General features: G+C 37.4%; 2 protein-coding genes and 1 gene segment (V, D, J or C); 2 read left to right on the top strand and 1 right to left on the bottom strand.

The window, feature by feature from the left end:
• Positions 1–25,337: 25,337 nt before the first annotated feature.
• LOC127633056 (immunoglobulin heavy constant alpha-like) lies at positions 25,338–29,486 on the bottom strand. The segment is given in 3 exon segments: positions 25,338–26,308; positions 29,159–29,226; positions 29,306–29,486. Coding segments are annotated over 3 exon segments (483 nt in total).
• Positions 29,487–34,300: 4,814 nt separating this feature from the next.
• On the top strand, positions 34,301–38,902 carry LOC127632909 (protein Spindly-like). The gene is made up of 5 exons (XM_052111742.1): positions 34,301–34,911; positions 36,566–36,662; positions 37,745–37,898; positions 38,099–38,244; positions 38,383–38,902. Coding segments are annotated over exons 1-5 (711 nt in total). The 5' UTR covers positions 34,301–34,599; the 3' UTR covers positions 38,385–38,902.
• Positions 38,903–41,884: 2,982 nt separating this feature from the next.
• On the top strand, positions 41,885–122,078 carry LOC127632911 (WD repeat-containing protein 18). Its single transcript, XM_052111744.1, has 10 exons — positions 41,885–42,094; positions 42,569–42,679; positions 42,839–42,972; positions 58,421–58,562; positions 69,208–69,351; positions 79,398–79,462; positions 82,575–82,699; positions 105,108–105,274; positions 113,611–113,679; positions 121,617–122,078. The coding sequence occupies exons 1-10, from the start codon at positions 41,885–41,887 to the stop codon at positions 121,743–121,745; spliced, it is 1,296 nt and encodes a 431-aa protein (XP_051967704.1). The 3' UTR covers positions 121,746–122,078.
• The last annotated feature ends 1,052 nt before the right edge of the window (positions 122,079–123,130 follow it).

The raw sequence follows: 123,130 nt of genomic DNA, 5'->3' as shown, positions 1-123,130 counted from the left end.
AGAACCGGATTTTGCAACACCTGCTTTTCAGGACTCTCTCATGTTAGAGACGTGAGAACATACATTGTGCAAGAAAGCTCCCGGTTTTGTTAATAGGTTGATAATTCTCTGGGTAAATATAAAACATTACACAAATGTTCATCAATTGCCTTAAATATGTGTTCACAAGAGTCATATGTAAAATATTTATGGATAATTTTTGAAGGATGCATATGGATTTCATGTCTGGAGTTTGACCACTTTTTGGTGCACCTAAAAGGACTTGGTATGTAAATTTAGAATTAATCTTATTTAATGATTAATAGCCCAGAGAGTGATCATGTGTAATAAGAATTGTATTGTTTAAACTGTTATATATGTCCTTAAAGCCTGGTTAAAAATGCATAAAATACTTTGAATGATATAAGCATGTACATTATTCAGTTGATGTATGCTGAAGCATATGTGTAGGCTAATGCCCTGTTTGTATTTTCATTTAACATTAGCCTCTACCGTATTTCACTACTGTATTTCATTTCTTTACTTCACTGCCATATTTCATTGTACCGTATTTTTGTACTTCTTTTGTACTACTACATTTCTGTATTTCATTTTTTCATATATATATATATATATATATATATATATATATATATATATATATATATATATATATATATATATATATATATAGATAGATAGATAGATAGATAGATAGATAGATAGATATACACATTATATATATATATGGCCCCATCTACCGCAGTTTTTTTCTTTCTATCTTTGTTTAAACAGTAGTCAGAATAAACCCCCAAAAGTCATTTTTGTATATATATATATACTGTGCTGTCAAAAGGACCTAACTCATTTCAACGACTTCCATATAAAGATGAAAACTATTCAGTAATATCAACATTTATTCTAACAATCTGACATCTTATATTAAAGTTGCACTTAATGATTCTTTCTGTCTGTTGACTTATACTTACACTGACACCTAGTGGCGTGAATCCAGCATCATTCAAATGCAGTAGTTTTCAGTTATTGATGGCATTATAGATATTCACTATTCATAGTCAGCCATGATTTTTTTTATTTATGAGTTAAAGTGTCCAATAACAGGGCAGTTACCGAGACTTCCCTTCCAAAAATGTTGAGCTCTGGCAAACTAGCCGCAAACTTGCCATCAATTTATTTAAGGGTAAGAAAGTAGTATTCGACTGTTGATGTCTAACATTGCCACCCCCATGGTGGGACCCTCTTCATGTAGAATAAAACAGCTTTTATAAGGTTACTGATAGAGTCTTCATCTCTTATGGGTGGTCATGGTTTTATACTTATGTTTCATAATAACATATTTCTTGTAAAATAAATTTATAAAGAAAAAACTATTGAGTGCACCTTAAAATTCAAATTTGTTTATCTAGTCTTTCTCAATGTTAATATTTAATGGTAATATTACTGTTGCCACAAAAATGATAAAAATATGTAGTCTGTGAGTTAATGTGAGTTATGAATAAAAATGTAAAAAGTGTCATATTGGCCCCCAGTCTCCATACCATGGCATTTACAGAAAACGCCCACACTAAATTAGAACAGAGGCCAGATTTGTTTGAGAAAGTGGGGAGCAATGAAAGAGCAACAAGATAATCCTCTTTAATTTTCCAAAGAGAAATCAGTATGGTATCTTTGGTACAGTAAAACTCCAGTTGAACTGGTGTAGCTGACACTCTTGCCTGTGATGAATGTCTGAAATGCAATTTAGAAGCTAACTTGTCTACATAGGAAACAAAATCTCAGGAGTCACTATATTACATTGCAAAGGGAAATCAGTGATAAAACAGTGATATTTTTATGTACTGTATCTTTTCTCAGGGAGCTGATCTTCGATGAATGGAGACATGACATTTAAGGCTGTACATCTGGGTGTGAGACCCTTGTTGGCTTGGCAAGAGCAGATCAGTTGGCTTTGTAGCCCAGGTCTGCAGTGACTTCACAGAAAGCAAGGAAACTTTAGGGGCAGATCTTGAGGCTACTATTACATTATCTTGACATATTCACAGACCAAAAAACAGAAATCTGGAATTTCATGACCTTGTTTGTGCCAATATAAGACTTGAAATGCACTTGTTTTGGGTTGCTCTATATCTCAAACAAATTTGGAGGTTCTGGGAGAGACTGAAGGCCAAACTGTTTATTGCAATTTCGAGCTGCTTTGGTTTGTTCTTTTTTTCTTCTACCTTGAAACACAAAAGGAGTTATTAATAGCAGAAAGTCTATACAATGAAAGCAAATGGTGACATCGGCAAGATTTTCAAGGCAAGATTTTCAGTGAATAATGACTTACATTTCAGCCTGTTCCTGTCATATGGCTTCGTAAGACTTGGAATATAGTATGTTGTTTTATATACTTATTTATTGCTTTCATGATGGTTTTATTTTTGTTCTTTTTGAAGCTTAACAGCCTCTCGTCCCCTTCCTCATTCATTGTATGTGAGAGAGCAGTTGGTCATTTTGATAAACTTCACCATTTATGTTCCATGGAAAAAAGTGAGACCAGTTTGGAAGGACATGAGTGTAAATGGTGACAGAAATTTTTGGGCAAACAGTACCTTTCTAGATAGTTATAGTAAAGTAGAAATACAATTTAAAAAAATGTGTCAGTGCATTGTTCTTATAAGATTTTATAAGTCAAGTAATTCCCCTCTGGTTAAACAGCATGAATATAATACCAATATGTGTAGTACAAGTCTTGTTTTATGTAAGAAATCTGTGTAGATATTGTTGGCCATTACTTAAACAAAAGGGTTTTTGTTTGAACAGTACGATTAATGACTAAATATCTTTGAAGTCCATCCAGAATTAACTGTGGAACTGCACACTGATGCACTGTCCTTTGTTATTTGGCTGATTATGGCTTCATTTATTGTCTAAGTCTTACATTTTAAGAGAGTGTAGTCCATCCTATGATCAAGATAATTCTGGTGGAGGTTGTGGAAGCTTGTGGCAGTTTATTTCAGTGAAGTACATCCTACTGCAGTGGTTCAGGCATGTAGGCTTGTACTCCACAAGACTTGTAGTCTGAGGTTCAAGCTTGTGGCAATTCATTTTGGTGAAGTATTCCATCCTAAATCCAAGGTTGAGGCAGTGGCCATTGGAGTATCCCATGTCTTACAGTTAGAGTTGGAAATAGTTCATCCTCTGTGAAGTCCATTGTTGAAGACTGAGGTGATGCAGACAACCTGCCCCTTGCTGTCTGGTTGGTACAGACTGCTGTCAGTGGTTATCATTCAGTGGCCCATAGCAGTGGGCAGGGGCGTACTGGGAAGAAAATTTGGCCTGGGATTTCATTTCTCTGTGGGCCACATTTCACGGCCGGCCCATAGGGAAAAGTCCTGGTTCTCCCAATGGCCAATCCATGCCTGGCAGTCCTAAAATATGGAATAGCCTTGTATCTACTTTGGATCTTTCTCCTTTTGTGGATTTTTATATTCTAGGAACTATTAACAGGCCAGAATTTTGCAATCATAGTGAACGTGATGGATTATAGCTTGATAGAAGTTTGCTTATGAACTGAAGAGTTAAGCCATTTCGGAACTTTATAAGTAATTAACAGAATTTTAAAGTTTATATGAAATCTAACAGGTAGCCAATGTATTGACAATAAAATTGGGCTAATATGATCATATTTCTTTGTTCTAGCAAACACTCTATCTACTGCATTTTAAACCAATGTAAGTTTATTTATTGAGCCTGCAGGACATCCACCCAGTAATGTATTACAATAATCTAGTGTTTAGGTCATGAACGCATGAATTTGTTTTTCAGAAACAGAGAGCATGTGTCATAATTTAGCAATATTCCTGAGGTGGAAGAATGCTGTTCTAGAAATGCTGGCAATGCGATTTTCAAAGGACAGATTTCTATCAATAAAACACCCTTTACTGTAGAAGACGACATAACAGAACAACCATCGAGAGTCAAATGATTCTTATTTTTAGAGTTTTTTTGGTCCAGGTAACAGAGGTCATGACAGGAATTCAGTATTTTCCTGCATGCACATGGACAACCTGTGCTAATGTGTAGCACCATTGTTAAATGCGTCAAAAGCGCGTGCATGATACTTTTCTCTCAGGCTGCACTGCACGTGGCAGCATGTTTTTGTCTCTGCTCTTGGCTCGTGTCCAGGTCCAGAGCTGTGAAGTTATGGTAAATATTGTGAGGAATGTATTGAGGGGCTGAGAAGAAATGCATTTACCTCTGATGAAAAGAATGTTTTGTGCATTTCTTTTCTAGGCGAAAAGATAAAACATAAACAAAAGGTCTAGATTTGCTGTATGTGTTTGTATTGCAAAAGTGCACAATTGCACTTTAGAGGAACAGGACTGTGACGTGGAGGAGGGCATGGCCGGGCCGTGCATCCCGCCGGCGCTGAATCAGCTGATCAGTTGCAGAGCGAGATAAAGGGGAGCCAGAGGCGCCAGTTCGAGAGAGACTCACACAGCTGCGTTGCATGTGTGTCTGTTTATGTTTGTTTTATGTTGAGTTTCTCATTAAACTTTATGTTTACTGTTCAGCCGGTTCTTGCCTCCTCCTTGCTCATCCTTTATCTGTTACAAAGACATTCTCCAAGCATGTTTCTCCCTCGCTCTCTCTAACTTAAAGGTTGTGGTCTAACTCTTGCAAACCACTGTCCAGTAATAAACAACCACCTTTTCCCGGTAGTAATTCTATAGGCAGTGTTCCAGTGTCCTCAATATACCCTCATAATCTGTAGGAAATTAAATGTTCATTGAACTTCTGTAAGAAATGTTTGTTGTGCTTCTGCACAAATGTCAGAAGAAAAAAAAAGAGACAAAATTGGCTAAGAAACAATATTTGCCTCCTGGTATTGATAATCAGGTGATTTGTTTTTTACCTTTATATGAGTATATTTATTAAACCATATGAAATCACTGTATGATGTAAAAAAAATGTTGGTCAAAATAATTTATTTTAAACAAATCATCTCCAGTTATTGAAACTATAACCAAAAAGCAAATCAATATGAAATACAAAATTATGTCCAAATAATGCATGAGATAGTATTACATAATAAATGTTCTGCTAAAATACTTTTTACTTAATTAGGTGGTCCTTATATTATACAGCTCTCTGAGTCTACCATCACAGTAGATATTGATGTAATCACTGTTTTAAGCTTGTAAGAGTTTTTTGTGCAGTTAAAGGAATAGTTCACCCAAAAATGAAAATTATCTTATCATTTACTCACCCTCATGCCATCCCATATGTGTATGTCTTTCTTACTTGTGCTGAACACAAATGAAGATTCTCAGTTCTGTAGGTCACCACAATGCAAGATAATGGGTACCAACATTTTGAAGCTTCAAAAGCACATAAAGGCAACATAAAAGTAATCCAGTGGTGAAATCTACATCTTAAGAAGCAATATGATAGGTGTGGGTGAGAAACAAATCAATATTTAAGTCATTTTTACTTATCTGCAATTTCACTTTCACATTGTTCTTCTTTTGTTTTTGGTGATTCCCATTCTTAGTGCATATTGCCACCTACTGGGCAAGGAGGAGAATTTATAGTAGAAAAGGACTTCACTATTGATCTATATCTAACCCACACCTTTCATTGTGCTTCTTAAGGTATAGATCTAACAGATCTAACCGATCTAATAGATTTAATAAGAGTCTTATGTATTACTTTTATTCTGCCTTTTTGTGCTTTTTGGAGCTTAAAATGTTTTTTACATTTAACTCATGCAAATGCATTAGTGAGATATAATAGTAAAGGTCTAAAATAGAACATTATTAAATATATCATGTGTTTGATAACATGGGGAAATGTTCAACCCTCACATTTGATAAATATCTGTGGTGTTTTTATTCCGTTTGGTGACATTTATTACCCAATCCCTTGTTAATTTTTTCACCACATATTTAACAACAATAAATGTGTCTTTATGGGTGCAAGTGTGACATAATACAAACTATAATACATTTCCTTATGCCATGTAGAAATGCTGTTCCAATTTTGGCCATTAGGAGGAGTTGCCTTTGACACGGATGTTAATTCAACGGTGTGGAGAACCTATTTTATGTCTAGTTTTTCAGTGAACTCTAGTCACCTGAACTCTAGTCAAGCTGATTATTAGGCAGGTCATTTGTGTTTCCAATATGCTGAATTGTGAAGTTTTGACTGAGTCACATGTATGTGAACATCCCTAAGACTTGTTTATGACTTGTTTCTTCAATATTAAAAAGTCTGACCTCCCACTCAGTAAGATGAGCCAATAACAGTGCAGTCAGATAAACAGGGAGGTTTGGGAATAATGAGGCTTGCTTTTCATAGTTCTCTCAGGAGAGGTGTAGAACTCCCTGACTCTCTGACGTCACACTTTATGTACAAGTAAACAACCGGCACCAAGGGGGAACAACCAGATGTAAACATTCAGACATGACTGTCAATAAGATTTAGGCCATTGACAAGACTGAAGATCTGATAAGGAATGAAGAGAGCCCTGCTGGAAAAACAATAGCTTAAAGCCACAAGCTGGTTTAAGATGGCTCCCCACCTTGGCCAACTATTAAGTGATCAAAACTCCTCTAAAACCAGCAAATCAGACCAGACTGGGAGACCGTTTAGGCTCGTTTAAACATTTTTCTGCAAAAAAATACAAAATAAAGGGGAAGACAAAGATGTTTGTAGCCGGCACTGAAGTTATGACTGTCCAAACAAAAAGGAAACAAAAGATGAAAAAATAAAAAATAAAATAAAATAGGGAGAGTGTATGTAGGTCAGTGTATATTCTAGATGTGACAGTAAACTCAGGGACCTTTCAGATATTTATTGGCACTCTCCCATGGCACTGGCAACTTTTCCTGACAGTTTATTTGCATCACACTGATTCAGGTTTCACATTTTAAAATGTTTGTCATGTATTCGGTGTAAAGAAGGCATAATAACTGTTCTGTAGTGGCTGCAGTGAATGACCAATGCATTAATGAAGATCAAATAACAGACCATTAAACTACATTGGCCAACTGTGTCTCTGCAGAGAAGTGATGAGGGTATCAAGATGACATGTACAGTATGTCTGTTTTTCAAATTGAATGACATACTTGGTCCTTGACATTTCTTTTTGTGCTTCAGGGCTCTAAAATTATTTCAGCCAAATACACTGACTGAAAAAACAGCTTAAACCAGCCTAATATGGTTTGATAGGAATTCAAGCTAGACCAGCAGATATGCATTGTCTCTTTCTTGGCGATTGCCAAAAGTTAGGATTTTTTTTACACAAAACTGTAGAAAAAGAAAATAACCATATTTATTTGTGAAGATATCACAATTGAATTAAAAATGCAACATGTGCAGTCATTCACATAGCCAATCATTCCCTTAACACTCAAGCACTCTTTTCAAATCACTTCACCCATCACCTGGCTGTATAAAGAGTATTTACAGGCATCTCTATGTAGTGTTACACAAATTGTGGGCAGGGCAGCCAAACAGGACGGTCACAAAATCTCTTCTTATAGGTGAGGATGTGATTTCTCTCAGTTCTGCTTTGAGTGAGGTGTCACATGACCTTCTATAGGCTGAGGTCTTTTTTTTCTTCTTTTTTTTTTTAATATGAGTCCTGAGTCCTTCTCAGAAAACAGGGCTTGTTTACAGGAATTGTCTTTTTTTTTTTTCATTCTTTCTTTCTTTCTTTTCTTTCTTTCTTTCTTTCTTTCTAATTAATTTAGTTTGATGAATTCTTGTTTTGTCTTGTAGCACAGGTTTTCCTGCAAAAAGTATCATTTACATTCAGATGAATGTAATTTATGACAAACTTCTCTAAATTCTTTCTAAATGATATTTCTATGAAAGGCCTGTTGATCCTGTGGGAGTAACAGTGGTTTGAAAAAACAGGCTTGGCGTTGATTCCCTGCTGCCATGACATTCAGGACAGGACCAGCACGCTTGTCCCATTGCGTTTGCTTCTATTTTTCCTGTGCAATATTTTTCTATGCCACCAGTGAAGGAGATTGTGATTTCTTTTTATGTTTTTGAGCTGAAAGAATGTTTTGATGGTCTCCTTACCTTGTAAAGGGGTGTCATCTTACATAAAAAGCAAGAGCTACTTGCCGTTAAGTACAGATGATAAACAGCAGAGGCCAACTTAAAGGTAAATGTACTGAGAAGTGCATAACATATAGGCAGAAGTTTAAGCAAAAATAATTTTCCCTCTTGTTTTGTACAAATACTAAAAAGCTCAACACAGCAAGGCTAGAAACAAGGATCATGTGATTCCCTCTGCTCTCACACCAACCTGGCCACATGGATTTTTGTTAGATTTATGAAATGGTCTTTCCCCATTTAGTTAATCTAATTTAATCTGAATTACACCACAGCTGCAACATATGGTGACATAACTCGTAATCTCTGGAGTTTCCCTTTAATCCCTATACTCAGTTCATGCTCCACATCTTGTGGCCTCCAGTTAAACTGCAGATATTCAAGTTTGTACAGATTTGAATGTAATAAGTGCCCTCTCTTTTAGAACAGTAACTGTGCTGCTGTATTTGTCAGAGAGCGAGGGCGAGACAGAGATCCAAGAGTAGAGGAACAACTAGTCACTGAGTTGTGGATGTCGAGGATCCTGGCACCGGCTGTAGCAGCGGGAAGAGATCTCTGAGAAGTGTGCGTGCCCACGCAAGGGGCAATCGGTGATGAGTATGTTCATCGAGTGAGTATGTGCGTTGTGGAAGCCAGGAATAGGTTTGTTGAATCCTCCGCTGAAGCTTAGTGATGTGCAGAACAACACCCAGCAAGGTAGGGTGATCTAGCTCCCGACACACGAGCAAAGACAAGGTATCCTCCATGGAAACCCAACTGACAAGCAGAAAACTGGAAGACAACCACAGTCCCGATACACGGACAACATATACACGAGACAGGACCAACTAGACAGAGAGATTAATTCTCATCAAGCTAATGATAACATCCAACGATCATTACAGACTACATTTAACAATACTAAACTACATTCAGTCAACACTGAACTACATTTAACAATGTGGCCAAGGATATGAAACACAAGGGCATAAAAACAGGAAGGAACAATCAATGGACAGGTGCCTCTCGCCAGCTGAAAGTTGGCATGGTCAGTGTTCCCATGGAAACAATTAGGGTTCCCATGGAAACGCTGATTCAGCATGGCAGCGGAACCTGAAACAAATGAGGAAGAATACGTCAACATGCTTGGAACAAAACAAACAGAACATGGAGCATGGATTCCGACACAGACCAAAACCGATCCAGACAGGAAGTCAGGATCCAGACACCATGCCCCGGACACGAACAAGATTGACTGGAGAGCTCATGGAGGTAACTTACAACCGGACATATGCGCTCACACAAAGAATGGACATGAAACACAAGACAGACAGGGAACGATTATACCATGGTTCCGTCAGACAAAAACCCAACCTGATAAGGTGACAGGACCGTGACTTCACCCAGACCCACATTTGAAACAGAAAAACAAAAAGAAAAGGTTAGAGTAGGCAAAGAAACACAGACATTGGACAACAGATAATTGGAAGAGCGTGTTATGGATCTGAACCCCATTGAACTTTTGTGGGATCAGCTAGACTGTAAGGTGCATGAGAAGTGCCCAACAAGACAGCCACATCTATGGCAAGTGCTACAGGAAGCGTGGGGTGAAATGTCACCTGAGTATCTGGACAAACTGACTGCTAGAACGTCACGGATCTGCAAATCTATCATTGCTGAATGTGGAGTATTTTTCATGTTATTAATGTCCTGACTATACATTGTGATCAGTTGAATGCCAATTTGGTGAATAAAGTACCCATTTCTTTCCATAAGAGCAAAACCTGTACATTATTCCAAACATTTGGCCACCAGTGTATATTCATATATTTGAAAACTTAAGGTTAGTTGAGGCTTTACATGAAGGTTATTGCATTAACATAACAAAATGACAAAAATCAAACAAATTGTAATTGATTTTAAAGAAAGACAGAACAGAACTATTTTTAAGCAAAAGTTTTCACGAGAAAAAGTTAATTCGTTTTTAAATGACAAGGAATAGATATACTGTTCAAAATGTTGTCAAAAGTATTCGGACATTTTCTGTTAAAGAATAAACTCAGTTGCACAACATTTCATAAATGTAATGCACTAGTTCTGTTATCAAATTAGTAACCGACTGAATACAGTGACCTGCACAGGAGAGAGGAGTAAACAACAATGAATGAGTCCAACAGAGACCATATCTTTGTACTTATCTCAGAGTTTGGCATAAATGCTGGTGATTTAATAACCAGACTGACCTGATAGGCCAGTGTAGTTACTGAGTGAGAAACAAGTGGAGAAAAGTCACTGACCGGAGCAGAGTTAAGCAGGGCTCTGGTGCCAAACGACAGAAAGCCAAGAATTCTAGTGGCACAAAAGCTCTATTGTGTCATACCTCACAAACATCAGAACCATGTGGGAAAGTGGAAAAGGGGGAACAGGGGTCAAATCTTACAGTCTCTCTACTGAAAATACAGCCTAAGCTGGTTTGCTGGTCTTAGATGGTCTCCCAGCCTGGTCAGTTGGCTGGTTATAGAAGAGTTTTTAACACCTTTTTAGCTGGTCAGGCTCTGATACACTTATGGTGATGTTCTTATTCGTTGTTTGCTTAGAGCTAGAAAGAGGTCAAAATAGTCGAGCAATGATATACTGTTTGTGAACATTCAGACACCGCCCATGCTGCTAGGGCCGGCGATTAGAGGAGTATTTTAATATGAGATGCATGCTGTCAACAGATTGCATGCAAAACATTAACCAATGTGACATTAAAATGTGTTATCAATGACTATGCCTCATTCTATGAATAGAATCCACATGAGATCAGTAAAAGAAGCTGTTTGAATCACTTTGTAATGATTTAAGTAATATACTGGCCAGCAACTGTATATACATTTGTAGACCATAAAAAAATCACAACATGGTCTTGGAAAATGTCTCTATGAAAATGAGCATACAGATGTGGTTACATTTGTATTAACTCTGCACTTCCGTGTGTTCATAATGACTTATCTTGAGTGAGTAAATCAACCGGAAAAAAATATTTTCCTTAAAGTAGGTGAGTTACACTCACCGATGACCTACACTAATGGCATTACATGTGCACTCAGTAATTATTGTAATACTGTAGATAATCTTGAACTTACACTGACACCTAGGGGTGTGAATCCATCATCATTCAAACACAATAGCTTTTAGTTACCTATGCCACTATAGAAAACAGAAATTCACAATTCACAGTCAGTCAGGATTCATTTAATCCTTGAGTGAATGTGTCCAATAAAAGGGTGGTTACTGAGATAAAGCAAGTAATATTCAGCTGGTAATGTGATCTTAACATGACAGCCCTCATGAGGGGACCCTCTCCATGTAGAGTTAAACAGCTTTTATAAAGATACTGAAATGACTGGTCTTCATCTCATGTTAGTGGTCACAATTTTAAACATATGTTTCAAAATTGCTAATATTTTTTTTAGAAGAAAAAATTTTTAAATGATGGAAAAAATTGTGCACCTTTAAAAAGGTGTTTAACAGCCAGTATGAAGTTTTCCTGAAAGTTCACATCCGTTCTTGTTCAATTACAGTATATTGGTGCAAAGACCTGCAAATCAGCTTAGTCTATTCCTTTTAAGCAGTCAAAATACAGCCTTGAATCGACTTTAAAGTGAATTCTAGCTGCACTAGTTGCATCTGCATTTATGCATTAGGCTACCAAAAGCATTAAACTCATGCTGGTATTTGTTTGTGTATGGGTGTTCAGTGACATAACTTTTGTCTGAGCAACAGCAGTGGAGGCTTGTGAGGTCACTGCGCTGTGGGTAAATGTGTTCACACAGAGGACAGTTATGGAGGAGGCCAGCAAAATAATCCAAGCAGAGCTGAACACATGGGAATTATGGGTCACCTTTAACAGAAAAAGGGGAGAAGCCAAAAGGGCACAGCTGGCCTTGTGCACAGAGAACTGTGTTTGACATGAGACATCCGTACTAGTTCTGTTGTGTGGTTGTTCAGGAAACCAGACTGGTTAAACATATGAAGCAGTAGATCCTGATTCTGATTGGTCCTCTTGTCTCCAGGCATACATCTGCAGATAACTAAACAGAAACTGACCAATCAGGCGAAAGCATGAATTTCCCTTTCTTGCAAACACTTTTGAAACTCTCATATTAAACAGTGGTGACATAATTGGGTATTTAAACCAAACATAAACAATCTCTCTCTCTCTATATATATAAAAATTAAAAAGCATGTATGTTGTTAAAAAGCTGTTTGTAGAACACATCATCACTGTGGAACATAGTGTTTTTTTCTGTTTGTTTTTTACTTCTGCATCATAATTTTTATAATTTTCTTTGACTGACTATCATTATAATTTCTGCACAAATAAAATACATTTGTATGACAGATGCATAAGAAATTAAACGCATTGGTTCACACGGTTGTTTTCTAACTAAGCAAATGACGGAGAAACTGCAGTTGAGAAATTTGGTGTATGTATAATGTACTTTAAAATAAAAATACTTTCTTTATTTTCATTAAAAACAAAACAAAAAAACATTTATTTAAGGTGCAACATTAATTTATGATGCACTGATTCACAAAGTTAGTAACACTGACTAACACCTTAGCAATTTTTTATTTTAATTTTTTTTATCTTTCCCCGCTGTGAGAACTATTCAGTCTTAATTTTGGATGGATAGATTAATTGTATGTTTAATCAATAAACAAATCCCTGCCTGCTCATAGTGGAGACTTGCAAAAGTTATAAATGCACAATGTGATGTTGCTGTTTTTTGCATGATGTGGGAACAATATTTTTCTGTGTTTATTCTTTTGGCATTTTTGTTTGCTTCACTCTTTTAAAGGACTGAGGAGATAAGAAAAAAAATAAGTGCGGGGGGAAGTGCTCTCTATTAGTCAGCCTTTCCTGTTTGAAAATGATTGGTCAAGCCCTCTTAAACTGTTATCAAGGAGGAAATAGAGAAAGAGACTCTGGCTGGTTGCATAATGCTGAGAACAGTGCACTCCGGAAGGCTGTTTGTGCTAAATACAATGTATAAATCATTTTTGGGTAGGGGGAGAGAGGATGACAGAAGTTTTTATTGTATGAGAGAGGTGAAAACAATTACAGTAGAAACATACACAAACATTACTCAGTAGTGAAAAGGCACTGCTGATCTCAAACAGAGGTGTGCACAATGATTGCCTGTGAATTTGTCAGCCTTTACAAGGATAGTTTGATTCTTACTGATTTATTGACTGAAGTCCAAACCTTATACGACAAAATAAAAATTGGATCACAGTAGGGTATCAATGCTGGGTTTGAGGGTCACTCCTCCATAAACTGGTGCCTTTAAGATCCCTTGTGTCATATTGATTTGATGTCCATATCCGTTCCATAGCGGAATGCATAAAGAGGCCATTGTTTATGTGCCTCTATTAGAAAAATAGACTTGTTTTCGTGAGAGTTTTCAAGGACACTGCAAGAAAATATCACATGATCAACAAAAGTTGCCAGAGGCAGAGTCTTCCTCTGTATCACAATGCCTGTATCACAAAACCAGATATTATAATCCTAACCGTGACCTAAATTTACACTGGCTGTTTGTAAAGAGTGTGCCTTCTATAGAAAAAATAAAAATAAATCTAAAATAAGTCTTGCCATCTCAATCCAGCTGTCCTGCAGGTAAAACTAAATGGTGTCAAAAAAATCAAAAGAAGAGGTGATCTTTTCTCATATCCCAGCTTTTCATGCAGAGACAACTAAGTAAAGCTGCGTTCACACTGCCAGCGACATCGCGCGAGACAGCGACACCATCCCATTAATTTTCAATGAGAGCACAGTGACTTCCGGTGACACGAGCTGTCGCGACCGTTGGCGACCAGATGTGGGCGAGTCCAGCGACGCGACAAAGTTGAGACAAGTTTAACTTTATTCATGATGAATGAAGAGCGACTTACGGGAGCGACAGCCAATACAAGAGAATACGGTAGAGCTCACGCGATCCTTCTCTCTCTCTCGGAAGTATTGGAAAGATCAGGGGACCCATCCTCTGCAGCAGCTCATCAAACTGGGTCCTGTCAAGCCTGAAGTACTGCTGGAACCGGACGTCATTCAGCCACAGCTCCTGCACCAGCCGGTGGTACTCACCGTGCTGACTTGTGATTGAATGGTTTTGTGGACCCAGACAGACCGGGGTTTGCGTTTTTGCCGCAGATAAACAGCCGCTATGGCAAAGAGTATGCCTTGTTTCTCGTTCACCTTTGATATAAAGCATTTTATGTACTGATGCCAGTTATATTTAGTCTTTTCCCTCCAAAATGTTGTTTTTTAGCGGCAAGAAAACTGATTCGCTGTCAACAGCAATGGAATGGCATCAGTGAATGTAAATTATAAACGTTACTAGGCAACCAGTAGTGGGAACGCCCACTGGCGACCTGCAGCGACAAAGTCGCTGGCAGTGTGAACGCAGCTTAAGCCATTCGTTGGTTTGTTCCCAGAAAGGTTCAAGCAGTGTGGCTCTGTGAGCCTATCAGGGTAGTTGACACAAAATACTTTGAGAAGGTGGAAAGTCCGGTGTGCATCATGCTAATTCTTTTATAATTAATGTGCATCCAGTTTTATGATGTCATTAATACATGGAATATTTGTATATTTAAAAATTCATTTGTCACATGTAAGACCATTTAAAATGAGCAAGTGAAAGCCAGAAGTTGATTAAAAATTTTAAACATTTTAAAAGAAATGGTGAGCTATAACAGGTCTTTTTATACCAAACATTTTATACCAAACATCGAGAAAACTAATCAGCAAACTTTGTTTAGTGGCTGAGTTATTGAACTTGTGTGAGTAATGACAAACAGTCATATGTTAAACAGCTTATATGTCATGTTCTTTGTGACTGCAGACCAAACCCACATTCCAAATGTTGTTTTGTTCATTCGTTCATCCTTGCTAAAGTCTTTAATGACAGGAGAGATAAATGCAAGATGGCGGCAGAGCCATTATTGCTTGTCTTGTGGCATGTAGCCTGACTGTTCTTCTGCCTATCAGCAAAAAGTATGAGCCACATCGCAATTTATTCTTGGAAAGATCTACCCAGTTTGACTGGAAAATACCATATCACCGACAACTAAATTAACCAACCACAGGCTAGCACTAGAAAAAACTCAAATAATGGCACTGTGTCCAAAAGTGATATGTAAAAATGATTTCTCACATAAAACTCAAAGATATAATATAACAAGAGTTGCCATCTGTCCTATAATATACGTGATTGTCCCATGTTTAACCTGTGTGCGACCCTGTGTCCACATGCGTGTACATTGTATTTTGCCGTTGCTAAACACAATGCATAATTTAAATTAATTTAAATTGACTGATCTCAGTGCTGAACTCTCTGGGCTGCCAGAAAATGTTTAAACTTTTCACGTGACAAATCAATATGGCGCTGATCACAGCAGAGTTTGTCTTTTGGAGAAACAACAACAAAACTTAATCTGGTAAGAAACCTAATTAAGCTTTTACATTGAAACCTATTTGAGGATAAAGATTAGAGTCTCTAATTTCATCCGATATGCCATTTCTTTTAATTTGAGTGGTTTATTGTGAAATATCACAGAGTACCCCATAGTGGACAAAAGCGCTTCATTAGGAATACTATATTTACTGTGCATTTTTTACATTGAGAAAAAACATTTGCTTTTACAAGCACACTCCAGGTTAAGTAATTCACTAAATAGGGAGCAAGGAAGCATGGGAGCATCCGATATCTTTCCTATGTAGCCAAGTGCATTCACTCCTAACATCTGACCAAAAGTTACGTTTCAGGCCACAGATGATGTTTGGACCACTCAACATGTTTGGCAGACACGGGACAATGGATATCAGTACACAGATTCAGTATTTATAATGTATAATTTCATTTTAACATGGTTGCAATGATTGGATGATGCTGGCCATTACTTTGCATCAGAATTAATTATGCAAATGTCTGATTAGTTAAATGCTTCAGCACTGGCTATCACTTGTTTGTTAGACAGTGCAAAGACAGAAAATTTAGATTTTTTTGCATGTTTGTGAGGTGAAACTTGTTACAAATCAAAAAGGGAAATGGAAAATGCATACAGCAGTCACACTGTGGTCTCAGGATGTTAAGGATGAATTAATGAGTTCCGTATCGAACCAGTACAGGACGTGATATGTCCTGTATGTTTGCTGTTCATGTGGTTTCATGGTGAAATCGTTCAAGGCTGTTAATTTAACCATGATATTCATTTAATTGTTTTTCCTATGGTGGGTAGGGGACCATCTGAAAAGTCCACAAATTGTGCTAATGTGTTAATACTGTGGAGGGTGTGGTAAATCTAGTGATCAGGCCTTTCTCAGAAATACTCATACAAGCTGCTCCTGTAAACAACGTTGTTTAGAGGTAAATTATTGCATCCTAACTGAGTTACATGACAGCAAGCCAATCAGATTGTCACTTGTAATTTCAGCTAGTGCTTGAGAGCAAACTATCTGGAGGTCCGAATGTTCCGGTACACTGACTTCGACCCCTTTCTGCTGAGTTACTGAGTCCTGACAAGCACCATCTCCCATCAGATGTCTTGAAATCAATTAAATGTATTTACCTTTCCCTATAGTGCTACTGATAACCTGTTGTGTGAGCAGTCTCACAGGTTCTAGTCTTGTGGGAACCAGGAATTGCTTACATGCTTACGGCAACCGCCTGTGTATGTGAGAACAGTAAATAAAGTAGCCTATACTTTGACAGGCTCGCGTTCGACCGTACGCAGACTCTTAAGAGTTTGCGTAAAAACTGAAGTATACTTTGGGCTTATATTTTGCTGTTGAACAATGTGGCTATGCTGTTCCACCACCAGCTAAACCAAAACCAGTAAAACCCAGCCTAGACCTGCATGGGAATTGCATGTTGATCATACTGATATTTTCAGAAGGGCTACATGCAACCAACAGCACATCAACCCCCAGTAATTAAATCACTGATAATTGGGCTTTAGGCTGAGACTACTTTAACATAGTCTTACAGTGGAGTTGCATTAATACAGGAAGCAGTGAGACTAAAGCAAGTCAATACTGAAATGTGAGGAATAACATTGGAGCAGTAGTATTTAGCAGATCTATAGACTTTTCTAAAGTGATAAACTACTGACTGGGCTAAAGGTGACAAATGAACAAAGCAATGCAGTGGGCACCACATCTGATCATCACTGATTTCTGTGGATGGCACTATTTTAAGAGCTATTTGCCCTGGCATGGGCTGTCCGTAGTGTAGGAAGGGGTAGGGGAAAAGTCACTTACCAGAATAGAAGCTTGAAAAACACATTTATAAAATGTTTGTTCTTAATTTGTTTCAGTAAACAAGATGACCAAAGTCACAAATCATTTACTTGGATGCCTTTGTATTCCCTACTGAAATCTAAATCATCCTATCTCCTAGCATGTGTCAACCTTATATGTCTATGACAGCCATTACTTTAAACCATTTGTGTTGTTCTCAAAAATGTGTTTATATTTATCATGGCTAGTTTATAACAAAAAGGCATGCCTTTCCCTGAAATGTTATTAAATTGCTATTGTTTTCTAGGAAATGTCCCAGTTACTCCAGCGCAGAAGCTTATTGAAAGCAGGTGTAACTTCAAGACCAAACTGAGCTCCAACCTACCTTGAGAAAAACACTGACACAAATCAACAAAGTGCTGCAAAAGCATGACTATGTACTGTATGTACACTAAGCTTTGTGAACAAATAAGGCAGCAATACTTATTCAAATAAACCTTTTCAAGAGTTATTAAAGCACTTATACGTGATACTTATGCTTCCATCTCTGTCCTGACAGTGGATAGCAAAAATGTATATTGTCATCCAGTATCAGATATGAGATATAATAAATAGAAGAGAAAAAGAGAAAGAATGACACCCAAATGAGAGGCAGGAAGTATTAGCATATGCCCATGAGCATGTTAGGGTGTCTGAGAATGGTCAAGGGGTTTGAGTAATGCCGGGGTATTGGGTTGACGTTAGTCCGCTTTCTCTCATACTGGCTCACTCTAGTTTGCTCTGCTTTGTCTTTGGCTATACTCCAGGATGAGGGGGTTAAAGCAGAGATGGAGAATGCAGCTCAGCTCACACCTTGTTTGTCCTGTGTGTCACAGTGTGTGGAATGGTCTTTGAGGAGGACAACTTGGTCTGGTGACAGGCCTGGTGTTTTTGTACTCAATTTGATTTTATAAGTTCGTCTTACCATCATGATTGTCATGACTTAAATTGTACTGTCTCAATATGTTATAATCTGTCCTTAAGGAATCTTTAAACTGCAAATACCATCAGGGTACAATAATTATACAACTGCAATTTACTCTGTCAAAGCTTAACATGGAACAGCCAAAAATAGCCTTGTGTAACACAATAATAATGCAGAGGTATGTGTTGCATTGAGAATCCACAGATAAATATGCAAATCCTGAATTTTGGGCTTTGTATAAGGCCTTTACCGAACATGTTATGTAAAACAGAAAGAAAAAAAATAATATGGTAACCATGGTAAACATTTGTAAGTTCTATTTTAACTGCTGCAATGTTTCACTTTTATAGCACCAAAGAACAACAAACCACAACAAGAACATTATGAATTCCAGAATCATGCTGGAACAGTAAGCAGGGCATGGGCATCTGCTGTAAGCTAGGACAATATTCCAGACCTCTCTGTCCTGTGAGCCAGCATGCTGCCAGTATCTGCAGCAGCTCTTTGCATGTGCATTGTGTCAGCTGGGGGAAACAGGAGCTTGTGGAAGAGAATCCCAGCAGGAAGCAATGCACAGCTGTTGTTCAGTGTTAGGGGTGCCCAGGGATTGAGGTGTTCATCCTGAAAAGAAAACACTGAACTGAACTACATTTTGATAAACTTTGATTTGTTCTACATTCTAAACACTGTGTATGGGGAGGTATAACTGGGATATAAAAAGTCAGCAAGTTGTTTGGTTTAAATTCCTGCCAAATTGCACTAAACGTGCAATTTTGTTTTTGTTTTTTTGGAAGGAAGCAGAACAAGATGTCTAGTTTGATTTCAACATGTTTTAGTTAATATACTGTATTTTGCAGCCAAAAGCATGTAATGGAAAAATAAGTGGTCACTTTTTGACTTGCCTTTGTGAAGTCATTTATTGTATAAACGAAAAACATTCTTAACCCTCACTTCTTGGACATCTCTGCTTCTTTCAAACTTGGAAAAGGCAGCTTATCCAAGTGTCCAGAGGCTATAAATTAGTTTGAAGTGCAGAAAAAGGGTGGATGAATGGAGCCTTTGGAACCTGGATATGCTCATTATGACTTTTTAAAGGAGGTCAAAGGCCATGGCCACCTCCCCAACCAATTCTAACTAAGGACCTAAAAGACACTAGCATCTAGTGTGACAATGATGTTTAAGTCTTCTTCTAAATGAGAAGAGTGAAATGTATTACATTGAAAAAATGTATAGAGTGCAATTTTTTACCTCAAGGATCTCTTTCTTTTTGATTTAACCCAATAAATGATTTTCACTGGTGTAACCTAATATGTCAGGAACATTTATTCAGATAAAATAGGATTTAGTTAATTTAGATGTTAACACATGAAGCATATTTTTTCAGGTTACCTCACAAAAAATGTTTTACATTGTAAGACCTTGCAAATTTGCCTTCTGTAAATTCTGTCCAGAGAAATGTAGACATTATCTAGACTTCTAGACTTTAGTTAACAGATAATCCTTGATAAAGCATAAACACCACGTTACTATCTGTAAATGATGTCAATTTCATTATCATTAAACACATATTTGCTTGTTAAGCCATTATTTGACTGAGGTAGATTTATATGGTGACGCTGATAGGTTATTTGAAAACCAGCATTTAAATTGGGGAAGATTGAGGGGTGTGGTGCATTTGTCCTAGCAGAGTCTGAATATTTTAATTAACCGATTCATTTGAATTGTTTGTTTTAAATAAACAGGTTCAAAAAGCTCAAAAGGGGTTCTCCAGGAGTCCCTGTGTGGCATTTTTTATGTTATTTATTTTCCTACTGAAGTAAATATTTAATTCAGTACTACTGTTTACTGCTGTTCATAGTTTCAACATATCACCCACCTCGGTTTTAGTCCCAAAGAATGTTCTTGCAGTGGATTTATAAAAGCTTTGCAAATCGATTCAACTTAAACATTAAAAAGAACGGATTCAAAAGTACAATTAGTTTGCAGATCAAACATCACCTGTGTTTCACTAAAGGTGTTGAGAATGCAAACATTGTCTGTTGTTAGCAGCACATATTAGTTGGTGACACCAAAATATCAAAAGGGACGGTCTGAACTATTTCTCACCTTCATGCAATAGATTGGATTGCATTTACTGAGTCTTGCCACCTTAGAAAATGTTTTGAGATGTGTGCATGCTAGTCAATACCAGTGACATAAGCAACGTGACAAGACACCTGGACTACACACACTTCAGGCTCTTGTCAGCTCTTGTCAACGGGGGTCCTCTTACACTTCCCAGGAATCTGTACAAGGAACCTGTACCAAAGCCCCTTCCAAATGGGACATGATGTCACAAGAGAGCTCGAGGGAAGTTCATGCTGTTCTACGTCTGAATCAATGACAGAGGCAGTGAGAGAGAGTGTGAGTGAGCAAACTTGTGGAAAGGCTCTGCGAGTCGGTATGCACTGGTTCAGACCGGTTTCTCTTCTAAGTGCAGACATGTAAATAGCGGCCTGGAAAGGTGCCAGCATTACTCACCATTCTGTCTTAAGAGCTAAAGAGAGAATCAAGGGTAGCTGAGGCTACCAAGTGTCAAATCTTCATATATCTGCAGGAATGAGCTAATGAAGACTGATTGCAGTTCTAAGATTTAGACGGTCTTCCTTTTCTGTTCTTGAGGAAAACTACATGAAATTGTAATAAATTAAGATCATCAAGTTTTTAATAGGTAAAATAAATCAAATGAACACTTTCAAAAACAAACTGAGAATCTAGGTTTTTGTATACTGAGTTTTGAGTCACACAATTAATGTGGACAGCATAGCCCAGTTAATTTGGTCTCGGAAGAATTTGATGAGAAATGTTTAAGTTCATATTGAAGTCTCTGACTTTAGATGGCAGACTTTTTTAATTAGGCAAATCTGAGAACAGTCTGGTACATTGTTGAGATCTCTTCTGAAACTCCCACATGAGAGGAGACACACATGAAATTATAGAACTGGGTTCTTTTTCTCAGGGAATAAATCTGACAGTCCAACAACAAAAATCTCAATTTGCTCTGCATTGTTTCGGAATGCTGTCTAGGAGAACAAGGAGTAAAAACCTAGTTGCGTGTGTTTTCCCAGTTGAACCGTGCCTCACCTGTGGGGCATGTCAAGGCCTGCTCCTCTTCTAGTATAGAAAGATGAACCTGTTTAGCAGGAAGACGTATGTTGATTCCCCTCTTCTCTGGCAACATTTCTGAATCGTTATGCATTGATGTTCAAAGATTTGTCAATTTGAGTGTAAACATGTACCTGAGGCTATTGTTCCTGAGACCATTAACACTCTTTTAAATACCCATCTTTGCAGAAGTAAGTTTCATCATATAATACAATAACAGAGGGTAACTGGTGCATAGTATGGCCGCATATAGCGTGATATGGCATATTCAAGGTAAAAACAAATTGAAAGATCATCACAAATTCGCCATTTATCATTTTCACATGCATATGAGCTTTGCTGCAAAATTGCGGCAAATTGTCCATTGTTGCCAATGGTTTGCTGCAAGTTCACCACTTCCGATAAAGAACTGTAAACTTCTGGCAAACATTTGCAAGGAATCACAAGCTCATTTGCATGTGAAAATAATGAGTTTGAAAATAAACAAACACATATAGCATGACTAGTACTTTAACCATCACAAAACTGAAAAAAATAATAAAAAGGGAATATAATTTCAGTCTTGCAAACAGGCGCTCATACAAAAATTGAGAGCTCTGGCAAAGTTGCTGCAATCATTATATTCGCAACTCATTATTTTCAAATGCAAATGAGCTTAGTGGCAAACTCTTTGTTGTCGCCAAAGGTTTGTTGCAGGCTCACCACTACCGGTGAGGAGCTGCTAACTTCCGGCAAACATTAGAAGTATTTCGACAAATTTAATTTCATTGGATAACAAAATGTCAAATAAAGTGGCATCTGGAAACAAACAATGCTATACTATACTATACCATTTTTGCAAGTAGTTTTACAGAAATGGTGACATTGTCTAACCACAGGTGTAGTTCATCACATTAACTATAGACATGTTCCACTAATGTTTGACAGCCAGAAAGTGTCCATATATTTTTGTCTGAATTTTGATCAATAGTTGTTTTGTTTTATAACTTGAAACCTTACAAACTTATATTTGTCAACTGTTTTGTTTGAAAGATTATTTGTGCTGTATTTCTTGAAAATGAATGCCATTTGGTTTGATATTGTCATCTAATGCAATGCTATTCATACATTATTAAGTGTGACTTAAGTGTCAAAACTTTTTAGGGTCATTGTTTATCATGCAAGCAGACATTTTTCTCTGTGTCAAATGTACTGATAGGAATGGTATGCATTTTCTGGGTTCAGAGCAAAGTTCACACATCTGTCGACTGTATGACATACCCTGCTGCACCACATTAATATACACGAAGAAACTGTATTGTACATTCAAAACAACATAGAAGTAATTTCTGCTCTTTAATGAAGCAAAGCAGATTTACTTTGAGCAATAGGTCTCCAATCTATTGAACCCTTGTAAGCTGAACATTGTTCTCATGATGTCCAAATTCCTGAAGTAATATTTAACCTGCAATTTAATGATCCCTGTATCGCCTTTATGCTTTACTCAAGGTGCCAGCACAGCCATGCGACCATCTGTATGTGTGTGTTTGAGTGTTCAGGAATGACGAGCCAATGAAAAGTGTGCAGTGTCACACTTCAGTATAGTCAGCAGAACTGTCTATAGCGCCTGCATGCTTAGACCAGTCGGCACACTCCCCCATCGAACCTCCTCGTAGGATTTGCGTCCTGAGAAATTTGAGTGAGGACCAGTACCATTGATTCCAATGGAGTTTCTAAACCCCATAAATGTTAGATATATTGTAAATGTTCCCAGGAAAATTTAGCCATTCATGATGAAAAAATAATTTTGGTACTGAGAAAGGTGATGCTTTTTAACATTTAGCACTGAATGTAATTAGTTTAATCAGAGACTATTTAGCCGAGATGGGCCTCTTCTTTTCAAATTAATGGAAAAAACTGGAACGCCCAATCAAGAAGCTCTAGCGTCAAATGGTCAGGGATGTAGAATGGAAATCCCACCTTGCAGGTGAAACAGCCAATCACATTTTAGATACAGACATCGCCTATCAATCAACTCGCTAAAGCTAATTAGTGTAATATGAGGTAAAGAAGCACAATTTATGATTCCAATATTAACAATTTTATTGCTGATTTGAAATACAGTATGTTCTTTGATTGTAATCTTGACCAACCGTTTTTGAGATGTCTGTCTTTCCCCATTCAAGTAGAAAGGAGTTGCACTTTCATGATTGGAAATAGCTTCCCGAGAGCGTTCCAAAGATGGCTTTCTAGCAAGTCAGTCCACTGGCAGCCATCTTTGGAATGCTCTCAGGAAGCTATTTCCAGTCATGCCAATGCAGCTCCTATCTACATGAATGGGAGACCACCGAAATCTCAAAAACTGTTTGCCAAGCTAAAAGACATATTTCAAATCGGCAGTAAAATCAAACAATATTGGTTTAATAAATTATGCTTCTTTACCTCAGATTATGCTGAAAAACATGAACTTGTTTTGCTAACGCGCATGCACATTCTCGAGATCATTGACAGGCAATATTCTTATCTTAAAGGTAATCGGCTCTTTTACCTGTAAGACGGGACTTCCTTTCTATATCGTTTACTGTTGGGTGCTAGAGCTCCTTGGTTGGGCATTCAAATTTCCCCCATTCATTTTAATAGAAGTGGGAAGTGGCCCGTCTCTGCTGGATCTCTGGCTGGGCCAACTGACGTCACTATGACTCATATTCTTCACACTGATATAATTTTTTATGTTGTTTTCCATTTTAAATGAATCGGACAATGATTGCAAGCCCATTCAAAATAATATTGAACCTTAAGTCTGTTTTTGTGCCACACGGCCTATATTGAAATAATATTCTCGGTTCAATACAAGTTAAGCTCAATGGACAGCATTTGTGGCATAATGCTGATTTAAAAAAAAAAAAATGATAAGTTTGACTCGTTCATCCTTTTCTTAAAAAAAAAGAGCAAAAATCGAGGTTACATGTAACTCGGAACTACAAAGTAATTTACAAGTCATTACATGTAACATGGCACTACAATGGAAGTGAATGGGCCACATTTTGCAGGGTTTAAAGGCAGAAATGGGAAGCTTATTGTTTTTAAAAAAACAAGTTACATTAATTATTTTGTTATAACCTGTGAATTATTTGAGCTGTAAAGTCGTTAAATCGTAATTTTTGCGTAATTACAGAGGTTTACACCGTTATGTCGTCATGGCAGCGGAATTGTAAAATTGGATAAACTTTACATAGAAAATGTCGGTATGGCTATATTTTAAATCAGTGATATTTTAATGTTTCGATTAAAATATTCACTCCCATTGTAAGTGCCTCACTGTACCCCAGATTGTTTTACAACAAGTGGAAATATTGGTTTGTGGTAATCAACATTTTGCCACAAATGCCATCAATTGAGCTTAACATATTGAACCCGGTATATTTCTTTAAGAATGTTTTTGTAATTGGAGTCAACAGAGGAAGTGATTGTTGAGTATGTATTTGCATGAAGAGTTAAAAAAAAGAAATAATGAAAAACAGAGGAGCAAGTACAGAGTGTTTCTTGAAAGAAAGTGTCTCTCACATACTGCCCTCCTCATGACTTTTTACTAATGCGATCAGTAAACAGGTCTCACATTAAACCTTGAGTGCCCTCTTGTGGTAATTTAGTTTCATAATAGTTTTAGTTTCAACTTTACATTGATGCCTAAATAAAATAAATTAATGAACAACATTTTTAATGAGTAATCTTACATATAATCTATGTCCTTTGTGATACTGTTACTATGACATATTTTTATAGTTGGGAAGATTTAACCCATGTTGTAAAGTACATTTTTATTTTGTGTAAAGTTACTGCCACATGTTTTACAAGTGGGAAGATTTAGTTTGTTTATTCGATAATAAGCAGTCATCTCCTATTTTTATCATACATATAAAAGCAGAAGGTCAACAAATAAAAGAGAAGGTGCAGCCAAAAATAAAAATAACATACTTTAAAAAAAGGATGGCACAGCACTATTTAACATAGATGTAAAACACAATGATTCATCTACTGACAGGGAGGTGTTGCATACATAACAGGTCGAATCAAATCTTACAAACACTGTCATGAATATATCTAGTGACATTTCACCTCAAAATCAAAAGAATACAGGCCTGGCTCCACAGGGGGACCTGGGTGGGCCTGGCCAACCCAATCATGAACTTGGCCCACCTTGAGAACTACACCTACACCCACCCCTCCAACTGTTCGGCCCACCCGGCGAGCCCTATGACCCACCTTACTTCTTAGAGCTGGAGCCAGGCCTGGAAGAAAGAATACATTTTTGCTTCGATTACATTATTTTCAAGACCTGTACATGTTTTTGTTGTTGTTGTTTTTCTTTGAGAGATAAGTCGATCTGTGTCAACACATATTCAGATGCTCTGTTTTCAGCTCAACACTCAGTACAAGGATCTCATGGCAATACAGAAAGTCTCTAGCTCAGGAAATACAAATTAAAACTTAAAATCCTTCAGGAGGATTGCAGAGAGAAGACTGTACCTTACCATAGTGAAAGGCTCCTCTGTATTCTACTTCACACCTATACATATTCTCACGTTTCCATTTATGAGCAAGAACTGAGTACAGTCCCACAGCAGAAAATGTACCTCCAGGCTCTCTTTGCACTTGTGGGGCACTGCAGTGTTTTTTGGGGCCTGTTGTTCCATTTACCATCCATGTGATCCTCACTGCTTTGGACTGTAATCCAGTAATGACACATGCAAGCGTGACTGTCTCAGAGTGCTTCCACTGAACTCTGACAGGAAGAAGAAGGTGCACCTTTGGAGTCACCGGCTGATCAAAAATATCATGTGGAACTGAAAAACAGTTGTTAAGATCTCATGAAGAGTAATAATGAACAACCAGGAGCAAAATTACACTTATATGCTCATTACAAATAAGTGCTCATAGTGGGCTGGTACTCACTGGTATGCACAATGCTTTTCACAGTATCACAAAGTATTCTTGTATAGCGACAGCTCTTATAAACTGCCGGTACTTTCTTCTATCCCCTCTTCTCTCCACAAGACAGTGAGGCCTGTTGCTCTGACAAATACTGAAATCTGCATTTTTTATCTAATTCTAGTCAAGCAACATTCATTCAAATATAAAGGGACGCTTCGTATAAAGCCCTCATTCCACTATATTTTAAGTAATTTTTTTAGAAATCTTGTTTAATAGCAGAATGCTTTGGTGAAGAGCTACTTTATCCATGATCCTGAAGGGAAACGCTCCACCAATCAGACAATCGCAGCCAATAAAGTGAGCCAAACAAGCATTGCAGCGACCGCCCACTCACATGATGCATTGTGAATGATGAAATCAAATCAAAACTACTTTTATACTTGTATATACCACAGTAATTAAGTATTTTGCAGTAAAATTAAAACACAATGATTATCAACAACATTAAATTAATAGTTTTATATTTCTCCATTGTTTTTAATTTGATTATGTCATGGGATTGTAGTTCATGCCTTCATGAAAAACAGTATGTTAACAGTCTTGTACCTTTTAATCCATCTAGTCTCTTTATTAAAGGTAAAGTTCTCCCAAAAATGAGTTCACCCTCTGGCCCAGATGTGTATGACTTTCTTTTTCTTTTTCAACAAATTATGATTTTTAGAGGAATATTTCAGCTCTGTAGGTCCATACAATGCAAATGAATGGCTGCCAAAATGTTTATGCTCCAAAAAGCACATAAAGGCATCATAAAAGTAATTAATAAGACTCCATTGTTTTTATCCATATCTTCAGAAGCAATATGATAGGTGTGGGTGAGAAAAATATCAATATTTAACCCTTGTACAACCTTCGGGACATTTTTGTCTTTTTATTTTTTGTTTTAATGCCAGCGGCATACATTTTGCCAAAGGTGTGTATTTTGGGGGGAATTTTTATATTTTAACTAAAGTTCCTGTAATACATCTATAATAAACTGAGTACACAAAATAGTTACACTCAGGACCTTAAGCACAAAAAATTTCCCCATTAAAACTGTAATATTTGATCCCAGTGCCATTATAGCATAACATCAGGAATTCTATGATATTATGCTTTCATTCCAGAGTCCTGGCTTCAAAATGTAAGTGTTTAATATTTCCACCAGATGGCGCCATTTTTCTCACGTTTAGCTTATGGAGCAAATCCACGCTATGTTCCTATTTTCTGTTTGCTGTATTATGGAGCACTGCAGGCCAATTGAATAAATGATGCATCTAAAATTGTGTGTGTGTTGGTATGGATGTCTCTCTCTCTCTCTCTCTCTCTCTCTGTGTGTGTGTGTAAAATAACAGTGGCATTTGGTAAGCAAATTGGCATTTAAAGGGTTATAATCCTGAAAATGAATGAATATTTGGTAGTTATAATCAGGACTGATGTTAGTTAAGTCAGTAAAAGTGGAAAATAATATTAATATGTAATATTTTTATTGTAGTGTTTTGACGTGGACATTTTTGTCCTATAAGGTATTGAGTGTGAGTTGTTTTTTTTAATCTGACATTGCACAAAAATTAATAATGCATCAAAATCAATGTTGTTGCTAATCATAGACATATCTCAGACTGTGACAATCCATAAAAGTACAAATTTAAGAAAAATTTGATTTCTTAAAAAACAACATTCGCATTATATAAACAAAGTGGCATTTAAAGGGTTGAAAATTAATGCATATTTGGTAGATATGATAAGTACTAATGTTGGTTATAAACATTAACTCATTGAAAGTGGAAAATAATAGTAATACATAATGTTATTATGGCAGTTTTTTATGTGAATATTTTTGTCCTCTAAGGACCTCTGAGTAACAAGGGTTAAGTCCTTTTTTGCTAGAAATTATTCTCCCAGCCCAGTAGGGGGCGATATGAATGAAGAATGTGAATCACCAAAAACACAAGAAGAAGAATGTGAAAGAGAAAGTTAAAGTGGTAATTGACTGAGCAGTGAGGAGAATTTATAGTAAAAAAAAGAACTTAAATATTGATCTGTTTATCACCCATACATATTACATCTCTTCTGAAGACATTGTTTAAACAACTGGAGTCTTATGGATTACTTTTATGTTTTCTTTACGTGATTTTTGGAGCTCCCATTCACTTGCACCAATTGTATGGACTAAAACAGCTGTGAAATCCTTCTATAAATCTTCATTTGAGTTCACCTGGTGAAAGAAAGTCATACACATCTGGAATGGCACAAGGGTGTGTAAATGATGAGAGAATTTAAATTTTGGGGTGAACTATTCCTTTAAGAAAGTGAACTTCATGCACTGCTTCAAATTTAGAAACTACAAAATAATTCCATTGAGATTCTTGTGTAAAGAGATGTCCAACCGCCAGGGCTAGATTATAGTTAAGGTCAATAAGGCCAGTGCTCCGAGGCCCAAGGCTGTGCAGCACAAGACTGCCAAAGGCAGCAGAAATCCAGAGCCCTCTGCTCTTATTGCAAGCTGACCCCTAGACACGTTCAAACTGATCACTGGGACCCCCCAGACCCAAGAATCCCTAACTGACTCATTCTATTAGAATTTTCTAAATATTATATTAAAACCCCATGTTTGAATATTTAAGATTTAGTCCCAACAACAGTTGGATATTTCTAACTTGTAAGTTTAAATCAACTTTTAATTTTAAATTGAAGGAAATGTTAATGCTAAAAACACCTCTTACCTTCCACAATAAGTCGAAGACCTCTACTAAACATCTGGTTCATTTGGTACTCTTCACCAATTGCAATGCTGTAAGAGACCTGCAATGAGCTACATGATAAAATGAGACATTAATTAACTCTATTGGCTTTTGTCTTTGAAATCTTACCCCAGCAGAAGCAGAGAGGTGATAAGCAAATCCATTCCCCTTCTGTTAATCTTATTCATTTCTGCTCTCTTTCATTTACTGCAGCTTCCTCGTGTATCTTTTCTGTTTTATTTTGACAAATGCTGGCTGCAATATGATTTCCCTCTAGAGCCACTGAAGCTTGGTTTGATCTAGTGCTGACACAGAAATTGACGGTTAATGCGAGAATGTCCCATGTGCTCCTGTGCCATGTGCAGGTGTTCCTTCTATACAAACATTTAAAGGCAACCAACCATTGGCTGAATCCTTCAGATGGCAAAATAAATGAGGTTTTAGGCAATACAAGTATTTTGTTTTCTTGTACAATGGCCTTAATGTGACACCAGGTTTGACAACATCAAGGCATCGTGTTCCTACACTTGATGATGCGGGCAGGCTATATGGTGTTTTCTGCTGTTTTTAAAACTGAACATGAAAAAAGCACCTTTGGAGCCTTTTGCATTTGAAAATCAGCCAGAATCGCTGATATTTCATAGATCATGCCACGTATGTGACTGACAGGCTTTCTTCTACTTTTTTTTTTTTCTTGTGATCTTAACAGAAGATCCAAGTACATTGTTGTTTCGACTTCTGATAAATTATATAAATATATGTCCAAAGACAACTTCCCATCACTGAAATTATACAAGCACACCATAAATGCTTCACTTCTTTTATTGTACCTCAATCTTGAAATCACCGGCAATCATGTTTTCTAAAGTTCAAAAACAGATATAGTCTGAAAGTTCTGTTTATTCAACGTTTTATATATATATATATATATATATATATATATATTTATATATTTTTTTTTTTTGCATGATGAGCTGATAAGAAAAAATGTTTTTGTCTTTGATGTGATTGCAATATTTTGGTCTGTTAAAAACATGTGGTATTTCGGTTAAACGGGACATCATAACAGGAAAGAGCCGTTGGTTTAGTGGCAGAGACAGATGCACATTCTATCACACTTCTGCACAGACCTCTTGGGAACCAACTAATCCAGTTAGACCAAAGTTTTTAGGTTGTGCAATGCAAGACAGAAATATTTAAATATTACAAAGACAGCTTGAAATGTTACTGATGGTAAATAGTGTAGTATATTAATGCAGACAGAATGTTTATTCATTCACAACAAACACTACCATCCATGCATTTCTCTATGTAGAAACAGTGCATTACAGGAAACTATACAATAATGTGTCGTCTTTTTATGACTTACAATAACCCCAAATCTTATATGTAACAAAGTCCTCTTAAAAGATTTGCTTGCTTAATAAAAAGCTTGTGTCTGATTCTTGTGTGCAAAACCACAATAATAAATGCCAGTGTCATTTTCCAAGGTCATGGTGATTTGCAATTGGTGATGAGGTTTTAAACCATTTCTTTTTAAGACGGCATATCTGCTCTGGTTCAGTCCAGTGCCATAGCGCATGTGTGAAGTGTTGGTCAAACTGTAGGACAAGATCAAGTGTGGGCCCTGCCCAGGGGCCTGTTTGTACCAGCTCAAAATCCCAACGCTGCTGTTCGGCCTCAGTGGACAGCTCAGAATGACATTTTGTCCCTGTTGTACAGAGAGGTTCATTGAGGTCTCCAATAAAAAGCCTGAAATGATATGCACAGTATGTAGTCAAAGTGGAAACGTTGAGGAAAATGAAAGTTAAATAATCACAACTTCACATGATTTCCTTTAACAATTTTATATAATGTCTTATAATGCAGATATAAACAGATGAATTCATATAAATGTCACTATAATAAATAATAGGCCTACATTTAATGACAGCAAAGTTAAAGTTTTATTAAACCAGCAATGTTGAATTAAACCTAAAAAAACGAGTTTAATATAGAAAAAAAGAAAGTGCAAGTTCAAAACACTTACAGTGCAGTGCAAGATACAGAAATGAAAACTTCATGTTGCAGCTTGCTTGAAGAGCCATTGTTATGATCTATGCAATTTCAAATTGGCAAGAGCTGTTGAAGTTTAGCTGTCTGTATGCTGCCTCTTCCTATAGGACTGTGGATTGTCAGTCCTAACAGTCACAGAACAATACATCTAACAAGAGCCTCTTATGAGAAATTAAACCACTGGAGGGAGGTGCAGCCCACATGTCATTATCCACCCCTACCTACCTTGAACCCCCGACTTTTCGGTCAGTAACCCAGAGCCTTAACCGCTGAGCCACCAATGGCCCTTGTGAACAAGACAGTAAGAACTTAGCACCATTCTTCTTTACAATGCTTAAAATTGTACAAGACTCAAATTTATGCAGACATCCAGGTCAATCGCATTCCTTTCCTCCAACTTCACATTTTAGAATAAAGAGCCTGCTTTCTGCATTCTCTGTATCTCTTTCCGAGAACTTAAATAAAGCACTCTAGCTGTCATTTTTCTCATCTTCTACACCAGAAGTCTTCAATTGGTGAGGCGCAGCGCGGGTTCGTACGGTCATGAAAATCCTGGAAATGTCATGGAATTTAGAAATTGTGTTTTCCATGCCTGGAAAAGTAATGGAAAACACTGGATGTTTTGGAAAAGTCATGTAATTTTCTAAAAAATATTTTCAGCAGTACAAGTCTGCTAATAATTCTTCAAGTTTGACGCGATCGCGGAGATACGTGAATAAGCGCTACTCAGAGCCCGCGGAGCAGCAGTATGCAATTTGCATTGCTGCGTAAACTGAGTAGTTTGTGAATATGCGTAGCGCCATGCGGTGTCGCATTTGGCACCTCATTAATGGCAGAAAAGTTCGCTCACGCTTGCTCAATTTCATACGGATAGTGTAAAAGGAATTAGTAAATTTCATATTTACATTATTGTTTAAATATATTAAGTCTTTAAATGTTTGTATGCATTAACTTGCATGTTAAGCTTATGGTGATGTTTGCCTGTGAGTCTGAACAGTGTTATTATTCACTTCTAGAGGAGCAATCATTCAAAGTCTCAGATCACATACGTTCTCCAGTTTTTAATGGAAATCATGAGAGAAGACCTGCGCTGGTTGTCACTGATGTCCCTTGATCTTTCTGTCAAGAGTCGCATCAGTGTACCGGAGCAAAAGCAGGGGGTTTCTCAAAGGCAGTTTAATCCGAAACAGAGCACGGTTCACATGAAAATTTGTTAATGTGAAAACTGTTTTGCAGACCGCAGTGCAGAACACGGTTCTCTAGGGGGAATATCACTTTAACCCAATTTGAAAACCCCTGTTCTACACTTTATAATTATTTACAGAGAGCATTATGAAGAATTGTGAACAGGAAAGATATGTCTGGGTGTGTAAACTCACTCTGGGTTGAGTCTATTGTTATGAACCTGCCTAGAAATGTCACAAATATGATGTGACTTTGTCTCATCTTGATTCTAGAATGTAATTTGTGAGGCAAAGCACAGCAAATATTTATAATGACCTTTTACTTAAAAAGTTTACAAGTTTTTTCCTTATTGAGATTTTGAGGAGATATGTGCTGTTACTTTTGTTTGTTTGTTTGTTTTTCATACTTTTTGAAGTTTTTGCCTGGTGGATGATAAAGTGCTCAAAAAATACCAGAATCTTACATTGATGGAGGAATCTGAGCCAAATGTAGGGTGTAGGGACCAGAAGATTATATAGAGAAGTGTCAGAAATGTACTTTTGGAGGAAGGGCCAATATTTGCCCCTTGATTTGATTTTCAGGGGCATTTTGAGGGCATTTTTTCTAACCATTTAAAACTAAACCGTCTCTCATCCGTTTTATTATAGACTATTAAGAACAAAATCAGATGTTACATATACATTTTTTTTTTTTTTTAAAGAATTCATTACAAGGTTCTTTTTTCTTCTTTGCCCCCATTTTGAATTGTGGAGGACATGTTTTGTGATTTTTAATTTTTTTACCTCAAGCTCCACTTAATTTCTGATCCTTATATAGAGACTTGGACTCTTTTGATGTGGGCTAGTAAACAATCACCTAGCAACCACCCAGAACATCATAGCAACCAACTTGCAGTGTCCAAGGAATCAGCCACAACACCCTTGCAACCACACAGTAATGCCCTGGATATCACAAAGAACACCATATAAACTGCTGGGGAAGCACTACTCACATTTTCATCTTTAATTTTTTACTTCGTTGTACTTTGCGAAATGTACTTTGTTAATTAGAAAAATTCAATGTTTGCTAGTCAATAATTCTCAATAATGTTTTGATATTTTAGAAAACTACATAATTGAGTAAACCAAATGTGCATGAGAATTATTTCATTTTGATATTTTTTCATTTTTATATGTAAAAAAAGTTGATGATCATACACCATCAGAACTGTGCAAACCCACTTGAAATGCTGCATCTATATATTAAAAGAAAAATATATTAAAAAATGCACAAGAATCTTGCAAAAATTCAAACACAGGAATCCAGTACAGGGAGCCCGCTGCCCATGGAAACAGCCATCTCCCTTCTTCATTATGTAACCCCCCCACTTATGAGTCATCACTGGATGAGCAACACAATTTCGAAGCTCTGTTCGAACTCAAACAAGTGGCATACTGCTCAGAAGTGCCACTCTTGAACCAGTAGAGGACGCTTGAGCTATAGGTAAGGGCTTTATGAGAAAGCTGTATATGAGTATCTAGGTTAGTATACCTATCCATCTACTTAGTACAAGAGAATAAATGGATTGACAGATAAAATCTATATAAAGACGGATGGATAAGTGCTAAAATCCAAATTCTTCAGTTCTTTTTGAGAGGTTGGTCTACTGCTACTTCTGTCAATCCTCCCTTTCCTCTTAAAAGATATTATGTGAGTATATACCGGTATGTTTGTTTGCATAGCTGCGAGGGGTATGGACACAGTGTGGCAAAGATTCAGGAAACACTGAGTTGCCTCTGCACCGAGGCCCTTAAAAATATTTAAAATAAGACATAGCAAAAGTACCAAACTCTCACAACAGCCAGGACCTCTGCCAAGACACTCCCCATATCTGAGGAATGGAAACTGAAACAGACTCATGCAGTGAAAACAGGAGGGAGGTAACTTTTGGTTTCCCCAAATACTGCGGAAGATATAGTTTAGGCATCACATTGCAGCAAGCTGTGTGTTTAGCGGGCTGAGGAAGCAGACTTTAAAAGTTTAATTTCACTTCCAGGGAGTCTCCTGTCACCACCTCACTCTCTCACGAGCAAACATACAGCAGCAGACTACATCAACCCACTCCACCTGGACTCATCTCCTAACTGAGAGCTTCATTGCATCTATCAGAGGTCTGTTTTTCTGTCAACAAAGTTCCTATCAGGATGGCAAGCTCAAAATCACGAAACATTGTGATTGCCTGCCTGGCCTTGTGGTCAATCATCTCCCTTATCATTATTGTGGTATGGACCACCTCGTCCGATATGAAATTAGCCACCGAATGTCGCACAGAGATGCGTGCCCTCACGGAGAGTCATGAAGAGGAAAAGATCATGTGGACCAAAGACCGAAAAGCCCTTGATGAGCTGGTAAGACAGGGATGGGGGAATCAGACTTTCCTACAAAATCATATCGACCAGTACAAGGAGCAGTTGCGATTTCTCAATAAGTCTCTTGTGTCCAGCCTCCAGGAAAACGTGAGTTTTGCTACTTCTTGTTCACCATGTTTGAGTAAAGACCACTCAGATATGCACACAAAGAACTCCCACTATTTTTACTCTTCTTAAAGCTTCAATACAATTAAAAGATTGTGGGTTATAATGTCATACAAACTCATTGTCCCAATGTCCATCATCTAAGGCATGCAACTGGCTTTGTTTTATATACAAAAAAAAACCCCTATGGGAAGCAACAAACAGGCCAGATCAAGCTAAACCAGAAAAGTTATGCAAATGCATGTCAAATAAAATGGTCCTAACATTAAAAGCCGCTATCTCCCACTGAGAGGGAAGGATATCAATCACTTCTCTTCCTGAAAAAACTGTTATGATAAAACTCACATTGTTCCTGCAGTTCATAATGTTTCTTACACAATATTTACCTTTACTTGAGGGCATTATATTGAATAAAAAGCTCTCTCTTGTAGGAACCAAAACTAGCAAATGTGATTTTTTTTATAATTGTCTCTCCTACATAGCAATATATGGAAGCCTGTTTCCGCCACAGTTAAATAAAAAAAGATGATTTTGTAAGTCAATATAATGAGATACTAAGTCATTATTATGAGAAACTTTCTCATAATAATGACTTAGTATCTCATAATAATGACTTAGTATCTCATAATAATGACTTAGTATCTCATAATAATGACTTAGTATCTCGTAATAATGAGAAACTTTCTCATAATAATGACTTAGTATCTCATAATAATGACTTAGTATCTCATAATAATGAGAAACTTTCTCATAATAATGACTTAGTATCTCATAATAATGACTTAGTATCTCGTAATAATGACTTAGTATCTCATAATAATGACTTAGTATCTCATAATAATGACTTAGTATCTCATAATAATGAGAAACTTTCTCATAATAATGACTTAGTATCTCATAATAATGACTTAGTATCTCATAATAATGAGAAACTTTCTCATAATAATGACTTAGTATCTCATAATAATGACTTAGTATCTCATAATAATGACTTAGTATCTCGTAATAATGAGAAACTTTCTCATAATAATGACTTAGTATCTCATAATAATGACTTAGTATCTCATTATATTGACTTACAAAATCACCTTTTTTTATTTAACTGTGGCGGAAACCGGCTTCCATAATAGCAATACGATAAAATACAGAACAACTGGAATCTCACATGTGTCTCCTCTTAAAATTTCAACCATGTTTCAAACTGTGCTCAGATTTGCCAAGATATGAATGTCTGAAAGTAGAAGTCAATCTGAACTACGAAATGTGAACTCAAACATTTCTTAGAACATTCTTCCAAGACCGAATTAGTTGAGCTAAGATATCCAAATTGTTATATCTCAGAACTCCTACTGTATGTCAACAATAGACTAATTTCTTTCAAATTTTATAACTGAGAACATTTCCTAAATCGTCCCCTAAACAATGAAATAGCCACCTTTGAGGAATCCATTTTACTCTGGCATGTCTTGTGGTCATGTGCTATGCGTAATACAATTTTTAACCTTTGGAGGTAGTGGTGTTCCCACACACTTGTGAGATCTCACAGCCACTCCTTAATATCTAAGTGTTAACATCCATGGCCAAACCTCACCCAGGTAATGAACTTCTTTTTAATTAACTTTATGTTTCATCACAGGCTTTTTTGAATAGTAACATCACCTTTCTGGAGAGCAAGATTGAAGAATACAGAATCATTGAGGGGAACCTCACTGCTGAAGTCAGCCTGCAGAAAGGTAGGAACATTTACGTCAAAGTTTTTACTCTCGTCAGAGCATCCATGAAAGGAGCTAGCTCTCTCTCTCTCTCTCTCTCTCTCTCTCTCTCTCTCTGTTTTCCCATGTAACCATAGAAACTGCAAAGAAACAACAAATCGGCAGAGCTTATTTGTAACATGGATTTCTCCACCGTGGCTATTATAACAATATTAAGCAAGCTAACAAACTGTATAATTCCTATCCAAATTTTATTTATTTACTTTTCTTTCTAAGACATAAGGGTTAGTTCACCCAAAAATGAAAATGTTGTTATTTAGTCACTGTCGTGACATTCCAAACCCGGTTTACTTTCTTTCTTCTGTGGAGCACAAAAGGTTAGATCCATCATAGAAAAAATGCAATGAAATTTAATGGTGACTGAGGAACAATATGAGGGTGAGGGAATGAATCAGAATTTTCATTCTGAGTGAACTAGCCCTTTAATATTGTTCATCATGACTGGGTCTAAGGGGAGTATTGCCCCCCTAGAAAAATGCTAAACAGCTCTGTTGATTCACAAGGGATTTCCTGGCTCAGAGGAAATAACTCCTGAATACATGAGATATGAAAATATTGCTTACACAAGAGTGAGTGAGATTGCTTCAAGCACTGATTAAGATATCCTGTTAAACCCTTTATTCTGCTCAAAAAATCAGCTGGAAAAATTTGTTGGCTTTGGAAAACCTTTTAAAAAAACAGGATATGTGTTATGTCTAGAAAAACATTTCACACCAAGGCCATACTTTAACACCAGTGTCAAATCTGAGACAAAGCATCAAGTGAACAACTTGTACCCAGCTACCAGCAATGACCCAAAATTGTACTCTGACATCACCGAGGCCCTTTCAAGAAACAAACTGATAAGTTACACTCTACCTAGTCATTGCCTTATAAGCCAATGGAATTATGATTGTTTTTTTTTTTTAAAGAATGTTTGACGTATTGTTAAAAGGAGAGCTAACAATATGAGGGGTACTATGGGCATTCAGTTTTGTACATCGTAAAAATAACAAAACATTATGAGTTGTTATGACCAAGGAGAGTTTTCAATATCATTTCAGACCAGATTGAAGCCCTAGAACATAATTTGACGCTGAAGGCCCACGAGTTGGTGTCGTGTGAGGCTTTACAAATTGCTGTCCAACAGCTCCAAACGGTTGCAGAGAAGCAGACACAGGCCTGTGAGACCAGCAAGCAGAATTTACAGAAACTACTGTGAGTCATATCTCATCCACTGTTTCCGGTGCATAATTAAATTCCATTTCATCCCTTTTTGGAAGAGTTACTCTTATATTGAAACATTCACCATACATTTAACTCTTTGAAAACAAATAAAAAATTTACATTCGGGATTATGCTATGTTAAAATACTGTTGCTCATAAGATTAAACTATGAAATAATTATTTTATCATAGCACAAATTGCAAAAACTTGGACCAAAATAAACATGAGGCCGTTGAATACCATCTTAATCTCAATGACAACAATGCAGCCCAAGGAACCACCACAAGGAGTATTACACTTGTTGCGATTCTTTGCCTCAGTCTGCTTTTCGTACAATGTAAGTTCTCTTTGTACTTTCATTAAGTTACATTTCAGAACTTTCAGATTGACTGCAGTTTCTTAAACGCATTTGCACTCTTAATGAAACTGCATCTGTTATGCAAAAAAGGTAAAACAACTGTTTTTTCCCCCTCAGAGACAGGAAGACTTCATGATGGAGTATTTGGGTACATGTTTCAATGTAACAATGTCGGAGATCACTACTGAGACATACTTGTAACCCTGGACTTGAAGCACATTCTAGTCTACATTTTGAACAAAGAGCAGTGATGTAAAATGTATTTTCAGTATCATTTATGACAGTCATTTCACTGCTGTTTTTACTGACGTCTAAACACGATATGCTGCCTGATAGAAAACATGAAAAAAAAATGATTTACCTAATTCAACAAACATATGCTGTACTTCATTGGTTTTCATTTTTTTTTTTATTTGGTTAAAATATAAATATGCATAAAATATATGAATTTTATTATCTAGATGTTTCTAGATATAAAATTATATTTATTTTATTTTGGTATTACAAGAATACTGTGCCAACAAGATGGTAAGAGCTATTCAGAAATTTGATCGCACTGTTTTACCACTGTCTATCTATGAAAATAATCATAAGTACCCTTTGAAAGGTGTTTTTGAATAAAGTTACAATGTTGACATGACAATAGACTTTTATGTATCCATTACATTAGGACTATGTCAACCTTTCTTTATTTTTTTCAAACTGAAACATGGTAGCCAACCATTCAACCATAAAACTGACTTAACTTGGTGTTAACCAACACAGTTTTAAAACATTTAAATATTCATTAAGGTGGTAAAAAAGCTTAGTAGCTATAGCCATTTTGGCTGAAACTATGCTTACCATGGTAAATTATTATTAGGGAGAGGAGACAGTTCATAAAGTGACTACATCTCTCTCTCTTTCCCTCTCAATTCAAATGAGCTTTATTGGCATGACTTTATGCAATATACAATGTTGCCAAAGCATTCATTAACAAAAAACAAAACTAACAAACAAACAGAAAAAAATATGTATTGCATTAAAAAAAAGTCAAATAATACTATATTAATAGTAATAATAACAATAATAAGCAGACAGGCAAGTACACAAAATCTAAAGAAAAGTAACTACTGAGAACAATGTGTGATAGTAAAATAAACGGACACTTTTAGTCTTTAGTGAAAGGCCACCCTCTCTCCCTCAGATCATGACAGAAGAACACATACTATGCTGCTAAATCGATCCATTCAGCCTTCTCTCCTAGAACATATGAAAGTTTCTCCGCATTGCTCACTCTGCTGAATTCAGGCAGTATCTGTCCTATGACTTTAACTCTCTCTGTCTCTCTCTCTCTGTCAAACACACACACACACACAAAAGTGTTATTCCTACAATTTAGTGTCTTTTCGGTTTTGAAACTTTTGTGAATGAAACATAATTTTATGACCTGTTAAGGACATGCTAAAAATGTCATACATTTTCAAAAATTCACAAAGACGTCAAGATAATTACTTAAAAAAAAAATCCTAAATAAAACTCTAAAATGGTAGGGTATGGTAGGGTACAATAGGGCAAATGGATCTGTGGGGTAAAAGGCTCCATTGATTTTATTTTCTCCCAATACACTAAATGGCAACAAAAACTACCACAGCACTTTCCTAATCACTTTTTTTTTGTAACTATACACCGTTGACTTTTTTTCTGAAGTCGTAATTTTAAGTAGGCATTATTTTAATTTGTTACAAAATAAAACATCTTGGTGTCTTGAAATGATTTGCATTAGTTGACAAAATGTGCCCTATAACTATTGCCCCTATATCTACACAATATCAGTTTTAACACCCATAGGGACACTTTACCCCAAGTGAGGGAGCCTTTTACCTCAAGTATGTTTTTTTTTAAAAACTGAATTTTAATCGAAACAACCTTCCAGTCTTTTTTTTTTTTTACAGTTTTTCTCTGTCGATATTATACATTTCTTCAAACTATAATCAGTGCTCTCAAAACAATTCACACAGCTGACGAAACACTCAGTTTTGCAAAACAATAATGAAGCAACATATTCTTTCCTGATAATACATTTATTAAAACTAAATACTAACATCAAAACTATAGATGTGTACTCTATTGAATTCATAAAATATTCAGCTATAGACACACAACTCTGCTATTGAAATAGCACATTTAACATGAAGACCTTTTTCCATCTGTTTTCATAAAACGTCTCTACATTTCTATTTGTTTCTGATCTTCCACTGGAAAATAATTTTACTGTAAAAACAAACAAACAAAAAACAAAAAATAGCAGTCTTGCTAAATTGCACAGTCATTGTGGAAACTGATTGAGCAATGGCATTTCTCCCCTTTTTTTTAGTCACTGTAGATCTGCTCACCTTAGGCTGAACACTTTGTGTGTCTCAGAGAGACGGTGATTCATAATACAGTTTTTCTCAATCGATTTTATGCATTTCTCTAAACTCAGGTCACTGCTCTCAATACAGTTAACACAGCCATCTGTATGCTTTGAAATTGTCCTAATCAGATTGTGCGTTTTTCTTGATTTTCCTCATTATCTCGAAACACTACATACAAATTTCTCTGATCTAAAATTCATGCTTTTAAAACAGTTAACACAAATAACTAAATTAAAGTCATACTCTTAAATGGACGTCAGGTTGCCAAATGCCTTCATTTTGATATCTGCTGTGTTAGTAATGCACACAGCAAATAAAATGCAATTTACTACATTTTCACACAACTGTCATGACTTTGCTATCTATAAAAGGGGTCAAATATGAAATTTCAGAGCAAACAAACAATGAGGAGGAAGAAGAGGAAGAACAACACAAAGAAGAGGTGCAAAAAGAGGCAGAGTGGGTAAAGGAAAATAAAAAAAGGAGGAAGAAATGATGAGAAAAGGGGAATGTTTTCTCAACTCTTTCAGGGGTGAGCACTGCATTGAAAGAGTTGAGGAAAGACCAAATGGAGATGGTGTAATGATGGTGAGCAGAGAGAAAGAGGACAGCAGGGTGGAAGAGTAAAGAAGACACAGAAGAGGCTGAAATGATCTGATAGTTCCTCTAATTTACAGTAAGAGCAGTTGAATTAAGTGTTGGTCAAATGTATTTACGCAAATCAGAGGGTCGATGTCCTTTCCTGCGTTTCGCTGCCCCCTTCGGCATAGACGCAGCAGCCCATTTCAGCGTATCGCAGCCAATTCGGGCAAAGTCCTGGTTCTCCCGATGGCCAATCCGCCACTGACTAATGTAAACAAATGGAAACTTATTGTAAAGTGTTACATTTGTTAGTTATGCTTGACAACATATGACTAACATCACAAAATAAAGGATAACCTCCAGTCACCTCCAGTGTGTGATGTAGCCTAATTTTATTACATAGATCTTAAAGGGACTCACAAAAAACCCTCCAACATCTATTAAATAACACATTCACCACAGTGAGAGAATGTATTACTAAACACTTAACTTTATAAAAAAAAAACGAGAGAAAAATAATGAATTGTAGGAATTTCACAAAAAAACAACAATACCCAGAAATCCACACTGCACTCGGAAATGACGATGCACAGACCCGCCTCGCTTCGCCTACCAAAATAATCGCGCTTTGTGTATCCAACATGTCGGCGCCCATGGAGGTGGTTCTGTCCGCGGATTCAGCTGGGCAACTGTGGAACTGCGCTGTTTTCGACCCTCATTTGGGGACAAATCTTTTGTCCTATCGAGGGGGTAATACTTCCTCCAGGACTTTAACTGTGCTGAACGGGGAATACATATTAGGAGCTCAACTCGGCAAGAACTTCATAAACGTGTGGGAGATCCAGAGAAAGGTGAGTAGACCCTGCTGCATCTACGAAAAACATTAAAGTTACACTCAATATATGAATCCAAAATAGCTTGGCTGTTCAACCTAACACTGTCTTCTTTTGTGAGTCGTGTATTAGTTTTAAAATCAGCATTGTGTGTTAATGGGTAGTTGATATGTTTATGAGTTACAGGAGAGTCTTGCAGTGTGGGCTGCTATACTTAATTTAAAACTTTTCAGATTGTATTATGATTATAATGCATGCAGATTATGTGTTCTTATAATAACTGAGAAACTACATGGAATATTTGTTCTTTTAAAAAATGAAATTTGTTAAACATTCATGGTAATCTCTGGTTAGCAACAACATTTCTCATCCCAAATACAGTGAAAATACCTTTGATTGATGTGTATAAGATTACCTGTACAAAGCCCTATGTATTGTGCTGAGTGTGTGCGGTCTTCAGTTATTTGTTAATTTTCTGTGTTTACCATTCAGGACCAACTACAGCAGAAGATTGTGTGTCCTGGGGTTGTTACCTGTCTGTGTGCCTCTCCTAATGGTCTTTATGTACTGGCAGGCATTGCTGAAGCTGTATACCTGTGGGAGGTGAGGAGATGTGTTTTGGTCAAGGAATTTTGCTTTGTTAATTTGTGCCACTAGTTTTATGACTTTTATTAAATGTATTTTTCATAATATAAACATGTGCTGTGAGAATGGTGCTTACTGTTGTTTTTATGGGTCTTGTTCTTTGTAACTTTTCAATAGGTGTCAACGGGAAATTTGCTAGCCATTTTACGTCGTCATTATCAGGACGTGAGCTGCATCCGTTTCACAGATGACAGCAGTCATTTTGTGTCAGGAGGGAAAGACAATTTGGCTCTCATATGGAATCTGTACAGGTGCGTTCGTTAAAAGCCACTCAAATCTTTTCTCTTTCAAGCTTTCATTGTTTCAAACATTAAATGTGCTTAAGTGTAGAATAAAAGCTGTGTGCTCTCTAGCGACATCTGTGGTTAAAACCTAAAATTGCAAGCAACGTGCAGAGGAACATTTTATGTGAGTTGTGATTTGGCATGGCTCTTCTGCTGGATGACCCTTGAGGTTACCTGGACTTTGCTTGTGATCGTGACTCGGAGATCTTTACCAGGAGTGCCAGAGTCATAACATGCTATTTTCATGTTGATATTATTTTATTCGTTTAAAAATTTAACTGAGATATTACTTACTTTGAAGATAAACAACTCTCTTTATTACATATTTAAATATGATGATTCACGTGTTTTATCCACTAGACAATACACATTAATTTTTGTGTTGTACTACATCAATTTCAGAGGGGAAACAAAAATTATCATTCAGTAATGATGGGGATTAAATATACTTATTAAACATGATGATAATATGCAGAAATATGCAATATAACAATAACAGCAATAAACAGTTTATTTAATTGTTTCTTTGGAAGTGAAGTCATAATAGAGAGATGGTAACACGCTAAAAAATATTTACATTACTGTGCTATGAAATCTGTACACACTGTGAACAACTTGAGAGGAGCATACATTCATGGGGATCTACCTTGCACCTATTGTGGCTTTTATATGCAATTTTAAATTGTTCTGCTAAAAGGCCAATGGAAAGTGACAATAACTTTAGCATTTCTGTGATTGGGGTAAAAGTAATAAGAAAACAGCGGCACGCTGTGACTCATAGTCGATGACTATGAAAATTTATATATATATCTTTTGGGTGATTTAATTTATTTTATTTTTAAAAAAGGTTAATCAATAATTTTCATCTTATACACAATACTAAGTGTCTTAAGTATACTTCTATTCCAGTATTTCGCAGTTTTGAATAGGTAGATAAGAGAATAAATCCAAGAGTTTTAATTTCTCTTCTCTTTATAAAACACCAGCCCTTGAAACGACATCATCAATTTTGTTAAAGACTAAGTTTTAAAGGTGACATTGTTAAATTGCCTCTCCTCTTCTCATAATTGGTGCTTGCCAGGAGTGTATTGCTAGTAGAACTCTATCTGAACCTCTGGAATATTGAGAGATGAGACCAGAATATTAATGCAACAGAATGAATGTAACACAAAGCAGATGCTTTCAGTCCAGTAATTGTCAGAGGAGAAAGAATTTGGATTGCTATTATTTCACATTTTGAAATAATGAAATGTTATTCAGTGCTCTTTGAAGTCATGTCATTGTCATGGTAGGGCTTCTGGGGTACTAAGACATGTGACAGTCAATGCACCCCCTGTCTTGCATAGCCAGACCTAATATGGAAAAGAGAGCAACGATTGTGGATTGATCATTTTTAAACTTTATGACTTTCTATTAGATTTTACTACATTTAAAAGTATTTTTCAAAACATTAATTCCATCATGTTTCAAATAACATGCTCCTCATTAGAATGCAAGGCAACCTGTTTTTTTCATTATAGAAAACAAAGGTGTGTAACAGAAATGCACAAAAAAAGTTATCAACAGCGTAAAAGTAAAATAAATAAAAATCGAATTTATTAAAAATAACACTGATGTTCAGAAATAATAGTATAAAATAAGAAAACTACAAAATACCTCAAAGCCAATTTAGGTATTTTTGTATTATCTAAATCAAGTCCATCTAGAAAGTTGTCTTGAAATTAGTATCTAGAAATAGTCATGTTTGTCTAGAAAGTATTTTTAGTATCTCAATCAATTTGTATGTATAACCGGCAGATAAAGTCCAGATATCAGAAACGTTTCAGTGTAGAAAAAACGCAAAAATAAAAATAATGACGTCAGTCAGTGACGTCAGCACGTGATGCCCTCTAGTGGTACATGCTGAGCAAAGCAGTTGACTGTGCTAATACTTGACAGTGCAATGCATAATCTTAAAAATACACCCTAAAAAGCTTAGTTTTCTTTTTGCAAAATGTATTTATTTTCTTTTAATATTGGGTGAAATATCACATTGACATGTTCTTGTTATCTGCACACCTAAACCGAAAACATCCTCAGTGCCACAGTGCAGCTTTCATCTCAGGGCCAGTAGATGGCGCTGTGAGTGTTTTCAATGGATGCCAGCAGGTACAGATGGTGAAATAAATCCAGCTAAACGTCCATACAGCTCCACTTTGTTTCAAGATGTCTTTGAGAGCAGCTCAACCAGTGTAATAAAGATATAAAACATGTGAAAACTGACTTTCAAATGCCTGAAAACAGTAGCTCTCATTCCTGTAACCTCAGGCGATTTTATTTTCACTGCTCTCATATAGGTTGGGGTAATTCAGCATCTAAGCTACTCTTTGAGTTCAGTCAGTCAGTTTCTATTGTGCTGTGCTGTTATTGTTATTGATCCAAAGTAACACGCTTTGAAGCTCTAGATTTGAGACTGATGAAGAAAGACATTCACCTCACATCTCCCTGAGCATCAATTATAACAGACCCCCAAAATTCAAGATGCACAAGTCACTGTTGTATGTGCTTGAAGAGTGTCAGACGTTTGAGCGTTCCTGCTGAGCTTTACTGATGTAGCTGCTGGTTTTGAGATGAAGGTTGAAGGAGAAGACCAGCGATGCCTCGCATTGAGAGACTCGCAGGAATCTTAAATGAAAGTGCTATATGCATGTCATGTTTATATGATGGCATTAGCTAAGGTAAACCAGGCCCACAGGCTACAATATATGAAAGGAGGAGGCAGGAGAGACCGACGCAGCCAGCAAACTGAAATGAATAATTCAGAATCTGTCTCTCAGAGTTTTGAAGGGAGATGACATGCATCTATTATTCTGTATCTGTATCGCTCGGCAGAATAACCTCTCAGCCATCACTATAATCAACATTTTCTGACCCTCACACCGAACTGTGAGGTCTTGACTTCACACACAAGCATATTAGTTCACTGCATTCTGTGGATATTTCAATACCTATTCTGATGCTACCTGGACAGCATTTTGGAGCATCATAGGTGTTTAAATACACGTTTGATGCACAAAAATGCATAGAATGTTCGATTACAATGTTTGAGCGCATTATAGACAAAGACGATAATCAAGTTCAAGTTTGTTTATTGCCATGTGTGCAGGGTAACAATTTAAACCTGAACAATGAAATTCTTGCTGTGTGTGTCCACCCAATATTCAGCATTATTATATAATAGAAAAAAATATATAGTGGATTAGACATGAAATGGCAAATTTGTTACCAATATTCACACTTCTACAATTCGGTTATCGGGTCTATACCATCGAGTGCCGCCATTTGGTGGGTCTCTAATGAAAAGCACCCAGCAATGGCATAACACCACTGCGCATTCAGACACATCTCACAGGAAAATTGGTGACAAGAAGTCGAAAGTTTTGTTTTCTGAATGTCCGTTGTGAGCACGTGAACCAGAACTTGGAGCAAAATGGTGTTCTTTCACTTACAACTTTAAATGCATGTGATGTGAAAGGCACAGCATGCCTGATTTTCGGCAACATTTGAGTAGTAATTTCATTCATGTAATCCTAACCCAAACCCTAGACCTACACCTAACAGTACAGAGACCAAAACACGTTATTTCACTTACTTCTTTGAATGGATAGGATGTGAAAGGCCTAGTACATCCAATTTTCGGCAACAATTGAGCAGAAATGTAATTTTATATACTCCATACCCAAACCCTAAACCTAACCATAACAGTACAGGGATGAAAACAGTGTTATTTCACTTGTAGAATCTACCTAGCTGGAGATCAAAATATATGTCAAAGGCACCGTGATTTTTTCCTTATTTGGAATTCGGCACATTGGCTCTGACTAGGTGGAAAAACGTTTGGAATTAACATGCCAAATTCTATTGTGATCATAATGGCGTGTTCAACGTGAATAAATAGTTTTCACAGATGGAAAGGAACTTGCTTATTTAATGTAGCCTATTGTTTACACACATTACTCTGCTTTTACGAAACCAAGGATGGAAAAATCTGTCGATCTCTAGTCTATAATGACTAAATGTGCTAACTCAGATTTTAAACACGGCCTCTATCTTTGTTTTGGGGTACATAAGTCTAAGACGGCACACGCCTGCGGACCTCCCACAATCTTTGCTCTCTTTGCCATAATATGTCTGGCTATGCAAGTCTGGGGGTGCATTGACTGTCACATGTCTTAGTACGCCAGTAGCCCTACCATGCCAATGACATGACTTCAAAGAGCACCCCCTTCCTTTCCCTGCCAGGGCATAGTGAACCACACTAGACTGGTGACAGGGTCCTCATTAGGACCATGCTTTGTTGTTTGCTGAGTGCATTCACATTTATATTTTGCAGCACAAGTCCAGGCAGTTATTGATTCCTTGAGCCCATGTTTGCACCGGTTTATTCGTGTTTAGCTGTAAACATCGCCACTGTACTGCACTCAGGTTTATGCTGTAAGTTGAATCTTTTCAGCTGTTGCTGGATGTGACCTTGCTGCTGAGAGAACGATGCTAAGTGCAGCGCAGCATGAAGAATGAAGCGCTGTGGAATCTAAAGTGTGAGAGAGGGACACATTGTCGCTGGCAGATGCAGGATAGAGCAGGAGGGCTTTAACTGATTGCAGTGGTCACGCCTTCCGCAAAAGAGCTGCTCAAAGATTTTTTGTCAACCCAAAGACTCTCTCAAGAGAGAGTTAGATTTTAAAGATGCAGCTGGTGAAAGACAAGAAATAGAGTCATTTACTTGGACAGTCAGTTGAAACAAAGTTGCTATCAAGCATTTTTATGTTTTCATTTTGATATTTATATAGGCCTAGATAGAAAATAGAGATTCGAAAAGAGGTGCACTGAAATATACATTTTGACTGACAACAATAATTATTTATATGGACAACCGATATACAGGTGCTTGTCATATAATTAGAATATCATCAAAAAGTTGATTTATTTCAGTAATTCCATTCAAAAAGTGAAACTTGGATATTATATTAATTCATTACACACAGACTGATATATTTCAAATGTTTATTTCATTTAATTGTGATGATTAAAACTGACAACTAATGAAAATCCCAAATTCAGTATCTCCGAAAATTTGAATATTACTTCAGACCAATACAAAAAAAGGATTTTTAGAATTGTTGGCCAACTGAAAAGTATGAATATGAGAAGCATGAGCATGTACAGCACTCAATACTTAGTTGGGGCTCCTTTTGCCTGAATTACTGCAGCAATGCGGCGTGGCATGGAGTTGATCAGTCTGTGGCACTGCTCGGGTGTTATGAGAGCCCAGGTTGTTCTGATAGTGGCCTTCAGCTCTTCTGCATTGTTGGGTCTGGCGTATCGCATCTTCCTCTTCACAATACCCCACAGATTTTCTATAGGGTTAAGGTCAGGCGAGTTTGCTGGCCAGTTAAGAACAGGGATACCATGGTCCTTAAACCAGGTACTGGTAGCTTTGGCACTGTGTGCAGGTGCCAAGTCCTGTTGGAAAAATAAATCTGCATCTCCATAAAGTTGGTCAGCAGCAGGAAGCATGAAGTGCTCTAAAACATCCTGGTAGACGGCTGCAGAAAACACAGTGGACCAACACCAGCAGATGACATGGCACCCCAAACCATCACTGACTGTGGAAACTTTACACTGGACTTCAAGCAACGTGGATTCTGTGCCTTTCCTCTCTTCCTCCAGACTCTGGGACCTTGATTTCCAAAGGAAATGCAAAATTTACTTTCATCAGAGAACATAACTTTGGACCACTCAGCAGCAGTCCAGTCCTTTTTGTGTTCTGATGCTGTGTCTTGTTCAAGAGTGGCTTGACACAAGGAATGCTACAGCTGAAACCCATGTCTTGCATACGTCTGTGCGTGGTGGTTCTTGAAGCACTGACTCCAGCTGCAGTCCACTCTTTGTGAATCTCCCCCACATTTTTGAATGGGTTTTGTTTCACAATCCTCTCCAGGGTGCGGTTATCCCTATTGCTTGTACACTTTTTTTCTACCACATCTTTTCCTTGCCTTCGCATCTCTATTAATGTGCTTGGACACAGAGATCTGTGATCAGCCAGCCTCTTTAGCAATGACCTTTTGTGTCTTGCCCTCCTCGTGCAATGTGTCAGTGGTCGTCTTTTGGACAGCTGTCAAGTCAGCAGTCTTCCCCATGATTGTGTAGCCTACAGAACTAGACTGAGAGACCATTTAAAGGCCTTTGCAGGTGTTTTGAGTTAGTTAGCTGATTAGAGTGTGGCACCCTGTGTCTTCAATATTGAACCTTTTCACAATATTCTAATTTTCTGAGATACTGATTTTGGGTTTTTCATTAGTTGTCAGTTATAATCATCAATTAAAAGGAATGAACACTTGAAATACACCCACCTAAAGGATTATTAGGAACACCTGTTCAATTTCTCATTAATGCAATTATCTAATCAACCAATCACATGGCAGTTGCTTCAATGCATTTAGGGGTGTGGTCCTGATCAAGACAATCTCCTGAACTCCAAACTGAATGTCAGAATGGGAAAGAAAGGTGATTTAAGCAATTTTGAGCGTGGCATGGTTGTTGGTGCCAGACGGGCCGGTCTGAGTATTTCACAATCTGCTGAGTTACTGGGATTTTCACGCACAACCATTTCTAGGGTTTACAAAGAATGGTGTGAAAAGGGAAAAACATCCAGTATGCGGCAGTCCTGTGGGCGAAAATGCCTTGTTGATGCTAGAGGTCAGAGGAGAATGGGCCGACTGATTCAAGCTGATAGAAGAGCAACTTTGCCTGAAATAACCACTCATTACAACCGAGGTATGCAGCAAAACATTTGTGAAGCCACAACACGCACAACCTTGAGGCGGATGGGCTACAACAGCAGAAGACCCCACCGGGTACCACTCATCTCCACTACAAATAGGAAAAAGAGGCTACAATTTGCAAGAGCTCACCAAAATTGGACAGTTGAAGACTGGAAAAATGTTGCCTGGTTTGATGAGTCTCGATTTCTGTTGAGACATTCAGATAGTGGAGTCAGAATTTGGCGTAAACAGAATGAGAACATGGATCCATCATGCCTTGTTACCACTATGCAGGCTGGTGGTGGTGGTGTAATGGTGTGGGGGATGTTTTCTTGGCACACTTTAGGCCCCTTAGTGCCAATTGGGCATCGTTTAAATGCCATGGCCTACCTGAGCATTGTTTCTGACCATGTCCATCCCTTTATGGCCACCATGTACCCATCCTCTGATGGCTACTTCCAGCAGGATAATGCACCATGTCACAAAGCTCGAATCATTTCAAATTGGTTTCTTGAACATGACAATGAGTTCACTGTACTAAAATGGCCCCCACAGTCACCAGATCTCAACCCAGTAGAGCATCTTTGGGATGTGGTGGAACGGGAGCTTCGTGCCCTGGATGTGCATCCCACAAATCTCCATCAACTGCAAGATGCTATCCTATCAATATGGGCCAACATTTCTAAAGAATGCTTTCAGCACCTTGTTGAATCAATGCCACGTAGAATTAAGGCAGTTCTGAAGGCGAAAGGGGGTCAAACACAGTATTAGTATGGTGTTCCTAATAATCCTTTAGGTGAGTGTATATAATCGCAATATGACTGTTGTTGTGTGTATATATATATACACACACACACACACACACACACACACACACACACACACACACACACACACACACACACACACCAACAACAACAACAGTTTTAGTGGTTTGAGTGAACCACACTTTTGTATCCAGTTTCCTTTTCAAAAGAGTTTGTAGAAAGTACATGTTACATCCTGCTTAAATGTCCCTGTTTGTTTGGACAATCTTATTTTCGTGAAAATTTGTATGATCTTATTTATTGTTCTATTTTATTTAGGAGTAATATTGAGAAAATAATAAGTTTGCATTAATGCAAAGATATTATTTAATATTGTAAATATATTTTTATTTGAAAACTGTGCATTTATAGTTGTTGTTGTTGCTAGTTGTGTATTTTTCAACTGAACCATACAATTTCAGCATTATCAGTAATATATTTGTGCATTTTCCTTGATAACCAAGCAAGTTGACTCATGATACTATTTGTTTATTATATCGCAATATGACATTTCCCCCAAATCATGCAGTCCTAGTTTCCACTTATCTGTTTGAGGTCACTGTGTTTTGGATCTCTGTGATGTCTTATGAATTCATGAATGCACAAACAGAGGAATCTGTAGTTTAATGAACCGAGAGAGATGTTGCTCGAGCAAAATTATAAGTTAATAAATTCGGATAATTTGAGAATATGCTGCATTTGTGTGTGTGAGAGTGTGGCTGTGTATCACAGATGTTGTTTTAGACAGGTCTGCCCCTGAGCTCACCCAGAGGTGCTGTATCATGCAGTGGAGCTGACAGAATGTGGCTCGGTTCTGGCTCATCTTGCTTTATCTATCCTGGTGTTTCCATCTGAGTCTCTCTCTACGCTCTGTCTCTTTCTCATTCAGTTTGTGTCTTTTTTTTGTTTTTTGTAACTGATCCTTTGGCCACGCATGCTGACTTCATAAATAAATGAAATTGATCTGAGTTGTTATTTTTAATTAACTCTTCAGGCAGTGATTATGTGATGCGATTGAAGAATTCATAAATTACTGAGGTTCAAAGCAAGTAATTTATAACGGTGGTTCTCAACTGGTTTTGTTTCAGTACACAGATTTTACATTGGACGTCAAGATGCAATCCAACACTGTACCAAAATGATCTGCCATGTGAAATATACTTAAATTCAAACACTGAATATTATTTCTGTGATCTGCTCAGGCCAAACAACGAGCAAAATTATCATGCCATTGATTGACTTGGAAAATGGACAATTTTGTAAATGCATAGAAACAGCGTGATTTACCAACCTAAAGCTGGCGCCACACTAGTAGACTCCAAACAACTCCAAACAACTCTGATTCTGTCACATGGAGCTTGCCAAGCTAAAATAGTTACAATGTTGCCTCATTTAGAACATTTTGCTCGTACATCGATATACCAGTTAAAAAGATATACTTGTAAAAATGTCATGGTTAGGCAAAACATCACCACATGTGTCAAAAGTTGCACTGCAAATAAACACACGAATGAGTGATTTGTAAATGTTCCATTTATTTCTGGCATTATGTCACTGACGCCATCCTACCTGTGTCTGTTCTGCCACTGTCCACAAGAGAGAAGTGATCTTTAGGGCTGTCATGAATATGAACTTTGATTGAGGATTAACAGTCTAACAAATAATTGTGATTATGATGATTATTTGGCTGTTATAGGCTACGACAATTAATTGTCTCTTAAGTTCTTTCACGATTAATTGTCATATAAATTGTCATACTTTTTTCTGCATGTGTGCTTCATACACTTTTCAAGTCATTTTTACACATTTAACTTGAAATATAAAAATCAAATAATAAAATGGGGATATATGGTTTCCTTTTAAGGCTTTAAAAACATTAATAACATGAAAAAGTATGTTTAAAATATACAAATATTTCTAATTATTAGTTCACCCAAAAATGGGGTTATAAAAATGATTTTATTTACTCACCCTCATGTCATCTCAGATGTATATGACTTTGTTTTCTGCTGTACACAAACAAAGATTATTAGAAGAATATTTCAGCTGTGTAGGTCCATACAAGTGAATGAAGATCAGACCTTTTGTAGCTTTTACCTTTTACTCACGAGTCCCCGGCTAAGTGCCGCTACGTTGGAGTTTACCCCGGTGGACGAGAGGGTCGCCTCCCTACGCCTACGGGTTGGGGGGGGGGGGGGGGGACTATGACTGTTATATTTGCAAATGCACCTAACAGCAGTTCAGAGTATTCTGCGTTTTTAGAGACCCTGAATGGAGTCCTGAATAGGGCCCCAGTAGGGGACTCCATAGTGATGCTGGGTGACTTCAACGCGCACGTGGGTAATGACAGGGACACCTGGAAAGGCGTGATTGGGAGGAATGGCCTCCCCGATCTGAACTCAAGTGGATGTTTGTTATTAGACTTCTGTCCTAGTAATAGATTATCTATAACAAACACCATGTTCGAACATAAGCATGCTCATAATTGTACGTGGTACCAGAGCGCCGAAGGACGATGATCGATTTTGTAATGATGTCGTCGGATCTGAGGCCATGTGTTTTGGACACTCTGGTGAAGAGAGGGGCAGAGCTATCAACCGATCACCATCTGGTGGTGAGTTGGGTCAGGGGGTGGGGAAAGACTCTGGACAGACCTGGGAAGCCCAAACGAGTTCGGCCGTGAGGGAGGCAAAGCAGTGGGTGTGGGAAAAGTTCGGAGAAGCCATGGAGAAGGACTTTCGGTCCACACCAAAGTGCTTCTGGGAAACCATCCGCCACCATAGAAGGGGGAAACGGGAAACCATCCAAGCTGTATACAGCAAAGATGGGATGCTGTTGACCTCAACCGAGGAGGTTATTGGGCGGTGAAAGGAACATTTTGAAGAACTCCTACATCCCAACACGCCCTCTATGCTAGAGGCAGAGCCGGAGGCTGATGGGGGATCAGATTCTATTTCCCTGAGGTAGTCAAACAACTCCGCAGTGGCAAAGCACCAGGGATTGATGAGATCTGACCAGAAATGCTGAAAGCTTTGGATGTGGAGGGGGTGTCATGGATGACACGCCTCTTCAACATTGCGTGTAAGTCTGGGACAGTGCCTAAGGAGTAGCAGAACGGGGTGGTGGTTCCCCTCTTCAAAATTGTGGATCAGAGAGTGTGTGCCAACTTCAGGGGTATCACACTTCTCAGCCTCCCTGGTAAAGTTTACTCCAAGGTGCTGGAGAGGAGGGTTCGGCCGATTGTCGAACCTCGGATTGAAGAGGAACAATGCGGGTTCCGTCCTGGACGTGGAACGACGGACCAGATCTTTACTCTCACAAGGATCCTGGAGGGGGCCTGGGAGTATGCCTATCCGGTCTACATGTGTTTTGTGGATCTGGGAAGGTGTGCGGTTCAGTGGGCTGGGGATCTCATCGCTGCTTTTTGCAGATGATGTAGTCTTCATGTCACCATCGGTCCATGACCTTCAGCTCTCTCTGGATCACTTGGCAGTCGAGTGTGAAGCGGCTGGGATGAGGATTAGCATCTCTAAATCTGAGGCCATGGTTCTCAGCAGGAAACCGATGGAGTGCGAGCTCCGGGTAGGTTAGGAGGTATTGCCCTAAGTGAAGGAGTTCAAGTACCTCGGGGTCTTGTTCATGAGTGAGGGGACAGTGGAGCGGGGGCGGTATTGCACTCGCTCTATTGCGCCGTTGTCACGAAAATTCCGATCTACCGGTCAATTTTTTTTCCTACCCTCACCTATGGTTATGAAGGCTGGGTCATGATCGAAAGAACTAGGTCGCGAGTACAAGCGGCCAAAATGGGCTTCCTCAGAAGTGTGGCGGGCTTCTCCCTTAGAGATAGGGTGAGGAGCTCAGTCATCCGTGAGGAGCTCGGAGTAGAGCCGCTGCTCTTTTGCGTAGAAAGGAGTCAGTTGAGGTGGTTTAGGCATCTGGTAAGGATGCCCCCTTGACGCCTCCCTAGGGAGGTTTTTCAGGCACGTCCAGCTGGGAGGAGGCCTTGGGGAAGACCTAGGTGGAGAGATCACATCTCCACAGTGGCCTGGGAGCGCCTCGGGGTCCCCCAGTCAGAGCTGGTTAATGTGTCTTGGGATAGGGAAGTTTGGGGCCCCCTGCTGGAGCTGCTGCCCCCGCGATCCGAATTCAGATAAGTGGTTGAAGATGGATGGATGGATTGATTTAAACACTGAATTCTTATCAATTATTTTTATATTTTCTTTGTGACTAGCTACAAAGATCTGATAACCATCCACTTGCGTTGCATGAACCTACAGATCTGAGATATTTTTCTTGAAATCTTTGTTTGTGTTCTGCTGAAGAAAGATAGTCATACACATCATGTTTGGCATGAGGGTGAGTAAATTAAGAGAGAATTTTCATTTTTGGGTGAACTATCCCTTTAAAATATGTCTCTTTTTGTTCAACTGTAGTTTTAGTCAATTTTACTCATATATTTTCCATAGTATACTTTTATAAAAAAAAAAAAAAAATATATATATATATATATATACACTGACAGCCAAAAGTTTGAAATAATGTATTTTGCTCTTATGCTCTTTTATTCACCAAAGTGGCATTCAACTGATCACAATGTATAGTCAGGACATTAATAACATGAAAAATTACTATTACAATTTGAAAAAAACATCTTAAACTACTTCAAAGAGTTCTCATAAAAAAAATCCTCTATGTGCAGCAATGACCGCTTTGCAGATCCGTGGCATTCTAGCTGTCAGTTTGTCCAGATACTCAGGTGACATTTCACCCCACACTTCCTGTACCACTTGCCATAGATGTGGCTGTCTTGTCGGGCACTTCTCACTCACCTTACAGTCTAGCTGATCCCACAAAATTTCAATGGGGTTAAGATCCATAACACTCTCTTCCAATTATCTGTTGTCCAATGTCTGTGTTTCTTTGCCTACTCTAAACCTTTCTTTTTGTTTTTCTGTTTCAAAAGTGGCTTTTTCTTTGCAATTCTTCCCATAAGGCCTGCACCCCTGAGTCTTCTCTTTTCTGTTGTACATGATGTTGAACTGGTGTTGAATTCAATGAAGCTGTCAGCTGAGGACATGTGAGGTGTCGATTTCTCAAACTAGAGACTCTGATGTACTTATCATCTTGTTTAGTTGTACATCTGGCCTTCCACATCTCTTTCTGTACTTGTTAGAGCCAGTTGTCCTTTGCCTTCGAAGGCTGTAGTGTACACCTTTTGTATGAAATCTTCAGTTTTTTTTGGCAATTTCAAGAATTGCATATAGCCTTCATTCCTCTAAACAATGATTGACTGATTCATTTTTAGAGAAAGCTGTTTCTTTTTTGCAATTTTTGACCCAATATTGACCTTAAGACATGCTAGTCTAGTCTATTGCGTACTGTGGCAACTCAAAAGAAACACAAAGACAATGTTAAGCTTAATTTAATATACCAAACAGCTTTCAACTGTGTCTGATGTAATAGCAAGTGATTTTCTAGTACCAAATTAGCAATTTAGCATGATTACTCAAAGATAAGATGGCTGATGGAAATTGGGCCTGTCTAGATTTGATCAAAAATGACTTTTTTCAAATAGCTTTGGTGCTATTTTTTTCAGTATTAGTATAGGTAATGTCCTGACTATACTTTGTGATCAGTTGAATGCAACTTACCAGTACCAGTTTCCTTCCAAAACGGAAAAATCTGTACATTATTCCAAACTTTTGGCCACCTGTGTATTTTTATCTAATATTTTATTATAAATCTAAGTAAAATATTTCTGTCTTAATTTCTCCAATTTCACACATTATTTTAATGCTCTGATTAAATCCACGATCCCTTATTTTTCATGAAGCAAATCCTTGAGATTTCGTTTCATCATTTCATCTATCCACAGAAACAGAGAAAGCGTGCATCTCCTCATCTGTGTACATTTTAATGCACGATAGAAAAATTGACAAAAGTTAAAGGGATAATTCACCCAAAAATGAAAATTCTCTCATTATTTACTCACCCTCATAATATACCAGGTGTGTATGACTTTCTTTACCAGAACACGAAGAAAAAAATAGAAAAATATCTTTGCTCAGTAGGTCCTTAAAATGCAAGTGAATGGAGATTTCACTCTTGAAGCTCCAAAAATCACACACAGTCAGTTATGACAGTCAGAATATATACGCCATCCATACATGAAACATGAGCAAAACAAATGTGTGTAAATGCATGCTTACGTAAATTGTCCCATTTAAATAAATGCCACAATTTACACAATAATTGTTTTTCTAATGATTTGCACACAATTTTGTTCAGCTTGTGTTTCATGAATAAGGCAAATTTACTTATTTTTCATTAACCTGTGTTATTTTTTATGCCCTCAAAGTTTTTTGGTAATTTAAAAGTCTGAAGAACTTTTGTAATAATAATCAACAAACTTCTATTTCTATTTATGGAATATTTGTTATCCATAGGAGGAAATGGTCAGAAAATAAACCAAATTTTAATGTATTTATGATGGAACGGCAATGTTATTATAAGATGGTAAAGCTTTTTAAAATAATAAAGCAAAAAGATTTTCTCTTATTTATTTTATTACAATTATTAACCTACTTTTATTGTTAGTTTGTTTTTGTATGTTTGCATTGTATCTGAACATAATTAACAATATAGCCTATGTTGCCTCACACAAGTCATACATTTTTGAATGCGGCGTCAAGTGCACTGTTCGCTCCATTGCAAAAAATGGGAAGCACACGCCGCACGAATTGAGGTCTATTGATATCAAAGTGCAATGCCAATGCCGCGATGACGTCCTTTTTGTCACACACAACCTTGCTAACTTAAGGACATGGCGAATATAAACCAGAGGCATGCAATCTCAATCGGTGTGCACCATTTGCTACGGTTTCTGGGTTGAATGACATGTTTCCTCGAAACGGTGTGCAACGGGATTTGAGGTACGTTTTCTATCATTTGGTGGGTGTGTCAGAGGGGTTACCCAATCAGCAGCGACGTGCATATAAACCCCACTGTATTAAAAGGCAGTGCACACAATGGATCCAACTAAAGTCCTTTACAAAGGGTCCACTGCAGCTTGGTGTATGCAACAATTGAAGACATTTGAAGAAATGTTTGCCTTATCCCGAAAAGCGAGGCAAAGTTTGGATCACCGTAATAAGGAACCAAAGTTTCCACATATCCCTTCACTCGATTGGGATATTCTTTGCTATTCTGGATGGCATGGGCAGTGACTGTAACATCGAGAATATTTTGTGGTATTAAACACGTATTTAAACCGATTTCATCAGGCTCCTTCAGTGGCCTTCTCAGCTGCCATAGTTGCAACACTTGCGTAACACAACTGCGGTTCAACGCACCACAGTTTCCGTTTAAATAAACATTTTGCTACGTTTTGTCAGGGCTAAATATGCCCCAGGCTTTAGAGCTCTTGAGAAGCGTCACATGCTCTTCCGGACTGGAGCTTGTTTATGTCCGTGGTGCAGCTCAGGTCTTGGAGTTCAACTGAATGACACACAAACACAAATATCATAGCCATTATTACAAGTTACTGGTGAGTTTGTGCCAAAGTACTGTAGAGATCGATTGGGCCCAACACGTATTTATTTTGTTATCCTAACTATGCATTATTTTTATTATATGGGTGCATTATTTGCATTTAGCAATTTTTATTTTTCTATCTGAACAGGCCTGCAACATATTTTTGGGTTGTGACCCACCAGTTTAGAACCATTGCTATACAGTGTAGGCTTTATAAGAGTGTTGATGAGAGATTTCTTATTTTGACCTGTTGGTGCCCCGTCTGTGTTTCAGTGTTGTTCAACTGGAATCGTCCCGCACGCCAGAACCTCGTCATATATTGAACCGCCACTCTCTCCCCATCACCGACATCCACTGCGGCCTGATGGGACCACAGGCTCGTGTCGCATCGGCATCCCTGGACCAGACCGTGAAGGTGGGTTTTTCTGTCCACAGGATCTCCTAACTAGTGTTCAGCCAATATGGCCGATACTGATATCTAGAGAGCAGGGTGGTTGATGGCCGACATGCAGATACTGTATATAGGGGAGACGGGGGCTAGTTGTCACACAGGGAAGTTATCACAAGGGATATATTTTAGTAATGATAAGATTTAGTCAAAAGTCCAATTTCACAAATAACGAACAGAGTATGTTGGTTTCTAACTCCTAGTTTAAAACCCTCTTAAATTAAAATATATTTTTGTGAATTCTACCCTCCGAAGTAAATTTTCCCAATCATAAATTTGGTAAAAGCTCTTGGGTAAACAAACAAACAAACATAATCAAACTACACCTGCATACATTAAGGCGAGGAACAAATATATTATGAAGACAGATTTTTACCGAAAGGTTTAAAAGGTATTTTTTATGAAAGTCAGGTCAGGGCACATTTACATTTTTACTGGCAGGTTGTCACTTGTGTTTTAAATGTCATAAATGTAAACAATGTTTGATATTTTTGTACGTTACCTTTTTCATGTTGTTTCATGAATCCTTTTGTGCTTCAGTTGTTTTGGTCTAATTGTTTTAAGCTTTTAAGACCTACACACTTCTATGCTGTCTGCTGCCATCCATTTTATTTATTAAATGTTGTTTTATCATGTGTAGAAAACAAATTTAATATGCTGATGTCTTTATCACTTAAATTATTTTCCTGTGAAATCACTTGAAAAACATGAATATTTATGAATTCATATTTTTCTGATGTACGCACCTAAAGCTTTCTTGCTTGTAATCCAGTTTGAAGCTTTAACTTGTTAAGTCTCATAATGGCATCAAGAAATCAGGTCATGAAGAGGGTACTTTGCTTGAGACAATGTGCCTTCTTCCTTGTTTTTGTAGGGGAAGAGGCTCTTAAGTTAATGTTTACAACGATGAGACCTTGAATTGTCATTCAAAGGAAGTTTTCATCCCATTTGGGCTTGTTTGTTTATGAAAACTTTTCATAGACCTTGTTAGGCATTTATAAGCATCCTGACTTCCAGCTAAACACTTAAACAAGATAATTTTGTTTTAAATGCACAATAATGCTTCCTCCAGTTCCAAACTTAGTGAAATTTGATTTTCCCTCTAATAAATGTGACCTAGGGTCAGTACGTGTCTCACAAAGATCTAAGCTGCATTAACCATTAGGGAGCAGCGTCTATGCTACAGTTCATAGCTCAGGGCTGCTTCTCCAGGATGCCTCTAGGCAATATGTTTGATTTGATTGAGAAGTCTATGTGAAGATCAATATTGGAGAGAATGATGTCCCTGAGGCAAGGCTGGAACCTACTGTGATGGGCTGTATGCTTTTCTCCCAATTTGGAATGCCCAATTGCCACTACTTAGTAGGTCCTTGTGGTGGCATGGTTACTCACTTCAAATGGGGTGGGGGAGGACAAGTCTCAGTTGCCTCTGCTTCTGAGACAGTCAATCCGCACATCTTGTTACGTGGCTCGTCGTGCATGACAGCTCAGAGACTCACAGCATGTGGAGGCTCATGCTACTCTCTGCGATCCATGCACAGATTACCACGCACCCCATTGATAGTAAGAACCACTAATCGTGACCACGAGGAGGTTACCCCATGTGACTCTACCCTCCCTAGCAACCGGGACAATTTGGTTGCTTAGGAGACCTGGCTGGAATTACTCAGCACACCCTGGATTCGAACATGTGACTTCAGGGGTGGTAGTCGGCGTCAATATTTGCTGAGCTACCCAGGCCCATGATGATGGACTGTATGCTTGAGCACATGTTATACCATCTGATCTAAACCTCCGTCAACTTGCGTTATGAACAGAGCAGTTAGGAAAAGGGATTCATACAGTACATTATTAGACACATGTAGTGGTTCACATCTGAAAAGTGTAACCATCCCAACCTCATCCAATCCCTGCTTATTAAAATTATGTTTTCATTCCATTTTATCTTTGATTTGGTTGAGGAAAGTTCCCCTGCCTTGAAAAGTCTAAAGGAATGTTCCAGGTTCAAGTTAAACTCAATCGTCAGCATTTGTGGTTAAATGTTGGTTACCTAAAAATTTTGACTCATCCCTCCTTTTTTAAAAATAAATAATAAATAAATATAATTTACAATGAGTCACTTACAATTGTACAGAAGTGGATTTGCCAATTTTTGGAGGGTTTAATGACCGAAATGTGTAGCTGTAATTTTATAAAAGCACTTACATTTAATTATACTGTTAAAATTCATGTATTATTTGAGCTGTACAATAGTTTAAATTTAAATTTTAACAGTCATTTTAGGATTTAGGTTTGTTGACATTACATTGTCATGGCAATGAAGATGCAAAATTTGCTATAACTTTGCACATAAAATGTTAATAAGTGATTTTGTAACACAAAGTATGTATGTCATAAAACATTGGCCCCCATTCACATCCATTGTAAGTGCCTCACTGGAACCCAGATTTGCACTTGGTGGGAGTATTTCTTTTCTGATCAATGGCAGAGGGGGGAATCTTATTTTTGCAATACCGGTTTCTGTCCCTAGTGGCCAATTTATCGGTCTGCATGATGAATCAGTACACCACTATTTTTTTTTTTTTTTTAAAGAAGAATACCTTTATGGATGATAGCACATTCCTGCAGCTTGAAAGTTTACTTTAAAATATAATTCTGTTTAGATCAATCTCCAAGATGAGAAAATCCACTTCAAACCATTCGGATCAGAAAAAATAAAACGTGGCAGCTGCAATATCCCTCCAAGGTCATCCAGAGATTGTCCTTTGGTTCGCTTCGAATCCTCTCTTTGATGCTGTTATGATGGTTGAATCTTAGTGATAAATAATTTCTAGTCTTTTATATAGATACACTGTGAAGAAGTTGAGAAGTTTGATCTAGCAATTTTAGATTGTCTGTTAAGTGTTTACACGTATGAAACACTTCAGCTCTTTGCACTGATCTCTACCGTACTAGCCATTTCTAACTGTATAAAAGGTGTGATTCTCATACATATTACACTACATCATGCCTGTTGTCATTGGCATTGCTTTGACTCGATTATGTCAAGTAATCAAGTATAAATTGTAAAGAAGCCTGATCTCGGGGTGATTTGGATATGTCATGAACCACAGGCTGTTTGCTCTTTGTTTAAGCCGGAGGTGTGCCAGGGGCACGGAAGGCACACAGGCATTCAATGTCACACTGAGTGCACTCACTCATTATCCAGAAGCCCCATGGGGCTTTTGCAAGACCAGTCGCTGTCATGGCAGAACTTTAGTGAGGAGAAATGAGAGGAGGTGGTGGTGAGAGCCAGCTGTGATTGACTGCAGTAATATTAAGGGGGCGTCAAGCTTACTACAGGGTGAGTCACCCCTCAGTCTTCTCTGTGTTACAGCAGTGAAAAATATACTGGCCCACGACCGCTACCAGAATCCCTTTAAATTGTGATATTTCATATAATGTATAAAATGTAACTACATATAAATTGTGCTTCATCAGCATGGTTCAAGTTAAAAAATATTTTTTTTGTAAGGCTGGCCGAGCTATTGCAGATGTGCTTTCTAGAGTAAACAAACCGGCATGGTGATAAGCTCTTTTAACTGTAACGTTGGACTTCTTTTCATTTATCAAAAATCTTATTTGCTCTTAAATGTAATGCAGGACTACATCCACCATATTGAGTGTTATGACTTTTCATTTTTATACAGTCCTCTTTCCTAATAATTCCGCACAAGTTTACGGAAATGCTCCAAGTTGTAGGGATGAATGCCCAGACAAGATGTGCTTGTGGCTCTCGTATAATCAGCCACGGTTGCTGTCAGGTCCACAGAGCTGATTTATATCAAAATCAGTCAGGCCACTCACAAGCAGCCGGTGATTCAATTTGTTTGTGGTGTCCGTGGGAATCCTGCCTGCGCTGTTAAATAGCGCTAAGGCTGTGACTCATCCTGCTCTTAGCTGTTCTGAATGATGATCTTGTCATGGACTTCCCCCGTAGATATTGTCGTGGCTGGTTTAAGGCAGATCCTTATCAAAACTAAGATGATTGTTCTGCCATAGGCCTCCAATCAACTGCAAAAGATAGTTGGGGGTAAATCCAAGACAGTATATTGATGTATTTGTCAGCTGTTGTTTAGAGTTATTCTAGTCAACTGGGTGTGTACACATCCAAAAATCAGTGTACTATTCCCAACATTTATTAATATAAAATACAAAAAAACAATTTGCCAAGTAGCATAGTTCATTAGCCTAACTGTAAGATGTTAACAGTTGCCAAGCAACTTGGTGCATTAAAAAGGGACTCTGTTTCATGATGACATACATCAATCACTATGACTGGGTGTTACTGCATGACATTAAAGTGCAACAAAGTCAGAAAAGACAAAGAAAGTGCAAAAACAAAAAACTATGCAATATTTCTCCTAGATGTAGCTGAAATTTAAGCACAAAAGCAACATGTCGAGCAGAATTGTCCATTATTTTAGTGGATTACCTGTTTTAACATGAGCTGCAGATATTCACACTTCTCATAAGTGTCCTTGCATGTTAATTTCTGACACTGAAATTTAAGATCTGTGAAGTTTTCATGTTTGTGTATATATTCTCCAAGTGAAAAACTCATCAATGACTTGGCCATGGCCAGAATCATAGTCGTGTAGCAGACTCACAATGACTGTATCATCTGCAAATTTCAATATGGTCCTATTATCATGCTTAATTTTAGTGATGCACTGATACCACTTCCGATTCCGATATTGGAAGTCTCAGTATTGGCCGATACCGATCCAGATCCAATACGTGTTGTTTTTTTTTTTGCATAATATGTTTAGAATATCTTTACATTATTGTGTGGAGCTAATTGGGTATGCTCTTGATATGTAAAGAAACACAAACCTCAAACTGCACATTATTTCAATATAAATGTATAGCTTATTAAGAAACATTTTATTATTAACTAGTGTACTGGATAATATAGCAGCAGAATTAACAGTATTTCCAGTATAAGTCATCAGTAGAAAATAAGCTGTTTTTGTTTTTCCAAAAGGTTTTCAACTTGTATCTGGACATTTTTTGGTTCAATTTAGTTGTAAAATATCAGCTCACTTTTCATTCACAGAGTTATTTTTTTTTTGGAAACCATTCAACTTAAATATTATTAGAATTTGTAAACCAATCATAATAATATATTATAATAGTAATATATAGTATCTCAATCGTGCACCTTTAACTTTTAAACCTCATGCTTTTATTTCATATTCTCAACTATCCAGGATGTCCTGTAAGTGTGTCTGATTGTAGGCAAGTTCACAGTAATTTAATTAGCTGCTTATACAAATTCTGGTAAAAAATAAAAAAACACCTCCAGTGCCATTCTGAATACATATTATAAGTGAACTGAACTACTATGCATCTACATCTGAGATGTTGTTTGTGAGTAGATAAAAATAGCCGTGAGTGTGTGTAAACCGAGCAGCACCATTCACTGAACCGCTGGAGCTGCCCGTGCATTTTATATATGTACTTAAACACAGCATTTTGTGATTCACAGAGCTATTGCACATCTTCAAGTGGCTTTGATTAAAATTCACGAGTCATATGAACTACTTTAATTGTGTTTTTATGGTTCTTTTATGTCATTTTTTGAGCTTGACAGTAACGAACATGACTAACACACAGTATCTGATTTGGATCGGGCTAGTTGAATAATACCTGATTCGTCTAAAAGCTTCAGTATCGGAGCCGATACCGATCCAGGTATCTGATCGGTGCATCCCTACTTACATTTGCACATGTTTATGTACAGAATGAAAAGGGTGAGAGAACACAGCACTGGGGTGAGCCAGTAGAAGAACATGATGAATCTGATAAAATGCCGTTTACTTTCACTCTTTGCGTTACAATATATACATTTGTCAGAAAATCTAATATCCAACCCACCAAATTGTGACTCAACTCAAAATGCTCTGACATCCTAAATGGCTAATATGTAGCATTGGATGGTGTTAAAGGCTGAGGAAACGTCAATAAATAACAATCTAGCATGTGTTTTATTCCCCTCTAGATGTTTAAACAAAAGTTTAAGTAGAGTGATTGTAACATCCTCAACTCCTCTGTGTGTCCTACAGGCAAATTGCATAGAGTCAAGTGCATGCTCGGTTTCCCTGGCAAGCTCTGTCTTCACAAGCTTTTCAAAGGTTTTCATTACAAGAGAAGTGAGGGTAACCGGCCTGAAGTCATTAAAAGCTTTTGGACTACTACCTTTAGTAGAACCGGGGTTATGACAGCCTGCTTCCACAGGTTAGGTACACATTGTAGGTTTAGAGACATATAAAAAATATCATAGAAGATAGAACTTAAATGCCTTGCGTAAGATTTCAGTAATTTGCCACTGATATTTTCGGGACCAAGGCTCTTATTTATCTTTAGAGAAAGGAAGGACTTAACAACTTCTTTCTGCTCTAGGACGAAGTGGTGGCTATCTTTAAGTTTACATCTAAGTCGCTCGACTTCATCCCTAAAGTCAAACTGATCAAATTTCTGATAGAATTTATTAAGAGCGTTGGCAAATTCACTATTTGACCTAAAGCCATCCATAGTAATGTTGGTTCTATTCTTGCTTTGCTGTATGCCTACGATTGTTTTCATGCCAGACCAAGCTGAGGCAAGGTTCACAGTGAGATCAGTCTGGAAAAAAGCTGTGCTAAAGAAGCACAATTTATGATAACGTTATCAGATTATATTGCTCATTTAAAATACATTATTTTGATTGTAATCTTGACCAACCGCTTGAGATTTCAGTCTTTCCACATTCAAATAGATAGGAGCAGTTCACTTGTGCTGACACCAGTAAACTATGTTTCATTCTGGTCATAAAACTGTATATTGCATAATCTTTTGTAAAAAAAGTACATTCTTGTCTTAATGATAATGGAATTATTTAACAAACAGTGCGAGTAATTGCTTATAATCTTATAATACTTGCATGGTATTTTGACTTGTCTGCTTGATCTACTTGCCATTGTTGTGATCCTTTGCAACCTGTGTTAACCATCAACACTAATAAAGAATGTACTGATGTGCTTGAAATTAAAGTCTTATTGTACAGTTATGTTTGATTTGATCTGAGTGAGTTTGCACTAGGCCCCTGAGCGCTGATGAGCATTTTAAAGACTTCAGAGGCTGCGGGGTGCTGAGAGGACTCATGACCCGAACTTTGTCTCCATCTGCATTCAGTCCTGTCTCCATGCTTCCCCATCTGCAAGTTTACTGGCCTGTGAACAACAGGGAAACCTTTCTGTTAGATGAACTAAAGAGTTTTTAAAGCTCACTTTAAAATTAGATTGAAAAGCAGCCAAAATCACCCTGGCAGGGTTTTAAATGCAATAGTCCTTCATTTGATTTTGGGATAGTTTCATTTGCGCTTGATCTGTTCAAGCTATGCACTTGGCCTTCATTTAAATGTCATTGTATGCTTATTGCCATAGCTAGCGGTTTCTTTAGAACTTGCATGGCTGTATATTGGTCTTGGAGATGAGGCCAAGAATCCACAGAGCTTGTTAGAATATATGTCCATTGAATAAAGAAGAAACTTATTCAAAAGTTTTTGTTATCAAAAAAATAAACTTGCAAAATAATGAAAATGAAGCACACAAAGCTGCTGACACTGTTAGAGTAATTGTCCGTCAAAGTTTTTTTTTTGTGAAGAAAAGCACAAAAATGTAAACAACAAAATAATTGTTTCCATTCACTAAAATAAATGACAAAAACTTGCAAAAGAATGAAAACTAAACGGCAACTGATGTGTAATACTGTGTGCCCATGGCGATATGAATGAAAAAACTATATAATTGCTATAATTTTAAATCTACTTTATTAGTCAATTTGGTATTACTTTGAGTGATGCACTTTTGATACAAATTTCTGTGTAGCATGTGTAATCTTGAGCACCAATACAGTATTTGTAGTGCAGTCCTAAAAGGCAAGAAAACTAATTAAATATGCAAAGTCAATAAAAACAAAAATTATTTTATTTTATAAAATAAAATGACAGTATTTTTAATATTAAACTATTTGTAAAATATAATAAAAACCAAAATACAAAATTAAATAAAAATAAACGTGTTTTTTTTTTTTTTTATTTGTAGTGAAATATTTTAAATGTTTTAAATATTTTTTTGAAATATATTTGTTTATTTGTATTTATTTTTTACAACCTGAGATTTACCACATTGCTGTACGCTGAGACAAAGACACAAGGTGTAGCTTGTTGGTCTGTTTCAATGCCAAAGTTGTTTTGACATCAATTCAAAATGTCTGATTCCTAAAGTCAACTGCCCTGTCTGCCTTCTACTTTTGATCAAAGTCTCTGTTTATGAGTTCTGAGAAACTCTTTAAATTCTGCAAACCACAGATCTGCTAGCATTGAATATAGTGCATGTTCATTATAATGGGCTCTGATGGAAATATCAGTTTTACATTTCAACATTCCCATTGCAAATAGAATTGAATAGAAGAACAAGAACAACAGATGGAATGGCCCCCAAAGAGTCAGTCTGGAATTACATGAAGAGACAGAAACAATTGAGACAGCCTGCATAGATAGAAGAACTGTGGCAAGTTATCCTAGAGGCTTGGAACATCTGCCAGCATTCAAGGAAAAGTGTCCAGGCATAGGAGAATTGGTGCTGTTGTCAAAGGCAAAGGTTGTCACACAAAATATTTATTTAGCTAGTTTTGTTTACTGGACTTTGTTTGACGTTAATTGATAAATAAAAACTATTTATGGCATTATTTTTGAAGACAGCGCCTACAACTTTGACAAAATACTGTACATATAAATACAGCCTAAGTGTATCAATGTGAATTTTAGGAAGCAATATTAAAAATGCAGTCATGACAATAAATAAAAAGCCTAATAATGTGAATTGTGTAAGCTTGTAAATGGGCTTTCTGTTGAAATTTGTTAGCTGATTTCTGTTGGCAGGTTCTTGACAAAGCCTCTTTTGAAAAGTGCTTATTTTATTAATGTGGATAAAAGGAATCACTTTTTCTTTCAAAGGTAAAGTGCACAATTTCTTAGCCTATTGTGACTCTTTTCAAAGAGATTTCAAACAATAGCCCCACTACAAAATCACACTATTGGTTAAGTTTTGTTATGTTGGGCTGGTCAGGATGCACAACAACAAAGCAGTGCCAGAATGTTCACAATTTCCTGGAAAAGCAACCAACAAATGGCTTACTTACTCGCCTTCATGTTGTCGTAGGACTTTTTTTTTTTTTGGCATGTGCTACTCCCAAAATTAGTACAGAGCAGGTGGTAAGTAAGTTTGAGAATAATGGTAGTTCTCTGCCCACTGGCTCTGCAAGAATAGACCTGTCAATGGGACTGAGGGTTTGTGTTGTTGGCTCAGGGGACTCACTGCAGACAATTGAGCTTTCCAAAGCCCAACTTCTGGGCTCTCCAATGCCCACTCAGCATTTTCTCTGAGGCGATAACTCTGCATTACCCCAAACCAATGAGTAACTATTAAACTTTTTGGCAAATGTGTTACCATTAAGCTAAGAGTTGGAACAAAAATGTGTGGATTTCGGTGAGACTGATATCTTCTGCATTTTATCACCTTGAGAGAAGACAGGTAGTCCTGACAGACACTGAAGTCTTTCTCTAGCTTTTGTATTCTCTTTTCTTATCTGTGTCTGTCTTAGTCTTTGTTCTTTTCTCTGTCTGTGTCTCTTGGAGTCATCATTCATTTCAAGATTGATACATTCAAAGATCAGAGAGAAAAGAACAGATAACAGATGTTTTAGGGTAAAATGTGTCAAATGTTTTTGTTGTCTGGACCTTTTAACTTGTTATTAAAATGTATTAATCATACATTAAGTAGAATACACCTTTTCTGTGATGGATATATTTTTCAGTATTTGTTTGTCAGATGATGAATCCTCAAGAAAACTTCCTGAAGTTCTTGAATTCAAAATGATGAAGATTTGTGAAATTAATGAAGTGTACGCACACATATTTCAGGTGTAATGAAAACACATGAATCATTTTGCTTGATGGTTACACAACTTGACATTTTTAAGAGTCAACATGAGTACAAAGATTACAGAACATTTGCAGTTTAAACTACAAACAAAATCTCAGATGTAGAAGCTTAATTGTTCGGTTCGCTTATAACATGCATTGACAATAGCACTGGAGAAGTATTTCACCAGATTTTGAATAAGAAACCAATTAAACCTCTGTTAACTAGCCCCCATAAAGACACTTACAGGACTTCTTAGATTGTTCCGACTGTCAAAATATAAGCCAGAGGGTTATAAAGTTAAAGGTGCATGACTGAAATGTATTAATGTTGTATTATAAAATTTTACTGGAATTCAAATACAACTGTGTGAATTAAAAGTGGACTGATATCTTACAAAGTGAACAAAAATAAGAAATCAGAATTCTTTAAAGTTCAGATACAATTTGAACAAATTGGTATCGTCCGATACTGAGATTTTTAGGTATGGGATCGGAGGAATCTATCGTTAGTTTAAACTAGATTTTTCTTTATCATCTTGGAGACATATTTATTTGTCACTATTCAAATAACCAGAAATATGTGTCCCTCTCTTAATATCACAGGTTTGGGAAATTTCCTCTGGGGAGATGCTCCTCTCCATCCTCTTTGATGTTGGTATCATGTCAGTGACCTTTGACCCATGCGAGTATTTCCTGTTCTGTGGAGGGAGTGACGGCAATATTTTTCTGGTGTCTCTCTGCAGCACGGTAAGCACTGCAGTGTTTTTAATACTGGAAATTCTAGGTTTATTCTGAAAGCTGCCCAATAAGATTTTTTTAATAGAGTTATTGCCACAGTTGTACAGCTGTTTATGAGACATTTAATTGGCTTGTAGTACATAGATGAGCAGCCAGTTGGTGGTTTCATTAGCAAAAATGCACCCTGTCTTATCGTCCAACATTAGAGATAATAACAGCCACTTTATCTGGTCTTCCACTTGGTTGCGATTAGATATAAATAGTGTCAAGTAGGGTTGGCACAATACCAAAATTTCAATAGTCCATACCAATGCTTGTGAAAATTCATGATACCAGAGCAAAAACAAATATGTTATTATATATACTTATACATAGTATACCTGTATATTCAGAAAATATTCAGACCCCTTCATTTTCTTCACATTTTGTTATGTTGCAGCCTTATGCTAAAATGCTTTAAATATTTTTTTTTCCCCACATCAGTCTGCACTGTATACCCCATAATGACAAAGCAAAAACCAGATTTTTGATAACTGCAAATGTATTAAAAATAAAAAAAACTGAAATATCACATTGACATAACTATTCAGACCCTTTGCTATGACACTATATAGATTTATCTCAGGTGCATCCCATTTCTCTGGATCATATATGAGATGTTTCTACACTTTTATTGGAGTCCACCTGTGGCAAATTCAATTGACTGGACATCAGTTGGAAAGGCACACACCTGTATATATAAGGTCTCACAGCTGAAAATACATATCAGAACAAAAAAATCCTATGAGGTCAAAGGAACTGCCTGCAGAGCTCAGAGACAGGATTGTGTCGAGGCACAGATCTGGGGAAGGCTACAAAAATGTTGGCTGCATTGAAGGTTCCCAAGAGCACAGTGGCCTCCATAATTTTTAAGAAGTTTGGAACAACCAGGACTCTTCCTAGAGCTGGCCGCCTTGCCAAACTGAGCAATCGGGTGAGAAAGACCTTGGTAGAGAGGTGAACAAGAACCCGATGGTCACTCTGGTTGAGCTCCAGAGATCACGTGTGGAGATGAGAGAAACTTGCAGAAGGAAGCTTTATGGTAGAGTGGCCAAACAGAAGTCTCTCCTCAGTGCTAGACACAAAAAAGCACCAAAAGGATTCTCAGACCTTCCAACAGGACAATGACCCTAAAAACACAGCCAAGACAACACAAGAGTGGCTTAGGTACAACTCTCTGAATGTCTTTGAGTGGCCCAGCCAGAGCCCAGACTTGAACCCAATCAAACATCTCTGGAGAGACCTTCAAATGGCTGTCCACTGACTGTCCCCATCCAACCTTACAAAGCTTGAGGATCTGCAGAGAAAAATAGCAGATAATTCCCAAATCCAGGTGTGCAGAGCTTGTCGCATCATGCCCAAAAAGACTTGAGGCTGTAATCCTTGCCAAAGGTGCTTCAAATAAGTACTGAGTTAAGGGTCTGAATACTTATGTCAAAGTGATTTTTGAGTTTTCTCTTATTAATACATTTGTATAGTTTTAAAAAATCAGTTTTTGTTTTGTCCTTATGGGGTATGGAATGTAGATTGATGTGAAGTTAATAATAATTCAAAGCACTTTAGCATAAGGCTGCATATCAAAATGTGAAAAAAATGAAGGGGTCTGAATACTTTATGAATTCACTATATATAACACTGCTTCAAGTTTTTCCAGGAATAATTCAAGTAAACCATTAATAGTAATGAACATTACTAACTGTTTAATATGAATGAAATAACAGACAACGGCAGGTCTATTATGCTGCATTTATACTGCATGGTCTAATGATACATCAGCTGTTCACATTAACAATACATTACCGACTGGGACATTATTACCTCAGCAAGATGAGCATTTTGACCAACAAAATAAATGTTATGTTTCCTGCAAGTAGCAGCATTACAGTAAGGTCCAAGTGCTCTTTACAGAGCTCAAATATGTATGTTAGCATTGGAAACTGCACAAATTGAGTCGGTATTCAAAACTTTAGAATCAACTTGGCACCGAAGTACCTGTATTTTTGACATCCCAAGTGCCAAGTAATTTTTCATCAAATATTGATTTAATTTCTTTTGGTGAAAAAGTTGCTTACCATTGTGATCCACTTGCATTATATGTCATATGCCTTATCTGCACTGCTGAGAAATGTGTGATATTTATTTTTTTTTTTTAAATGTTGTATTTATTTATTGTTTGTTGTTTGGATGAGCTGTCCATTTCAGTCCAGATCAGGGCTCTTTAGAGAAAAGCGCTCTGTTTTAAAGGCAAAAATGGATGTGAAATGTATTTGTTTCTTTGCACTCCTGCCTCATCTCAAAGGAATGAAACGCATCCAGGTGTCATGGCATTGTCAGCTTTACTTAAAGTCAGTGTATTCTTTGCTGGATCATTGGAAGTCGGTTATTCCCCAGCATGTGCTTTTGCTTTGAGAGGGTATGAGGACCTGGGTCAGCTTAAGAGGAAACATCCACGTATATCTACGATCCATTGAAGACCCAATGAGTATAAACGGAGCGTTGCAGCAATACGAATTCTATAGCTTCAGAATTGTAATATCGAAATAATTCATTCGTTATTCTAGGTGAATACATGTCTTAAAGAAGCTTTACAATTTAAAAGCCTCAGTGAACAAGCCGAAGGTGATGGTAACATGAAAAACTCCCTGAAATGGTTCTTGGACTTGGCAGTAGCAACCTGTCTGATCAGCACTTAATAAAAAGATTTATCTTACAGTGCTTGCCATATTATAATTATAAGTATTCCAGAGCTTATATTGAATAATTACAAATTTAATTATATATACTTTAGGCAAAAAATATAAATAAATGAAGCAAGCTAAAGCAAGCTTCTTTATCACTGTTGCCCACACTTAGGTTTAGGGATGCAAACTTAAATTTTGGCACATTAGTCCTCCCACACCGTTTGTGTTGCAGACATGAATGATACCTCATATTATGCAGCTTGTTGAACAGAGATGATCGGTCACTTTGGTATTACTTTGAAGTGATCTACCTTACACCGATATCCGATCCAAATCCGAGACCTGGCTAGGAATGGGGAATTTCAAGTAATTTTGTTGTTGAGTGCTCTAAAACACACAAAAAAACCTGATTACTCTTAATTAAAATTCTCTTTAAAAATAACATGTATAGGAATGTATACTCTACATGAATCTTACATTTTGTTTAATTCACATATATTACCAAGAATGGCTTCAGAATAAGATAACTTAAAAAAAACTATGCTTTTTTTCGGGGGGAAACATTTTAAATCAATAATATGCATTAATAAAAATGGAAAGCAAAATATATTTTTTTTAAATCGTTGTCCCTTGGAGGCAGACGAAAACTGAAGAATTCTACACAGAATGACTTAAATACAGAATCTACACTGATATTCTCCTGAGCAATAAAGATATTCAGACTGGTGCCAACAAATTTGAGTTTCTCACATCTGGCAAATCTTTACTGCCATAAGAACAGTGAGGAATCATGGAAAAGGCACAGTGAAACTCCTCTGTCTTCGTTATTAATCAGATAAACCCCCACCTTAACTCATCACATGATTGGCCATTTGCTGAAAGACTATGCTTCTATGAAACCCATAGAAATTCATTGTTCTTCAATATAACCAACTCTCTACACTTAAAATTATTATACTAATCATGAGGCATGTTTCCGGCTCACCAGCTCACTTGAAGCTTAATTCCTGAACATTTGACATGGACTTTGGACTTTTCTTATTTCTTATATTCATTATAACTGAATTATAGCTGCAATGTAATAAGAAAGTGTTTTGTGTGTAATTGATTGTCTCTTAAATTCCAGAATGATGGTAATTTTCTTATGAAATTCATGATTAAAATGTTCAGTTTTTGAGTGGCAAACTGACAAACCTTAGAACAAAGGTCATAAATTAATTATCTTGAGGGGAAGACACTTTGACCATAGTCCCTCTGATAGGCTTAGGGCCTCTTTGGGGTATGAACAAACGACCAGCCTGGACATCCCCTCTCTCTCACTTCTGTACTCTATGGCCTTCACTCTTTGAACTCTGTCCTGGGAAGTCCCAAGTTATCCCTTGAGGGAGTTCTGGCCTCCGGGGCTTTGCTTGGTCATTCCGTCACCCATCAATTGAACCAAACAAATGCCTACTGGAACTAAAGGACTTTAAGAACTTCACACGCCAAAAAACACACGCAACGCAAGTACAGACCTCCAGACTTTCGCTGAAATCTGGTGCTTTAATATAATTTGAGTAACCCGATCTCAAATCACGGCATACTAAATTAAGTTCTCAGGGTTTGCTGAAGGCAAGGTCTATAGACTCCATAAAGTAAATTTTTCTGTTACAGATGACTTTCCATTAATTTTTTTTGTCAAAGCTCACTTACTAACCCTTTATGTTTGTTTGTCTTATGTGTTAGTTTAGTTGTTTGTTGTAGCTTAGTTAAAGAGATAGTTCACCCAAAAATGAAAATTCTCTCATGATTTACTCGCCCTCATGCCATCCCAGATGTGTGACTTACTTTCTTCTGCAGAACACAAATGAAGATATTTAGAAGAATATTTCAGCTCTGTAGGTCTTCACAATGCAAATTAATGTGTGTGAAGATTTTGAAACTACAAAATCCACTTGGCTTACATGGAAACCAATACTTATAGCATTAGGGTAATGCACATACATAAACTCTACATAAAGGCTATCACATTTTTTATTATTTCACTTGTTATTATTCAGAAGAAAAAGTGATAAAAGTTGGCTTTTTATAAAATGTGCTCCGCCTGTGTAAGAGATTTCATGCACACATACACACATGCCGGTCTGATCAGCTTCCGAGTTCGCTTCACATTTTCTTTCCACCAATAAAAGCAGATGCTCATCCATTGGTTTGCTTGACTCCAACAAGAACCGAATGCTAATAGAGCAGAATTGAATAAGAATAAAAACAGTACAAGTATTGCCTCACTTGGCTTTGTTTTAAAACACAGACGCCATCAGAGATTCTAATTAATGAGATCTCGACCTCTGAGGTTTTATTATCGAAGAGAGCATAACAGTCAATTAGTGTGTTACAACCATTTGTAAAATGAACCTGACACCTGCCTGTCGCAAAATTGTCCATTTCTTCTCTTATAACACATTATTTGTATCATAGTAAACTCCACACATTGTTCATTTCTTAAGGATTGTTAATTGTAAAACATGTGGACAGGTGGTCAATTCATGGACAGGTGGTCAATTCAGTTCATTAAGTGTTGAGCTGTTGACTCAAAAAAGCAATTCATTCAGCAAGCTGAAACTTCTCCATAGATATCCATTCAAAAAGAACGGCCTGTTGTCTCTTCACCAGTATACCACCCATAGAATGTTTAGGGGAGAGCAACGTTATGCTATTTTACGCTAAGCTTGTTGGCTCCTTATTAGAAGGGACCTGCTATTACATCATCTTCTCTCACTCAACAAATCAACACATCCACAGCGCACCCCAGTGGTCTCAATTGTAAATGAGAGATTTGGTGAGAGATTCAGAGGGAAAACTGTGTAATTCAGCACTGCTCACAGCAGGAAAATGTGGAAAATAAAATGAATTTTGATTTTCGAGTAATGTAAAGTATTCCTAAGCTCATTCTGGAAAAAGCAAAACATACATTATTTGTATGTATGTGAGTGTATGTCTGTGTGTATGTTTCTGGATAAACTGAGGTGAAACGGTATACTACTCATTCTAACTCTATTCTAATACATCATCAATCATAATTTTTAAACATTAATCAGGGCATTAATGAGCTTGTAATGACATTACAAATTTTCAGCCATTCTCCGCACGTCTGGATTCTCAGCCAGCCTTATTAGTCTGCAGGGTTTCCTGATTTATTTATTTTTTCATGTCTCTAAAACCTTTCAAGATGTTCAAAAGCTATTCAATGATTGACTCAAATCTCTTTGATCTCTGAGGCTGGTCTTTACATTCCTCAGTAATTTTAGTGTACTTTTATAAAAGTTGATTTCACAGTAAGACTAATTGTTGATATATAGTAAGTACTTGGGGATTTGGAACTTACCGTCCTGAACTCAATCCCAAAAATCGGCCTCAATCTTCAAGCTCTGACTGGTTTAGACACTTTCCTTTGAACAATTGCCAATTGCCGCTCAGGACAGCCCAATGTGTCTCTTTAGTGTTCAGTGATTAGATTTCATGCCAAAAATGAAGGCAAGCATCACTGTTACTATTGCTTTATTTTCTGGGAATTTTGAAAGAATTCAGGTTTACATCTGATCACTCGGCCACACTGAGTTGATTTGACGCATCTGTTAACTCTTAGTTAATCTAGAGTAATACTATTTTCATGGCCATCGAACATAATATCACCAATATGTTGAAATATTGTTTGAGCACAGAGCGCAGATCTTTTAAGAATCAATTGACGAGATATTCAGAATATACCACAGTCAATTTGTCTGAATACAAACAAGACTTTATTTCTAATCTATAACATAAACTAAACTAACGCACAAAGACAAACATAAAACAGGTTGGTGAGTGAGCTATAATAGAAGGCAAATTAAATGGTCTGTAACAGAGAAAATGGAGCTTTATGGTGTCTCTGGAACATGCCCTGGACCATCAATACTTCATGTTGTATGCCTTGATTTGCAATCGGGTTATCCAAAGTATTTAAATAAAACACCAGCACTTTCTAGCAAAAGTCTGGAGGTGTACTTGAGTTTCGCTGCATTTCCTTGCATTGCTTTGGTTCTTTGGCTAGGTGAGTAGAAAGTTCTGATTCTTCCGTCGATGTTTTGGACCTCTGTTAAGATCATGGACGCCGGGTAGTTCGGTGCTGGGATGATTAGGCGGGGCTTTGAAGCGAGGCATGCCGCAAGGAAGACTCGTGACTCCTCATCATGTGTTTTCGAGGAGGGGTTTGTCTGATCTTTTAACCCTATTCTGTCTGGTCACACCCCGAAGAGGCTCTAAGCCAATCAGAGGCAGCTTTTCAGATACCATGTAATCATCTCTCTAGCCCTTCTTCTGAAGGTGATTAATGAGTATTTGTTCTTAAGGTTTGTCAGTTTTGCTGCTCAAAAGTGAACATCCTTTATCGTGAATTTTATATAATGTAATCAATGTAAGAGACATAACATCTAAAAACAGGCAAGCATTTACATATGAACCAAGACATACTCTTTATGGTTACTTCAATACACATTAACATTTGAATATACATTATTATACATTGTATAATTGAGCATTATGTGTGCACAAAGTCAGAATAATGCATTATATTATTCTAACCACAGTTAGACATATTAGCATATTAAAATTAGGTTATGTGCATTCAGAAGTGTAGAATGATGATACAATTTGTGTTTTTATAGTGTTATAGAATAGTAGTATGTGTAGAAGTGTTTATAATATATGTATATGCATTGTAAAAACCCAAGAAAAGTTTTTTTGTGCCTTTGGAAGTGATAGAAAAGGACTAGTTTTGGTCCAGCTAAAGAGAGTTTTCAAAAGTTCAGTTCAAGTGAGATTCTGTTCAATCTCTCTGTCTTGGATGAATTTTAGCATGTGAGGATTATACTGATCATCATCTCTTCCCTTTAGGGTGAGGGTCTCCTTGCTGAGATGGCCAAGATGGCCGTATCAGTCATGTGATGACCATTAACATGAGGCTTTACTGGTCTTATCACAGGAAATAAAAGGGGGTGTAAAAGGCAGCTTTCTGCTGTCCAGTTACATTGGCCAGATGCAGGTCAGCTCAGACTCCTTGGCACCAGTCTGAATTTCTGGCTTCTTAATGCTTAGAGGAATTTCCCAGAATTATAGGTCATCTTGGTGTAATTCTGTCTTAATTCTTAATTTCCTTCTGCCTGGCTGCTGAGATCCTAGAACTATTGTTGTCCTCAATTCTATTTATTATGTAATTTTGACATTATTTAATTCTGTACAACCATTACTGACCTTAACCATTATATTTATTATGTAATTCTGACCTGCTACAATTCTATTACATACTTCATTGACATGTTCCCCCATCTACAAGAGCTGAATTAGCCTCTATGCGGTTTCATTCAGTTTATTTTTTTCAGTGATTAATTAGGGTATTAAGACACTTATTGACAAATTTATGAATGCATGAATTTCATTGCATTAGTTAATAAATTATAAAACAAAGTGGAAAACAAATATCACCATACACTTTCTCAGCACCAAGTTTACTTTTTTGTTTTGTCATTTTTACATTCACTTTTATCCATGTGCTCCAAATTTTTAGGGTGAAACAGTACATCTCATGGAAGTACTGTCCACTCCCGCCTTCAATTTATACAGGAAATATAATCCTGCTCTGCATGAAATCTAATTGTGTCCCATGGGTTCTGTGGGAATTCCGCAGGAATTCATACCTCTAGCGCAAGTGTCCAAATATTTTTTGACCTTCCATCCAATTATTTGAATTATGTTTCCCAAAACAATTTCCTAGAATATTTCCTCAATATATATAATTTATCACAGGATCAGTGCAGTGTCTGCCTGTATTAATGTGTAAATCTGAATATGAAATGCACACATTTTCTTCTAAAAGGGCCAGAGATCTCCTCCCAGCTTAAGCTCTTCCTGTCATGTATTATTGATGATCCTTATTGCAACCATTTTAAAGAGGTGATGTAATGATTTGAGTCAGCAGTGTTCTAGTCCAGGCCACCATGCATCTCCTACATCCTCTTTTTTTAATTAATGCCATTAAGTCGATCGATCAGGCCGTTTAGGAGACAGTCGGGGCTAAATCCCCTGTTACCTAATGGACTATGCAGGACAGAACATGGCTGTGTGTGTACCTGGACTGTAAGCTAATTTACTTTGGTCGAACAATTTCTTAGGCCACATACACACTGGACTGACAAACGCATTTTGAGTCGGGAGTTTTGTGTGTGTACAGAATGCAGGAGTCACTAACAAAAATATGATGGTTGACACTGACTATAGTGATAACCTAAGCAACGTTTTGGTGTCTTGCATCTGAAAACAAGAAACTTGAGAACTGTACCACAAAGCCAGTTTAGGTTGCATTTATAAGCTTTCAGCAGTGTGGTAGACCAGACCACTGTGAGTCCCACATTGCATTACCCATTCATACACACATTCATACACCAGTGTACCATAACAATTTGTTGTCAACTGCATTTTGTTTGTTACTTTTTCATACCTTTCATCATGCCTGTGCTGTCAATAAACACAATGTCAACACAAAATAGTACTATTGTGCTTTGAGTTTTCTAACACTGATTTCAACTAGCAATTAAAATCATGTACACTATCATATGAAGGATAGATGGTATGTACACACAACTAATGTAAAAAAGTTTACTTATAACTTTGAGGTAAAGTATTTTTTTTAGTGCATAGTGCAAACAGTGAAGCTTTTAAAAGGTGCAAACAAGGCAGTGCAAATAGGGAAGTAAACCATTTTAAAGTAATGAACAAGTGAACGATTTACAATGGAAAATATTTTTTTTGGTTTATATTAATTTGTGGACATTGGTTCCACACAATGAAAATTTGTTTCTTTAATTTGAAATTAAAATGTTGGCCCTACTCAAATACTTTGTGTAGTGAAAACCTAAATGAGTTGAGTTAACCAAACATATCTGATCTGTTCAGATAACTAGCTAGTAACAAACACATTAGCATATTATATATTTTTGTAGTATATGACAAGTATGTTGCTGTTGAGGTTTTGATCCCAAGTCAGTATAATTGCCAATACATTGTTTAATGTTGTGATCATCAAAGCCTAACTTGAGATGATCCGATATTATTTGTACATCTTCTCACTTCTGGTTGACTTATAAAACTCATGCAGATTTTTTTCACACAGCAGCATCTGTCCATATATCCATTTCAATTTGAAAAACCTAAAATGGCAACAACTCTGTTTCCTTAGAGACGTTTTTAGAAATGTTTTATTTGCATTATAGTAATATTTCTTTCTCTCCTTTGCTCTTTCTCTCTTTCTTTCCTGCTTGGCAGAGTTTAAGCCGAGATAAAGCCTTCCAGTCGGACAACAACGGCAATCAGGTGTTCAAAGGACACAGGTGAGGTTCTCTATGCTTTGATATGGCCCATGTGTTTGTCCTCGGTCATTACCTAAGGAAAAGTCTTGCATCTGTGAACTGCTGCCCAAAGTTCAGTCGATAAAAGGAAGAAAGGGAGAAAGTTTCAGCCCAAGAACTTCTGAGTTCTGCTTTGGAATGGCCTCATTTGGATTACATTTCTTCTCTTTCTATTCTTTGTGTTGAAACTGTGCCTGTGAGCCAGTGCGGGCAGGCGGTGTAATTACTGCCTCAATTTGCTGTGGTGTTGGAGGCTGCCAACATGGGCCCCTGTGCCATGAGTTTTCTGGGTGCGCACAGCGAGGATAGCATAATGGATGGCTCCTGGTGGCAGAAAGGGTGTGGTTTTTGTGTTGTTCTTTGTATCTTTAAGAAACACCTGCTATTGTGTCTCTAGAGCACAGATGTTCAACACATGGAAAATTAAGTTTATAAAGTTTATTTTAGATATTTTTTTTTGCAAACATGCTTTGTACTGTTCTGTTTACTTTTTTATAAATGGGTAGATGACACATAACATTAGTTTTCCACATACATTGAGGATGTAACGTTGGCACACTCAGACTTAAATTTAGATAATTGACTTCCCGCAGCAATAGTTTCAGTTAGAGCATCTTTTCTAATCTTTTGTATAGTAGAGTTAACATGGTCATCATCACACATTTACTTGCATTTGATGAGTGACAGAAATTATGCAGAATTTTTCAAAAGCCCAAAACTTATTTATTTTCATAGATTTTCAATGTGTTCTCAGACTGTATTCATAGGGTATATTTTTTGGTATTTTAACGTCTTTTTTTACCAATTTAATTACTTGTGCACCCATGGCGTGACAAGGATTTTAAAATATAAATATTCCATGCATTAAAAGGGGTCATGTCATGCATGTTGTTTTTATTTCCTTAAGGTTAAATCATGCCCACTGTTATGACTGGCTAACATTAAAAGCAGACACCCTCTTGCCATTACATGTGTGGAACTGTATTTTCCAAGAATGAAAGTATTAAAACTTGCAAGTGTTTTATGAAATTCCCTAAAAGCACTTAGTCCAGGCAATCATTGATATGACGTCTGTGGTCATGAAGTAATTTGAGAGACTGGTGTTGGCCCACCTGAAGGACATCACTGGACCCTTTCTGGACCCCCTTCAATTTGATTATCGAGGAAACAGGTCTGTGGATGATGCAGTCAACATGGGATTGCATCATGTCCTGTAACATGTGGACCGACCAGGGACATATGCAAGGATCTTCTTTGTGGACTTCAGTTCAGCTTTCAACACAATCATCCCAGCTATTTTCCAGACTAAATTAAACCAACTCTCTGTTCCCACCTCTATCTGTCAGTGAATTCCCAGCTTTCTGACAGACCAGGCAGCAGCTAGTGATACTGGGGAAATTCACTTTCATCACCTGTACGATCAGCACTGATACCCCCACGGATGTGTGCTCTCCCCTACTGTACACCAACGACTGCATCGCCAAGGACCACTCTGTCAAGCTCCTGAAGATTGCAGACAACACTACTTTCATTGGCCTCATCCAAGATGCCGATGAGTCTGCATACCAGAGGGAGGCTGAACAGATGGCTGTCTGGTTCAGCAAAAACAACCTGGAGCTGAACACGCTCAAAACAGTGAAGATGATTGTGGACTTTAGGAGAACATATCCTACCTCTTCTGCACATTACATTCCCTTTCACTGTATAATAACAGATTGGATTTGTACAAATGCATATTTTTGTGTCTTAATGTGTATTTTTATATAAACTTTATATTCTATTCACTTATTTTTATTCTATTTTTTATTATTTAGATCTTGTTGTTTGTGCACTGGAAGCTTCTGTCACCAAGTCAAATTCCTTGAATGTGTTTGCATACTTGGCAATAAAGCTCATGAACATATGTCCCAATTTATGTGAAGCACACAATCAAACTACAACTGTTGTTCGACTAAAATAACAATTGAAAACTGAACTGTCTGTTTCTCCCCAATACTTATCAGGCATACAAGATTTGGTGATACAATAACACCATTTAAACAGCAAACATTTTCTAGTCAAACACTAGCTGCAAATGTGAAGGGCTTAAAAATTTGAATCATGCTGTAGGGAGAGACTTTTAAGGGACAGATCTACCATCTTAAATGCGCATCCTGTGTCAGGGAATAAGCAATGTTCGCCGGCTGGGGAATCTCCTTTGACCGGGGTGGGGGGTCTCCCTCAATAAATTCATCACTTAAATACGTGAAAATGGGCATCCCAATGCATTCATATCGGCCAAAATGCGGTGCATCATGGCTAATACGAGACAGATGAGAAAGCAGGCAGCCTTACTGCCCTATACTTCATTGTATTTCGTTGACCTCCATGTTCTTCTGCTATTTTTAAATAATTATTTAAATATTTATTTGTGAATAAATATTATGTATATCTTTGGTAAATAACCATGAAATAAGTGCTATCCTCTCCCCATTGAAGTCATAATAATAGTTTAATTTGCATTTAAAATGGCTGACTATACAATGCCTTGCATATCAAGCAAACACAGGCAGATGAAACATTAGAATTACACTTGTTACTCACTGTCGTGTCCAATATTTTTGCCACTGCTACATCTTTCAATAAGTTTCTTTGCAAGATTGAATCCTTGGGTCTCAGAAGAATCCATCCATGAATCCAAAAAATCCTAACATTTATTCCCATCTTGATGCATTCAGGAACTTAGTTTGAATTAGTCACTTGTATTAGTCACGTATGTTGTGGAGGCGGGGACTATTAAAGAGTCTCCTATCTTCTATGTCACAAGGGGATTTCAAAACAAGTTGTACGTTTTTATAGCACAATAACCTCTTATATGTGAAAATATCAAGAAAAATGTGTTTCCTCATGACATGACCCCTTTAAAGTAATTTTAAATGAAGTATAGTTTATATCTGGAGCATATATTTTGAAGGCAGACTTGTTGGTTTGTAGATCAAATAACCTTCAAACATGAATTCTTAATAGTGGTAACGTCTTTTCAAACACTTTCTACTGTTAAAGCCAGTTTAACCTCGGCTGTCTCCATTATAACAGTCTGTCTCCTCCTGGACAGAAATCTGGTGACGTGCCTGTCTGTGTCCATGGACGGCACCCTGCTGCTCTCTGGCTCCAATGACGAGACTGTCAGGATGTGGGACATTCAAAGCAAGCAGTGCATACGCTCCATCAACCACAAAGGTGAGCATCAAGCTCTCTCATTCTCTCTCTTTCTCTCTGCTTGATTCTCTTGTATAAAAAGCTGAATCTACTCCAATGCACAATGCCCCCTCTGCCATCTTAACATCCATCAGTGCTCAACCAGGCTCACTGACTGTTCTCTCCTCCCTGGCAGCTGACCAGTCTTTTTGCCTCCCACTCGTGGCTGACGTGCCATTACACAGACACACCTGCGCCTTTTCCAGTTTAGGTGTCTGATCTCTCAAATTTTGGCAGTGACTGACTGGCAGTAAAGCACGAGTGATGAGATTCTGCAAGCTCTGTTGTGGTTCTGATCCGTGAACGCATTTTCTCAGGACTGCTCTCATTTGACAGAAATTCACCCTCCACGGAACACCAAACAACCTCATTTTCCTGTGTGGGTTACCAGGGTTGAGCTTTTTTGGGCTTCTTTCTTTCTGTCAATTATGAAAACAAGGCAAAAGGGAATATGGAAAGAGAAGAATTTGTATCAACCTTGGTATTTGGACATTTGTATGCCACAAATGTTTGAATGTTGATGCATTAAATAACAAAATCAAACCAATGGCAAAATATTTCACAATAAAGTCCTATGTGGTGTTAAATTATAAAACAGATGTACTGTTCAAAATTAAGACAAACTTTTCAAAACTTCCTGGATGCCAAACTTAGTTGAACCTGTCCATAGTGTAGTGATGAACTACATATTTAGTCACTCCACTAGTGCTCCTGTGTGGACCGATATTCAAAAGGTGCCCCACAGTGTGCCTGACACAAAGTGTGGTACCTATCTTTTGAGATTACTGAACTGACTATCCAATAAAAATGACCTTGGGGCCAACAATGACAATTTAAAAATGTCTAAGGCTATTTTCACACAGGCAGAATAGTGATATTTCTTTTTCTGAATATCTAACTTGAATCTGTTTAGATTTTTGTAGTCTGAACAGGACAAAAAAAATAAAACATTTTACAAGCCTGATTTATTTGTAGGTGGTTTGGAATCTGATTAAAATCAGATTGTTGTAAAACACATTTTACGTCTAAACAGCCAGATTTCATGTGCGTTTATATCACACACACACACACACCATCCATTGCACGCAACAGGTTGTTTCTTCAGGTGTTGTGATGAGAAGACATATACTGCATTCCAAACAGCATAAATGATGCCTTCACAGGGCACTTAAAAGGGAAAGCAAAAATGATGGCCATGCTGTAGGATCATTACAAGATAATTTTTATTTTCAATAAAAATTACTTGTCAGTTAAGAATGACCATTTTATACCCTTTTAGCCCTTCAACAAATGATTGATTGCATCACTCAAGTCCAGCTAGAAGGCCTTGACTGGGACGTACCCGCCAAGAACAAATAAATCAATCTGATTGGCTGATGAACCGGACAGTCTGACTTAGTCATTTGCACTGTTGTTGGATTCACTGGAAATTCTGAAGGCTTAACGGGGTGGAGTTCAGACTCGCACGCTGCTTCGGCTAACGAGCTTGGCTTCGGCATGCAATGTGAAACAGGTGTCAGGTTTTGCTTGTAAGCATCAAGGAACAAATTATGATTGGATAAACGTTTTGTTTTCCTCTATTTGTTTGTAGATGAATAAGGAGTGGAAAGCAATTGAAAATAAATAGGCTTAAAGGTGAATGAGAATGAAAGGATGAAACATCATTTTTATTTGGCATGTTAGGCCAGCAGAAGGCTTTGCTGGCCCTAAGAATTCACCACTGAGGTACGGTAACCCAAATCAGCTGTGAGCCACCACAATGCGATAATGTATTGAAGGTCTTGCATGAATACGGGAGGCTTGAGCATTTTACCAGATGCTAGTTCTAAAGAGTCTCGCTTTCTGACCCTTTTATGTTGCAATACAGGGCACAAAGCCTTTAATACGGGAGGTTAAACTGCCCACTAAAATACAGGTACTAAAGGTGTCTTGTATGGGACGCCAGAATTTCGGGCAAAAATATGGGACGTTCTGGCCAAAACAGGACAGTTGTAAACCCTAGCAGCAACAAATACTTCATTTGCCACGTATCCAGTTTTTTAAGCTGTTGTCTATGACATGTGTTATACTGACTTCATGAAAAGCAAGAATAGTGGCAAAACAGAAGAGTGTTCTAAACACTCATGCATGGTGAACACATGCAAGTTTGCATCATTACTGTGACAACTAATGACATCCTTGCAAATGCGACTGCAGTCTGAACAGAAAAAAAAATCTGATCTGTTCACATATAACCTCTTTGAACAGTCATAAAAAAAAATCATATTTGAGAAAATAATAGATTTTTCCTGCATTGTAAACAAAGCCTTTTTGTGATTTAAGTGTCCTAATGCATTTTGGGGTTGCTGTGCATAACCTAGAAGCAATTTTACCTTAAATTATTTTATGTAACTCTCGGAATCTGTATTCCTGATACTGTATCAATAACATACCTTCAGTATTACCAAAGTCCTTCAGAGTTTGAATAAGGCTGTGTAAAGACCTTGACAATTTTGATGGACTACTGAATTCTCTCTCATTTTTCTCCCATGAGATGAAATCACTAATTAGCTTGCTTCACTCTTTCAACATACAGATGAGCTTTGGTCGGCCTAGGTTATGGGCAGGAGGATGAAAGAATTTTTCGATTAATTTCATTCCGGGCAGACTCCACTGAAACGTCTCTCACTTTGCCAGATTACATTGCACTGCCACCAGTCCTGAACACATTGTGCTATTTCCAGTTTAGCTATTGAGCCATCTTTAAACACAATTACTTCATGCTCTATGCCTTTTCTTTACTTGATAAATCTGTTTGGTTGAGGGGTGGAAATTTATGGCTGAAAAACTCTGTGGAAATTAGTCAAATGCAGAGGCTGAGGGCAAGCGGTATTACGTCGTGAAAAATTAGGCTGATGAATTGGTTTTCGTTCCTGCCATTGTTATCCTGCTGGTCAATAAGGGCTAAATAACAACAAATGTCAGATCCCTTTGAGCAGTTTAATCAGTCTAGAGCATTTTTAAAGGCCATTAAGGACTCTGAAATTGACAAAATTAGCACCAAATTAATGTGATAACCCTTAGCCTGTAGTTCATTATCTGTCCACTCAATTTAGTAGAAGGAAAGAGAGAGAGTGAGAGTGCAGGGTTGAAGCAGAGTTTTGTTCACGTATCGCTGACTTATGCAGGCTAAATTACCCTGTTGACTTAGAGGGGCTTTGATCAAATACCTGCTGTAATTAAACAACTCTGAGAGGTTTAAAGGTTTTAGTTAATAACCAATGCACTGTCTGCTCAACTCCCTGATTCTGAGAATCTCATGTGTTGTTTGGACAGCTTTTTATGAGAAATAGAAACGACCTGATGGTGATTTTATTTAAACAAATTCACCCAAATCCTAAGGCTGACCTAAATCGTAAGGCTGGTTATCAGCAACTACCTCAGAATATGATACATATTACGATACATATGTAAATAATATTAATAATAACAATTTTATTTTGTATAGCACCTTTCCAGAACTCAAGGGCACTTAACAGAAATTTTAATAAAATAAAAATGTCTACAGGAATATCAAAACAAATAAATTACAAATCAAAAGCAATTTGAGATTTCCACAAATCTGACAACACTGAAAACTTAAAGGAGCAATATGTCATATTTTTACTGTACTAAATCATAAAATTACCATAATATGTCATTAGAGAATTAGGAAACATGCTAAGTTGAAATACTGGCTTCTCCAATAACAATGCTACAGCCAGTATATTCTACTTACAAGTTTTCATTCTGGGACGGAATTTCTGTTTATGTTTTGGCCTGTGTGATCCCGCCCACTGCCCACTCACCAATAGTATTTAGACAATGCCGGGTTGCCCGATTGGAACAAATTTGCAGGCAAACAACACTGTGTGCTGCAGCCATGAAAGCCATCAAACAAACTGGATTAGAGATAACGGATTCCACCTGATCTAAAAAGCCTCGCCATCTGTCTAAAAACCACCATGACCAGAGGCGTAGTAAAACAAGGATAAATATTGGAAATGCTTTGGAAGGAGACTTACCATAGAGACTTAAAGCCCAGAAATCCTCTAAAACGGATGTTGAGTTGGCAAATTTTCCTGTATATATGGTCTATTTGTATGCCATACATATATTCATTTCAGTTCTAGGGCTGCATTCACTATAACTATATATACATGATGGTGGATACATTTGAGACTTTTTGACTCCCCAAGCACGAGTCTGGTGAAACCAAGGACTTCTAAGATGAAAGTTCTACCTGTCAATCAATATCAGCGATAAAACAAGATTTTTTTAAACTTTGCTATGTGCAGCTATAAAGTGCATTCACATTGACAAGAACTCACGGATCTTCAGTATGTGTGGTGATATGACAGATGAGAAGCAAGAACAGCTTAAGCACAGTTATTAAGGTTCTCCACTAAAATAATCAGAATTTTGCCATAAACAGCATATTTGCACTTTATTTAAATCCATGTATTATTGGCCGTAACAGTGCGCTGATTTTGCACACTATAATCTTGTACTTTTTGTACACTTTATCATGCAGTTACTGACAGTAACACACTGCCGTAATGATTCATGTTTGCAGTCATGAAATCAGAAAGCCTCCCATTGAAATCCAAATTTGTCAAATGTCCTACAGCATTTGGAAAAATTATCAGTCAGTGTTTGAAAAAAAAAAACCTGAATGATGGAGAGTTTAAATAGCAAGCTATTACTGCCACAAGGAATTAAAATATCCTCCTTTATGTTTTATAATGAGAAGTAGTGCAGAAATTTGTGTGATTGCTTCGAAATCTGCCAGGTCATAAAGCCACTGAATCTGTATGATTATCAAATCATGACACATAAAAAAAAAAAATACATGTGCTGGGGCTCACAACCTCACGAGTGTCGGAAACTCGCCCTGTGTATGTCCGATCTAAGTACAATATATTATGTTGCCTGTTATATAACCAATAATGTACATGTGCTGCTTTTGTTGCCTACTGCCAGAATATCCATTTCCACTAGTTTTCCCTATCATGCCCTCTTTTTATGGGTTTATAGCAGAAGCCTGCTCTCCTGGGTCTGTTAGCCACCATGACAGGTGCAAGCATGGCGACTGAAACTGCAGAAGTAGATGAGTCTTAGAATGGGTCTTGTGTACTCATAGTTGCTGGGCGAGGGGAACGGGCTCTCTGCTTAAGACTCTTGATCACGGAGCCAATTAAACCCAGTTTCACGCCTCATCCCAAGACGCAGCTGATCCCCCCCACCCCTCCTTTTATCTATCTTCATTAAAGCCAGCAGCCAGGCAGTCAAATGACAGAGAGAAAAGAATGCGACCCAAACAAACGCCACAGCCAAAGCCAGCAGAACTAAAATGTCATTTGCAGACGTTTTATATTGAGAAAGCTGAAGGGGGCAGTTGCTCAGTCTACTTTATATGTCCAGCCTAGTTTTAAGTGGGTCGTGATAAAATATGGTTCCATGGAGATTTATGTAGTAATTTTGAATACCATATTTTCTAGAATATATGTCGCTGGGTTTTTTTTTTGTCATTCGAAAGCTCCTGCAAATTATAGTCCAGAGCTACCCATGTAATTGATGTCGGCAGTTCAAACACATTTCACACAAAAACACATACTGCATGCTTACATGCAAACAGATGAAAACCTCAGCAGAGTTGTGTTTTAAGTAGCCTATTCAGAGTATTTTGCCAATACAAAGTATTTTATTCAGCCAGTTTAATTATGTTCTCCATCATAACATTATTGTGCTAACAATTTAAACTAACCGCTTCACATAAAACTTCTTACATATCCACAAAAATATGTTTTATCACACCCCTAGTAAAACATTCAGTTTGTGAACTGGACAATTAGTGCATAGCAAATAGGGTAGCACATTTTCAGAAATGTCCTTTATTGACTGTCATTAACGTTAATAGATAGAATACAAGTATAGTCTTTCAACTCTAAGGCTTAAAAGGATAGTTCACCCAAAAATGAAACTTCTCTCATAATTTCTTCTATCATCATCTCACTCACTCTCATGCCATCGCAGATGTGTATGACTTTCTTTCTTCTGAGAACACAAATTTCAGCTTTGTAGGTCCATATAATGCAAGTGAATTGGTGCCAACATTTTAATGCTCCAAAAAGCACATAAAGGCATCATAAAAGTCATCCAAACGACTCCAATGTTCTAATCTATATTTTCAGAAGTGATATGATAGTTGTGGGTAAGAAACAAATACAAGTCCTTTTTTGCTTGAAATTATTCTCCTAGCTCATTAGGGTTGTGATATGCATGAAGAATGTGAATCTGCAATAATGCAAGTAGAATGCATGTGAAAGTGAATGCATGTCTGTTTCTCACATACACCTATCATATTGCTTCTGAAGATATGGATTTAAACTAAATTCTCTTAAAAATAGTTTTTTTCCAATGCTGATTTATGTGATTTTTGGAGTTTAAACATTTTGCCACCCATTCACTTGTATTGTATAGACAGACAGAGCTGAAATATTTTTCTAAAAATCTTTGTTTGTGTTGTGCAGAATTAAGTAAGTCATACACATCTACATCTTTTTAGGAGTGTTGGTGGTGTAGTGGTAAAACCACTAAACCACAATACTGGAAAACTGGTAATCAGAAGGTCGTTGGTTCGATCCCCACAGCCACCACCATTGTGTCCTTGAGCAAGGCACTTAACTCCAGGTTGCTCCGGGGGGATTGTCCCTGTAAGAAGGGCTCTGTAAGTCGCTTTGGATAAAAGCATCTGCCAAATGCATAAATGTAAATGTAAATCTATGATGGCATCGGGTATCGGTCCGACGAGCCCTATCCAAATCCTATACAGTGTGTTAGTCATGTTCGTTACTATCAAACTCCAAAAATTACTAATTTAAATATTGTTCACGTACAACGCGAAGCGAGCGTTTCGCGTGGTGCGATTACATACAATGTCAATGCAAAGATACGAATAGACGCAAATTTGTGCTGGGTGGCGGCTCGAACAGTCGTGAAACGCGAGAAAAATCTGCATGCCGCGCTGCTGCAAAAGCCTATTAAGCATTGATTGTCCAGATGTCACTGATTTAGTAGCAGAAGAAATCAGGAAAAAATTTGAAAATGGTTGTAGTGGTGTGTGGGCACCCGGAATTGTATGACACAATGTCAACATAACTGGGACTTCCACAATAGATACAGAGCAGCAATAGTTGTGATATCGGCCATGGTTGATGGCGGAAAGATTTGTTGTCGTAGAAGCCCCTCCTCCTGTCCTTTTCCAGAAGAGATGGGGGAATACTCGTGGGTTTGCGTTACTGGCACGAATGCGAGTTTAAATGCACCATTAAAAGAACCACAAAAACACCATTAAAGCAGTTCATATGTCTTGTGCATTTTATTCAAAGCCACTTGAATATGTGCAATATAAATATAAAAGTAAATATATAGTATGCGCATTGCCAGCACTTTGGTGAATAGTGCTGCTCTGTTGACACAAACTCACACACAGGCTGGTTTTTAGCCTTCACAGCTGTGCACAGTATTTGAGCGTTACTCAAGAACAGCATCTCAGATGTAGATGCTCAATAGTTCAGTTCACTTATAATATGCATTTAGAATGGCACCTGAGGTGAATTTGAATAAGAAGCGAATTAAACTACTGTGATATTGCCTACAAACAGACACGTACAGGACTTCCTGGAGAGTTTAGAATGTCAAAATAAAAGTGCTTCAAAAAGTGCTCGACTTAAATATGTTACTGTTGCATTTAAAATTAAGTCAATAATAATAATAATAATAATAATAATAATAATAATAATAATATTAATCATTTATTATTATTATTATTGTCATAATTCGTGTTTGTATTAGTACATTATTCAATATACTAGTTAATAATAAAGTGTTTCTTAATAAGCTATACATTTTATATTCAAATATTGTGTAGGTAGAGGTTTGTGTTTCTTTACATATTAAAGTGTACTCTCAATTAGTTCCACACAATATTCTAAACTGATTGTGCAATATAAACAACACCGTTATCAGCTTGGGATCAGTATCGGCCAATACTGAGATTTCCGAGATTTCAGAAGAGAAACACTGGTTTCGGTTAGAGATGCAGCAATTGCAATTTTCTTGGTCATTCCAATTTTTTTTTTTTAAGTGTGACCTAACAATACCGATTTTTCCTGATAATAATTGACAGCATATACAAACAAAAATCAACTTTTCAATGCAAAATTGTATTAATAAATAAAAATAAATGATTAAACATTACAATTTACCTCAAACAAAGTTACAGGATCTTCTCTGACTTAAGCAACTCTCTAAATAAAGTGATCTGTGACTGGAAAGAGGTAGAAATAACAATTAACTGAAAATGAGTTACTTTATATAACAAAACGGATGTCATATTCCACTATTTTATCTCTTTTTTTTAACTCCTCTAAAAAAACTATTCCAAAGATTTACAAGCCTGTGAATAAAACTGAAGTGTCCAATACGCTCAACATTGACATTAAGCTTACGTTAGATGTCCAAATATCAGTTGTAAAACTGATTGCTGCTTTGGGATCGGCTTGTAACAGGCTGCGTGTGTGACGACACAAGAGTCGGAAAAGTACCGCCTACTTGGTATTGCGTATTTTGGGCTGAGGAAATTTATCAGATTTCTGAAGCCTCTGTCCTCCACTATGGAGAATGGCTGGTCATCCAGGGCCATGAATTCCATAATTTTCCTCGTAATTGCTTTGGTCTTTTCGCTGCTCATACCAAGGAAATATAGGAGATGCTGCTGACTTGTGGCTGGCTCTGTGCTCTGGCTAGCTTTAGCAGCTTTCCCTTTTTTAGCTTCTTCAAACTGGGCATGTTCAGCTGGGTGAGGGTGTTTTAAGTGTCTAATTTTAATTAGGTTTGTTGTTCCGAACGTTATCGTGGTGGTTCCCACAACCACCACGAAATCGGAAAGACGTGAGGCTAACCGGCTGGTCAACGGTCCGGGCCAAGCATGCGGAAAATCGTCTGATTCCGGTCCCTGGCCGGTCAATCGGTGCATCTCTAGTATCGGTGCATCCCTAGTTTTTTCACAAAACATGAAGAATATGAAAAACAGTTACATATAATTAAAGCAGATGCTCTTGAATAAAACAACATTTATTTATGAAAAACAATATTTTTACTTCTGTAAAGTTACAGTACTAATGAATGAATGTCATTATTGGTTACTATTGATTTTATCTATCAGTTGTTGCAACCCTTAAAAAACTGGTTGTCTCCTGTAGAAGAGGTCAGGTTTGTTGACCCCTAAGTTAATTGCAAAGCAGTGGCAATTAACTACCCCTCATCTAAAGACAAGAGTGGTCTGAAAGCAGACAGGGTTTAGAGAACACTTGGCCAAAATCGAAATGGAAATATAGATGCCAGAACAGCTTCATTCACACCCCGTCTTCAGCTCTCTGGCCCACTGACTGGCTTTGGATAATCTGATGGGATGTTTCCTCTGATCTCATTATACACAGCCTAAAGGAATTGAGCTGATGATTCTTGGCTCAGTGTTATGGACATGCAGTGCCTTGCAAAAGTATACAGACCCCTGAACAATTCTCTCATATTACTGAATTACATATGGTACACTTAACACTGAAACTCAAAATCAATTATTGTAAGGTGACATTGTTCTTTTGTTGGGAAATATTTTTATGAAAAATAAAAAACTGAAATATCTTGCTTAAGTATTTTTGGTCAAGCTACCTTTTGCTGCAATAACTGTCTTTTGGGGTGTATATGTACCAGCTTTGCACACAGTGACTAAGTGATTTTGGCCCAATATTCTCAGCAGATTTGCTCCAGGTTCTTCAGGTTCTCAATAGGATTGAGATCAGGACTTTGACTGGGCCACTGTAGGACATTTATCTTTTTGTTCTTGAGCCATTTCAATGTTGTTTGGCCTTGTGCTTGGGATCATTGTCATTGTCATTGAATTTCCTCCCAAGCTTAATTTTTTTAGCAGACTGAAGTAGTATTTCCCTATATTTTGCTCCATCCTTTCTTCCTTCAATTCTAACAAGATGCCCAGTGATGTGAAGCATCCCCACGAATATGCTGCCACCACCATACTTCGCTGTAGGGATGATGTGTCTTGTGGCATAGGAAGGGCCTCAAGTTTGCACCACACATAGCGCTTTGAGTTTTGGCCAAAAAGCTCTGTCTTGGTCTCATTTGACCACAAAACCTTCTCCCACATCGCAGCTTTCTGGCAAACTCCTTGAAAGATGTGCTTTCAGATGGTACTTTTTGAGTAACGGCTTCTTTCTTGCCACCCTCCCATACAGGCCAGGCCAGCGTTATGCAGTGCTCTTGATTTGGTTGACTGGTGCACCATTACTCCACTCCCAGCCACTGAACTCTGTAGCTCCTTCAAAGTGATTGTTGGCCTCTCTTTGGCTTGTCTAACAAGTCTCCTTTTTGTTAGAGTGCTGAGTTTTGAGGGATGGCCTTTTCTTGGCAGTGCCTGATTATTGATCCAACTGTGCTCACTGGGATATCCAAACATTTGGATGTTATTTTGTACCCTTTCCCTAATCTATGCAGTTTTATTACTTTATCTCTAACTTCTGTGGAATGCTCTTTGGTCTTCATTTTCCTTCAGATTCACAGCCTAACCAATGATCCTTTAACAATGGGATTTTAATCCAGAAAATGTGATTGCAACTTTAATGATTCACTGGTGGATACCAATGGTAAAGTAATTGTGTCCTCGTTAGGGCAATTTCTTTCATCTGTGTAACCTGGCAGCTCCCCCAGCACAGGGGTTGAATACTTATGCAACATAAATCCCAATGACACTTAACAATAATTGATTTTGAGTTCCAGTGTTTTAAAATAAAATGTCAAACTGAATGAAATTTCATTGCTCAATTTGGATTTCAGTTATATGAGAATACGTCAGGGGTCTGAATACTTTTGCAAGGCACTGTATTTTAAATGTAGGTTGAACAATATAGTCTTTAATAAATCAGATTAGTGCATCAACTTTTTGCAGATTAACTAAGAATTATATGAGCACCTGTCGTTCTGAAGAAGTTGGAAATAAATAAATGGAGATAAATGTCTGCTGATTCTCCTGTTTGTTGTTTTCATCCACTTGCGCTACATGGCCAAATTATGTGGACATACCTTTCTAATAACTTGTATGACAATTTCAGCTACACTCATTATTTTAACATTTCAGTAGAATGAGGCATGTCTGAGAGACTGTAAAGAAATGGTAAACTGGCCTTCACAAGCCCAGACCTAAAAACCCCCTTGGAATGAAATGTATTTTGGAGTGGTGAGCCCAGCCTGACCCCATCGCAATATCAGTGTCTGACCTCGCTAATGATCTTTTGTCTGAATGGAAGCAAATCTTCACAGCCATGTTCCAGCATCTAGTTGAAAGCCTTTTTGGAAGAGTGGAAGCTGTTATTGTACCAAACGGAGGACCAACTCCGTATTAATGCTCACTGTTTTGAAATTAAACGTTAAACAAGCCACATAGGTCTGGTGTGCAGGTGTCCACATGTTTTTGGCCATATAGTGCATGTATGCTGCACAGAGCAACAGCATTACACTATACAAATGGAAATGCAGTTTGAAAAGAACCACTCAAATTAGGTTGCTTCCGAAGCGAAAGAGAAAGCTCAAAACCATTAGGAGGGTGTTCTCTTGGATAGTTTGACAGAATTATGGTCACAAATTTGCACCATTCCCTCTGGAGTTTCATCTTGCCAACAGTCTCTGCAATGAGCTGGCAGATCGTGCATGTTACCGACCTCCTCACGGCTCTCTCTGTCATTCCAAACCACCATGTTACATGACCCGGGAAGGCAGCCCACAATTTATGTGCATGTGTCGGAGTAGCCTGTGACATTATTGTAATACCAGGAGTGGAGCCAGTTTCCCTTGAATCAATTGTGGTGATTGAGTGGGAAATAATTAGCCAGCCTTGTTTGCCCAAAACAAAGAATAAATACATTTGCCAAAGTACACAGAATACATACAGTACTGTGTGAAACATCTTAAGTGCCTAAAACTTTTGCATTTGTCTTAAGATGGTTATTTATATCTTCAGCTTTAGTGTGTTAATAAGAAAAATAAATTTTAGACTCCCAAACATTACTTTTGCAAATAGAAAAGATTAGAATAGAAGAACAGGGCACTCTGCAAGAGATGGCATTGCCCCCCACAGAGCCCTCGACTGCACATCGAGTCAGTCTGGGATTTCATGAAGAGACGGAAGCAATTGAGACAATCCTAAACAGATTGAAGAACTGTGGGGAATTCTCCAAGAAGTTTGGCACATCCCATCTTCCAACAACCAAGAAAAACTGTGTCCAGGATTTGGAACACTCCTCATAGACAGCAAGCATGCACTATCATACACACAGTGCTCGTGGCGCAAATCAATCAATCAGTTTAATTGACTCAATTGATTACAATAGAGTGCAAGAACTTGGTTATGGAAGTAAAAATCCCATTCTTTTATTCCATAGGGGAATTGACAATAACTTAAAAGACAGACTTACTGTGAGGTCTGAATTTGTTTATCGATGGTAAATGATTCTGCTGAATCTATCAGTCTGCATTATTTCAAATTCTTTTTTTTTGTGTGTGTTTTAATATTGACATAACCTTGTCAAACTCTACACTACCCATGATCCTGTGGGGGGAAAGTTTGTCCACAAATCACAAAATTTGCCAAACAAACCACAGCAAAACAGCTTAGGAGTGAGTGCCCACTTCCATGACACTCTGTGAATGACATAACTAAGTCCGTCTCTGTATACTTATAGAGTGGTATTTATCTGAATAAATAAACATAAAACATATCGATTCTATACTTCTTAGTATAGTCTAAATACTTGTTATATTGAAATACTGAGTTTATTTTCAGATTGTTTTTATTTCGATAGAGTATTTCATTCTCAATGCTTCAATAAATTGTGGTTAATTCCCACATTAAAAACTGTAAAAACACAGTCTTTTACCTTTTGACTTTTTGTCCGATTTTCTAATACTTTTTTTGCTTCAAATCAGAGTTTGTAATGCTATAATTCAACATGTTTTAATTCATGTTATTATTCACCTGTAATTCGTTACAGTTTGTAATGTTATAATTCAAGCTGGTTGGTTTGGTTCATGACTTAGAAATATTTAATTAAGTATTTTATGAAAACCCTATGAATAAAAAGAATGGGAAAAATTCTTCCGGAACCAAGACGACTGAAAAAGTAGGCGGACACTGTTGCGGCAACAACAGTGAGTTTGGCGATAACATGTTGCTAAGCTAATCATGCTTTAATTAGAATAAACATAAATAGCATACACATTTTGGTGAAACAGTCTATTATTTCTCTTTATCAGCACCTTCAGTATTATACATTTTCAAGTATTTATAATCAACATTTCTATTGCTTGGATCGCCATTTTCGTGGCAATGCATTATGGGATAGTCTTCTGTGCATATGATACACCGATCAGCCACAACATTAAAATCACCTGCCTATTAATGTGTAGGTCCCCTTCGTGCCGTCAAAACGGCGCCAACCCACATCTCAAAATAGCATTCTGAGATGATATTCTTCTCACCACAATTGTACAGAGTGGTTATCTGAGTTACCGTAGATTTTGTCAGTTCGAACCAGTCTGGTCATTCTCTGTTGACCGCTCTCATCAACAAGACATTTCCATCCACAGAACTGCCTCTCACTGGATGTTTTTGGCACCATCCTGAGTAAATTCTAGAGATTGCTGTGCGTGAAAATCCCAGGAGATCAGCAGTTACAAAAATACTCAAACCAGCCCATCTGGCACAAACAATCATACCACGCTTCAAATCACTGAAACCAAATATTTCCCCAATCTGATGGTTGATGTAAACATTAAATGAAGCTCTTGACCCATACCTGCATGATTTTATGCACTGCTTCCACAAAATTGGCTGATTAGATAATCGCATGGATGATTGTTGGTGCCAGACGGGCTGTGAGCAACAGATCTGTGGACAGAAATGCATTGTTGATGAGGTTGGCGCTGCTTTGGCAGCACAAGGGGGACCTACATAATATTAGACGGGTTGTTTTAATGTTGTGGCAAATCAGTGTATATGTGATGCTGTCATAAAATTTGCCCAAAGAAGGTGTTGCATGGGATGGAGAGGGAGAGCGGTAAGTCTCATCACCTGGGTTGTGATTACTCTAAAACCTCTCTCTCCCACGCTGACGCTCTGGCGTGCCTTATCAGGTCTCCCTCTGCCATCACTATAATGAGAGCCAGGTGTTAGAGTAATCACAACCCAGTTGACGAGCCTTACCGCTCTCCCTCTCCCGCAGACAGACACATGACCATGACCCCATGCCACAGAAAGTCTTAAAACCTATCATTTAAAACTGTCTTTGCATCGGAAACATGCCTGTGATGCCTTAATGCTGCCTACTTTGGCAGCTTGCCAGGTTTGGAACAGAGCTTATGTGTGTGTGTTTCAGTGATTGTTTTCCATTTAATGTTCATGCTCTTAGGGCATGGAGGACTTTTAATAAATTGTGTTTTGGCCACATTGAAAATCCTTTGCTCTTAATTGAAGTGATTTCCAGCGGTTATTGCGTTAAGCGATCTAGCTAAAGAACAGTCCCCTGGGTTTCTACTGTAATGTATTTGGACAGCAACAAAGGCTGAAGCCAACATTTACTTTGAAGTAAAATAATATTTAAATGTATATACACTGGCGGCCAAAAGTTTGGAATAATGTACAGATTTTGCTGTTTCTGAAGGAAATTGGTACTTTAATTCACCAAAGTGGCATTCAACTGATCACAAAGTATAGTCAGAATATTACTGATGTAAAAGATTATTTTTTTTATTAAATCTAGACAGGCCCCCATTTCCAGCAGCCATCACTCCAACACATTATCCTTGAGTAATCATTCTAAATTGGTAATCTGGTACTAGAAACTCACTTGCCATTATATCAAACACAGCTGAAAGCTATTTGGGTCGTAAAATGAAGCTTAACATTGTCTTAGTTTTTTTTGTTTTTGAGTTGCCACAGTATACGTACAATAGACTGGCATGTCTTTAGGTCAAAATGGCAAAAAAAAGAAACTGCTTTCTCTCAACTCGTCAGTCAATCATTGTTTTGAGGAATGAAGGCTATACAATGCTTGAAATTGCCAAAAAACGGAAGATTTCATACAAAGCTGTACACTACAGCCTTAGAGCCAGTTGTCCTTTGCCTTCGAACAAGTACAGAAAGAGATGTGAAAGATGGCCCAGATGTACAACTAAGAGGATAAGTACATCAAGAGTCTCTAGTTTGAGAAACAAATGCGTCACATGTCCTTAGCTGACGGCTTCATTGAATTCTACCTGCTCAACACCAGTTTCATGTACAACAGTAAAGAGAAGACTCAGGGGTGCAGCAAGGATTGCAAAGAAGCCACTTTTAAAAGAGAAAAACCAAAAGAAAAGTGTGCAAAGAAACACAGATAATTGGAAGAGAGTGTTATGGATCTTTTATGGACCCCATTTAACTTTTTTAGGATCAGCTAGACTGTAAGGTGCGTGAGAAGTGCCCGACAAGACAGCCACATCTATGGCAAGTGCTCTTGTTATTAATGACCATTTACTATACATTGTGATCAGTTGAATGCCACTTTGGTGAATAAAAGTACCAATTTCTTTCTTTTGGCTGCCAGTGTAAGATTGCAACACTCTCTCTCTCTCTCTCTTTCTCTCTCTCTCTCTGTTAATCATTATTATTCACTTTGCAGATTGTGTTGATTAGCAAAACAAAAACAACCTTTACGCTGGACTGATTGAATCTCAAATCACGCAGAAATGCATATCAGTGTTTCTCTTTCATTTTTATTTTTCTCTCTGTTACACACACACACACACTCTTTTCCCCTCTCTCTTTCCCTCTGTCTCTCTGTCTCTCTCTCTCTCTCTCTCTCTCTCTCTCTCTCTCACTCACACACACACACACACACACACACACACACACACACACACACACACAAATAAAACAAAATCCACTTGTTCTAGTTAAGATTCCTCCTGATGTGGATGCATTATTCAACTCCCTTGTCAACAGAAAACTAAACAGAAATTGGGACATTCATCTTGATTCTTCAAATCTAGACTGTAAGCATAGTTTGAAAGAACTGTTCTGCCATGATTCAGCTTTAAGGCAGTTTAAATCTGGCCATCGTTTGACTGGGGTTAGAAATGCTAGAAACTTTTTGCATGCTTTTGATGCACTGATAATCTCTCACTTTTTTAAGACATCCTTCAAAGAATTTCAATGAATTGTCACTTGCATCCTCGTAAGGGCATTTATTCTGATTCTCCTGATTTGCCTCGTCATGGTTTGCTTAGCCAACCTGCTTCCAGGTGTTTTTCTTAAAGCCATTTCAGACTGTATTAGAGTAGAAAAGCCTTCAGCTACAACAGACTGCATGGCCGAATGTAATCTAACATAATGTAGCACAATATTACAAGGCCATCAGGAGACTTTACCATTGCGTGTTCAGTGGTGTGTATAATGCGTAAAATGCTTCATATATGTGGGTGAGGCCGGTGGCCTGTTCAGACTCCTGCAGTGATGGCGCTAATTGTGTTCTCGCCTGGTCGCTGCACTGTTCAGCTTCAGGGCTGTCATCTATGTGCGGGTCAAATAAAAAGGTCCTGTTGAATTTCAATGAGCAAATTGGGATTATGCCAAGGGAATTAATAATCAGTGGTTCCCTCACCATTTCCATGTTTGAGTGCTGTGAATCCTCCCGCAGGCTCCTTTCATTTTAATACAGGAGGTCTTAATACCTTCATTAACATTCATGTTATGACTCCCCCATACTCATGCACACAAACACACACACACAAAATAAAAAATCGTAGCAGCTCTCAGACATAAATAATCATATTTTTGGATTCGTTTACCATCACTCAGAAAAGCTTTTGAAGTCATCATTGTGTCCTCTTAGCAGCAAATACAAAATCATTCAAAAACTTAAGAGATGCAAACATGGAGGTGGACTAAAACATTATGAATGATTAAGCTCTTTAATCTTTCTCTCTTTAAGAGATTAACCTGTCATTTACAAAATGATACACTACCCTTGCAAATTTCTGGATTTCCACGCTCATAGAAAACCTGGAAATATCAGTGAATTTTACAATTGTGTTTTCCAAGCCATTAGAAGTCATGGAAATGTATCCGTTTTCAAAAAGCAGAACGAAACGAAAACGTATTAGTGTGGACAAGGCTTGTTGTTGTTTTTGTATCCACTTCATTTCAAGCATTTAACTATATATTTAAATCCATTCTCAGCACAGAAAATGAGAAAGAGGTCTGCATTCTATCTGGGCATGCTTATTAGTCACATAGATGTATTCTACCACCAATATGATGGTATTAAAAGACTGAAAAGAGGTCTCAGATGAAAATGTAGAGTCTGCATAATTTCTGGGAAATTGTGATCCAGGTTGATTTGATCAAAAGACTCGTAATTTAATGCATTTGGAGGAGATCGGCATGTTTCTCTTGCCAAATCTGCACAGCCGAGAGACCACTACGTCGTCCAGGCAGCTGCCGCTGCATCACTGCTTGCCTGTTTTATCATAATTGCTTTGGCATCGTTCAAAAACAGGGATTAATGTACACACAGTTCACTGAGCTGGTGCACTGCAAAAAGCTATTTATCGTCGTCTTTTTCTTTTGTAAAGCATGGTGCTACCCCAGAAGCTTATACTGCAAAAGTGCCCTTTGTGTTAAGTTGACTGGCTTCAATAAATCAATGATTTGAATCTGAAGACTTCAAATTATAGGAGTCAAAGTCAGAGGCCTGTGATATGTATATATTTTTAAAAGAATAGTTCATCCAAAAATGAAAATTGACTTCAAAAGATTTGGAATACAGTGCACAAGTTATATGGACTACTTTTATTTTTATTTAATATCCCCATGCACTTGCATTGTATGGAAAAGAGCAGGGTGAATATTTTCCCAAACATCTTTTGTTTTAGCCACCTGAAGTTGATCTCTATATCTTGTGATCCTTCCTATTTGGCCTGTTTTAACTTTTGATGTCATCAGCACTGGAATGACTGTGTGAGTGATGGAACACATTTTTGTATTTTTTATTTCAAACACCAACACAGTTTTATGAGTCTAATCTAATCTGCCAACAGTCTATTCTGTGTGATATATCTCCTCTCTCACTCTCTCACATTCTCAGTGAAATTATTCAATGATTAATCTTTAGTGAATATCAGGATGACAGGGCAAAATTGTGTCATAGAAAACCATTACTCCACAGCGTCTTTTGAAGTATGGATACTTACCTTAATTGTTTTTGTTTGTTTATTGTTTTTCATCTGTTTATAATGGAAAATAACTGGCATTTTTTCAGCCGTAATGGAAACTCTTGGTTTTACTTTGGTGTTAAAAACTAATGCAGATGCTGTGGACTCTATTACATAAAACAAAAAATATGTGTTTTGTGTTTTTGAGTCTTAGTGTTATGGCCAGACAATATTTGTCAATTTTGAGTGCATCGGTCAATAATTGTCCCTGCTTGGCTGATTAACAGAAGTAATCAGTCCGCCTAGTGTTAGATTAAAAATGTACTGGTTGCCTCAAACATTTTCTGTTTTATTTTGAATTGTGTGCAATAAGTGCTATAAATAAGAACATTTTTGTGTACATACTATTATAACATTGTACTATATACAGTGGCCCCAAAAAGTATTTGGGTACTCTTCAAAGCATATGAATGTCATTGCATCATATAACAAAATATCAAACCAAGTGAGCAGTGTTCGGCTGGTCATGTGATCCTAACATGGCAGCCCTTATGAGGGGACCCTCTCCATGTAGAATAAAACAACTTTTACAAGGTTACCAAAATTAGTTCATTTCTTTGAGTAAAAATCTTTAATGAAGGAAAAATTACCAAGTGTACCTTTTAAAAATGAATATATAATTTTCTCTACTATACTATACTCTATAACTCTAAAACATTTCATTGGTTAGCAATTGCTCTTAATGGTAGACATATTTATATATTGGCTATATCATTATGCAGTAATCACAAATGACTGGATAAGCTGTGGACATTCATTGGCCTGTTGTGAGAGATATGAACTACGCTGGTAATTACTCATGTATAGTAATTACCAGCGTAGTTGGTATATATACATACGAGCAGCGGAGAACACCTGTGTGAACTTACGGTGAACTGACTTCATACATCCATTAAAAACCTGGATCCCAGTTGCTATTAAGTCATTGAAAAATGTGAAGTTAGTTCTGATAAATGGTCTAGTATTATTTGTTTGCAAATGCCACTCAGCTTTATATTTTGTCATTTAATTCAATTATATTTGTAGATTTTTACATGTAATTTAAGTGTCCTAAAGGCCCCAGCCCACTTACAGAGAAGTTCTTCTTCGTTCAAAGGTAAAAAGAAGTTTGAAAAAGCTGAGCAAACATTCAGACACTGGACACATCATAGGGGGAGGCGTTCCATATAAAAATGATGCTCAAAACTACATGTAAAACATCAACTAATATGACATTATAATGTGTTATCAATAAATTCATACTATGAGTAGAATTCACTAGACTGTTTCTATTCGATGATGATGATTTAAAGTAAAATTTATGCAGTAGAAAATGTGTAATTTGTAATGTTTAACTTTTGCATTCATGGCACTATTGCGCTAATATGCTATGCACAGCCATAATATGCATCGATTACATGGTTATTGTAATTTATGATGACTGTGATATTATTGCAAAATGGGTGTATAAAAGAGTGTTAATGTGTACAATACAGACAAAAGAATGATGATAGGCATACCTTTGTATGGTAGCAGATGGCATAGAGTATTTCTGTAACTGCAGATCTCCTGAGATTTTCATGCTCAACAGTCTCATTTATGAGCAAGGTAAACAGAATGGCCAGACTGGTTCGAACTGACCAAGTCTAAGGTAACTAAGATAACCGATCTGTACAATTGCGGTGAGAAGAACAGCATCTCAGAATGTTATCCTGAGATGCGGGTTTGTGCTATTTTGGCAGCACGAGGGGGACCTACACAATATTAGGCAGGCGGCTTTAATAATGTGGCTGATCGGTGTATAAAACAAAAGAGTAAATGGGCACTTAAAAGCATTTGAGTAGATTTGTTTCCTTTTGTAGACTTAATTAAACAAAAATAAAAATGTATTAAATGTTCTAGATAAATGTCTCCATGCGAACGATCGAACAGATGTAGTTAGGTTTGCACCAGCTCACTAATAACTCTACATGCCAGTGTGTTCATGTTGACTGATCTTAACTGACTGAACGGGAATTAGTTTTTTTCATCAAAGAAGGTGCAGCTCCAGATCACACCTACCAATGCCATGGGAGGTGTTTAGCAGCCGGTAAGAAGTTTTACTGAAAGTTTGCCCTGGTGAGCGGTTACGAACCACCAAAACAAACTCATAAACACTCAATGGCATCACATGTTCATTCTTCATTTTGTAGAAAGTGTTTAGGGGCCTTAATACATTTGGGACCACTGTACTGTATATCGGCATTATATCATCCAACGACCACCATGCTTTTTAGATCAAAATCAGCATTTATCAGTTTAAAAAACTGTCAACCACTGATATATATTTAAAAAAAAAAGTAAATTAATAGGTTCATTTCAGCCAGAGTTGCTTGTGATCAGTTTTGATACAGTTGACTTCTTCGATCTGCCTTAGCTGATTTTTTGTACATAACCTAATACAGATCAAATGAGCCACACGTCCCAATGGTACAGTAGCAACAGACAGATGATTTGTGTTTAGTTCTTATAGGCGGACAGCAGTTGCTAGTAGTTCAGTTAAATCTAGATGTTAATTTATCTCAGGTGAAATGCAAGAACAATGTTTTATTCTAGAGTGCTGTAGATGGTGTCAGCACAAACAAACCTTCTCCTGCCTGTCAGACAAACCTGCCAGATTTGGTTTTAGTATGTTCAAGACTGACAGTAATGGGCAAATAAAAATTTCCTGCATTGTAAGTGGGAGCTTAAGTGCTTTTTAGCACTTCTGAGTGCTAAATCATAAAATCATAAATCATAAGTCATAAAATTCCAAGGACGCCACTGATTCTAACTGGTTTTATCTTCCCAATTTCCAATCGGGAAAGGACGTAAGTGGGAAAATCTTAAATTCAGTTCAAGAATCCTTTAATTTTTTATTTTTTTATTCAGTGCTGGATACATGCCTGGCATCACCTCTCCATATCTCTTGAACCTTTTAGAAATTTGAGATTGCTTTGGGTTCGTAAGCAGCTATTATCTTAAAATGTTCCACTTCACTTTAGCTCTCAAATCCCATTCATGCATGTGTGCATCAAACATCATTGGTTCATATGTGTCTCATGACACATTTGTGACATGACGCTATGCATGTTTTCAATTAAACACAAGCGTGATTAAAAATTTAAGAGGACGATTTGCAGTGAATATCAACTAAGGTTTCAGCCTTTTTTTTTATGTCTTCAGTATTTTCATTTTTGGATTTGCTGTTTCTTAAAAATGGCCATTTTCACTCAGGACAGTGGTAATAACAAACTTTTACAAAACATCTATGATATTCACAGAGGAATTTCTTGTTACATTTGGGAAGAACATATGAGATGTATGAGACTATTTAAAGGGATAGTGCACCTAAAAATGAAAATTCTCTCATTATTTACACTCATGATATCCCAGGTGTGTATGGTTTTCTTTCTTCGCCATAACACAATTGGAAAAAAAAAATAGAAAAATATCTTAGCTCAGTAGGTCCTTAAAATGCAAGTGGCTGGTGATTTAGACCTTTGAAGCTCCAAAAATCACAGACAGTCAGCATAAACGTCATGCATACGACTCCAGCGGTTAAATGAACCTATGAGCTATACAATCTCTTTTGGTCGGAAAAAGATGAATATTTAAGTTCTTTTTAACTAAAATCCAATGCTTCCGGTAAGCTTCATGAGAGGGTGGAGGTCACACGGTCTCTCATGTGATGAATTTGCATTGGCATGTTAAGGATGTAATGCTTTAGAAGACATTTACCGCTGGAGTCATATGGATGACGTTTATGCTGACTGTCAGTTCTTTTTTTTGAATGTCGGATCACCATCTACTTGCATTTGAATGGCCTTCTGAGCAAAGCTATTTTTCTTAAAATATGTTCTGGTGAAGAAAGAAATAAACACCTGGGATATCATGAGGGTGAGTAAATGATGAGAAAATTGTCATTTTTGGGTGAACTTGCCCTTTAAAGATCATTTGATATTGAACCCTAGTCTTCTCTCTTAAACAGGTCCTGTTACCAATGCTGTCATCATACCAGCACCTGCCAATATGTTCCTTCCTGACAGCCGTCCTGCCATCCCGCTGCCACGATTCAGTCGTCACCTGAACCCCTCAGAGCAAGGAGATGGCACAGGGACTGGAGGCGTGTGTCTGAGACTTGGAGCCAACACACAGGTAACATTTCTGCAGTAACGTTGTTAACCAATTGCGTTGAGCCTTGGACGAATGGCAAAGTGCTCAAGTGGGATTTGTCTTCATTTGGCCACTATATTGCCCAAACAGCTCGTCATTAGACTAATTTTATGATCCTTTATTGATGCACAGTAAATCAAAATAACATCAGAATCATGAAATGGACATATTTATTACTAAACCGCAAAGTGAACGAGTGACGTGTTGTTCTGCGTTCAAGCATGTGGCTCGTGATGCTCTGTTTCTTAGCAGTCTCGCAGCAGTAGGCAAAGTTCTGCAGTTTCAGCCGTTCGTGAAATTCCAAATGTTTGATGCCACTAAAAGTTATTATACAAATCTAAAAACATGACACATTATCACAGAAATGGAGGAGGTTGTAGCGTTTCACCAAATTGTGTTATGAGGAACATGAGCAACTGTATCGTGTTATAAAAAACAAACTTGACTGGACAATAATAATTAATATTCATCTGTGTTCAAAAATATGAAATATGAGTGAAGATGTAGTTTTTTTACACCTTGTTTAAAAAATGTAAAAAAAATTGGTGTAAAAATAGTAAATATTGATTAGTAAAATAGTAAACACCTTCAATATAGTCAGTTTAATGAATAACTGTGGAAAGTATGCCTTCATTATCTTCAACTAGATTTTTATTTCATGAAACATTTTGAATCTTAACTGGCTACAATGGCTGTTGAGATTCAAAAGCACTTTTATGTAATTTCTAAACAAATAAACAGTTATTGACAAGGACATTGAATATCATCGACAGTCTGATATATATTTATATATACACAGTGGCATGCAAAATTTGGGCTCCCCTGGCCAAAATTTCTGTTGCTGTGAATAGTTAAGTGAGTAGAAGATGAATTGATCTCCAAAAGACTTTACGTTAAAGATGAAACATTCTTTTCAACATTTTAAGCAAGATAAGTATTATTTTTGTTTTGCACAATTTTATAGTGAAAAAAAAAGGAAAGGAGCACCATGCAAAAGTTTGGGCACCCCAAGAGATTTGAGCTCTCAGATAACGTTTACCAAGATCTCAGACTTTTTGTTCACAATCAGCGTTTGGAAGGCCAGGTGATGCAAATTTCAAAGCTTTACAAATACTCTGACTCCTCAAACCTTGTCCCAACAATCAGCAGCCATAGGCCTGGTACTGCCTAGCACTCTGAAAATTAAAATAATTGATGCCAAAAAAGCAGGAGAAGGCTATTAGAAGATAGAAAAGCATTTTCAGGTAGCCATTTCCTCAGTTCGTAATGTAATTAAGAAATGGTAGTTAACGGGACCGGTGGAAGTCAAGTTGAGGTCTGGAAGACCAAGACAACTTTCAGAGAACTGCTCGTAGGATTGCTACAAAGGCTAATCAAAACCCCTGTTTAACTGCAATAGACCTTATGAAGATTAACAGACACTGGAGTAGTGGTCCACTGTTCTACTGTGCAGCGACATCTGCACAAATATAACCTTCATGGAAGAGTCATGAGAAGAAAACCTTTCCTGGGTCCTCCCCACAAAATTCAGCGTCAGAAGTTATGAACATCTAATCAAGGCTGATGCATTTTGGAAACAAGATCTGTGGACTGATGAAGTTAAAATTGAACTTTTTGGCCACAATGAGCAAAGGTATGCTTGGAGAAAAAAGGGTGCAGAATTTCATGAAAAGAACACCTCTTCAACTGTTAAGCACAGGGGTGGATCGATCATGATTTGAGCTTGTGTTGCAGCTAGCGGCATGGGGAACATTTCACGGGTAGAAGGAAGAATGGATTAAATTAAATACAGCAAATTCTGGAAGCCAAAATCACACCATCTGTAAAAAAGCTGAAGATGAAAAGAGGATGTCTTCTACTACAGTATAACGATCCTAAACACACCTCAAAATCCACAATGGATGACCTCAAGAGACGCAAGCTGAAGGTTTTGCCATGGCCCTCACATTCACCTGACCTAAACATCGAAAATCTGTTGATAGACCTCGCTGTCCTTTTCTGCATATCGTGGCGCTGTTTTGTGGTGCGTTCTGCTTTATGTGACTGCTCATTTTAGCTTTCCGCAGCCCATTTGGCCCGTTTCGTGGACGACCCACCAGCCATCTCGGTTCTCCTGATGACCGATCGGCCCCAAAGTGCGTCAGCCCATCGGGAAAATGCCCGGTATGCAAGATTACCAGTCCAGCCTGTCCACTGCGTCCAGCTTGTCAGATGCCGGGAGTACATGAAGACTCTTATGTTCTCTTTTATAGCCAACAACAGAACACTTATGACGCTTATGAAGCTGAGACATTATTCTTCTCACTGTATCTGCTCCAACGCAGAAAGAAATGGCGGACTGTGTGTAGATCACTCAAGGGAGGAGGGTGGAGTCCGTCGCCAGTCGTGGGCAAGGCCTGCTCTAAAGTCACTTGGAGCAGAAATGAAAACAGTTCATTTTGACACACTGTTCTTGATTAATAGAAATATAAGAAAAAGGAGTGGGTGGACTTTTGTGTACACACACTGCCGACTCGCATGTATGTACAAACACCATGTAAAAGTGATTTTTGCATAATAGGTCCCCTTTAAAATATTAAAGAAATTTGTCATTTTTAACTTTATGCTGTAGTGGTTTCTACTCGATTCACAGATGACGTAGTGCTTTTTTGATCATGTGTCAATTAAGGTGTGGTTATGAGTGTATCAGATGACCCCTCCCCCTTTTCAATATGAGGCACCAGTTAAGAATAATATTTTAACAATTTAGAGATGATCAGCTGATTTATCTGAAGGATTTGTGAGAGTCTGGACAACTAGTAGAGTCTTTGATCATCAGCAAAATGAAGACAGTTGTAATAAAATTAAGGACATATATATATATATATATTGTTCTATATTATATATCTTATCCTGCATTTCTCTGGAATCTTCCTTATTATGGTCCGTGGGCATGCGATTAATTGCGCTAATTTTTTAAACGTGTTATTTTTTGTAAAATTAATCGCACTGAATTAACACGTTAAATCGACAGACCTACTTTTTACCCATGCATTATTTCTTTCCAAACCTCTTTCAAATTATTAAAGGTATCGTATGGAATTGATTGAGACCAAACACAATAAGAAACGGTTAAGTCATCGTCCATGCATTCGTTTATCTGTTCATAGGTCTGTCCTGTGAACTGTTGTGTTAACAGTCAATAATCATTAACATAAACTGTGCTTTGCATGGAGTGGATGTGTTGCAGTTTATGTTAATTTAAGGCCTCCAACCATAGGTATGAATTGAACTCTGTGGCCCTCCACTGCTGCTGGATCCGGGAGGTCCTGAAGGAATTTTTATGGCAGTTCTTTCCTAAACCTTAGGAATGAGTTTGAGTTAAAGTCAACCTATAGTCCAATGAGAAGTCCTCTCGTTGGTGGTGGTGGTGGGTGCTGAAAGTCTTCCTTCCTGCCCTGTAAGAGGTGTCTGGCAGTTGTCTTGGCATCTTATCTGTTGTTGCTGAACCATTGTTCATTCACCAAGTATCCAATCACAGTGTGGCACACCTTCCACACCAGCAGTTCGAGAGGGGCCCTGCCCTAAACTGGTCCCTGGAATGCCATCTGAACTGATGTTCACCACATCGCCTTTTGGAGTGCCCAAAGTTTTGCATGCCACTGAGATATACATATATATATATATATATATACACACACACACACACACTGGAATCCAAAAGTGTAGAATAATGTACAGATTTTGTTGTTTCTGAAATAATTTTTATTTTTATTTTATTTTATCTAATCTAGACAGGCCCCCATTTCCAGTAGCCATCACTCCAACACCTTATCCTTGAGTAATCATGCTAAATTGCTAATTTGGTACTAGAAAATCACTTGCCATTATTTCAAACAAAGTTGAAAGCTATTTGGTTTGTTAAATGAATCTTAACATTGCCTTTGTGTTTGTTTTTGAGTTGCCACAGTATGCAATAGACTGGCATGTCTAAGGTCAAGGTCAATATTAGGTCAAAAATGGCAAAAAAGAAACCGCTTTCTCTAGAAACTCTTAAAAAAAAACTGAAGATTTCCTACAAAGGTATAAACTAAAGTCTTGAAAGACAAAGGACAACTGGCCCTAACAAGGACAGCAAGAGATGTGGAAGGTCAGATGTTCAACTAAACAAGATACAATACAAATAAATACATCAGAGTCTCTAGTTTGAGAAATAGATGCCTCACATGTCCTCAGCTGACAGCTTTATTGAATTCTACCCGCTCAACACCAGTTTCATATACAACAGTAAATTGAAGAATCAGGGAGTCAGGCCTTATGGGAAGAATGGCAAAGAAAAAGCCACTTTTGAAACAAAAACAAAAAGAAAAGGTTAGAGTGGGCAAAGAAACAGACATTGGACAACAGATAACTGGAAAAGAGTGTTATGGATCTGAACCCCATTTAACTTTTGTGGGATCAGCTAGACTGTAAGGTGTGTGAGAAGTGCCCGACAAGACAGCCACATCTATGGCAAGTGCTACAGGAAGTGTGGAGTGAAATGTTTCCTGAGTATCTGGATAAACTGACAGACAGAATACCAAGGATCTGCAAAGCTGAAGTACTCTTTGAAGTAGTTTAAGAAGTTCTGAAATGTATTTGTTCAAATTGTAATAGTAATTTTTTACGTTATTAATGTCCTGACTATATATTTTAATAAGTTGAATGACACTTTCATAAACTTTCTTTCCATAAGAGCAAAATCTGAACATTATTCCAAACATTTGGCCACCAGTGTGTATGTATGTATGTACACCGATCAGCCACAACATTAAAACCACCTGCCTATTAATGTGTAGGTCCCCTTCGTGCTGCCAAAACAGGGCCAACCCACATCTCAGGATAGCATTCTGAGATGCTATTTGTTTTTCACCACAGTTGTACAGAGCGGTTATCTGTGTTACCGTAGACTTTGTCAGTTCAAAAAGTCTGGCCATTCTCTGTTGACCTTTCCAATCAACAAGGCATTTCCATCCACAGAACTGCTGCTCACTGGATTTTTTTTGGTTTTTGACACCATTCGTAGTAAATTGTAGAGACTGTTTTGCGTGGAAATTCCAGGAGATCAGCAGTTACAGAAATACTCAAACCAGCCCGTCTGGGGGCCTGAGTAGCTCAGCGAGTAAAGATGCTGACTACCACCCCTGGAGTCGTGAGTTTGAATCTAGGGCGTGTTAAGTGACTCCAGCCGGGTCTCCTAAGCAATCAAATCGGCCCGGTTGCTAGGGAGGTTAGAGTCACATGGGGTAACCTCCTCATGGTCGCTATAATGTGGTTCTTGGTGGGACTGCGTGGTGAGTTGTGTGTGGATGCCGCAGAGAATAGTGTGAAGCCTCCACAGGCGCTACGTCTCCATGGTAACGCACTCAACAAGCCATGTGATAAGATGTGTAGATTGACGTCTCACGCGGAGGCATCTGAGATTCGTCCTTTACCACCTGAATTGAGGCCAGTCACAACGCCACTATGAGGACTTAGACCGCTTTGGGAACTGGGTATTCCAAATTGGCAGCAACAATCATCCATATTATTAGCTAATCATCCAATCATGTCACTGCAGTGCATAAAAGCATGCAGATACGGGTCAGGAGCTTCAGTTAATCTTCACATCAATCATCAGAATGGGGAACAAAATGTGATCTTAGTGATTTGATTATATAATCACATGGATGATTGTTGTTGTCAGATGGGCTGGTTTGAGTATGTCTGTAACTGCTAATCTCCTGAGATGTTCACACTGAACGGTCTCTAGAATTTACTCAGAAATGTGCCAAAAAATAAATAAAACATCCAGTTAGGTGCAGTTCTGCAGACGGAAACACCTTGTTGATGAGAGAGGTTAACAGAGATTGGAGAGACTGGTTCGAACTGACAAAGTCTACGGTAACTAAGATAACTGCTCTGTACAATTGTGGTAAGAAGATCTGAGATGCAGGTTGGCACTGTTTTGGCAGCATGAGAGGGACCTACTCAATATTAGGCAGGTGGTTTTAATGTTGGGGCTGATTTGTTGGTGTGTCAATATATATATATTGAGCTTTGCAAATCTGAGATAATACATCTCCATAAACTATCCCCAAAAGGATTACTAGATGGGTTGTCGTGTTCTTTTTAAGTTATGTTTTCCACTCATAAGGTGAAAACGAGAGAGGAAAAAATTGACATTTTAATTATGTTTTGACTTAATAGTATGTAACAGCTGCATGTTGGTGATGTAATTGGGTCAGAGATATTTAAAGCAGGTTGCACATATGGATACATCTCCCCTCCACCACCAGCGTGTGAAGATGATGAATGTTTACAGTTCTGTTGAGCAACAGCTGGTTATGGCCTGGCTGAAATTCCTCACACATCCAAATCAATTATGGACACATAAATGAAATGCTTCTACAAAGTCTTAAAATTATCCACCACCTGCTCTGAGTCTAACCTTTGCATTTCTTTATCCTTTCCTTCTTTCTTCATATCTGCTGCTTTCCTCCTTCCCCCTCCCAAGTAGTTTATTTACCGAGTGGCTAATCTTCCAGCCCCTAGGACAGCACATCCTATCAGGAAAATGCGCTCCTTTCACCTCTGCTCAGCGAGAGAGAACCTAAAACAAATGTTTTGATAAGTGCATTAATACTGAAACCAGGAAACCAAAATAACACATTCCAACTGTGACCCAGAGGCTGTGCCCAACATCACACAATTCGGTGTGATTGGGGTACCACACAGCGTGTAAATTAAAGCTGCTTGGAGAAAATTAATTTATTTTTGAGAATTGTTTCCGTAATTGAGGGGAACGAACGGCCCTGATGGGAGGGGTGTACCTTGGCACTGGCTAGAAATGAACTGCATGACCCCCTTAATAATCACAATTGGGGGGGAAAGTCTATTAAGAGCCTGGCTGACTCAATCCACATGGAGGTCAGAGAGAAGGAAGAGGGGTCTTAATCTGACCTGCTCCCATCTCGGAGAAGCTCAGGTGTTCTTCACACTGCTAATTGAGTGAAACGTGAGGATGGATGGGACGCGGCCCATAGGTTATAACTTTGCATAAAGATAGGAAAGCTATTATTTAGCCTTGATTTAGGCAGCTCAGTATGGCAGCCAAAATACTCTTGGGTGAGCTGCAGTGGTTGACTGGTCCACTTTAGTAGTCAGGACCAAAGCTTGGGTTGAACTTGAACTTCTTTACATACTGTCATTTGCATTATCAATATTTAAAGTTCACCCAAAAATGAAAATTCTGTCCCATACTTACTATCATGTCATTCCAAGCCCATTGGACTTTCTACTGTAAGATGCAAAAGAAGATATTTTGCAGAATGTTTGCTCTGATCTTTTCCAAAAAAAAAAAAAGAAAAGAATGGGAACTAAGGCTGTCGAGCTCCATAAACAACACAAAATGCACCATAAAAGTAGCCCAAACTCTAGCTTTATATTTCATGTCTTCCAAAGCCATACGATATCTTTGTGTGAGGACCAGACCAAAATTGAAGTCGTTATTTAATGAATCCTTCCACCATAGCTCTCAAATCTCATTTGCGCTTGCCTTCAGTTCAAACATAGAGCATCAAAATACACTGTTCCATGTTTGACTTCAAATGACAAATAAAAACTTAAAAAGTCAGGCCAGTGCTGTGCGACTTAATGACACAAAAGTAAAAACTTTTTACAAACCTATCAATCCTAATCCAAAGAGCATATAGTATCCAAATTCAAAAAATGATTCATCATCAAAGTAAAATATTTTATATTTGGAATTTATAGAGATTCTATATAGGTCCTATTTGGACATGATCTTATGTGGGCATTTTTATTAGCTAAATCAAACTATTGTGCTGGGCAGCAGCACCAGCTTTGATCTTCTTCCTCTAAAATCAGCAACCTACTGTAACCACAGAGGGAGAAACAGTACATTCCTGCAGATGGGCACTGATGGCCTGTAAATCATCAGTTCAGTTAGATGGCAGGATCTGGGAAGGGCTGTTAAAAAGAGATTGATCTTGCTGGGATTTTCATTGTCAGATTTAATAATCATGTTTTACCCTTTGAACAATGTCAGCCCTTGCCCAACCCCCTTGGCCACTTACTCAATGTCAGCAGTGATCAGACTGCAGAATATAGTCATGATTAGAACCTGTTTGTAAATTACCCTCTCACGGTTGGCACAGCCTCTTGAGGACACTTGTATCATGGGAAATGCACTTACAAACAAACACCGGCATATTCAATCATTGTTGCAAATAAATACTTTATTATTATACTGACTCTTTAAGTGTTGTGTTTTGTCTTTTTTTTTATGCAACTCTCAGGAGCTGGAGGGGACGTATTTGGAGAAAGCAGATGAGCTCCACTCTCTAATGTGTGCTGTCACAGACAAGGTAAGCAGGGTGATTCCATCATTACTATGAGATAAATTTTAGCAAGGCAAGGATGGTTTGATTATTTTGATAATCAGTTAGTAGAGACCTGAGATTGAACAGTCATCTCACGTAGTGTGGATGGTGGTAGACAATATATAAACCAGACAGATTATTCTGGTGATAATTGGCATTGTGAGATTATACGCATTAGCCGATAATCGTGCTCACCTGGCCATTTAACATAATTTAGACAATTAACATAATTAAGTCTGAATTTTAGAGTGCTGCTTTTGTAATTATGTGAATATTGTTTAAACTAAATGTTAATTAAATTTTCAGCAAGTTATTTATTATAAAACACGCTTAGTGGTGAATTCACTACAAATAAACTGAGTTTTATAAAAGCACTGTTTATTTGCGCACACTCTCTGCGCTGGTTTAGCGGCTGAATCACTAAAGAAATTATGAAAATCAGGCAACGACACAAGTGTGGACTCTGGACGTGCGCTCTCAATTATATGGGTTGTTACGCATTTGTACCGCGGTTCATCTGATTTTGAAGTCTAGTGACACATCTGAAGTATCTGGTTTAGCAGCGTCAAAAACGCAGGCAGAGGCACAACCTTGGCTAATGCACCTGTATGGCTCTGTAGATAGATACGGCTCAATGGACAGAGCAGCACTAGTGCAAAACTCCAGCTCTTAAACTCGCAGCTTTGCTAGAATCAGTGAGAAGCAAGGCAAGAGAAGTGGAAACCATTTGATTTCGGCACAGAATTCTACATCACCACCCTTGAATTAACCATAGTCATGTCAAATCATTTTTATTTGTATAGCGCCTTTCACAACACACATTGTTTGAAGCAGCTTTACAGAAGATCAGACATTAACAGAAAATAAAACTGTAATATCTATGATGTCTTAGATTCACCATAGTAACAATAACTATAATTTAGGCAGAAATAGATTCATAATACATATATATCACAACTTCAGCTTTATTAATTTGTCATTGTCTATATTTGGGGAGTGAGGGAATATAATAAATTTTTGTTACAACTTGTAAATATTTATATTTTGTATTTATTGTTTTTACGTGTGGTTAGAGTAGGTCTACTGTTTATAATTACAAAAATGTAATTGTTTATAGAAATAATTTTACATCTAACCATGGCAGTGATGATCCATGCTTTCATGTGCTTACTAGGGTCTTGTTACAAATACCACTGCGTGGCAGGGTGGAGGGCGGGGCGTGATCCTACACACCCGGTCCCGTATTAGGCTAATCAAGCCTCCGAGAGGGATAAATGTCGACTGCAGAGAATCGTGCAGGAGAGAGAGAGAGAGTTTACGGACCAGTGTAAAGCAGGGTACCCGCGGGTCTTAAAAACCTTGAAAAAGTCTTAAATTTGATAATCTCAAATTGAGGCCTTAATAGCCTTGAATTTGGTATACAAGTCTTAGACTTCGTTACAAAGGTCTTATATTTTTTTTTGCCTTTCCTAGGATTGTTCATACCGTAACAAAATTAACTGTTAATGTAGGCTAATTAAAAAATCATGCAGCGTAACGTTGAGTGCACCTCGCGCTCCACGTCATAGCAGAAAGCGCTAAAGCGTGCGCACCCGTTACTATGGTTACTAGGCAAGTGAGGTACAGACCGTACAGACCAAGATAGTAGCTAGCCTAGTTTGTCTGTTAAAATGGGAAAGTGTCGGTTTAATCCGCTGTGGCCAAGGAATCCGAATTACGTTTGGGTCAAGTCTGTGCCAGGAAATGACAGCGAGGCCTATTGCTGTTGGTGCCAGAAATCTTTTAAGCTAACGACGATGGGTGTTACGGCCCTGGACTCCCATATGAAGGGTGCCAAACACACCGCGTGTAGTACTGCTCGCCAGCGCCAACCACCTGTTGTTCTGTTCTGTGCAGCACAGACCTCTTCGGTTACTGATTAACAGCTCTGGCTATCAATAATGAAGAAATTAATTGAGCTGTTCTATAATATCACGATTGCAAATGTTACATTGAATATATAGTTTAATAAACAAGTAACCTAGTTAATATGTAGTCACTTACAATTTAGACGCATTATCGTTTTGTTCTATTTTACCGACGAAAATAGTTACAAAAGAAAAGAAACACTAAGCGCTGTCTTTTGTTATTGAATGATTCAGCATTTTGAACGAATCGGTTTAATGAATGACTCAATGATTCATTTATTAAGACGGTCACTTGCCGCCACCTATTGGTTTATTGTTTAAAGGCATCATTGATTTTTTTATATTATTTGTTTAAACATCAATCTCATAAAATTATTTATTACAATTGATTGATAACAGCCCTTATTATTAAAACTTAATTTGATCAAATGTAAGAATTTGACAGGAAAGAGAGTGCATATAGTAAGGTTTTAAAATTGTCCTTATAAAAGTAAATAACGCTCTGGTGTAAAAAATCACAATTATGCAGATTTAAGTAGGCTATGTAAAAGCTGATGAGAATATTGCTTCAAAATAAATTTTATTTATTTATGACAGACATTATTTAAAAAATTGAAACATAATTATGTCATTAAAAATGTATTAGCCTATAACATTATTATAAAAACTCCCTTATGTGTGATTTACAATAATTAATTAAATTATATAAATTAAAGATACAACTGATAATTTAAATAAAATATTTTATTTAATTCAAGTAGCCTACTTGTACATAATTATTTTCTAGGGTTCAAAATGTATACAGATTTGACATTTTCCCCTCATACTTCTGTCGGAATGGGTACGAAGTTGGCATTAAATTTCATTTGAAATGGTATTAAAAAGGTCTTAAAAAGCCTTGAATTTCATTTGGAGGATCCTGGGGGTACCCTGGTAAAGGAATCACGACCCGGCCCCGCCCTCCGCCCTGCCACACACTGTTAAAACTATAAAGAAAATAAACCATTAATTAATACATTTAGTGCCAAATGCATAAATGTCAATTTTCAAAAAGGGAATTAAGTAGGTGGGCGTTCATCAAAATAAGGTTGAAAACCACTGGTTCATTTGTTAAAAATAATAGCCTAAACACATTTAACCACTTTTTTTTAATACTTAATGAAACTTCCATTACAGTTTACAGTGATACATGTTAGTAAGGGTGTTGTTGATGTGTAGCTGTGAAAAGTCTTGTAATTAATGCTGGTGAAGAGCAGGTGTTTTCCCTTTTCCTTGTCAGTGCAGAAATGTTTGAATTGCTCCATAGCGCTTTAAATGAGAAAATTCACATGAAGACTTCAAATGGGTCGCACAAGTTTTGTTATCTGTGCCACAATATTAATAGAAGATCTGAGATTGTTTAAAGAGCATCTTGCGTTTCAATGGAAGCAAGGAAATTAACTATGTCCAAATTTGCTTTGTCTAGAAATAGTGAAGAATCTAAAGTTTTGCTCTTTGTTTTGCTTAATTTTTTTTTTGTCCTATAATTTTCTGTTAATTTCCAGGTTTAAATAAGATTTTGTACTCCACTGTATCCTTTAGAAACACATTTGATCTGTGTCTGGTGGTCTTAACCCCAAACCAGCCTAGTTTGCCCTCAACACTGACTAGCCGTTCAGACTTACTAATAGTTTTTGAATAAAGTAGTATTGCACAACTATGAATCGATCAGAACAACTGACGTGTGTGATAGAGGTTTTAAGCTGGTAAAAACTAAAAGAAAGGGATATTTTCTGGAGATGACAATCGTGATGTGTAATGTGGGTGGTGATCAGATGTGGTCAATATGATACTACAATCTTTTATTTAGACCATCTCACTCATTTCCTCTTACAAGTCATAAGCCCGGTACACTCTGTCAGAGTATCTGCTGATTTATACTGCTGATAGGCCATCTCCACTGGGCCGTTCTTATCCAATCAAATATTTTCTCTAACAAGACTGTGATGACTCTCTCCAGAGCAAACCCTGAGATGTGGAAAATGTAGTTGAGACGTATTTGAAAACTAGTGGAGGAGAACACGATCAATCAAACTGAGCTTGAAGCTGAACTGATTAACACAAAGTTAAGAGTTTATTTTCTTGGAGCTCAAAAGTAATAAAAAGCAGTGAATGCTGTGAGCCGAGATCTGAGGGTTTTGGGGAATGTTCTGAACTGTGGAGGAAGTTCAAGAGGAAGCTCAGAGCAGCTGTCATGACTGCACTTCAACAGTTCAACACTGATAAGTTGTAAATCAGTTCAACAATATCGACTACTGTTTAGTATATCAGTGTACAGTTGTTTCAGTCCATTCATGTTCAGCTTTTTCAAATTCTGAGCTTTATATCTATTGAAAATTAGTAGTTTAGGGAATTAAAATTATACCCTGTTAAAATTAAATAAATAAAACCAGTTTAGACCAGTATTGTTTTCTGTGCCAGTCTAGGTTGGTTTATACTGGTTAGTACTGTGTAAGCTGGTGGATCAGCATAGCTAAACTGTTTACCATCAACATTTGCTTGATCTTTCTGATGAAACTGGTTGACCAAGGAAGTCTTGATGGGGACTAGCAATCAAAACACAACATATGCCGGTGACCAGCAATGTTTGACTTTAAGCTAGTTAAGGATTTCAAAGCAAAGAACAAGATCCAATTCTTGCCAATTCAGAGGCTATGTACCTCATAATTCCCTCTGTCCAAAAACATTATTTTGCTCTCTTTTTAATGTCAGAGTTAAGTGAGACCAGATGGGTCTCCACAGTCCTGTCCATCTGGAGGGACAGAGGAGTGTTTTGGGGTTTGATAGAGTTATTTGTCTCTGAATACATTCAGGTCACCATAATGGTTGTTTCCTCTTCCTCATTGGAGTTCCTGATGCTTTTAGATTGAGTCTGCTCTGGCAGGACCATTAAGTGGATTAGTTTCACTCACTCAAAAGGGAGCTGGATCCTGCTGGTAAACTCAGAGCCCGCTGTGTTATTCAGGAGATGTATAAATAAATATATAACTGGAGAGCACGAGTATTTACCCCCACCCCCAACCTCCCCTTTCCCCCTGCCTTAATCTGGGGAAAATGTGCATCGCTGTCACCCAGCGTTTGCCTGCATTGGAGAATTCAGCACAAAGGGAATGTCAATATTTTCTCTGCTAGATTAGGGATGTTCTAAAGAGGGATTCGTTGACCTCAGCAGAAATCTGTTATGGAACTTGAATTTTCAGGCCCAGGTGGTTTTTTTTTCCACACATAAAATTAACTCACCTCCTTATTCCAACAGTTCATCTTCTGGCTCACTAGAACTTGTGCAGTATTATGCTCATGATTTAGCTCTTTTAGATTAAAGGAATTATGCGGTTCAATACAAATTAAGTGCTATCGACAACATATTGTGTACACGGGCGGAATCGTGAAATCCAGCCATAAAAGGGAATTAACTATAAAGTGTGGAATGTCAAAGAATTCGACATGTTTGGGATCAAATAAATGGCACAATTAATCAAATTAAAATCGGGATATGTCCTAGTGTGATAATTAAACCACAAAAAGGTGATATTTAATTAAATAAATATACAAGGCCCTATTTTAAGAGCCATAGCATTAAGTGCAGCGCTATGACATAATTTGTAAGTGCAAAGTCAGTGGGCATGGCCATGAAATTTTGGTATTTTCGTGCAAGCATTCGCTAAGTCTAGGTGCATGTAGGTATGGCAAAATCACACGCGCAACACGCAAATGTGATGGATTAAGTGCAATTTAATTCTGAGGTTTTCTCCAGTTATTAAGCTACCGTCTGCATCCTATTCTCTCAAGCACCAGCAATATATAAACCATGACAGCACATTCAAGTAGTTGATAGTGTAAATGGACTGTATGCAATGAATTAGAAGAATTGAAAATTTATGTTCTTTTGTGCATCAAATGTGTCCTTGAAGATTGTCGGGCATATTTCTATGACAGGGACACGCTCCTTTTATACACATGGAAAATATGATTCTCCTCAGCATTTGGATGTTATATTACAGATAATGTAAGTATTATTAATCATTTTTATCTACTGACACACAAATCATGGCTAGCATTAACAGATTGTATCGGCATTTCAGTACTTCTTCTACCAGTCGAATTGATTTTATAAATACATTTTTTGAAACATGGAAAAATTAAACTAAACATATTTCTAAATTGAAATTACACTTCAAACTAAATGAAAATATTATAAAAATAATTAAGTGGTAAAAAAAAAAATCATAGTCCACTAATTCCAAATATTTTACTCTACAAATTCTTCCACCGGCCTGTTTTGCAGTGACTTCAAAATCATAAATACAATTGTAAATTTAAACATAATAATAATAATAATAATAATAATTGAAAAATAAACCATGACCAATAGATAACACAAATGTCATAATTTTTTGTTTCATATAAGATAGCTACAACTCTGATCATCAGGGATGTAATTTGATTTTCAACTATATTTTCAGAGTTTGGACATGAACTTTATTACAACCTGCTGGTGGAATTTCCAAATTGCAAATGCAGGAACTGATTTTGTGATGAGTTAAGACATGGTTTTCAAATGACTTTGCGCAAATTGCGATTAGAATTAGTGCTCTCACGGAAATTGGATAAGTCGTTTTGCATGGTCGTTGCACGTAGTGCTGCACACTCACGAAAATAGAGCCCACAGTCTGAATGATGCTGGCCGCTCATACACTGATAACACCACATTATAAACATTCTGGTGTTATCAGTGTATCAACACTCTGTGTGTATAATAAATGACAAAGAGCAGAGCACATATTTAATGTGACGCGCACAGCACAAGCAGACTTTATATAATTAAATCACAGCCTTTTGCGGTTTAAGAAGTACATTAGGCCATATAGTGAGCTGCTTTTCCTGACGTGAGAAGCTGTCATTAAAAACATCTGGTTTTCTGCCAAAATAAAATCTCCATTTATCTCCTTTTAACTGTGAAATTGAGAGGAAAAAAAACCTCCAAATGCGAACAAAATGTAATATTCAATGTAGTAATATTAGTAATAATAATTATATTAATTCTAGTTATTATTATTATTATGTATCAATAATAAATACATTATATTTAAGCAATATCTCACAAGCAAGGGTTTCATCACTGTTTTCATCAATACATTAGCACTCTATTTGACAAATAGGAAAATAAATATAACTCCAATGTTGTGTTTTGGATTGTCAGTGATGATCTGTATAGAAGCTCTTCATTTGATAAAAATAATCCAATGGTATGTTGAAAAGTAATTATTCTGCTCTCGTTTGAATACAATGCTATTCATTAATTTGATTAGACAGTCTCTGTTATTATAAAATGTATTTAAACTCCAGTTCCAAAAAAATAAAATGGAAAACACATTATTTGGGGGAAAAAATAAAACAGATTTCATAGTAATGCACTTGCAATGAAAATGTATAGGCTAAGGCATTGCACCAGAATACAAATTAAGAAATAAAGACAGTTTTGAAATTAGCCATGACATTATGTGAAACCATGAAAACTAATATGATTAAATATATACAATACTTGTTGTCTGTACAAAGTTAAGACCACATTTCCCAACTCTATTTGCGGTTCAGTAAGTAAAAAGACTTATTAATTTTGTCATATCCAAAATCACTTAATACACCATTAAAGTGCAGTTAAAACTATAATTAGCTACATGTACCCTTGGCACTTTAAATGACTCAACTTAAATCCAAAATCTCCAAGATAATGAGTATGATATCAAGCTCACATTGCAGCTGTGGCATCGTGGTACGTGAATGTGCTCCAGTCACATGATGTTGTGGTGTTCATGCAGCCAAAACAATTTTGAATCCAGCCTGCTGCGTGACCCAATCCCCCCCCCCTCTACCTTATAATTTCTTGTTATTCTCTACTATATCTGTCAAATGAAGTGACAAATGGTTAGAAAAAAGATAACTCTCTCTGTTTCTCTTTCTCTCTGGTTTATTCAGAGTGTGTTTGGTGATGGGGAGAACACTAAGGTGCGAGTGTCTGAGCTGGAGGAAGAGGTGAGGACCTTAAAGAAGATCAATAAAGACCTGTACGAGTTCTCCACTCAGCTTCTGACCAAACCCAACTAGAAAAACTCATCTGCAGAGGGTCTCCGAGAACAACTGTCAATACGAGAAAGACAGGAGAGAATAATGCATAAAACTAATGAAAATCTTAGAACTAGACCGAAAAAGAGCCAAAAATCCAATTTGTGACCCAAGGGCAAGTTTTTCTTTAGCATCAATCTCAACACAAATCCAACATAAATTCAGAGGTGTATTTGGTGATATTTTGACATTGTGACATTTACTTGTTGTATTAATGTAGACCTATAAAATGAGTCTGAACTTGAAGTGCTTGCTGTTTTTTGTTTTTTTTATATATAACATTTGGAGAAAAAAAAAAAACATAATAAAAAAAAAAAAAAGAGAACCATTCATCTGTGTGACATATTTGAACAATTGTCCAAGCTCTTTAATAGGTGTTTAAAATGTAATGTAGAATGTCACCATTTACTGTCATTGTATGGAAAAACATGCAATGAAAGCGAATGCTGACTGAGGCTTGCATGCTGCCTAGCATCTCATTTATTGTTCCACGAAAGGGAGAACGTCATATGGGTTTGGAACAACATGAGGTTGAGTAAAGGATTTTTGGGTCAACTTAATTTTTAAACCACATATCTTTGAAATAATTGGTTTGGGTCTAATGTTCTGATGATAAAATCTGAAAAGTTTGCATAATCTAACCTATAGGGTCTTTAGCAAAATGATCCCATGCTTGGCCAGGGAAACAATCTAAACACTAGTGATCAATATACAGAGCCTCATTTCAGAATGTTTGTTGCAAGTGTGTCCTGCTGCACATCTAGTAGCTGACAGCAAATGTATTGTCTTATAATTTGAAGCCGGTCTGAAAGATCAGATCAGCAATGTTCATACAGCCTCACACCATGCACTTGTTTAAATGACACTTTCAATATCATCCCGCACTCCCTCCCTCCATGTGCACTTCCCTCCTGCTTTGCAGTGCCTAACACTTTAAAAACACCTTTCCCCTGCAAAGCAGCTTATTTTCCATCCCTTGTTAAAGGAGAGTTAAGCTGACCTCTCTGTGACCCTCGAAGACATCTCCCAGGATTTAAATTCCGGAAACATCCACAGAATCTTAAAGGAAAAACATTCTAGCCTTTAAAACCTATATAAATAAGTTAACAAGAAAAGTCATCAGCATTCCATTGCCATGCTGTTATGAATGGATGGAATGCTTGATTTTTATACAGTCCACTAATTTAGAACAGAGTTTCCAGGCTCCAAGTAGGTTCCAGCAGTACTTTTAGATTTGATCTTTTTTTTATATATTTTTTAAGTTAAGAAAATAAAATAATGTTTAATTTGTATAATCTATGAATATCTGTGGATGATAGGGATGGGTGGATCGATCGTAAAGTATCAATATTTCCAATCTGAAGTTA

The sequence above is a fragment of the Xyrauchen texanus genome, chromosome 39, assembly GCF_025860055.1.
Source record: "Xyrauchen texanus isolate HMW12.3.18 chromosome 39, RBS_HiC_50CHRs, whole genome shotgun sequence".
Classification (NCBI taxonomy): domain Eukaryota; kingdom Metazoa; phylum Chordata; class Actinopteri; order Cypriniformes; family Catostomidae; genus Xyrauchen; species Xyrauchen texanus.
Note: the sequence above shows the minus strand (reverse complement) of the source record. Positions and strands in the feature narration are given on the sequence as shown.

Excerpts from the sequence above, each read along its gene's own strand:
- LOC127632909 (XM_052111742.1), top strand. The coding sequence starts at position 34,600 with ATGGCAAGCTCAAAATCACGAAACATTGTGATTGCCTGCCTGGCCTTG. Across the intron at positions 34,912-36,565 it reads TGTCCAGCCTCCAGGAAAAC|GCTTTTTTGAATAGTAACAT; the intron begins GTGAGTTTTGCT and ends GTTTCATCACAG. Across the intron at positions 36,663-37,744 it reads TGAAGTCAGCCTGCAGAAAG|ACCAGATTGAAGCCCTAGAA; the intron begins GTAGGAACATTT and ends ATATCATTTCAG.
- LOC127632911 (XM_052111744.1), top strand. The coding sequence starts at position 41,885 with ATGTCGGCGCCCATGGAGGTGGTTCTGTCCGCGGATTCAGCTGGGCAA. Across the intron at positions 42,095-42,568 it reads TGTGGGAGATCCAGAGAAAG|GACCAACTACAGCAGAAGAT; the intron begins GTGAGTAGACCC and ends TTTACCATTCAG. Across the intron at positions 69,352-79,397 it reads TGGTGTCTCTCTGCAGCACG|AGTTTAAGCCGAGATAAAGC; the intron begins GTAAGCACTGCA and ends CCTGCTTGGCAG.